Genomic DNA, 144,179 nt, shown 5'->3' on the forward strand with positions numbered 1-144,179 from the left:
ACCATGGAAAGGGTCATCCTGCACCACCTTCAGCCACTGGTGGGCTCAGTGTTGGACCCCCTGCAGTTCGCCTACCGTTCTGGAATTGGGGTGGATGACGCTGTCATCTACCTGGTATACCGATCCCTCTCTCACTTAGAGCAGGTGGGGAGCACTGTGAGGATCATGTTTTTTGACTTCTCCAGTGCTTTCAACACCATCCAACCCGCACTACTGAGAGGGAAGCTGGAGGGAGCCGGAGTAGGCAAACAGCTGACTGCATGGACCATCGACTACCTTACCAACAGACCACAGTATGTGAGGCTCCATGACTGTGTGTCTGAGGTGGTAATCTGCAGCACGGGGGCACCACAGGGCACGGTTCTCTCACCTTTCCTGTTCAGCCTTTACACTTCTTCAGACTTCTGTTATAATTCGGACGATTGCCATCTACAGAAGTTCTCAGATGATACAGCCATCATTGGATGCGTATCAGACGGGAATGATCAGGAATACAGGGGGGTCATCAGTGACTTTGTTGGCTGGTGTGAGACCAACGTACTCCAAATCAACGCCGGCAAGACAAAGGAGATGATCATAGACTTCAGGAGGAAGTCACCCCCTACAACACCGGTGAACATCCAAGGGAAAGACATTGAGATAGTGGACTCTTATAAGTACCTGGGTGTTCACCTCAACAAGAAACTGGACTGGACTACAAATACAGACGTCCTGTATAAGAAGGGCCAGAGTCGACTCCACCTGCTGAGGAGACTGAGGTCCTTCGCAGTCTGCAGGACTCTGTTAAGGACATTCTATGACACTGTGGTAGCATCTGCCCTTTTCTATGCAGTGGCCTGCTGGGGGAGTGGATGCACGGACAGGGACAGGAGCAGGATTGACAAACTGGTGCGGAGGTCTGGCTCCGTGCTGGGATGTCCCCTGGAGTCTGTGGAGGTGGTTGGTGGGAGGAGGATGTTAGTAAAGCTGACATCCATCATGAACAACCCACATCACCCACTGCATGAGTATGTGAGTGGGCTGAGCGGCTCCTTTAGTCAGAGACTGAAACACCCTCGCTGCAGGAAGGAGCGCTTTCGCAGATCATTCATCCCAACAGCAGTTAGACTCTATAACTCCTCAATCACGATGTCATAAGTCACTGGACACTGTGAACATCCACGGTCACCACTTCATGCATAATGGACCTTCCTTGACCTTCCAAGCTATATAGTTTATGTCTTCCATATTTCCAACTATATCCATAATCACATACTGTGTATGCTACCATTGTATATAGTGTATTATCTTACTTTTTTTCATTGATTGTACTTAATTGTATTTTTGTATTTCCTTCATATACAGTGGGGCAAAAAAGTATTTAGTCAGCCACCGATTGTGCAAGTTCCCCCACCTAAAATGATGACAGAGGTCAGTAATTTGCACCAGAGGTACACTTCAACTGTGAGAGACAGAATGTGAAAAAAAAATCCATGAATCCACATGGTAGGATTTGTAAAGAATTTATTCGTAAATCAGGGTGGAAAATAAGTATTTGGTCACCTCAAACAAGGAAAATCTCTGGCTCTCACAGACCTGTAACGTCTTCTGTAAGAAGCTTTTCTGTCCCCCACTCGTTACCTGTATGAATGGCACCTGTTTGAACTCATCATCTGTATAAAAGACACCTGTCCACAGCCTCAAACAGTCAGACTCCAAACTCCGCCATGGCCAAGACCAAAGAGCTTTCGAAGGACACCAGGAAAAGTATTGTAGACCTGCACCAGACTGGGAAGAGTGAATCTACAATAGGCAAGCAGCTTGGTGTGAAAAAAATCAACTGTGGGAGCAATCATCAGAAAATGGAAGACATACAAGACCACTGATAATCTCCCTCGATCTGGGGCTCCACGCAAGATCTCATCCCGTAGGGTCAAAATGATCATGAGAACGGTGAGCAAAGATCCCAGAACCACACGGGGGGACCTGGTGAATGACCTGCAGAGAGCTGGGACCAAAGTAACAAAGGTCACCATCAGTAACACACTACAACGGCAGGGAATCAAATCCCGCAGTGCCAGACGTGTTCCGCTGCTGAAGCCAGTGCATGTCCAGGCCCGTCTGAAGTTTGCCAGAGAGCACATGGATGATACAGCAGAGGATTGGGAGAATGTCATGTGGTCAGATGAAACCAAAGTAGAACTTTTTGGTATAAACTCAACTCGTCGTGTGTGGAGGAAGAAGAATACTGAGTTGCATCCCAAGAACACCATACCTACTGTGAAGCATGGGGGTGGAAACATCATGCTATGGGGCTGTTTTTCTGCCAAGGGGACAGGACGACTGATCCGTGTTAAGGACAGAATGAATGGGGCCATGTATCGTGAGATTTTGAGCCAAAACCTCCTTCCATCAGTGAGAACTTTGAAGATGAAACGAGGCTGGGTCTTCCAACATGACAATGATCCAAAACACACCGCCCGGGCAACAAAGGAGTGGCTCCGTAAGAAGCATTTGAAAGTCCTGGAGTGGCCTAGCCAGTCTCCAGACCTCAACCCCATAGAAAATCTGTGGCGGGAGTTGAAAGTCCGTGTTGCTCGGCGACAGCCCCAAAACATCACTGCTCTCGAGAAGATCTGCATGGAGGAATGGGCCAAAATACCAGCTACTGTGTGTGCAAACCTGGTAAAGACCTATAGTAAACGTTTGACCTCTGTTATTGCCAACAAAGGTTATGTTACAAAGTATTGAGTTGTATTTTTGTTATTGACCAAATACTTATTTTCCACCCTGATTTACCAATAAATTCTTTACAAATCCTACCATGTGGATTCATGGATTTTTCTTTTCACATTCTGTCTCTCACAGTTGAAGTGTACCTCTGGTGCAAATTACTGACCTCTGTCATCATTTTAAGTTGGGGAACTTGCACAATCGGTGGCTGACTAAATACTTTTTTGCCCCACTGTATCTGTACCTGAGCTGAGGTGACGCAAAAAATTTCCCCGTTGTGGGATCAATAAAGTCTTATCTTATCTTATCTTATCTTATCTTATCTTATCTTAGACTTTCCCAGGGAGGCTGAGGAGTGTGATCCCCCTGTAGTTGGAACACACCCTCCGGTCTCCCTTCTTAAAGATGGGGACCACCACCCCGGTCTGCCAGTCCAAGGGTACTGCCCCTGATCTCCACGCAACATTGTAGAGGCGTGTCAACCAGGACAGCCCCACAACGTCCAGAGCCTTCAGGAACTCGGGGCGGACCTCATCAACACCAGGAGCTCTGCCACCAAGGAGTTGTTTAACTGCCTCAGTGACCTCGCCCCCGGAAATTGGCGGGTCATTCCCCTCATCCCCAGACTCTGCTTCCTCCTCGGAAGACGTGTCAGTGGGCTTAAGGAGGTCCTCGAAGTATTCCTTCCACCACCTGACAATTTTCTCAGTCGACGTCAGCAGCGCTCCGCCAGCACTATACACAGTGCAGGTAGAGCACCGCTTTCCCCTCCTGAGACGCCTGACGGTTTGGCAGAATCTCTTCGAGGCAGTCCGAAAGTCTTTTTCCATGGCATCACTTTCTGAGAATCCTCAGAAAAATGGACCTGACGAAGGAGCTGCTGATCATCTTCTACCTCTGCTCCATTGAAAGTGTGCTGATGTAACACATGGGGACACTAAAGCAATCGTGCCAGAATGTCATGCTAAAAAGAAAGATTCTTTAAAATACAAGGGGGAGCAAGCGAGTCAGCTACCACGGGCACAGAGATAAAGCAGGTCTGATCAGAAACAGTTTATTACTAGGCCAGGGAGCACAAATACAACAATTTTAAAAATACCCTTAAAATGTACGTAATAAAATGTTGTCAATCTACTAAAACGAAATAAAGCAATTCTAAAACCCGTAAAACTACCATTTTCTACATTCACTAAAAACCCCCTGCTATAATTACGCCACATGTTCATTATGGGTCTATCAGCAGGCCAGGAATTCCGGCTTTAGAGCAGAGTCCACGCCAGCCCCATCTTCGGCAGACAAGGAAGAGCCTCCCATCTTCTTGTCCTTCCACAGGCCCATCATATCCCAGCCCAGCTTGCGCTCTGCACCCGAATCCATCATGCGACCACCGCCACAGCTCCCCTTGCATCGGTGTCCTGTAACAAACAAATAGGGGCCAGAACAATGGTCCCAGAAGCGGCCCTGGCTCATGGCCATGGCGACCCTTTCCCAACCCAGCTGCACCCAGTAAACAACAGTAGAGACTAGTGATGGGACGTTCTGTATCGAGGCTTCGAAGCTTGTGTCGAGTAATGGAGGGGGCGTTTCCGCGATGCGCGTATCGAGGCTTGCTTCATTTATGGGAGGAGCTGAAAATGATGACGTCTGAAGCCTCGCTGCCCGACTGTACCACGTGACTGGTTCATGAAGTGGTTCGAACTTTGCTGCGAGCTATGACAGATATAAACCCCTCAGACTTCATTCAAAATGTGGGTGTTTGATGGAGAGTTGCGGTTAGTGAGAGTTAGAGAGAGTTTGGAGGTTTATGAGAGTGAGGAGAGAAAGTCAGGAGAGAATGGAGCCAGCTAAGAAGAGGAGGATGTCCTCCCCTGTGTGGGAACATTTTGATTTCATTCCTCCCAACAAGGTATGTAAATTTCTACAGAAGATGTATTTTCATAATACTGATGGTGCAATACAATTAATGTTAAGCTGTCTTTACTTTTGTACAAGGTGAAGTGTTTGCTATGTGCCAGGGAGCTGGGATATAACAACAACACCTCATCCATGCTTAGGCACTACAGAGCTTTGCATGAGAATAAGGGGAACAGCGATTGTGGAGCAAGACCAGGTGAGCCATCAAATGCCATGATAAATATAAACTAAATGATATACCAATATTATACAATATTATACAACTGTAATAAGTTACGTGTGTGATATTTATATCTGTGCTTTGTCTTTATTGTCTTTCCTCAGGAGAACAATCTCAAATAGATGAAGACCTGGTCAGCATGGTGATTGAGGACTCCCAGCCATTTAGCATTGTGGAGGACAAAGGATTCAAAAGATTTGTTAAATCATTAAATCCTAGCTATGTTCTCCCCACTAAAAAGGTCATAAAAGCAGTGAAAATGTAGTTTTTACAGAATAAAATGTGAACAGGCAGGACTGAGGTAGTGATGGGACGTTCTGTATCGAGGCTTCGGAGCGTGTGTCGAGTAATGGAGGGGGCGTTTCCGCGAAGCGCGTATCGAGGCTTGCTTCATTTATGGGAGGAGCTGAAAATGATGACGTCCGAAGCCTCGCTGCCTGGCTGTACCACGTGACTGGTTCAGGAAGCGGTTCGAACTTTGCCGCGAGATATGACAGCGATATAAACCCCTCAGACTTCATTCAAAAATGTGGGTGTTTGATGGAGAGTTGCGGTTAGTGAGAGTTTGGAGACCGTTTGGAGGTTTATGAGAGTGAGGAGAGAAAGTCAGGAGAGAATGGAGCCAGCTAAGAAGAGGAGGCTGTCCTCCCCTGTGTGGGAACATTTTGATCTTATTCCTCCCAACAAGGTATGTAAATTTCTACAGAAGATGTATTTTCATGATACTGATGGTGCAATACAATTTATGTTGAGCTGTCTTGACTTTTGTACAAGGTGAAGTGTTTGCTATGTGCCAGGGAGCTGGGATATAACAACAACATCCATGCTTAGGCACTACAGAGCTTTGCATGAGAATAAGGGGGACACCGATTGTGGAGCAAGACCAGGTGAGCCATCAAATGCAATGATAATATAGGATGCAGTAATGTTACTAAATGATATAACAATATTATACAACTGTTATAAGTTACGTGTGTGATATTTATATTTGTGCTTTATCTTTATTGTCTTTCCTCAGGAGAACAATCTCAAATAGATGAAGACCTGGTCAGCATGGTGATTGAGGACTCCCAGCCATTTAGCATTGTGGAGGACAAAGGATTCAAAAGATTTGTTAAATCATTAAATCCCAGCTATGTTCTCCCCACTAAAAAGGTCATAAAAGCAGTGAAAATTTAGTTTTTACAGAATAAAATGTGAACAGGCAGTGTGTAGCTGTCCATACCTCAACGTTACAAAAGCACAACTACTGTCCACACCCCAACCACACCTCACCTCACAGTAAATGATCATTTCCATTTCAAGCATTTCCAAATAATCATTTCCCATACTGCCACTATAAATATACACAGTATACTGCCATCACTACAATATACATGTTTTACACACTCCTTTTGTTGTTGACATTTACAGGCTGTGTGCAAAATGCCACACTCTTCAAATTCATGCCAGCTATTATTTTTACGTCCAGTAGGTGTCCTACTAGAGCAAATGAAGCTTCATGAAGCTTCGCGTTGGGGTGAACCAATTGGATGAAAAGCTTCAGTGCTTCATGGGGCTTCATCTGCCCATCACTAGACTGAGGCTCAAAGCCTCAGTGTGTAGCTGTCCATACCTCAACGTTACAAAAGCACAACCACTGTCCACACCCCAACCACACCTCACCTCACAGTAAATGATCATTTCCATTTTAAGCATTTCCAAATAATCATTTTCCATACTGCCAGTATAAATATACACAGTATACTGCATCACTACAATATACATGTTTTACACACTCCTTTTGATGTTGACATTTACAGGCTGTGTGCAAAAGGCCACACTCTTCAAATTCATGCCAACTAATATTTTTACGTCCAGTAGGTGTCCTGCTAGAGCAAATGAAGCTTCAAGAAGCTTTGCGCTGGGGTGAACCAATTGGATGAAAAGCTTCAGTGCTTCATGAAGCTTCATCTGCCCATCACTAGTAGAGACCCTACAAATGAAGGCAGAGGTAAACCTCTGTACTTAAGACCAGCGCTCACCACTACTCTCTGCCAAGTCTTCAGCTTACCTACAGTTAGTTCTGGTTGTCACTGAGTATTCATCAAAACAGATTTTTTTCATGGTGAGATTAATCCTGTGCTCTCAACCTGCAGTCAACCTGCTGTCTGTCATTTCCTCTGCTGGCCATATTCACCATCATCCCGACGCTGGTCAGTACGAGACAGCTCAGTGCAAAAAGCTCTCTTTTTCACTCACCTGCCCTCCTGTCACAGCACCCACGTAACACCTAGAAACAGCACTGCCTCACCCGGACCTCTTCCCCCTCTCGTGCCTAAAAACCTCCACCTGCCAAGTAAGACAAGATCTGTTTATACTTGGTTCTCATCTGGACTCCATCAGCCTCGTTCTTAACTCTGTTTTCCTCTCGTTCTAGTTCTCCGTGACACCTTGCTGCATTACCTGTTCCAAGGCCCCGTGCACATTCCCCCTTGCCACTGAATAGGTCAGGGGTCGGCAACCTGCGGCTCTTTAGTCCTTATACTGCGGCTCCGCGTGGTTTGGGAAAATAAATTAGAAGTATTTAGCTGAAGTGTATTTTATTTATATTAGTTCTTTTTTAACTTGTAGAAATTGGAAGATTATTGTGATATTGAAATATAAAAATAAAATTATATTCTATTATTTTTTCATCGCTCAAAATAAGCGTCACACTCGCGGAAGCCGGTGTACCCGCCGAAACGCCGTACATTTATTGCCGTACATTTATCAAGACTTTCAACCCCAGGTAGGCCAGTTATGGATCTTCGAATCCACATTATGTCAGTGGCTATTCTCCACTGTGAACTATGTTACAAACAAACACCGCTCACGCCTCACAGAGGACAGCTTACAGTCCTGCATAAAGATGAAAGTGACCTAGCACAGCCCCGATTCGCAGACGCTGTGTATTCTGCCCTCACTGCTACAGTGGATACAGTTATGCAGATAGATAAACTCCTCAACAACTGACAGGTGTATCGTCCCTTTTATTGACGCTGCCTTCAATTATCAACAGAGTGAAAAAGCAATGCTTTCTGTAAAACAACAAAGAGGATGGATGCAGATGTTTATCCGAACATGCTGAGTCAGTCTTTTCTCAAAGTGTGCTGCATTACTAACTCTACAGCTAATAACAAACAAATCTTGGCATGAAAGAACTGTAGTGACTCTTGCTGATGCGAAGAAGAACTACACCAGCACACTCCCCGTCTGACATCTATTGGATGTCATCACCATCTTTAAGGATCAATGTCTCTATAGGTATTTCGCAGCAGGAGTACAGTCTCTGTCACTGGTCTTAAGAAGGTTTTAGATGTTGCTCCAGAAGTGACCTTTACCTCAATCTTTCTGACATGTCCATCTTGGCTAGGAAAGGTCTCAACAACCACCCTCATGGGCCAGTGGTTTCTTTTAGCTCGACTGTCCTTTAGAAGAACTAGATCTCCCTTTTGAAGATTTTGACTCACAGATTGCCATTTTCTTCGCTCTTGGAGTGTCGGCAGGTACTGTTTTCCAACGGTGCCAGAAGACATTTGAAAGATGTTGCACTTGTCTCCATTGGCGTCCGTACAAATCTTTATTGTCAAAGTGGTGTCCATCCATCCATTCGCTTCCGCTTATCCTTTTCAGGGTCGCGGGGGGGCGCTGGAGCCTATCCCAGCTGTCATAGGACGAGAGGCAGGGTACACCCTGGACAGGTCGCCAGTCTGTCGCAGGGCCAACACACAGGGACAGACAACCATTCACACTCACATTCACTCGCACATTCACACCTAGTGGCAATTTGGATTATCCAATTAACCTATCCCCACAAGCTGCATGTCTTTGGACGGTGGGAGGAAGCCGGAGTACCCGGAGAGAACCCAAAGTGGTGTGTAGGTGGTAATCCAGTTTTCTGCGTAAGGAGGGTAGCAGGCGTAAGAAGAAAGGGGCAATCTGGATCTGACGAGACTGGTAGTAGTGGTCGAGAGTTTACAATAGCGGTTACCTCTGCTAGAAGGGTAACGAGAACCTCATGGGTCAACAGGCGAACTGGGTTGACAGTTAGCATAGAGTCCAGTATGCGCTTCACGATGCCGATCATGCGCTCCCAACTTCCTCCCATATGAGAACTATGAGGAGGGTTGAAGATCCATGTGCATTCATTCTTGGATAAAAAGTCTTGAATTTCCTGGTTGTCGCAGTGTTTTGAAGTTATTCCGAGCTCCTTGCACGCTGCCAGAAAGTTGGTCCCACAGTCGGACCTTTACTGGTCCTCGGATAGAGATGAATCGTCTCAGAGTATTGATAAAACTAGACGACTCCATCGTCTCGATGACCTCAACATGAATGGCCCTGATGCCCAAGCAGGTGAAGATGACGGCCCAGCGTTTGCTGCTAGCAAGGTCTCCTCTTGTTCTCCGAGAGCTTATTGTCCACGGTCCAAAGACGTCAACTCCGACGGAAGTAAACGGGGGGCAGACTGTCACACAATCGATGGGTAAGTCTGATATTTTTTGCATTTCTGTGTTCCACCTGAGCTCGCGGCAAATTACACAGTGGTGGATGACTGAGCTGATGCTCCGTTTCCCACCTACAATCCAGAAGCCAGCCGATCTCATGGCTCCCTCTGTGAAATGGCGCCCCTGGTGCTGCACCTGTTGGTGGTAGTGTCGGATTAGTAGAATAGTTAAATAGTGGTTGCCTGGAATGATAATGGGGTGTGCTTCGTCACTTTCCATGCTGGCTTGTGAAAGGCGACCACCAACCCTGAGACAGTCTGCATTGTCTTTAAAAGGAGAGAGTTTTCTGAGAAGGCTCTGTTTTGGAATGTCTTTTTGGGCTTGAAGACATGTGAAGATGTCAGGGTAAACCTCGTGTTGAAGACCACTGAGAACAACGCTCTTTGCCTTACTGTAATCTTCTGGACTAAGACTTTTGCAGATATGCCAGCCATGACACTTTTTTTGGGGGAGTGCTGTTCCTGTAACACCTTGCAATATGAATGAGCCTTTCTATTGCTCTCAACAGTGACCCTCAAGTAGAGAAAGACGCAAATCGTCCCGTTTCGAGGAAAGAAGCCGCGACATTAGTTGAAAGTGATGTCGCTGTTGGACGGATCTCAGGATCTGATTCAGGATTGACTAGTTCAAAGGTATGTTTAGTCACTTCAGGAGTTGATCTCAGTAGGTAATCTGGTCCTTTGAGCCATGTGCTTGATGAGAGTGCACTAGCTGGGATTGATCTTGAAGCTATGTCGGCCGGGTTAAGCTCTGTTGGAACGTAGTTCCACTGCTCTGGGTTGGACGATTTTCGAATCCTCTGGACGCGATTGCATACGTAGACGTAGAATCGTCTGGATTCATTCTGTATGTATCCAAGTACCACTCTGCTGTCTGTGAAAAATCTTGTAGAATGGAAGGGAACATCAATTTCCTCTGTGATAATGTCAGCAATCTCGACAGCAAGAACAGCTGCACATAGCTCGAGCCTGGGGATTGTTATTTCTTGCTGCGGTGCGAGTTTTACTTTGCCAAACATGAATCCCAATGAGTGCTACGGCTCCCCCGAAGCTATAGAGAACGCACCGCTCGACAGATTGGACTGTTTCCCCAAAATCTCATACAAAGATCCACAACTGTTGAGAGAACTACAGGACCTGCTCCTAGAGATAGATGCTGCAAAGAGTGAAAGTTACATTCCAGGTCTACTCTACCTCGATACAGCGAGAGGCATTAATCCAGTGGTGGAAAAACTCCCCTATGCTATGCAAGAAAAATGGATGAACTGTGGTTCTAAATACAAAGAGGACCATCGTGTGTCATTTCCACCATTCTCTGCATTTGTGGCCTTCATCGGTAGAGAAGCAAAAATGCGCAATGACCCCAGCTTTAGGCAGTCTGTGCCGCCGCCTCCTGCCCTTTCAAAGACGAATAAACTTTACGAAAAACACGCTAAAAGAGAACCTATCTCAGTCAACAGAACCAAAGTTGTCAGTACGGAGCCAAAATCAACTCCTACAAACATTGAGGACCCAAACCGGCTCTTCAGGTTGTTTTGTTGCTTTAATTAATTTATTATTAACAATAATATAAAATTATGCACAAAAGGAATTACTAATGTAAAAAAAAGTGATTTTATTTAAATATGTTTATATATAAATATATGCGGTGGCTCCTAGAGACAAAGCACATACAAACTCCAAAACACATTTCTAGCGTGAACTAAACTTCCAAAACAGAGCTACCTAGATCACTTAAATTACACAATTGAAAGCATGAAAGCATATGTGTATTGTTTGTGTATTTATACACAAGCACTCATATATGTTCAAATAATTAAAAAATACATTCATTTATCTATTACTCCCACACACCAAATCCGGTGTTCCAGATCTACTGGCGTTTAGATCAACTGGCGTTGGTCGAACAGATGTGTGGCAGTCTTGCGTTTCAGGAGCTGCTACCGACAAACCAGCAAAAAAACGCCAAATGTGTCATCTGTGACACTTGTGAGGTTGTCTCAAACACACTCCGTCTGTCGTGATGCTGTTGAACAACAAAATGTTTAAAATGTGGCGAGTTTACCTGGTGATATCCTCATGCGCGACGCGATCGCGAAAACAGCAAACAAGTAACACCACGCCGATGTTGTTCACAGGACAGCAAGAGTAAACGATCGGGAGACTCTAGTCGTCGTTATCGTTCCCCTCGCACGGTTTATTTCTCCGGTTTCAGCGTTTTTGCTTCACAACTAAAGCGAGCAGTTTACTTTGTGCACTAACATGGAGTCGAGTCAACCACTCTGGCCAAGTGCCACAGCCTACAGCCAGATCAACTTGTGACACACATCTGCACCACGTTGGAATTCGTTTCATGGACATTTGTACCTTTCAACTGTGTCTGTTTGTGCTCTCTTTCTCTCTCTCTCCCTCCCGCTCTGTTCCTGTGCTACTGCCAGTGTAACTACCGCCCCTCCCCCCTCTTCCCACCACAAAACACAAGGCTCGCGTGTGAAGTGAAAAAAGTGTGTGAGAGAGAGAGGGTGAGAGAAAGAAAGAAAAATAAAAAAAACGGCTCGCGTCGTTCACGTCAAAGATCCGGCTCTAGCCGTTTGTTCCTGACTGACACATCACCACTGTACCAGCTTTTCAGCTCACAGCCCGACACAACAGCAGAGAGAGCACAGACTTTAAGGCGGCGACGCGTGATTGCGGGTGCCGCTCAGGTGCGTCCGCCTCCCCTGCAGCGGTGCTGCAGACCACGCCCTGCCACACACAGGTAAAATACATATTTAAGCAGAATTTTGTAAATATTTATTTTTCTTTCTTTTTTTTTAGCAGCATAGAGCTTTTTTTTCCAGTTATTTTTTAAAAGTCAGGTCAAGGCTCCAAAAGCTCAAAGGCGATATAAGGGTGGCGGCTCACAACAGTTTTAGTTCAGCTGGGTGTCTTTCCTTTTGTTATATTTCTTTAAGAGTTCAAAATGTGTTAATTACTTAAATAAAATGTAACTTTCTCTGTAGCACTTCATGGATTTCATAAGCAGCACACCTTAAAGTTGTTAGTTTAGAAGTTATAAAACAGGTTCATTACTTGAAATCTTGCTTGTGTTGCACTTTATTCTGTGTTTTTATGGAATAAAATCATTGAGATGATGAACCATCTGTCTTTTTTTTTGGGGGGGGGGGGGGGGGGGGGACATTTTACCTTATATGAATGTTTATCAATTAATAATAATTTAATTTTATTAGTTATTATCAGGTATTACCAACTAGCAAACAAGAGATAATTTTACCTAATTCCAATGAGTAAGTAGCTGTTGAATAGATACGTAAATATGGGGTAAATTTGACCCAATTTAATTATTTCATAGCTTTTTATTGAAGGTATTTTATACACAATATATTGAATTAAATCTACTCCAAAAAGTCAATGCAAATTGTTATCTCGGATTTATTGGGTAAATTCTATAGATGACTTCTTACAGTGCATATATATTTCAAGGACCTGCTGACAAACGGAGAAATCCTGAAGAGTATAGAGTGGAATTAATGCAACTGCCTTCCTTCTTAAAACTCCATTCATGAACAACACAGCACTGAATCAGTTCATCAACTGTTCAAGCAAAGGTTGACGGCCTGTGGTTGTTCCCAGCGGACAGGTGGACAGGCTGTGCACAGCAGATCGTGCACATTATGGATTGATTGCACAGCAGCACTGCGCTGCACCAGGCTACATCTTCACGATGACCTCTGTTTTCTTCCTTTCAGAAAGACTGATGTTCAGAGGAGGTCACCCAGTCATGTGATGGCTTGATCCCTGTTTTTACACCCACATCCAAATGTCCTTGATCTAGCCACTAAAGCTCATTACGCATTGGATGCATCTGTCTGTGAACGAGTGTGTGGGCAGATAAAGGCTTCGAGTGTATAGAATAACATGCACTGAAGCCTTGATTGTGACTTGTAGTGTAATACAATAAAACAAAACCTGTCCTTTGAGGCATTGTGGTAAAACGGTTAAGTTTTAGATCATTTAATACAAAAGGACGGATGATTCCGTGACACCGCTGGGCTATCAGCGCAGCATCTATCAGAACACTGTTGCTACCACTGCAGATGAACTACAGCAGAGTCAGCTCTTTGGCAGCAGCCTCCTCCCCCTCCACACTTATCATGGACCCATCTCACATTGTTCCGTCGCTACACTGAGCATCATCGGTAGGATTTATACGCGACCTGACGAAATTCCGCGATTTCCATTTTTGGCGTGGACAGCGCTGCGTGCTTCGCTCCAGAGGAGAGGATAAAACTCCTGCTTTTCAGAGAAGCGCAAGACAAAGACATGTATCACTGGCTGCTCTACGTGTTTCTGGGTGTCTGGTAAGTGTGTGTTGATGCAAATGAGCAGCAATGTCTCGATCGAGTTAACACCGACAAACGAATTGAGATAATGGCTGCAGATGTCGCCGCCTCTGCGCTCTGTCCTCGACATAATCCGCTGCGTTTTTCTTGTGGTGGTTTTATAGCAGGATGCTATTTGAGCTGTGGTGTTGGAGGAGACCACAGCGCAAATAATCCTTATTTGTCAGCAAAACAGTTTGGCTTTCATTTCAGCGTTTTTCTCAGTCGCGTCTAATAGATTTTTATTTGACCTCCATACAGGTTTATTACTGAGAAGGTAATAAGGCTTTATCTGTCTTGTTACATCAGTAGAATATCCTGGAGCTCTTCGTGAACACATAGCTGATTATTTAGTTCTTGGACTGACGCAAAAGACTTCTAATACTCAGGACTTCTGTCACCAAGGTGTAAATTATGTCATGACTCTCTGAATCAACTTCAGCTTTATTAACACAACCCTGGCACCAGTTCTCTGAAACAGTCACTTTAAGGACTTTGTAAGGTAAAAACAAATATTTGAGAGAGACTCATCAGTTGATGTGCAGCAGACCCAGGTTCACTAGTTGGGGTTTGGTAGGAAGGAGAAAAGAAGAAACGAGAGCATAGAGAGACAGAAGATTAAAATTAATGCAGACGCCAAAAGAGGGGAGTGGAGAACTGAATAACTGCTCAATGCATCATTGGAAGTCCTCCAGCATCCTAAAGCCTTTAGCTACAAAAATGAGGCTTGGTCCATAAGTATAGTTAAAAGTATTATTAAAAGGAAGGTTTTAAGCCTTCTCTTAAAAGTAGAGAGGGCGTGTCCGGTAAATCCTAGCTTGGAGCTTATTCCACAGGAGCCTGATAGCTGAAGGCTCTGCCTCACATTCTACTTTTGGAAACTCACCAAACCAAAAATAAGCCTGAAGTCTAAGAACAAAATGCTTTACTGTTAGCACGCAATACTAACAGGTCTTTAAGACGTGATATGGCCTGATTATTCAGGACTTTGTATATGAGAAGAATCATTTTACAAACAATTCTGGATTTAACACAGAGTAATAAAAAAGGATATCTATCCCACTCTCACTCGTTTTGGATCAGCTGAAGTCTTCTCAGGGAACTTTTTTTTAACCTGTCCTGTCCAGCAGTTGTAGCAAGCAGATTAATGGTCTAAATGCTTTGTTGTGCCAAACATATTTCCCAACAGGGCCAACGTAGACTCTCTGTAGGCTCCTCTTGGTAATGTTTTGGTTGTGTTATTATCCATATTATTGTCTGTGTGGATATTATGCTGGAGCAGGCAGTGGGTCTAGAACAGATTGGCAAAAGATAAGAGAAAAAAGTGGAGAGAGGAAAGAGAGAAAAGAATGGTGATGGGGGAAAATCCAGGAGGAAGCAAACAGACAATCTGGATCTGTAACAAAGCACTCACAAGCAATACACGACACCTGAAAGACAAAACAGGAAGGTACACAAGCAAATATATATTTTCACTGTGTGTGTGTTGGTGTGTGGGTGCATGTGTGTTTGTGAGTGATAAAGAGAGTGGATGTGAGCGTGTGTTATAAAGCCTATTTGAAAGAAAAAGGTCAGAAATTGCAACAATGGGAACTTTCAGGGAACTTTTAGAAAAGCCTGCTAATAAAAGTCTTTTAAAAGGAGCAGTCTGTAAGAAACCATAGTCGGGATTCTGTGAATTCCAGCCTAGAATTAACAAATGCATGGTCATGTTTCCCAGCAGCCTGAATGAGATAGGTCCAACTTTAGCAATATTTTAGCAGAGATCACAGACGTCCTGGATATTTGTTTATTCTGGATATTTGTGGCTGTTGCTCAGGTATTAGAACAGGTCACCTACTAATCGGAAGGTTGGTGGATCAATCCCTGTTTGCTCCAGTCTGCATGCCAAATATCCTTGGACAAGATACAAACCCCAAGTTGCTCTTTGATGCATCCATTGGAGTGTGAATCATTGAAGACTCTAGTGGACCCAGGCTCACCCAAACTGGGAGCACTGAAGATTGAAAAGCAACAGAGAAAATAACGAAACAAACAAAAAATATGTGTAACAGTTCTGTGGAAGCTCAGGAATTGTGCTTTACTCTAAAATTGTAATAGTGTTTCTATAACGTTACTCTAACCTGTGAGAGATTTTGCTCAATAAACAACTGCGTTGCACCCCTGTCCTTTTATCTGCTTAATATTGCTAAAAGAGAAGCGTTCTGTCTCTGAGTGATACTGAAAAGCTAGTTCATGCAGTTATTATTTCTAGGCTACTTTAAAAGCCTTCAGTAAATCCAAATCACTGCAGAAAGAGTACTTCAGAGAGACCACTGAATGATCTGGGTGCAGCTTTCATGTGGTGTGGCCACTGGAGTGAAGTGTGGGTAACCAGGAGGTAACAGTGGAGGACCCCGACCACTGAATACCCAGTTTTTTTTCTCTACTGTGTTATATTGAGCCTCCCACTCCAACAGCTTACAGTTATGATTATGATGTTCTTATTGTCTTCAATCAGTGATGAATAGTAAGATGTTCTGGCTTTGCGGAGGGCTTTCTTATAAAGCAGCAAAACTATTTCTCCAGGCTAACTGATGATCCTCTAAATTTGTGACACGCCATTTCCTCTCCAGCTCACGAGTCATCAGCTTCAGGCTACGTACTAAGTTCCTACACTTGGCCTTCCACTAAGTCTGCACAAACAACTCTCAACAACTTTTGTACTTATTTTATTCTGAGTGCTCAGTATGCAATTAACTATTAAAGTGATCTAAAATTAATTACAGTCCCCATACCGTTTGCTGGGGATTTATTCATGGATTTATTACTTCCAGGCTGGACGACTGTAATTCATTATTATCAGGAAGTCCTAAAAACTCCCTGAAAAGCCTTCAGCTAATCCAAAATGCTGCAGCAAGAGTCCTGACAGGGACTAGAAAGAGAGCAGATTTCTCCCATACCCCTATAATATACTACATTAAATCCAGAATAAAATTTAAAATCCTGCTCCTCACATACAAGGTACTGAATAATCAGGCCCCATCTTATCTTGAAGACCTGATAGTACAGCCCAATTGAGCATTTTGCTGCCAGACTGCAGACTTACTTGTGCTTCTTAGGGTTAAAAGTAGAATGGGAGGCAGAGCCTTCCACAAACAAACCCTGACAGGCACACCTGTGAGGTGAAACCATCTCAGGTGACGACATCATGAAGCTCACTGAGAGGCTGAGGGTTGGCAGTGCTGTCAACAAAGCAAAGGGCGGCTGCTTGCAGGAATCTGAAATATAAGACATTTTTATCCATTTTTCTTTGCTGCATCATTCCTTATATCTTGTGTCATATATTTAATGTCCTCAGTGTGTACCTACAATGTAGAAAGTGGTAAAAATAAGGAACCAACCAATAAAGGAGAAGGTGTGTCCAAATGTTTTGCTGGTAGTATATGTGTGTGTGTGTGTGTGTTTGATTTTCACAATGTTTTCTCCTCCACAGTTCAGCTATTGGACCCAGTAAACAGGACGAAGAGGACTATGAAGATGTACCCATAAATAAGACCTGGGTGTTATCACCAAAGGTCTATGAGAGCGATGTAACGCTGATCCTTAATAAACTGCTGCAAGGTTATGACAACAAACTACGGCCTGACATTGGAGGTACATCACTTCAATTTAGCTGACCTAAATTCACAATTATAGTTATCTTAAGGGACTTTTCATTGTATGATAAAGATATTACAACATTAAGTCATGTGACACTGTGTGGCAGGCAGAGCTTGGACCCAAATGCACTTAGAAACAAAGGGAGTAACTAAAGAAGGCAACTTTATTTGCTCTAACACCATACTACAAACAAAAATACAAAAAGACTAACAGAAACAACCAAAAAACTAGAGAACTAGTGACAGAGAACTAGGAGGCTCAGAGGTTATGAGGGGAAATACAGCGTTCACAGGAGACATGGGAACACACGACAAACAGGGCGACATGACAACGAGCAGAAGGAGACTGAGGACTTAAATACACACAGGATAATGAGAGGAGGCAACAGGTGGAAACAGAGCTGGGGTTGATACAGACCAACAGGACAGGGGGAAGAAAACAGGATACAGTGTACACAGGACAAGAGACTGTCAAAATAAAACAGGAAGTACGATAAACAAAGACTAAGACACAGGCAGGACAGTGAGAGCCGGGGGAAAAGACAGACATGACTGACTGAGAAGACAGAAAGGGAACATCAAACACGGAGACAGGAGATAAACAACATGAAGACAAGGCTGACTAAACACAGGACTGAGGAAGAACTCTAAGATTACTAAGAACCGAAGGCCATGAACCTCAGAATCACATAGAATATTCTTAATAAGCAGTAATGTCCAGAAACACTGGATCCAAGACCCAGAACCATGACAATTATAGAGTGATTAAGTCTGCACTGCATGCTTCCACAAGTATTTAGATAGACTCTTATGAATTCAGATTTAATGATAAATATTTTTTCTTTCTTTTTTAATTAAAAGTTCAGTAAGAGTAACGAGTCACCTCATTACTGTTACATAAGTAAAGTCTGTGAAGAATATAGTTCGCCAAATAGTGTCGCTCAGCATATGAACTTGTGTGCTGTCGTGAGTATCAGCTCCCCTTTGGCTTCTCTCTTCCACTGTCAGGTTGTGCAGAGTTGATCTTCAGGGCAATTTTGGAATAATAGTAGAATAATAGTATTATTGTATTATTCTATACAATATAAAGCGCCTCGAGGCCACTGTTGTTGTGATTTGGTGCTATATAAATAAAATTGAATTGAATCTTTGATCTTCCATCTTATGCAAACACGAGAGTTGCTGTTTAGAGTTAAATTAAGACACATCTTAGAAAAGGTCAAATAATTTTCCATCATTTCTGCAATTCTGACCACGCTTTCAGTAAACATAACTTCACCCCCACCTCCAAATCAGTGATGTGCAGTATATCTCTTTGTTGTGTTTCAGTGAGGCCCACAGTGATTGAAACAGCTGTGTATGTCAACAGCATTGGACCAGTGGACCCTATCAACATGGTAAGCCTGCCTCTCAACATATCTCTAGATTCTTTATCCAGGGTTACTGAATGTCTTTACAAACCTGAACAGTATCTGGACAACTTGTATTCATGCTACAGTTTGAATGCTCTTTCAAAGAAGTCCCCTAACAGTATTTTTCCATGGCTTTCAACTTCAACCCACTGAGGAAGAGTCCTCCTTGTTGAAAACTCTGTTTAAATAAAGTGAAACGTGGTTCACAGTGCCAACAATTTATTAAGGGGAAATCTCAATATTTAAGATTGTAATTGATTTAATTATTTAGCAGTTTTAACACTTATTTAATGAATGTTGATCATTTGATTTCACTCTCTATGGTCAACGTGTCATCAAAGTCATTCAAAGGCATTTGAACAAACTTGTGTCATTTTTATAACATCTCAGTGAAAAAAGAGAAGTGATAAGAGAACATCTGAGTCAAATATGCAACACATTATAGAGGTGGCAAAAGCAAATTCTTCTAGTAACTGTTTAAAAATTGTTCTGGTTTGTTTGCATGATTCCCAACATCTGTTGCAGGAATACACAATTGACATCTTCTTTGCCCAGACATGGTATGACAGCCGCCTGAAGTTCAATAGCTCAATGAAGCTGCTCATGCTCAACAGTAACATGGTAGGCAAAATATGGATTCCTGACACATTCTTCCGGAATTCCCGAAAATCAAATGCCCACTGGATCACTACTCCCAACCGCCTCCTTAGGTTGTGGAGCAATGGGAGAGTCATGTACACATTAAGGTAGGACAGTTTTGTAGCCAGTTTGCTAACGTCTTTGAAAGTATTTGTCATTTGTGCAGCTTTAGTGTGTACATCTGCTTTTTGTCATGTAGTTCTCTTTTAAGTGAATCCAATTTGTCAAAGTCTGATAGTTTTTTATGTATTTACGCTCTTAAATAAAGACAAGACATACGGTGACTTTAATACTATTAGGCAGGGAAAAACAATTCCGACATTTTTTTTTTTTTTTCTGACATAATTCTGTTTCTGTCAGGTTGACTATAAATGCGGAGTGTTACCTTAAGCTGCATAACTTTCCAATGGATGAGCACTCGTGTCCACTGGAGTTTTCAAGCTGTAGGTGGTCAAACATATTCCCCTCTCATTGCTGAGTCTGTCATCTCAACTGCAGTTTCTGTAATTTATCAGAAAATCATACCGACTAAGCCTTTATTCGCCCTCTCCTTGCCCACTGCCCCATCTGCTTGAGGCTGGCTACTTTAAGCTTGTGCCAATCTATCATCTACTTCACCAGGAGAGAGAGGAAGCCACACAGTCCCATGTCTTGGACAGACTTAATGAATTATGCACTTTTTTCTGTGCTGTCACGTTGTCCGTTTCATCCTTCATTTGTCACTTGCATTGTGCTTTGGCTGCTCATCTCTTATTGTCTCAATCTTCTTCGTAGTTTCGCTTCTTCCATGCTAGAAGAAGGACAAACGCATTACAGACATTTGGTGTAAAAAGAGCTTTTCATACTTTTTTGTTTATCTTGTTAATGAAGTCTGAGCATGTCAATGCAAATAAAAGTTGATATTTGCTTTTATCTTAATCGGAGCCATTGTATTTCCTAAACATAGGCCTTTCTTAAGCTTTGTTAACATGTAACCCATAACCTTAGAAGTATTAGAACGACATCCTTAAATGTGCATTTTGAATCATTTAAACCTTCGAACATGTAAACATTATAGAAGTCAGATGAATGTATAAAGACTTTTCCTTTTTTTTAATACACACCTCAGGTGGAGCTTCTTGTCAGAAACACAGTTATGTATGTTTAGGTATGTTTATGTTTGGGCTGTAGATGGTTATCCTAAAAACGAGATCATGTATCGGTGGCAGAGACGAGCAGTAGAGGTGGCGGACCAGCGGTACTGGAGACTCTACCAGTTTGCCTTTGTGGGGTTGAGGAACACGTCTGATGTCGCACACACGCAATCAGGTTAGAGACTGTAACCAAGTTCACTATCATAGTATCAAAGTTGACTTTAATCTTATGCTACAAGCTGTCGTTGTTTTGTGAAAGCAGAGAGTCAACATTGTCACGTGAATTTGCTTTTGCCCTTCATTTATTAAACTTTCAGGGGAATATGTCATCATGACAATCTTTTTTGACCTGAGTCGGAGAATGGGTTACTTCACCATCCAGACCTACATCCCCTGCAGCATGATTGTGGTTTTATCCTGGGTCTCCTTCTGGATTAACAAGGACGCCGTCCCAGCACGAACATCTCTAGGTTTGATCATTTAATTCAGGCACAGATAAAATCAGGCTGTAAATGTTTCTGTAAATTACTGTAATATCCTTTAATCTTTGAAATATTTCTATATAATGAGCTGCAATCAGCTTTTGACTATTCTTACTATAAATTATAAAGCACACATTATGGTCTGTGATATCTGAAAGTTGAGGGTTAAGTATTCTCCCTGTGATGGTGTTACTGGTTTAAGGTATGCAGGACTATAAAAGGAAGATTGCATACTCTCTGCCCAATAAATAAACGTAACCTTATTTTTCACAATCAGCCAGTCTTAAATTGAAAGTTGTTTACTGCGTTGCTTTTTCAGTGGAGTAAGTGTTTCATCACTGCTCATACCAGCGTCCCTGTCCAGCACATCCTCATCACTGATAGACCCGGCCATACGAGGTCGTGCTCTGTGTCGTGTCATAGCCAGAGGTCGTTCGGTTACAGCATACACTCTATCCTCTGGGTCTTTTTGATATGATGCCTTCTTCTGTGCTCACTGCGTCTATGGGGATGGTGTTCGCCCACCCAATGTATATTCCAGTGGACGATGAGAGTCAAAACTTAAAAACTGATCTATAGATCGCCTTGAGGCGACTGCTGTTGTGATTTGGAGCTATATAAATAAAATTGAATTGAATTGAATTAACAGGTGAAGATGGCAGAAGTACACATATGCTGTACTTAAGTAGAAGTACTAGTGTAAAAATATACTCCAGTAAAAGTACTATTTTGTATTTTTACTGGACTCTTTCACATCCTGCTGGTCTGAGCAGGGAGACAAGGAGGCCGTTTATGTGGAAAGACTGATCAATGGTTATGGCAATTTGTATATTAAGGATCATGAAACTGACCTCATGGCCCGTGTTAGTCACGTGTTAGTCACGTGTTAGTCACTGGTGCCAGTTTGGTAATTATGCAGATTTACTTTTTTAAGGCTGGGAAGACCTGCGGTCATTGAATGCATGATGGAACCACTGAAAATGCTGCTTCATGTTGAACAGAATCAGCTTTCTGTCTTGTATGCTTCCACTCTTGCTATGCTAATTCTTTAGAAACTTTGGAAGCATTGTGGTAAACTCAGTTCATATTATTTCACTTCCCCTGTCTCTTATCATGTGTGCCATGTGCTCGTGAGCAGGAGCATTCACAGTGATATAGTAAAAGGACACAATAGTGACTGAACACTCAGCTATTACATATAAATTAGGTGAATAACATATATGTGTTTTTATTTTTCCTTTTCTTTATCCTGTCATAATTTAGATGACTAACGAAAAGTAATTTAACCAAATAAATGAATATTTGTTATGTTTTACTTTGGACAAAGTTAGGAAACAATGTCCAAGTAAAGGCTGATGTTGCATACACATTAAAAATATTACTTGTCTGTTCTGCAACGTAGAAGTTTCCTTTATGTCTTTAAGTCTTACGAGGTGCTGCTGCTTATACTACTGCAATTCTTCCGTTCAAGTCAAGCTAAAAACAAGTCCAACATTGAAACCACCTTGTTTTTATGTGTTCATGAATATTTGTAGGACTGATATTCTACCACTAAATTCGTCTCAATCCTTTTAGGCATCACCACAGTGCTTACCATGACGACTCTCAGTACCATCTCCAGGAAGTCCCTGCCAAAGGTTTCCTACATCACCGCCATGGACCTTTTTGTCTCTGTCTGCTTCATCTTCACCTTTGCTGCTCTGATGGAGTATGGCACTCTGCACTATTTCACCAGCAACAGGCAGACAAAGAAGTCTAAAGCCAGCAACACACAGGTACCAGATTTTTATTTGATCCCTTCTTCATTAAAGAGCCACAGCATCAAGTACTAACACGGGGAAATGACTGTGTGTGTTCCCTCTACAGCAGAAAGCATCAAGCATGGTGAATATCCGGCCCGGCCCGTCGCTGTTGCAGATGAATAACATTGTACCCTATCACGGGGAGGATGATTACGCTTATGAGTGTTTAGATGGAAAAGACTGTGCCAGCTTCTTCTGCTGCTTTGACGACTGCCGTTCAGGTGCCTGGCGTGAAAACAGGGTGCACGTGCGAGTTTCCAAGATCGATTCTTATTCACGAATATTCTTTCCTACTGCTTTTGGCCTTTTCAATCTGGTTTATTGGATAGGTTATTTATATTTATAAAACTGGCACCTCAAAGGACAACCGGAGTGTATCATATACAAAATTTCCCAGAGACTGAGCTACTTGTATATAGTTAGAAATAGGAGGTAGTCATTTTAACGGCTTACTGTTACCAGCCGTCCGATTCCAGCAAGATGCAAAAGTCAAAATAGGAAAAGAACCCTGAATTTCATTGAAGCTATAGTTGTGGACATTTGGAATTACATCAAATGTTTGCACGGGTTAAACTCGAGAGAACACGGAGGAGTTTTTGGCGTCACTTTTTAATATAGTTTGTTTATTCCTTGCCACTGTGCTATTGACATTGTAAAGTAGGAAGAAGAAGGTGCATTGTAGCTGTAATATATAATGGCAAACTATTAGATTTTTTTAACTCTTTTAGAAAAGCCAGTAGCTCTTATCATATAACTAACCTGATTGTCAGCAGGTCAGCAGCCAATATTTGAAATATCAGCAGTGTGTTTGAGAAATGTCTGGTCCTGTTGGTCATTAGTCGTTAAATAGCTGAAAAACCGGAGCATCAACTGGACCAGCTTCTGCTGAGAATCTAGGAAGGATAAATTTGTAGTATTGGCCAAACGTTGAGTTGTCGAGAAGCGGTGGTTTTTACAGAGGCCTGATTTTATATCATAACATCATAAAGATGATGCACTGCTGAAGGCACAATTCTGAATTTAAAGGAAGAATCAAACTAGACTTGCATTTCCTTTTATACATTTTTGCTGCGTATAAAACACAGCGTGACTTTTGCCACATGACAAAGAGCAAAGTGTACTGAAACGTTTTCAGTAATATTGTCTTAGAATTACAACATTTTCAACAACATTTTAATGGCAGCTTTCAACAATTTAAGATTTTTACTTAAAGCTTGCTTTGTTTCCTATTTTTCCTCAGAGATGACAGAGGCTCATAAATCTTGTAGCTATGTATTTTGCAGTGAGGTAGAAAGCACCATTCACCATATATCACTGTTTAAGTCACGCCAGTGGAAATTTGGACTCCTGTTCTCAAAATGATGATCTTAATATTTTGGACTTCTGTTGTTCTGCAATACTCAAATCAAAATTAGGGCTATGGCTAAAATCATTCACTACTTGCTGGATATTGGACTGTACAGTAAATTTCTCATTTGCTGTCTGGAGTACGGAGAGAAGTTACCTTTGAAAGTGTTACGAAGTTGTGATATGATCCACAAGCGTGAACTAAGATTTACAAATCAGCGATTTCTGTGGGACTTGTGCAGACTCACAAATGCGGCTCCACATACAGACACAAAGCAATGTGACCACACAGGAGCTGAACGTAATAAGTTGTGGAAAAATAATCAGTATTTATTCAGATTTGGTTTAAACACATTTGTAAAATAGTTTCACGTGCTTCATATTTGTGTCTTGCGCATTAGTGAGTCCACAAAAGTTACACACAAATCACTGCACACATTTGTAAGTCTTAGTTTATGCTTGTGGATCATATTGTACGCATTCGTAACCATTTTAAGACAGATTTCTCTTCATGATGCCATCAAAGTATCCCACAATGCCTCGTGAAAATAGCGTATACCTGATGGCCAGTACCTGAGCATTTCCTACCATCGTGCTCAGCACCAACAGAAACATGTCAGATGGAGAAGAGGAAAGAGAAGGCGGTGCCTTTGCTTGAAGATTCACTGTTAAAGAACTACTTTTGGATTCAGTGTTGCTACTTCAAATAGCCACGTCAAAAAAAGCGCTGCAGTTTTAATTTGCGACAAATAATGTAAATCATGAAGCTCAAACTTTGTTTTTAAAAGGGCTCAGTACTACGCAATTGTGGTGATGTTAGCCAGTGTTAAGATATTGGATTTTATATAAACAATGACTGTGTGTACTAATACATTTAGGATTGGGTAATTTCCTACTGTTTAACAAATGTGCAAACACAAAGTGCTGAAATGAACTCACAGCATTATGAAAAAATACTGAGAATTACATGTAACTGTTGAAGGACGCAGCTTTCATTCCTAAAAATACTCATTCTTAATAAATGTACTAGTTATGGTTTAAGGAGCTCCAAAGACTACGACGACCTGGATGACTGAGAACCTTCACAGATATACTAGTTATGCTAGCGCATACTATGTGTCTGCATAGAACTGGTAAAGCAAAAAGAGATTAAAACAAAGGTCAGATTCAATTCAGTTTTATTCATGAAGCGCCAAATTACAACAACAGTCGCTTTATATTGCTAGGCAGACCATTCTTATTCTTTAAAACGTCAGACTTGGAGATAATATGAATAGATATGCTACAGCAAACTCTCCCATAAGAAAACTACAGATAATAGTTTAGTGCATTTTCAGATACACCAAAGAAACATTAAATGACATTTAGTAGAATACTGTGTATAAATGTTACACTTTAGTTTCTTTGCATAAATTCTGTGCATGTCTTGTTTTGCTGTGGGGTGTGTGTGTGGGGGGGGGCTGCAAATGTAATCAGGTCTCCATGCACAGTAGTCTTAACCTTGCCCATAGCGTTTCCTTATAGCCATAACACAGTTGTTCTGACAAAGGTGACATGAAGATGATTTACTCGCTCGAAGGTGTCAATAGACATGTCATTCTCAAAGAAGACAAAGAAGTGGTAAACTATGCAAACATTGACAGTGTAGTTATTGTTAAAGTGTGTTCATTTCTAGTTAACCGTCACTGATCGAACCAAATTATGTAAAATAAGGATTACTGCAATTATTAGTATTAACAAAACAGTAAATAATTAGATAACAGATCATTAGTAATGACGTTCGAGCTCTGAAACCAAAAATCAAGCAGAAGTCTCTGATCTTCTATAGAAGTCAAATATGTCATTTTTGCTGATTCAGGTCAAAATAATTAAAAGCTGAAAGAATGCAGTGCAGAAGTTGATGCAGCCTTATAATCCTGTTACTGTACCAAAAGGAAATGACATACATGGTTTACCAAACTGTGGCCTGACGCTCATCATGACAGTGCTTTTAAATACCACAGATTGCATTTCAATATAGTGCTGATGAGATAAAATGATATTTTGCTTTTGATTACTAATCGTTCATAAAAAAGTGTGCAAAAAGCTGTGTCTTTAGTGTTAGCACTGATAGCTTGTCTATGGCGAGACAGGGTCTACAAAATGTGATGGTCTTTCATTCGCCACAGCTTCAACACACCCCTCTTGTAACTTAAGATGATTCCAATGCTTTTTATTTATTAAAACAAATATAACAAATGTTTATTGCTTACAAATACCTGGAATGATTACCTAAATATTTGCTCTAATGATTGAATAATATTTTCCACAGCATTGTTTTGTAAAGTAGCTCATTTTAAAAAAAAAAAGCGCTGTTTTCATTCAGCCCAGAAACCTCAAAGCATGTTGTGTGATCATGAGCATTGTGAGAGGAAGACTGGTATAGAGCTGTATGTTCATTCTACTCAAGCCATATTAACACATCTAGCACACATCTGTGATACAGTGCCATTCTCTGTAATTGTTGCTCATACTGTATTGTGGCTACTATCTCAATACACTGTGACAAAATAAATCAGTGCCTAAAAACGGTTCCAATGGTTTTACATGACTGGATGTTGAAGTGGGAAAACCTCACTAATGTTTATCATGTGAGAAACTGTCAGTCAGTATTAACCATGTTTTTTCAATCAGTATTTCATAGCCTGCCACTGAATTCGTGTATTTATTCCAGTCACACAATTACTTTTAGCCATGCTTCTTGTGATAGTTAACAACTTGTTGTTTATGCAATTGAATATTTTGTTGATGATATTCCTTATATAAAATTGTTTATCTATTTTCTTTTAAACTTGTCCTGTCCGGCAGTTTCAGGAGCACACTTCTGGACTTTGTTGTGTCATACACATTTGCTTTGCCAAGAGGAGCGCTATAGACTCTGGGTTCCTCTTGTTAATCTTATTTTATCTTGTTATTCACATTATTATCTCAAAGTCTTATTATGCCAAAGGTGACGGGTGGTGAGGGCCAGAATAAAAATCAGGATCTATACAAAAATCTTTGCTCCGTTAACCTGACTTCAGCCCAGGAAGCCTTAAGCATTGGTTTTCGTCTTTACCTGTTCTGGCTCAACTGGGTCCTTCTCTGCACTTCACTGTGGAGGTCGATGCTTCAGGTTCTGGGGTAGATGCAGTGTTGTCCCAGAGAATGATTGATAAAATGCAGCCCTGTGCTTTCTTTTCTCATCGCCTGTTTCCCACAGAACACAGTTATAATGTGGGGGACCAAGACCTAGGCTTCTCCACTTCCTTGTCGGTTGCTCACCTGTAAGAGATCAGCTGATTAGCTCACCCGTTGCTCATCAGGTTATTATTCTGGCCTCTTAAGACTGAAGCAAACAGTCAGTCATCATCAGATCATTGTGTCAGGCCTCAGTCATGTAGGGTTTGCTTGATTTCTGCCAGTCTAGTACTGGAATTAACCTGTTTCTGTGTATACTTCTCAGCATTTTCTGATCCCTGTAAGCTTTAGTGACTGATTGCATGTCTTTGGACAACCTGTAAAATCTTTGTCATCTCTCTGATGATGTCACAGCATCACAGACAAGGATTTTCTTTGTCCACTTAGTCTATAAATAAACAGGTCCATCATTCTGTTGGTTTCTTGACAAGTTCAGGTGGTTGAGACATTAACTAGGGTGGTTCTTAGGTGAGGTGTTTTGGAAATATAAACCCTGGAAGAAGCTCAAGAAATGCTGGAGAGATTATGTGTCATGGTTCACATAATCTCTCCAGCATCTCTCAGTGTCTCACCAGAAGAAGTGGAGAGGATGACTTTGAGGAGGGAGGTCTGGGCATCTCTGCTTAGAATGCTCATCCCGCAACCCTGAGCCAGCTTTGTCTTATTGCATTGGAGTCACACTGGGTTAAATATGTACACTTGGGTTTTAAGGGGTATTTATTATTTTCTTCTTTTTTTTGGGTTGTATGGAAGCCCCAAACGCAATTTCATTGTTCTTGACAATGACAATAAATAAATAAATACTAAATACTAATACTTTGACAAGTCAGACAAAGCAACAGCATCAAACTGACCAGCAATGGCAGCAGTGTCTTGCTGGAAAAGCTTCTCAATTGCATCTCAAAAGGACTGCCACATTAACAGCTCCAGTGAGAGAAATTTAATTCAGTTCAAATAATGCCAAATCAGCTACTTATTGGAAGGTTGGTGGTTCAATCCTTGGCTTCCCCAGCCTGCACGCCAAATATCCTGGGGCAAGATACGAACCCCAAGTTGCCGTCCGATGCGTTCATCGGAGTGTGAATGTTGGTTAGTTTGCACTTGAGTTTAGAAGTGATGTGAGTGGGTGTGAAAGGGTGTATGAGGCATGTGGTGTTGAGAACTCCAGGAGAGTAGGAAAGCGCTATATAAGAATCAGACCCCAGTATGTGAGGCTGCAGGACTGTGTGCCTGAGGTGGTAGTCTGTAGCACGGGGGCCCCACAAGGAACAGTGCTCGCCCCTTTCCTCTTCACCCCGTACACTGCAGACTTCAGTTATAACACGGACACTTGCCATCTCCAGAAATTCTCGGATGACGCCGCCATTGTGGCCCGGGTGTCGGAGGGAAACGAACTGGAATACAGGGGGGTCATCAACGACTTCGTCAGTTGGTGCAAACAGAACCATCTTTGCATCAATGCCAGCATGATGAAGGAGCTGGTGACTGACTTCTGCAAGAAGCCACCTCCTATTACACCAGTGAACATCCAGGGTTTGGACATTGAAATGGTGGAGGAGAACAAATACCTGGGTGTTCACCTCAGTAACAAACTGGACTGGTCCACAAACACTTTACAAAAAGGGTCTAAGTCGTCTCCACCTGCTACGGCGGCTGAGATCCTTCGGGGTGAACAGGACACTCCTAAGGACGTTTTACGACACTGCGGTGGCGTCTGCTATTTTCTATGCTGTGGTCTGCTGGAGTGGTGGAATGGCAGAGAGGGACAGGGGGGAACTCAAACTGGTCAGGAGCACTGAGCAGCTCGTTCAGCAGTAGACTTTTGCACCCACAGTGTAGGAAGGAGCGCTATCGCAGGTCATTCTTACCAGCAGCTGTCAGACTAAATTACACAGTTTAACATGGTCATCCTACTCATCAGCTTGTTTCACTGTACATTTTATATATAGTTATGTACAGTTTTTCTATACATATTCTGTACATTGTTACCTGTATGTACGAACTTCAATCGCTTATGTAAATAGGACCACCTTGTGTCTTCCTTTTATATTTTATATTCCCCTTGCTATAAAAGCTGTGTAACACCCACATTTCTCATCTGTGGGAAAATAAAGGTTTATTCTATTCTACTACCAGTCAGAAGTTTGGACACACCTTCTCATTTAATGGGTTTTCTGTATTTTCATGAATAATTACATTGAAGGCATCAAACTATGAATGAACCCATGGGGAATTATGCAGTAAACAAAAGAGTGTGAAATAACTCAAAACATGCTTCATATTTTAGATTATTTTGCTTTGATTCTGCTTTGCACACTCTTGGCATTCTCTTGATGAGCTTCAGGATTTCGTCACCTGAAATGGTTTTCCAACAGTCTTGAAGGAGTTCCCAGAGATGCTGAGCACTTGTTGGCCTCTTACTTGTGGTTGCTAGCATATTTAAAAGTTGTAATGGGAACCAGTTGGATGAGACACCCTGTTTACTTTTAAGATTAGGTTTAAAACTTATAGTTTTAGCTTATAGTTAGGGCAACACAAACAAAACAGTGAAGAAGGCGCAGCAGCGCCTCTTCTTTCTCAGAAGACTGAAAAGATTCGGCATGAGCCCCCGCATCCTCAGGACCTTCTATCACTGTGCCATTGAGAGCATCCTCACTGGATGCATCACCACCTGGTATGGCAACAGCACCGCCTACAACCGCAAAGCTCTCCAGCGAGTAGTGCGGTGCTCTGAACGGATAATTGGAGGTGAGCTTCCCTCCCTCCAAGACATCTACAGGAAGCGCTGCCTGAGGAAAGCGGGGAGGATCATCAAGGACTCCAGTCACCCCAGCCATAAACTGTTCAGACTACTTCCATCAGGAAGGAGGTTCTGCAGCATCCGGTCCCGAACCAGCAGACTGAGAGACAGCTTCTTCCACCAGGCCATCAGACTGCTGAACACTTCATAGACACCTCAGCTTCACTACTGGAACTTCAACATTGTGCACTCCATACTGTACAGTAATGCCACTTGTTTTGCACATGTCTCAACTCTGTATATTTTTATATATTTTATTTATTGTTTACTCTATTTAATTTGTAAAATATGTGTACACACACACACACACACACACGTAGAAAAATATTTAGTATACACATCCAGAAATGCATACACTATTATATATTGTACATATATTTATTACTTTCAGATGTAGCCATTCTTGTATTTTGCTTGTTTACATTATTGTATTTTGCACAACTCTGTTGCTTGTGAAGCTCGCACACAAGAATTTCACTCACATGTGCTGTACCAATGTACCTGCACATGTGATGTGACAATAAAAGTGATTTGATTTGATTTGATTTGACACTGGCAACACCTAGGCCAAGTGTTTTTGACCCATTAACACCATTTTTTGGGTCATTTGCTGGTTTGCTCTTTAAACAAATTATGTAAATCAACAAAGGCAGCTACAGATATAAGTCTGGGATCCTCTTCTTTGCTCTCCCAAAGGCAATAAATTCCTCTCCCTTTGGTTGACACCACTGGCTATATGGGACAGAGCAGCAGTGTATCATATCATATCGTTTCATTTTATGTATGTGTTTCCCAAAGTCCAACAGACAGAACCAATATCAATGATAAAACCTTGGGTGTAATAAATACATTTTTTTTAAAAATAGTCTTCAAATTTACTTAAAAAACACAGATTCAGTTCAATCATCTTGTTACATTACACTATTCTGCTGGTAAACAACTGTAGAATCACTGTGAACATCGTGTGGTAGGGGTACACAAGACCACTTAGACCAAGATCATGACATATATGCCGACATTATATTGTGATTCTGTCTTCCCATATGGTGATATCAATGTTCAGGTATAAATGTGTAGTTTTGTATGTATCAATATATGGTCAAGTGATCAGGGCTGTGATAAAAATATGTTTTGTCACTTTTGTTAATTATCCCCACCAAATCAAAACTGATGTATGAGCCCAACCCAAGGCTTTGGACATTTGTAAAATCCTGCTATGAGGCGTAATCAGATTAGGCAATAGGCCACCTACGAAACAGGCCCTTGCCTTCTAAGGCCACATCCAAGTGAGACGGATCCATGAATGACTGAATGTAGTGTAAAGCGCTTTGGGGTCCTTAGGGACTAGAAAAGCGCTATACAAATGCAGGCCATTTTACCATGAAGCAAAAAGTCAAGCAGCCGTTATTGTGAAGCACATATACAAGAATGTGTTTCAAGTAAAGTTAGGACAAATTTAATTTATGCTGCAGTCACACTGCATTTCAGTACACTCAGGTGTAACAGCATTAATTAATTACATAGGAATACACACTCGTCCAGTAAGTGTATGAAACCAACACCTTACATGTCTGGGACACATGTTATGAACCCCTTGTAAAAGAAAACTGGGTGGAGTTTTTCACTTTGACACTAATTTTTGTTCTTTGGCAGTGTGAAAGAAAATCATCCCAACAGAAGGTTTTCTAACAGAGTCTTCAAACACTGGGAACATCACCTCAAAACCACTCACAGTATCCACATGTGAGACACTCAAATCCACCGACCGATAATTATTGTTGGACAGTAACAGGCTCTCTTTAATTAATTGACGAGGACCCTAAAATATATCTACATGTACAGTGTTTATTTGGTTGACAAGATTTGACCAACATACACATCACATTTGCTTCTTTTGTTGAACTGTTGTCCGCACATTGTTGCCTTCTACTTTGGGAATGAATATGGACAAAGAGTCTAGGTTCGCTTCAACCACCAAACAAATTTGGGCGTTTTGTTTATGGTCATTACTTTATAGAAAAAAGTAATCCTGAAAAAACGAGTTAAACATTAACTAGTTTTAATTAGTTAAAGATTAAACAAAACACCTCGGATAGGTAAACTTGTGTTATAACTACATCGCAACATAAATGAACAGTGACCTTTCACTAATAATCAGTAACAGTCTGAAAAGAATAACATTCAAAGTAAGTTTCTGAATAAGCAACATGCACAGTTAAGGACTCAAACACCAGCTCTTCAGACGTGGAACAGATGTTGAATCCAGAAATCATTGGTCACAACCTTCAGTTGTCTTCCTTATTCACTGGCTCCTTTACTGGTCTTTTATGCTGAGCACTGGGTCCACCAGTTTATTATGGACATGCATTAAACCTACAACAAAAATGAAAAGAGTAAAACAAACTGCTGGGATGTGGACTCAATGCCTGTCAAATATCTAAGCTAATGCTAAGCATATATAAGTAAATATGTAAGTTTGCAGCTCTCGGTCTATTTGTGTAGCTAAATTTAAACACAAGTGTGTTAAAAAAAATGTACTAGTTAAGGTTTTCCACACATTGTTGATTTTATTCTACAAGCTTTTGCATTTTTCAACATATTTAAATATGTTGCATGAGGAAAGTTGTATAAAGCAGTCAGGTAGAGAAACATAAGAACCAGCCCATTTATCATTTGTTAGCTAAAGCTAAATTGTTTGATCGCTTTAAGGATGACATTTTAGTCCTTTTGGTTCACATACCTGTACTTACGGTACACATTTAAGTCAGTTAGCATTTTTCTAATCAGTTACCTGCACTGTAGCTTTTTAGTTAAAAATAAGCAGGTATTAGAAACAGGCACACACAACAGGAGTGACTGGTACCTTTGAAGTATTTGACAGTTTTGACTCTGAGTTCCAAGGTGGCATCCTCATCACAGACAAAAATGGTGCGTGGGTGCTGCTGGAACGCTGATACTGTCCACATGTGGTTAACTCCCTCCTCTATGGCTTTGTAGAGAGCAAAAGCTTTGTGTGCTCCCGTGATAAGAATCATCACCTGAGCAGAGGAAAAGTGTGTTAAAGTTTTATTGTACTGAAATGACTATATTTAGCAGCAGCCACAACCATGGTTATTCAAGCAACTTTATATTGTAATTGTTATTCGTGTGTGATCGAGTACGTGACAGGAGTGCTGGACTTTTTTCATATATAAATGAAATACAATAGACACTGTTTTTAATGCACCTATCCCAAATTAGATCCTGATTCGTCTTTAATGGTGAGAGAGACTAGTGAAAACGTCAGTTTGTAGTGGTTTGTTGGAAGTTTGGAGATAGTAATGTTCAAACTTTTGCAGTTTAAAAGGGTTGGAAAGAAGGTCAGTGGAGCATTTTTCAAAAAGTACATCTTGACAAGTATTTGATATATGAAGCTAAAGTTTCACAGCACTTATTATTTATGTTCAAATTTTTTGCACGATAACATTTTTGTACAAACTGGAGACGGCCGAGTAGAAAATGTCTGCAACTTGAGACGGAGTAGCCCTTACAGAAGAGAAACAGTCTCAATAAACATCAGCTGGTAAAATATTCGCTGTCAAAATTCTGCGTGCTGGCTTTTCTTAAGGCCTTTACACACACAAGAGGTAAAATTTGTGCAAATATTTTGCATGTAAAGTGTGTAAACAGGACAAAAAAAGGACTGAAATAAGTGCCCTTTAATCTGACCTCCTTGGCATCCATGACAGTTCCTACACCAACAGTCAGAGCCATTGTGGGAACCTTGGAGAGGTCATTGCCAAAGAAACGAGCATTTGCCACAATGGTGTCCTTTGCGAGGGTTTTCACTCTCGTTCTGGAAACCAGGCTGGAGCCAGGCTCGTTGAATGCTATGTGACCATCAGGACCAATACCTACAGAACAAAATTCAACAGCATGTGGTAAAGAGCATAAAATGAAATGAATTGATCCCTATGACATAGTAGTAGGTGCTGCAACGGTGAAATTTTGCACATAGTTTTCTAACTACTTCACTCCTTTAACAACACAGACAAAGATGCGAGGGCTACATATTTTTCTAATTTCATCTACAGCGGCCGAGGGAATTCAAACCTTTTATTTGCCACAATCAGCCAACCTTACTGTTCAAAAAGCTCTTACGCCATCTGACCCTGAGTTCATAAGAGAATTACTCATTCTCTGACGCCTGGCTGTGTCCCTACGCATTTTAATCAGACTGTTATTGACCCTCTTTTTAAAAAGTACAGTGCATTTATGTGGACCTCAGATCTCGAGGGCTTTAAGAGGCGCATCGAGTGCTCGTGCTTGTGTTGCATCTATCCCCTCAATCACACTCTTAACACCTCATACACTAAGGCAAACCAACACATGCAACCAACAGGCCACTTTATAACAGACAAGCAGGGAGGAGAGCAGGTGGGTCTTCTTCCACCTCACTTTCCTAAACCCTGTCTGGGGGCGGGATGGCTGTGCAGGGGGCGCTGCTGCATCCGTCGTGAATATGTTGTGTCTCAAAGTCAAATGGAAATGATTACGCATGCTTTCATCTCGCCCTGATCACTGTCATTTGTTATTCCTCTGCCTGAGCAAATCATCTTTGGATTGCCTATAGATGGCTCACAATGCTGCTGCGAGGCTTCATGTGACACATGCGGACTTCAGTGATCCTTTCAGAGCCCTCCACGGTCACATGACTCCACATATCATGAACTGCTTCAGCCATACAGCACTTAATAAATAAACCTTACTTACTTACATAATGCAAATTTAACAACAGAGCAAACAACATGGAACACAGAATTTGTAAACCAAACAATTTGTAACGATAAAGCTATTTTTGGCTGCTCGCTTATTCACAGGAGTTTGCCACAGCCGGTGTGCCCAGTGACCATATATTAAATTATCTGGCCACTGAGCACACAAGTAATGCTATCTAGCACGTTAGCATAAACATTGCTACATTCAAGAAGAGTAAATATTGATGGATGATGAAGAAACGAAAAAAACAGTTCAAATGAGGAGCTGTCTGTGATCGACTCAAGCACAGAAAAGAACAACTGCCTTGAGTTCAGGCAACTTTGCACAATAACAGCGAACGAGATGTGGCAAAGGTACAGTTTACTCTAAGCTAGCAGGTTTTCCTTCTAATCAAAGGTTAAGTCATGCCAAAGCTTAGAACTCCAAATCGAAAAAAAAGGAAGCCAAGAATAGATTTTTTATTGTTTTAGCTGTTGGGTTTATCTTTTATTTCTTTGTATACCATTGGTGTATTACTTATATTAATAATATCCCAACAGAAAAACGCCACTCCACTTGTGCAGAGATAGAAACAACAATAATAATAATAATGTAGTGAAACAGCCACAATCTGCAGTCACAACACTTTCACAAATAGTTTGCATACCACGCAGCACTGCTGTGCAATCTATATCAAAAGCCACACGTCTGACCTCCAACAAACAACTCGATTCCTCCAGCTTCAGCGATCTTCTGCTCATAAGCCTGACACTCCTCCTCCAAGTTCTGTGCATTTCCATCAAGAATGTGAGCGTTGGCTGGATCAATGTCAATGTGCTTGAAGAAATTGTTCCACATGTAGGAGTGGTAACTCTCGGGATGAGCACGAGGTAGACCTGAACAGCAAAAACGTGTTTACTGAGAGTGAAATTAGTAAGAAAAGCCGAATGAAAAAGAAATAAATAGCTCAAAGTAACTAATCGTGTAGAGTATCACTCTTGATCACTCAGTTTGATGAAAATCTCTTCATACAACTTACTAATGTTAGTACATTCTGTTACTGCTAGCCCAAAGCTACTGAGTATTTTAGTCCTGTTAAGCCTGATGGTGGACTACAATGAGAAATAAATGGTTTAGTGAGCAGTTCTGAGCTCGAGGTCACATGTTTCTGTGTCATGAAACTGTCTCTTTTTACTTGGCTAAGTCACCACTGACACCTAAGCTGAACACATAACCTGATCATGAGGTTATTTAAGCAGCCTAAGATCAAAGTGCTCTGTTGGGGTGATGCGGTACTATGAGGTCCTTAACATAAAAAAATGGGACTTTGTATGCAAGGGGAAGGATTTTAAATTAAATTCTGGATTTAACAGGGATCCAATTAAGATAAGCTAATATGGAGATTTGTTAACATTTTAATTGATGCCCAACGCCACTAAATTATTGTGTCTCCTGCCATCTGGTGCGAGACGGCTGCATAAATCTGTTCATCTGTGCCTCATCTTTCTGTTAACACTATTAGAATGAAATCGCAGATACAAGCAGAGGAAACTAACTTTCTCTGAAAGGTGGATGGGCTCCCCTTAGCAACAGGGTAAATTCAGTCCTTCAGGAGGGGTTCAGAGTAGAGCCGCTACACGACATCGAAAGGAGACAGCTAAGGCTGGCGCCTCCTGGATAAGTTGTTCTGGCCGGGCACGTCCTACCGAGACGAGGCCCCGGCATAGGTGCTGCGCATGCAAGCGGCATTAAGCAGCATTGTAGGAATGGGGTCTAATAGACACAGTGGAGGATGTGATCAGAGAGAAAGAGTCTAAATAAATATCAATAGGCAAGTATCAATTATGAATATTTTCCCCAAATGGTTAAAATTTTATTTATGAGGAATTTCAAGAAGGTCATTTCAAGTTAAGGTTAAAGGAATGTTTGGCTCAGCAGAGCACCGACTCGTTATCAGCCTGCATACAGAGCTGAAGACAAACCCACGGTTTGTCTATTTTCTCCAATCAGTGATGAAAAATATGATATCCAAGCTTTATGGGGAGCTTTTTATAGAGCAACAAACTCTTTTGATGCCATTTCCTTTTATGCGTTATCTGCTTTTAGGTAAGTGTTTGAGGGTTACAACCGAGAATCAAGTGGTTCTGATTTGAGCCTGTGATGCTGTAACACTACTGATAAGATGATAAACGTCTGTGGGCCCGTTTTAAAACTGGCTGTAACATTTTTGTTTCTGTTGTCAACTGTGACATATCAACTTTAATGCAGCTCATTAGTCACAGTTAACACACTGTCACCAGACTTGAGCCAGCTGCAAAGCTGCTAGTTTACACTGCTGAAATTCTGGTTTTGTCTCCCAGGACACGGCCCCACCTCAAAAACACTTTCTCCAAAGAGCCCACTTAGAGTTGCACAACTAATACTGAGGAAAAAGCTGAGTCAGTTATCCTTTAACTCACCGACATATTCATCCATGTTAAACGTTTTCACATATTTGAATGAAATATCACCATGTCTGTAGTATTCAATTAACTTCTGGTAACAGCCATAAGGAGTGCTACCTGTGAGAAATGAGACAAACCCTACTTAGAGGGGAAACACAGACTTCACATTGCAGGACTCATTTTTCGCAACATGGGTATTGTTGTTACTCACCTGTTGGCAAGCCCAGAGTAAAGAACCTGTCAGCAGAAGGCTTAAACTGGACTATTCTGTTGCGGATGTATTTTGCTGCCCACTCACTGGCCAGATCATAGTCGTCGAGAATGACCAGCCTCATAGTAGTAAGCTCTCACTGAGTGTGTGTGAGAAAAATACAAGTTGGAAAAGTAAAAACTACTAAGTGTGCGCTTAGCTTATTTCAAATGCCTCCTCCGATAAATATTTGTATCTGAACAATCTGTCTGTATTCCTATGCAGAAAGGGCCAATGACAAACAGTCATTAGTGTCCAAAACTATACTTTAGTAAATGATCGGAAGTACTTGCTAATGCTAACAAGTGAAGCAAGTCGACCGGAGCGGAATATTTCACGTGTAGTGGTGTGTACACGTAATACTGCACAGTCTCGGAAATGTTCCGCACAGGATCGGGAATTACAAATCCGCAGCTAACACGCGTCTAACATTAGAGCGATAACACAGGTTACCTGCAAAATCTGTCGCTTGTCAGACCAGGAAGCAGGTGATCGTCACGTGATCATCTGCCCGTCAGCTGATACGTGTGGAACATATGGAAGTCCGCGTGGACCAAAACATGTTACATCGAAACACTAGCAGCAGTGTTACAAACGTGAATATTCTTCTTACACTGAAAAATGCTGGCAGTCTTTTCTCAACACCATCTTCTTCCTTTGACTTCTCAGGCGTTGCCTCAGTGGATCTCCTACCCTGCTGGTCAACAGCACTGGTGACAGTCCGTGTTTACCTGCGCCTCAAAAATCCAACATCACGTTGTCAGTGCGCCCCAGGGCAGCTGTGGCTACAGTGTAGCTGCCATCACCAGTGTGTGAATGTGTGGATGACTGGATGTAGTGTAAAGCGCTTTGGGGTCCTTAGGGACTGAGTAAAGCATTATACAAATACAAGCCATTTACCATTTATTGTTGATGATCTGAAGTTTTCATTTGCCAAAAATCTGACACTAATAACTGTTCTGATGCAATCCTCCACATTTACACGGGCCCCACGTGGTTGGAGTTTTTTCACTGTTGTGTGACCATTATGTTAGCTCGAGGTAATTCTTTAACATCACCTGGAAGTACTCATTAGGCTTTCCAGTAAGAAAGTTTGTTTTCAAGAATTCTTTTACTATATCTTTATTGATTACAATAAAGCTAAGAAATAATTCTCCATAGAAAGAATAAGAACAACTTTCACAATCTGCCATTTGGCAGATTTTAAGACCTGCTTGGACTTACACAACCCCCAACCCAGAGGGTTTGTTCCCTCTCCCAGCATCAAACATAGGAGACATTGAATGTGGAAACTACTACACTCAACAGAAACAATGAGAAGAAAAGACAACTTGTGGTTCCACTAATTCATAGGTGTCAAACTCTGGCCCGCGGGCCAAATTTGGCCCGCAGCCTAGTTACATTTGGCCCGCGAAGCCATACCAAATTATTATTAGAGCTGGCCTACTGGTATTATACAGCTAATATATATATTGTTTAGTATTAAGCTTTGCTTGTTCCATATTCAGTTTTTCAGCAAAACTTGTTTGAGTCCATAAGAAGAGATTCATTCTTATATCTGGAGGAAGATTTTTTTTTTCAATAAATATTAACTTTAGCCCGCGACCTTGTTCCAGTTTTGAATTTTGGCCCACTGTGTATTTGAGTTTGACACCTCTGCACTAATTGATTTCACATTTAAATGGTAGCATCCAGTGCTGACATCAAGCAGAGTGAATGGCTGAGCACATTGGCTTCCGCAAAACGTGAGACCAAATTTAGATTTACATAAATGGGATACAGTAAAGTTTGATTGATTGATTGATTGGTAATTTATTTCAACATGTGAACAATATACAAGTACATTTAGAAAAGAAATGAGAGAAAAAAAATATACTATACAAATTACATACAAAAAAAACATTCTGATTAATTTACATGTTGAAAGGGAGTGGGAAGAAGTATACACTTATTTAATCCCACCCCTGTCCCATAAATTATCAGTGAATATTTAGTCAGCTTCCTTACTGATATAATTTGTAATAAAAATAGTGAACAGATTTCTGATATACTATATACTATAATATCACATCATGAATTTTTTGTTTGTTTGTTTTTAAATAGAGACATTCACTTAATTTAAATATTTTCCTTTTCTTTATAGATCGAGAAGATCATATTTTTATAACTCTTTTTGAACAGTTTTATGTTTGGACATTGCTTTAATTCCATATTCAGTTTGTTCCATAGTTTCACTCCTTGAACAGAAACACAAAAGCCTTTTCTTGTAGTACGTACCTTCATTGTTTTGAAGTTACAAAAACCCCTTAAATTATAACTTCCTTCTTTCAAAAAAAACCATACTCTGAATATTACCTGGCAGTTCTTTATTTTTTGCTTTGAATAGAATTTGTGCTGTTTGGAATTTCACTATATCGTCAATTTTCAATATTTCAGACTGCAAAAATAGTGAGTTTGTATGTTCCCTATAACCTGCATTGTGGATGATTCGAATTGCTTTCTTTTGAAGAGTAAAAAGTGAATGTAATGTGGTTTTATAGTTAGTTTGTGTACATGGAGATTTTGTAGCCATCTGTCCACAACCACGTACAGTACAGTCAAAGGTCAAATCAAATCAAATCAAATCACTTTTATTGTCACATCACATGTGCAGGTACATTGGTACAGTACATGCGAGTGAAATTCTTGTGTGCGAGCTTCACAAGCAACAGAGTTGTGCAAAATACAATAATGTAAACAAGCAAAATACAAGAATGGCTACATCTGAAACTAATAAATATATGTACAATATATAATAGTATATGCGTTTCTGGATGTGTATACTAAATATTTTTCTACGTGTGTGTGTGTGTGTGTGTGTGTGTGTACACATATTTTACAAATTAAATAGAGTAAACAATAAATAAAATATATAAAAATATACAGAGTTGAGACATGTGCAATCCTAAGGTTTGGACACACACACACACACACACACACACACACACACACACACACACACACACACACACACACACACACAAATACTGGGATACTGTGTTGCATTTTGCTGTTATTTTTTATGCTTTTGGCTTAATAGCAAAGTCTGTTAGTACTCAGAACACAATCCACTTTGTGCTGAAGAGTTAAATGGTGCATCAAATGCCCTCTTTTATGTGAGTGCATACAGAGCACACACTAATTAATGAAGAATCTCTCATTTTGAAGGGAGTTTCATTTTAATGGAGAGAGAAATTATATCAACTAAAAATCACACACTCACAAAAAACACAAGTTATAAACTGATTCATATGTCATTGAGTGAATTAAGTGTTTTAATCACAAAACATAACTTAGTACTTGGCGCAGACAGGTTGTTAGCGAGAACAGTGGTAAGATGTTTGTGATCTTGTTGTTGATCACCAGGTTTGCACAGATCTCAGGAGGCATTTTGGCGAACTCCTCCCCCTCCACAGCTTTTTTTAAGGTTAAAGAGGACATGAAACGCTACACGTGTAAAGCGTCTCTTCTACACAGTCCTCATTTATAAAGTGCTTTACAAACCCCAACATTACAACTAACAGTTGGATTTTCCTGTTTGAGTCCAACTAGCCAAACAACTAACAGCCACTCAGGAGGTCAAGCTGGTCATCTACTGATCAGAAGGTTGGCGGTTCGATCCCTGGCTCCCCCAGTCTGTGTACCAAAGATCTTTGGGCAAGATGCTAACCCCAAGTTGCTCTCCGATGCATCCATCAGAGTGTGAATGTTAGATAGTAAGCACTTAAAGCTGAAGAAAGTGACTGTGGCATGTTGTGTAAAATACTTTTAGTGCTCTGGGAGAATACAAAAGTGCTACATGTACCATTTAAACAGACAGTGGGCAGTATATCCTGGTTTTCTTAACATGAAACTCACCGTTGCAGTCAGGTGCACCACGAATGTGATCCCCTTAAACTGATTTTAGTCTTGTTAGTTATCGATCCTATCACTAGTTTGCCAACATAAATCTATTACCACAACCAACCACATGATGTGACGTGCTGTACTGACAGAAGATGGTGCTGAACATGTTTTTAAAAATCTAAGCTTGACATAGTGTCATTTCTAGCAGGGCTCGGTGTATATTAGCCTTTATGTGTTTCAGAGACTGGCTTGACCGCTCCATTACCTTAAAGTGCTTCTCCTTTGTTGCCTTGGCACTATAATTTGATTCATCGTCATGCTGGAAGATCCAGCTTCAGTCTTCTGGCTGAGGAAAGGAGGTTTTCATCCAAGACTTCACAGTACATGGCCAACAGACCGAGCAGCAGGTATTTTCTTGCTTCAACGTCCACCTCGGTTGGAGCTTTCGTGTCGCATATTAATTACATCGTTGGACACACAGAGGCGTGTGGAATGGAAGAAATTGATTCTGTGGAGTGGTGTGCTTCATAATAATTAGTCGCGATCAGGAACATCTGTAACTGATTATGGTCTGTGTGCCCATCACTGCGAGCCAGAACTCTGACGGGGTTGTTGGGGAATTAAATAGTCATTTCATTTGATGATACACAAATCAGTGGATACTTTTTGAGTGTTTTTCTGGATTTTTGGTTGACATTTTCTTTCCACTAAATCACAACTATAAAAATGATCAACTGTTCATTTCTTTTTAAGTAAGCAAGCCTACAAATTCAGCAGGAGATCAAATAAAGCTTTTCCCCAACTATATATCCCATCTGACTGATAACCATGTTACAGAACAAACTTCTTGCAGACTTCTAAAGTGGCAAATGTGTTTTTTCCTGGTAAAACATGTTCGTGCTAAAATGAAACTTGGACTAACCACTGATCAGTTCTGCAACTCAAATAACCCGAGGAAACATCTGTTGACTTCTCTTTAGAAGCCACTAAAACTTAAAAGATTCCACTCTAATAAAACCTGTAATCATGAAGTATTATACAGCATGATAGAATTGATCAGTGTAAGGAGTTTTTATACAAGTATTTGGGATAAATTAAGGTTGGGTAAAAGTTCTTTCACAAACCTGTCATTGCTCATGTTTAAGGTGTAGTAAAACTGAAGCACTCTTTATACCTTTGTTTTTTAAGATTTCGTGACGGGATTTCTTTTTACCCCCAGAGTAGGTGGGAAACATCCCACTCACAAAAGAAGAAGAAAGTGTACTTTATTGGTCCCCGTGGGGAAAATCCCTCTCTGCATTTAACCCATTCACTCAGTGAGGCAGTGGGCAGCCACTGGGCGCCCGGGGAGCAGTGTGTAGGGACGGTACCTTGCTCAGGGGTACCTCAGGGTAGCTGTTCAGGGGAATCGAACCCCCGACCGTCCGATCATGGGGCCACCACTCTACCTACCACTGCCCCTGTAAAAATATACACTAGTCTTATATATATTTTCCTTTTTTTTAAGTTAATGTAAAACCTTCATCAAAAACAAACAAATACACAGAAACAGTAACTGTCATTTATAATTTAATTCTGTAACATACTTCTTGTGAGGAATGCCAACAGATATCCATGAACTCAACGCATCAGAGACAATCTTGGGGGAAGTTGGAGTGGAACTGTCAGAGAGGTAGAAGAGTTAAACGGTAAAACTTGTTCCATAAGCGTCTCTGCAGTTAGAATAAATGTGATGGTCCCAAGCTGTCACTGAACACGGACACTGAACATGCCAAGTAAACTCTTAAAATGGCCATGCTACTCTTTCTTCTTGTAGTCCTCCAGATGAGCCAGGATCCACCCCGATGGTCCCAGGATGGTCAGGGAGAATATACCCAGTCCAACAGCAGTTTCCTGGACATCAGAAGGTGAAAGAGAGGGCACATTGTCAGCTGTGAACCCGCACTATCACAAGAGATTTTTTTCTTCTTTTTTTTTTTAAGGGGGGGGGGGGGGGTACTGCAACAATTCATTGAGTAACTCAAATAATTCAACTATAGAAAAAACAAACAAACCTCAAATTCATTGATGCTTCACACACAGCCCTGTAGCATGCCAATGTCTCAATTTTGTATACATCTCATTTTATTTGACTTTGAATGTTTACATATTTTTGCATTTAGGAAAATATTTTCTTTATAAAAAAAAAAAAAAAAAGTAATTTCACTGCAGCACATACACTCAAAGAGTTGTTTTTCTGACAAATGTAGTATGCAGTTAAATGTTTCAACACTGCAATTTCTATAATGGAAACCAATGAGCAGTTCATTCTGGAAGACCTGTTTCTTTTCTAATTTGAATTTTCTTTTTCTTTGCTCACGTCACAAGTAAAAAAGTATTTCCTATCCCATTACTCAATTAATCCATGGAATAACCAATAGATTACTCAAACACTAAAGTAATCGATAGCTGCAGTCAGAGTTGAGAAGGACTAGGGCCTTATGGAGTTGTACAGCATCTCACAAAAGTGAGTACACTCCTCACATTTTTGTAGATATTTGATTAAATCTTATCATGGGACACCACTGAAGATATGCGCTTTGATAGAATGTAAAGTAATCAGTGTACAGCTTGTATAACACTGTAAATTTGATGTCCCTCAAAATTACTCATCACACAGCCATTAATGTCTTAATTGCTGGCAACAAAAGTGAGTATACCCCTAAGGGAGAATGTCCAAATTGCCCCTATTTAGCCATGTTCCCTCCCCTTTGTCATGTGACTCATTGGCGTTACAAGTTCTGAGGTGTGATTGGGGAGCAGGTTTGTTAAATTTGGTGTTATCATTCTCATACTGGTCGCTAGAAATTCAACATGGCATCTCATAGCACTCATAGCATAGCGTGTATCCTCCAGCTTCACTGTGTTAATGTATTTATATTATGCTAACATAGCTGTGTCGCTAGCGATCACATAGCACATCATTATATACCAGCTAGCAAACTTCAGTAACCCTGCAAACATCACTCCTGTCTTCATTTATGTTGGAAGTGATAGCAGAGCTGTACGTTTGAATTCTCTCAAATCTCTCAGTCAGAACATGCTATATCATGTTTAGGTGGAAACTAGTGAGCTAACTTCCTGCTAACTTCTAACTCTGATAAATTTAATAAATTCTGTTTTCATGGATGCCTCGATGTTAAACTTAATTGTTACACCCGGTAAAGCAGCAACGCTGATCATTTTATTACAGATGAAAGAATTTAGACAGTTTTTAACTCTTAGTGACGCCGCAGTGCTCGTTTGACTTTGGGACCTGAAGTGGAGTTTGGACCCAGAAACAGCTAATAACGTCAGACTTAAAGATCGGATTGAAACCAGACACTAGGGCTGCAACGATTCATTGCCACAATCAATGTCGTTGACTGTAAAAAATTTCATCGATGTGTTTTACTCTAAAACGGGGGTGAGCAACTACAGTCCTCGAGGGCTGGCATCCTGCAGGTAAATTCAGACATGCAGTTGTACCGAAAATAATGATACCAAACAAGGAAAAGTCAACAGTTTTTAAAAGTGAAAGATAAAAGGTAAAATCAAAAGTAGTCAAAACCCTTGACCCCAGAGGCTTTATGCTAATTCAGCTCAGAAGCTCTGACATACAGATGAACAGAGGAAGATGTTTCAGCAGTTTGAAAACTTCAGATTGTGAAACATTGCAAAAAACCACTGAAAGTCTTGGTTTCATCTCCTCCTATATCAGTGCTTATGTGGCGATATTGTCTGGGTAGCAACACCTGGATGATCTGATATCATCATAATAAATGTTGTTCCAGGTTCAACATTGCAAGTGACCAATCACATTGTTGTGACGTCCCCCTTTTGTGCCTTTGAAAAATCTACTTCACTTGCTTCTGTCCGCCGATCCAGGAACTTGAATTCTTTGAATTTCAGGATACTTTTCTTTAGTAAACGGTAAGCATTATACATATTGTCCTTACAGAGGCGGTTTCTCTTCTCGCAAGTGAAGTAGATTTTTTGAAGACGTTTGTTTTTTTGTTTTCACATTGCAAGTGATTGGTCACTTACAATGTTGAACCTGGAACAACATTATTTATGATGACAAGGGAACAACACTAACACATCAGATCGTCCAGCGACACCTATCGTTCAGGAGGATACTGCAGTGGTTTCCTGCGCCTTAATGGCAGGTATAGCAAGGTTGCTGCGATAAGTGAAACGACTACTACAACGGCCTTAATGGCCCCATTACTTCGGGTATACTGGGGCCAGCAGTTGATATAATTTTCGGCGGCGAACATAAAAACAGCCTCGTCGCAAGTTGGAGTGAGCAGAAAGATTTAAAAAAGATGAAAGTTTACTTCAAAGTTTCTTGAAAAGAAAACGAGTCTCAAGCTTGTATAGAGGGAGGTTGTAAGACCTCCCTCTATACGATATGATAGTCTCCGATCTTCTACACACTTGCTTAAACTGACAGAAACGACACCTTAAAACCGGCCGCGCCTCCCACGAGATCCGCGCAAGGTTACATAAATTGAGGCGCACGACCGGCCTACAGCACGTCAAAGCGCGACGCCAAAGCCCCCCATGTAACGCGGGAACGTTACACCCTGGAGTCTCTAACATTATAGAGACTCAGATTAGTTTATTATATTTTTAAAAAAACCCACTTACAGTCAGAACAAAAAATACATTAAGCTCCGACCGCTGCACAGACAGTGACCTCGTCAGCCAAGGACAAACCATAGCTGCTAACACATTTAAGCGCGACATATCAAATGTAGTTCGCCGATAGATCAGACTTACAAAGGAGCCGATCTTGTCCTTCGCTGGTCTAGTGTAGATGCTGGCTCTCTGAGCCACGACGTGTCCCCTCAGGACAGGAGCAGCACGGCGGGCAATCACTCCTAGAACTCCAGGCATGTTGACGAATGATGGCTACGAAATGCGTTGGTTTCTTCTCGGCAACAGAGCAGCTCTTCTTCGTCGTCTTCTTCTTCGTGCTGTTAACTGGCCGTTGGCACACAGTTGAACTGGTGCATTACCGCCACCAGCTGGAGCTCATTTAGAACACCTTATATTCTGTTTAATGTCCGGCATCCTGTTTGATTAAGCATGTGTTTGTAGTGGCTGTGATGACCATATATCTCTGAATTAAAAAAAAAAAAAACTATTCATAAAATATTAATAACAATTAATAACAGAAGAATAGATAAACAGGCATGAGCAGAGTGACAGTTTTTTAAATGTAATATTTACATTTAATATTTTGAATGTTGTGGTCCAAATTTAACATAATGTTCTGACAAACATTTGGTAAATCAGTATAAAGAAAATGAAAGTGGTTCAAGTAAGGATCCTTGGGGTACTCCAACCATATAATCAAGGTAAAGAGATTTCTTACCACTGTTAACAGGGGGCATTAAAATATGACTGAAAAATTATTGTGAACTGTTGGCAAAACATCTGGTTAAACATATGACATTCAGACATTCTCAAAAAATGTGATTTATAGAGCACCAAATCACAACTTAACAGGCCTTTATATTGTCAGGTAAAGACACTGCACAACGCATTGTGGGGAAGATGGGGAAGCTTAACTTTAACAGACTTGTGTTTGCTGCTGAATCATATACTACAGATCCATAATATAACACTGATCGTAGTTGATTAATGTATCTGCCCCTCAAATCCCAATCTATCTAAACTAAACAGCAGACTATATTCAAAAGCCAACTCTCAACATCAGTTGCCTCACGAACCTGTTAACTGCAAGGCATATATGTCATTCAAATAAAAACTAACAACAAAAAGTTGGCAACACAAAGAAAAGCTCCCTTTTAACAGGAAGAAACCTCTGGCAGATCCAGAGTCAGCTATCTGCTGGGGTCACAAATAAAACTGGGACATATGGGCTTCTTCTGTATTCCTCTGTATTTACACATGGACGTGGACATGGATCTGTTTGAAGCTGGCACTGTGAAATTTGTCTCAAAAGCCCATGTGGGCATGTGATGTGGTCTATATCAGCCATAGACCACACACGTATCTAAGGTTGTGTAGTGAACGAGAGGAATATTCCATGTAGTCTTAGACATTTGTATGTAAAAACAGTTTTTGAAAGACAATATGATTTGTGAAGCTGAACTTTATAATATTTTCCGTAAATAATCACAATCTTTATCAGGTTTGGATGTACACATTTGTAAAATAGTTTTACGTGTGGTCAGATTGCTTTGTATTTGTGTCTGCATTGGTGTATGCATTTGTTAGTCCTCAAACGTTACGCACAAATCATTGTATACATCTGTACATCGTAGTTTATGCTTGTGGATCATATTATATCCCTTCGTAACACTTTTGGGGCTTGCTGCACTTTCAGAAGGACATCTGTAGTAATGAAATATATTAATAATGTTATTAACCCTTAAGGACCCACAGTGACACTGGTGTCACCGCCCCTTTACACTTAGAGAAAAACTATTTATAATGGTTTAACATCTACTGCACAAACTAGTTCAGTCATCTGACAAGTGAGGCACTCTGGGTGTTCAAGACACCATTTTCAAAGTCTTGGTCCACCTGGTTAGCTAATGAGATCACTATGCTAATTTTAAAAACTTTCTATTCTTTTTGCAAAGGTAAGCTTTTACTCATTCAGCAATTCTAAACTTTAGATAAGATGTCATAGGTCACTTGTAACCTAGTTTGGTAATATTTCTGAAACAATTTGATCTAGAATCAGTTTGTTAAATATCGCTGTGACAAATATGTCACATCGGGCATTAAACTCCAAATTTTCTTTAAAAAACTGATGTGACATATTTGTCACAAAAAGACAAAAGCTGATCATTAGCTTAGTCAGTTTAGCTCATTCAGTTATTTTAAGTAAATGTATTCTTTGTTGTTAATTCTCAGTCATATTTAACTAAATTCAAGCATAACTAATTTATTAAAATACCTAAATTTGTGATGGAACTTTACTTTAGCTTTGTTGAGGCGTTTTTCAGTTACCCCCAATTTTTTGTCATTTTCAGTCTTTTGTAGAATGGATAAAAAGAAAAAATATAGTGTTCAAGATCCGCTGGAGTTTATCACTGCAGAGGACAGTGAGTATGAGGGATGTGAAAGTAGCTCAGATGAAGATTCTGAAGACCCTAATTACATCCCCCACAAAGACGTGGAGAGTGATGAATCAAGTGAATCCAGTGATTCACTCTGTTGATGAGCAAATGGTACCCTTCAAGGGGACACACAGCCCAATAAGGCCGTATGTGAAGGGAAAGCCCCAACCCTGGGGGTTGAAAATCTGGGCCTGGTGCTCATCCTCTGGTATGCTCCATGATTTTGTTGTTTATCAAGGTGGTACTGGGAAGAAGACTTTACTTGGGATTGGAGGAGATGTTGTGGTGAAGTTGTGTGAAACTCTGCCAGCTGAGCAAAACTACAAAGTTTTTGCTGATAACTTCTTCTCCTCAGCCCCACTTGTGCTCACACTTCTTCAACGACAGATCTACTTTGTAGGAACACTTCGTGGAAATCGCATAGCAGGTTATCAGCTTGAAGATGAAAAAAGTCTTGCCCAGAGAGGCAGAGGATCTGTTGATGCCAGGGTGAATAAGGAGGAGAGCATGGTTATTGTGAAGTGGTATGACAACAAATCTGTTACCCTCATCTCATCCTATCCGATTGTTCAGTCTGACGTCACTAGCCGTGTCTGGGTCTAAACTCCGCTGCAGGTCCATATATCAAACGATCACTATGGCATTACTGAGAGTTAAAACACTGTCTTAAGTCTTTCATCTTTAATAAAATGATCAGCGTTCTGCTCTACCAGGTGTAACTATGACGTTTAACATCCAGGCATCCATGAAAACGGAATTTATGACATTTAACGGAGTTAGAAGTTAGCAGGAAGTTAGCTCGCTAGCTTCTATCTAAATACAATATAGCATGTCCTGACTGCGGGGTTTTGGAAACAAATTAAAACGTACAGCTCTGTTATCACTTCCAACATAAATGAAGACAGAAAACTAAACAGCAGTGACGTTTGTAGGGTTACTGAAGTTGGGCTAGCTGCTATATAATGATGTGCTACGTGACCGCTAGCGACACAGCTATGTTAGCATAATATAAACAAGCTAACTTTTTTTCCACTCGATAAAAGTTACCGTGAGTGTTCTCGGTGGTCAGGAACAAATGTAATCGCATGGCAGGATGCTGTAAAAGGACCAAACTTCAGCCAGGAGAACAACTGAGATAATCTATCCACAATACGAGGTTAGTCATTCATATACTGCTGCATGGGCTGGGCTGTAGTTACATCCTAAGGTTTTAAAAACTGAGCTTAAATAAATGATTAGCGGTAATAAAAGCCGAGGGAGGTCAACAGTGATCACTGACTGTTTTAGGAGCTTTTTGAGATTAAATAGAAGAAAATGCAAAACATTAAACATGTTAACAACACAAAAGCCATATTAAACGCAGACTACTTTAGGCCCGGAAGTAGGATTCGTCACGTCATCACTTAATAATCGGATTGTGCAACTGAGCCTCAAGATACAGTCCGTCGCTGGAGCAAATCGGGCAAGGCATTTGTTGAGGTTAAAAGGCCACACATTGTGAAGGAGTACAACACATTCATGGGGGGTATTGACCTGCTTGACGCCTGCATTGCAAGGTACAAGTACCACATGAAGTCACGGAGGTGGTATCTCTACCTGTTCTGGCAAGCCATCATGCTTGGTGTTGTCAACGCATGGTTGATTTACCGTTGTGACTGCAAGCTACTTGGTGTCCAAAAGCCACTGAAACAAAGAAGCTTCCAGGCAGAAGTTGCCACAAGCCTGATCCTTTGGAAATCACACAGGGGGCGCCCATCACAGAACATCTCATCACCATCTCCACCACCCAAGAGAGTTCGTGTTGGAGTTCCAGAGGATGTCCGGACTGATGAGGTTGCACATTGGCCTGTAAAATGTGAAAAGCGAGGTCGGTGCAAAAATTGCAAGGTGAATGCAACTACCACCCTCTGTGAAAAATGTGATGCACGTCTTTGTTTCACAGAGGAAAGAAATTGCTTCAAAAGTTACCATTACCAAAGGTAAACTTCTAACAACTGCAATGAAAAAAAGCCATTTGAGCAAGTTATTGACTTTATGTAACATTCTTTTCTATTTTGGCACAATGTTTTTATATGCTCATGTTTTTAGTTCATTACACCTCTCTAATGTTAATGTTTTTTCAGTGACATTTTCAATTGTACCTCCAACATTGGGCTGATTTATTTAATTTTTTTTTCCAAGAAGCTTGTTGAAGTAAACCAAGAAGTGTTACCATCATTATCCATGTTAAGAATTTGAAAATAAAAAGGAAATTCTGTTTTTAAAAGCAAGAAAGTGTTTACAGAATTACTTTCTAAATATAGAACAAATGTACCTTGTATGCCCAATGTGACGCATATGTGACATTTCAGATCTGGGGCAGTGGGTGGAGCTATTACAAAAAAAACTTCATAAATGTGTTATATATCATTCATTTGATATAACTTACAACCCCCGTAATCTTCATGAAAGTAGAAATAGGTATAATCATCATCATCATCATCTAATAATAATATAATATTAGTTCGTATGACTGTTACTATAAATGTTTGATTCATTTACTAACATAATCATCCTGCTGTAACCAGGTTTATTAGTATGCTGCTCGGCAGATACCCATCACTAACCCCAGCAGTTAAAAGACATATACATTGTCTTGTTAAACTGTTGCCTGATAACTTGTTTCCCCAATCAGTTTGGACCTTAGTGTATCGATCTGTGGACTCAGAATCCCACTACAGAGTCTTGCTCTGGTTAAGAAGTCCAGGCTCCGATCCAGTAGGCAGTGCAGAGCTTAGATGGGAGCCAATGGATGAGAGGACCTGCCCAGTTCTAACCGCCGCTATCCTCCAGATATGGTAAATGGGCTGCGTCTTATATAGCGCTATATAGCGCTTTTCTACATGTAAACCCTTTAAATGCCAGTTTAAAAATTGGAATTATCAATTAATTATTTTAATAAAATTCACAAAAAGGAATTATTTTCTCTAAAATAAACAGTAGAGGGTGGGGCATTGGGGGTGATTATATAGATAATAATTCATGTTTTGTGGTTTTTTTGTAAAGAAATTGTGCAGTCCTTCAAATGTTTAAACTGGGATTTAATGGGTTAAAATCCTGAAAACGTTTGGTCATTTTGACAATGGCTCAAGTTAATCAAGTGATTTCTGAACAACAAAGCAGAAAAAATGTATAGCTTTATGAGGATTTCATGACAGATTATGTGCACAGATTTTTTGTCCACGAAGATGTCCAAAGATTGCAAAATTTAAGCAGTTGAAAAAGAATTAAACACAATTAACTGTCAGCGAAATCACATGTAAATTATGACTCTGTGTTTAACAATTACAGCACACATAATACCATTTTTTTTAAATCAAATCAAGCTCAAGCTTTCTACTTAAAATCAAAAACTGATAGTTGCACTACCCACCTCTGCTTTTTTGTACCCAACTTGGCTGTTTTGAGGTGGCAAAGAGGATTATTATCCGTTAACACAAGGAACTTTGATCCCCAAATAATCTCTGAACGGTTCTTCACATTTTAAAGCAAGCAATTCAAACTTTGTGCTACTGTAGTTGTGGTCATTTTTCTCAGCCTGGTGTAGCCTGCGGCTAGCATAAGCTATGACCCGCTTGGTGTGACCCTGCTGCTTACACAATACAGGCTGTAACCATGTTGACAAGCATCTGTCTTTACTATGAAGGGTTGAGTGAAACTGGCAAAACCCAAAATGGGAGCAGAATTAAGTTTGTCGTTCAGCTGCTCAAAAGCTAAATCACACTCAGGAGGCCACACAGCAGCTAAGTGTGGACCAGGTCTTCCTGTTTGCTTGGCACCTGTACTTCTGTTAAAAAGTCATAAAGTGGAACAGCAATCTGTGAGATCCCCTGAATGAATCTCCTCTAATTGCTGCAGAACCCTAAAAATGAGTCTCTAACAGAGCCTGGGACCCTACACTTTTTAACAGCAGACCTTGTATAGTTGTGTCCACACACTTTACCTTGAAACCAGATTCTGCCAGTCGCTTAAACACAGTCTCAAGCCTCTCTCAGTGTTGCTCAAAGGTCCCTGAAAAAAACTAAATGTTATCCAGGTTCACAAGAACGATCTGAAAAATGAGATCACCGATAATCACCTGCAACAGTATTTGATATGTGGCAGGTCCATCACAGATACCAAACAGCATTCTGGTATATTCACTGCACCAGACCAAATGGAGGTTACATTGTGCTTCTCACACACACACACGCATGCGCACACACACGCACGCACACGCGCACACACACGCACGCACACGCACGCACACGCGCATGCACACACACGCAGCTCTCCAGCATCTGTTAACATTTTTATTGCAGACTGTAAACTGTTCAAATCTGAGGACCTTTGAATGAGAACGAGGATTGACCAAATGATGTTTTGTATTTTGATATCACCATGAGCTACACCTCTGGTTACACCGCCTGTGCTGCTGGCTTTGAGAATCATTCTGTGTACTAACTCTGCGACAAGACCCTCGATGCATTTAAAAGTCAGTTTCGAAAAAGAGAAATCCACACACTCATCAGCAAACGCACATAGATTACTTAATTTAATAGACTACTCATACAGTAAAAACACTGAAACCACAATATTGTCTCTAGATGCAGAAAAAGCGTTTGACAGAGTTAACTGGAAATTTTTAATTGCAACTTTACACAAATTTGGTTTTGGAAACTCTTTCATAAACTGGCTAAGAATATTATACAATTCCCCAACAGCTCGTATCAGAACAAATAACCAAACATCCTCCAGCTTCTGTCTCCTGATGGGCACCAGACAGGAATGCCCACTCTCCCCTTCACTTTTTGCAATTTTTATCAAACCACTAGCAGCAGAATTTACAGGCTACAACAATTAAGGGCATAAAATGTAAGAACATAGAACATAAAATCAGTCTCTATGCAGATGATGTGTTGCTTTTTCTCCCAAACTCACAAACCAACCTTTCTGAGGTAATTACTCTAATAAACTGGTTTTCAAGAGTTTCAGATTATTCAATTAACTGGTCAAAATCTACAGTTCTTCCAATTAACTGCTCCTTCCATAATTCTTCTTCTGCCCCACTACAATCTGGAAATATTAAATATTTAGGTATTAATGTTTCTCCTAAGCTTTCAGACTTAACTAAATTAAACACCTACGACTGCACAGCCACTAACAACTCCAACATCATTGTGAAGTTTGCAGACGACACTACAGTGGTGGGTCTTATCACCAATGGTGATGAGAGGGCTTACAGGGAGGAGGTCAGCGCCCTGACCCACTGGTGTCAAGACAACCATCTCACCCTCAACGTCGCAAAGACAAAGGAGTTGATAGCGGACTTCCGGAGGTGCAGAGAAGTACACACCCCCATCACCATCAACGGCGCTGCTGTGGAGAGAGTGAGCAGCTTCCGCTTCCTTGGTGTACATCTGGCTGAGGATCTTACGTGGTCAGTACACACAAACAAAACAGTGAAGAAGGCGCAGCAGCGCCTCTTCTTTCTCAGGAGACTGAAAAGATTCGGCATGAGCCCCCGCATCCTCAGGACCTTCTATCACTGTGCCATTGAGAGCATCCTCACTGGATGCATCACCACCTGGTATGGCAACAGCACCGCCTACAACTGCAAAGCTCTCCAGCGAGTAGTGCGGTGCTCTGAACGGATAATTGGAGGTGAGCTTCCCTCCCTCCAAGACATCTACAGGAAGCGGTGCCTGAGGAAAGCGGGGAGGATCATCAAGGACTCCAGTCACCCCAGCCATAAACTGTTCAGACTGCTTCCATCAGGAAGGAGGTTCTGCAGCATCCGGTCCCGTACCAGCAGACTGAGAGACAGCTTCTTCCACCAGGCCATCAGACTGCTGAACACGTCATAGACACCTCAGCTTCACTACTGGAACTTTAACATTATGCACTCCATACTGTACAGTAATGCCACTGTTTTGCACATGTCTCAACTCTGTATATTTTATATATTTTATTTATTGTTTACTCTATTTAATTTGTAAAATATGTGTACACACACACACACACACACACACACACACGTAGAAAAATATTTAGTATACACATCCAGAAATGCATATACTATTATATATTGTACATATATTTATTAGTTTCAGATGTAGCCATTCTTGTATTTTGCTTGTTTACATTATTGTATTTTGCACAACTCTGTTGCTTGTGAAGCTCGCACACAAGAATTTCACTCACATGTGCTGTACCAATGTACCTGCACATGTGATGTGACAATAAAAGAGATTTGATTTGATTTGAAACCACATCCCACTTCTAAAGAAAGTAGAAGGCGATCTGACTAGATGGAAATCTTTACCCATATCACTCATGGGAAGGGTCGCCACTATAAAAATGATGATCTTGCCAAAAATAAATTATTTATTTTTAATGATCCCGAACAAACCATCACAAGATTGGTTCAGATCTCTGGATTCGTATATTTCTAAATTCCTTTGGAAAGATAAACCCCCGTGTATCAGCTTAAAAACGCTTCAAAGAACCAAGGATAAAGGAGGATTAGATCTGCCTAATTTTCAACAATATTTCTTGGCCAACAGGCTTCAGTAAATCTCAGGATGGTTAAAATGTACCCTCTTAGATGAACCTTGGCTAGATGTAGAACAGGCTCTATGCAATAATGATCCATTTGGCAAAGTAAATCCATTGGGTATCCTTGTTGGTCTTCGGACAACAATTCTGACGGCTAAAGAACCAAATGGGACAGGCGGGAAAAAAAAAGAGAAATCCAAAAAATGATCACAGATTAAGACATTGTGGTGGCTGTAGCTCAGGTGGCTGAGCAGGTCAGCCACTAATCAGAAGGTCGGTGGTTCGATCCCAGGCTGCCTCCTGGCTGCATGTCAAATATCCTTGGGCAAGATACTAACCCCATGTTTGCCTACTGGTGGTGGTCAGAGGGCCCGCTGGCGCCAGTGTCCGGCAGCCTCGCCTCTGTCAGTGCGCCCCAGGGCAGCTGTGGCTACAATGTAGCTGCCATCACCAGTGTGAATGACTGAATGTAGTGTAAAGCGCTTTGGGGTCCTTAGTGACTGAGTAAAGCGCTATACAAATGCAAGCCATTTACATTGTGTTCCTCCAGTATTTTGCAGTGTTGTCACTTCATTGGTTTTTCTTTGCTTGTTTATACAGTAGCATCATAGGTTTTAAACCAGATTGAGTTGCTGGGCTCCAAGCACTTAGAGATGAGACAGACTCATGGCATGCAGGTGCAACTGAGCAGCTTTTCCACATAAACATGATCTTATAAAGCAAAAACAGAAAGCCAGTAATAAGTCTTTGCAGCCACAGGAGGCTGTGACACCGTAGAGAGGAGCGAGCACAGAGTGAGGAAGAGACAGAGGGAGGTGAAACTGACATGGTAAGAAAACAGATGGAGGGTCGTTATCAGGAAGGGAGAGATTCAAGCAGAATAAATGGCTTTATTGACCATGAGCCACTTAATTGTCACATGCTGCAGTGCAGTGACACTAAGAACTACAGCAACTGTACCAAGCTGATAAAAACAAGCAAACAAAAGTTACCATATCAATAATTAAAACAAAGTGAAGTATATTTATTTATTTTTAATTAGTTAAAAAAAAAATTTCAGCGATCATGATGGGTTACCTGGACCAAAATTGCCAGGTCCAATTTTGTGTTCAGCCCTGTGTGTGTGGGATTATTCTGTGTTGTTGTGTTACATAGTTATCATCACTGAGGTGGATCTCATGTTGTATTTCATCAATGTAACCCAAATCCTCATCCTCAACTGCCATACCCTTCAGTGTGTATATGAAGGCTGCATTTTTTGATCACGTTGATATGACGCTAGGACGAGTGTGCTGAATCTTTGACAAGGCCAGTCTTTCTCTTCTCCACACTGATCATTATGCAGGCACTATCCCTCCCCTCTTCAGCTGGATACACATCATTGCCATTTCCTTCATCGATGCCACTCAGTTGTAAAAATTGTAAACTTCATAAAGACCAGGTTGGCCTTTCCTATTCCATGAGCTCTGTAATAAGATGGCCAGCAAACATGTCCAGCTTCTGCTCCATACTGAAGTATGATGGCTTTAAAGAGGGGAGAAACTTTCTAGGCTTTTTGAATTTCACAGAGAGGTCCAGGTGTTTTTGAAGACACTGTGTGGCTCAATCAGCTGGAATACTCGTTGAACATTTCTTGTTTAAATGAGCTGAATTTGGGACTACAGGGACTCTCCATCAGTGTTTTTGATGTGCAGGACCAAATCAATACAATGTCGAAGAAACTGGAGTTTTTCAAACTCGAGGTCAGGACAGGCGATGCTTCAACTTTCTCCAGTTGGAGAGTTTCCTGTCTGACAACAACCCGACCCTCACCAAGTCAGACAACAGTTCATCTGTGTTGTCAGAGTCACTCCTTTCAGCCACGCTAGGAGAGTTATTAGCTGACTTTGTGCATGCATAAGCTGATCGATCACTATTTTCTGAGCTTCTGAGATAATGCCCCTGATCTTATTCCCTTCTTTGTGTTTTTTCCACCTAGAAACACCAGGTGCTGTAAGCTCAGGGTGGCTGTAGCTCAGGAGGTAGTGCAGGTCATTACAAACTGTAAGCTTGGAGATCCCTGGCTGCTCCAGTCTCCTGCCAAATATCCTTGGACAAAATACTAACCCGAGGTTGTTCTCTGATAAATGAATCAGGGTTTGAATAGCACATAGAAAGCGTGTTGCATGAAGCACATTGAGTGCTCAGGTGGTGTAGGAAAAATGCTATTTAAGAACCAATCTGTTGACCCAGAATTGTAGATGGATATTAGAGGATCAAATACTTATTTCAGTGAATCACAAGCATATCGTAGCTTTTGTATAATGTGTTTATTCTGGATTTTTGGTTGATATTGTGTGTTTAGCATAAAAATTATTGGCTGTTCAGTTCAAACTTGTGTTACTCTCTGAGGTTTGTGATTGCTGCATATGTGCATCAGATTTAGAAATGCTCCCATTCAGTGGTCCATGGTATGGCATACAGAAGGAGGTAAATGACCTGCACTGGTACTTCTTCAGGGACCCCAACAAAATGGAAATCTTTGGGACTGAAAGAATAAAACACCAATTAAAAGCGGTGTCTGGAACAATAGCTTCAACCAATGGAACAGACAAACAGGGCTTTTGTCTACATAGAGTCCCTGCTTCAAAGCAACAAGTCTTCTGATCTCTCACTCCAAATGAAAACAGTGTTTAACACCACTACTGTTTGAATATTTTTTGGATAATTTGATTGAAAACTCCTTCTACAAAACAGGGCCTCATGGTTTGATGGGAGTTTCCTGAAGGCTCTTTCTGTTACAGTTGATTAACTAAACGTTGCCACACAATGTGCCTTTGTGGACCCATAGGCACATGTAATCCAGACTGAACGAGACTTTATTGTTCCTACTGTACGCATTCTCTGTGAAACGACCAGTCATCCGTTTGAGGTATTTCAGTCTTCGATTCTGTGTTGTAATGACAAAGCTCATTGACGACATAACTTGCCAGCCACTCCATGTGAGCGGTAATCCTCTCTTACAGAGCTTTGTTACCAATGTTACGTGCAGATTGCCGCCTGCTAACAGGGACAGAGGAGCAGTGGAATGCAATAATCCCATAAACCCTAGTCCTCACGGTTTACCCACCACTTCTCCACAATAGCATCATACAGATTTTAGTTAGGACAGCATTTTACAAAACTCCCTGCCTGCATTCTTCTTCTAATTTTCTTCAGTTTAAATTTTAAGGATCACCATCATTTTTAAGTTTTTTAGTTTTTACCTTAATCGGGTATTTTTTGTTTGTTTGTTTTTATCTAGAAGGTCACTAAATGGGGATGGACTCTGGGGTTAATATTTCAAATGAAGATGCACCTTATGGGGGGAAGAGTGCATTTACCCAACTGGAGCATAACATTGTGGCTGGATATCTCATCACTGCAGGTAACAACAAACAACCCTTATGCTGTGTTTTGCCATGTTTGCTCTGCGTTATGTTCTTCAGTTTTGCAGTTGTGTAAATGCAGTCATTGTGTGGTTAAGAGGGATAATAGTCTGTTATAATCATTTGAATTTTAATGGTTAAATCCTAAATGTGTCTTTGATATTCTTTCTTTACCAGTGAGATGTCATAGGATTCATCCAACCAAGCCCAGCGAAGCAATGTGGTTTCTTGACAAAACTTGGATATCAGCATTTATTGAGTTTTAACCAGCTAGTTCTTATTTTCATATAATTTTTACATTTTAATTTGATTGATGTATGTTATTTTATGGAAGGTCATCTCCTTACAAGCTTAAAGAGAAATTCTTGTGAGTGTTGGTCGTGTTTATTCTTCAGCGTATGACTGGAGATAATCACTATTGTAACCACTTAGCAGCAGCCACCTAGGTGATTAGAATCATGCCAACCTCCTGGGTGTCATGTATGTCTGTTTTGTATTTGCTATTTGCAGGACAGATCAAACTATAGGTTTTAAGTGAAATCAACAAAGACTTGTAGTCAAAAGTTAATTCTATCTTTGTCTTTCTCCCTGATGCTAATGCACATACCATCTCCAGTCCATATTGGGTTCATTTTCGAAATAAGAGTCTATACTAGGTTATAGGATGTTGGCACAATGCTCCGTTTTATGCTGGGTTGCAGATGAATGGTCAAAAAAATACCTTGCATGTCACCTGCTAATTGAAAGGTTGGTGGTTTGACCCCCTGTCTGCTCCAGTCTGTTGTATCCTTGGGCAAGATACTAACCTCAAGTTGCTCTTTAAAAATCCATTACAGTTTGAATGTAATGAACAGCGTGAATGTTAGAAAGAGCACAGAAAAAAGTGCTTGTGTGAACGAGGCAAGTTGTTGTAAAGTGCTCAGACAGTCTAGAAAAGCGCTGCTATATGAGTCCTGTCCACACTGATAGATGATTTTTCTTGACCTCCATAAAAAAAGGACTGCACTTATAGTAGGCCATCTATTAATATGACATTATCCCATAAGTTTAAAACTACACTGTTGTGAACATGGACTACAAAAAGCCTTTTGAAATAGTATGCTATGTATAATAATGACTAATCATCTCCTAAACTAAAGTCTGGGCTCTATCACGCGTGCATAAACACGATTATTTATTTACAACACTGTTCCAGTTACTTATTGTCAGCAGATTAGACATGTGACCCCTCTGGGCTCCAGACAGCTGACAATAAACTGGCAGCTCAATATTAACCAACATTAGTCCAACTAATGTTAGGCTTGAGTTGACCGAGAAACAGTTTGATTACATTCTTACAATAGAATAGAATAGAATAGAATTCAACTTTATTGTCATTGCACATGCACAGGTACAGGGCAACGAAATGCAGTTTGCATCCATCCAGAAGTGCTTTAGTGATATAGATATATTACAATATATATTAGCAATAATATAGATATGTGAGTATATTACAGAAATGGGTCTATTATGGTATGTTATAATGTACACGGTATGAAGTATGTTGTGAATGTTCTATAACTATAAGTATGTAAAGGCTGTAGTGAGTACAAGCTATGTACAGGCTATGAACAGGATATAAATATGAAAAACTATACAGAATATGAAATAAATAACTTTACAGAATCTGAGATATACAGCTATACAGAAATGGGAACTGTGCAAGTTGTAAACAGTTGTAGGATTAAAGATTATCGAATGTACAGAATGATTATTTACACAGAGCTATACAGTAGTGCAGTTAAGATAAGTGAGATATGTGGATAATTTCTATCATTCTTGAATGATATGAGACTTTATTTCCTAAAAGACGAAGACTTTAAGCTTCTTCAGGGCCACTTCCCTCATTCACAAACCAGCCTAAGCAAAACTGACTATTTGACGACCAACCTGGAGCCCCAAACAGGAGAGGCCTGGTGTATGTTGGATTTTTAAAAATATTAAATATAGTAATATTTGCTATTATGCTATTTATTTCGTCATTTATATTCATAAATATTAGAATTCTGCTACAATTTCTTTCAGCTGGAAAACATGCTACATGAGTTTGCTATGTTTTATCGAATCTAAGGCCCCAGAGAATACAGTCTGACACTGCCTATGTTGACATATTTAAATACGTTACAGTATCCTTTTTAGCTTTAGACAAAGCAACTGGAACCTAAAGCACTTTTATTTACTTTCTCCTCAGTCGACTTTTATTTGGATGAAGATATTAAATCTCGTATTAAATCTTGGGGGGTTGCACTCTCTGAGTGCTCTTGTTTGTATTTCTGTCTTTTTTAAAAGCTCCTTTTATCCCTTGCCATTGTTTAATAGAGAGCCAACAAATAAATTTTCGTTGTATCCTACTACAGTGACAAATAGGGTATCTTAATCTTAAACTTCATGTTTGACTTTCACACTGTAACACTGTCTTTCTTTTCATTTCTCAGGTGTCATCAGTTTAGCGAGCAACATTGTGGTGCTATTGATGTTTGTAAAATTTAAGGAACTTCGCACACCTACCAACTTCATAATAATCAACTTGGCTTTTACTGACATTGGAGTGGCTGGTATTGGCTATCCCATGTCCGCTGCTTCAGACATCCACGGCAGCTGGAAATTTGGCTATGCTGGTTGTCAGGTGTGTAGAATACGACTGCCTCTAATTCCACTACATGCACATCTAGTTTTGTCATTTTATGCTGTTTGTTGTTTAGGTTATGTTCAACCAACTGCAGCTATAGAAAAATCTAGCACTTGTTAACATTGTTAGTGAACCCAGTCGCAAATAAACTAGGCAGTTTTTACCCATGTCTGTGTCAATATGTGGAGAGTATTTATGAGCAGTGTTGGGGAGTAACGGAGTACATGTACCGCTGTTACGTATTTAAAATACAAAATATGAGTAACTGTATTCCGTTACAGTTACCGTTTAAAAGGTGGTATTCAGAATACAGTTACTTTGTTGAAGTAAATGGATTACATGGCAGTCTTTTCCTGTTTCATATATTGGCCTATGCCCTCTCGATTTTTGCTAATTCGGTGCCGGTGGAAAACAAAACACACAATAAGAGGCTCTAATGCCTGTCTCAATCTCGCAACCCATGTCACCTCTATTTGAGGTCCGCATAATTACGTGAAGAAATATTTTTAAAAATTAATATTCAAAAAATGATTTAATATGATGCAATAGGCAGAGTGTTACAGGCATCGCCCTAAAGAATGTAGCCTGTAGTCCGTGCTGCAGGGAGAATGGACTGCTGTACCCGTTATGTGTCTGTGAGCGAGGAGGGAGAAAAAGGAAAAGTAGGAGCTATCACCGAGCAGAAACAGGAGCTGGAAGCATGTAAATATAATAATAACCACTGCAGCCAAGAATGAATGAATGAATGAATGCTTTATTGGCCATATGCAGGTTGCCCCACAGAGGAATAGGACCCCCCCGACTTACACACACAACAACAAGACAACACAAGGGAATACAGTCGGAGATCGGCAGCGTTAGGAGAATAACACCGAAAAAATTACACAACAATGGGAAAAGTACAAGAGGAAAAAAAGAGACCTCTTCACACGCTGGGCAACCTATGGGAGGACAGCATGAGAACAGGAAACAAAAAAAACTCCTCTGCACAGAGAGCACATTAATGTCCACATCACAACATCAGAGCACATGACAAGCCACAGGGGATGGATAGGGGGATGGGGGGTGATTCGAAGGAACACATCAGTCGTCCTGCACCATGCTATCATTTCAGCGCGGCACACAGACCCGCTGCCTTCCCCCGCAGGAACAAGCATCGAAGGCGTTTGGAAGGGAGGGGGACGAGTGCGTGCTTATCAGTGTAAGTGTGTGTGTGTGCGTGGCCATAGTTCAGCTGAGACAGTGTCCTTCGGCCTATCAGGCTAAGTAAACAGTCCTCCAGCCGATCCAGGTGTCCTTCATGGGATGGGAAGAATAGTCATCACACAGTCGTTATCAGGGAGTTGTTTTGGTGGGCTCCAGCCTTGGGCCTAGCAGCTGGCGCCGTGGTGTCCAAATGTAGAATATTGTTGATTTCTCCTTTATGCGAGCAGCGAATTTAGCACTCTGACACTGGGGCCTCGATTTCCCGTTGGAGCGCTGCGAGCCTCCCCATGATGGTATCAAGCTTCTGTTCCGTGGTGTTGTCATTCTTTTGGTTCTGAGACCCCACAGCTGCAGTGATCCGTTCTGCGATGTTTTCCAACTTTCGCCCAAGGGTGTTATTGTGAGCAGGCCTCTCTCTGATGTATCCCATCATACGCTCAATGGTGTTATTTTGAGTCTTCACGGCAGCTGTAAGCGTCTCCAAGGTGTTAACCATGCTGCGTTCGGTGTGGGAGGCCGCGCCTCGTCCCATCGCTTCAATTCCAGCGGTCAGCTTAGGGGGGGTGTGAACAGCTGGTTCCGCTCTCTTATTTCTCCGATAAGTCAGGGCCAAGCCAGCTCCGATCAGCAAGAACCCTGTTATCATGGTTCCGAATAGGTAAATATCCTCAGCGTCCTCGATAGACAGTCCCGCCAGGCACAAGATCCTCCAGGTCTGCCACCCATCCATCGTGTATCCGGCAGGGAAAGTCCCTCCAGGGCACTCGGGCTCTCCCGAGCCCAGACTTCTCGTTGAGAAGAGGGTGTCAATAGCATTCAGAGACCAGTTGATCAAATCCATAATTCTCTGTTAGGTTTTAGAGAACGACAGTGAGAGACTGTTCAAGGGAAAAGTAGTGCACGCGAGACAAGACAAGGACACAAGAGGCTAAGCAGGGAAGATAAGGGGAAGGAGGAGAGGAGAAAAGTGCGACCGCCTTCACCGAGAGCCAAGTAAGAAAGAGAGCCTGACGAGCCCAGCTGTAAGTAAGCTATTAAGACTCGACTGTACACTGTGTTCGTGTTTTCCTCCGAAACAATAAGCAGCCTTTCAACGCCTCTCTCTGTCTCTCGCTAGCAGAGTTGACCCAGACAACAAAGTAAAGCTAGTTTTCAGCTATGAGCCGACACGAACCCGACGTATCAGCCAGAGGTCCCTTTACTACGGTTCGGAGCCGCGGACCTGTTTTATATACGCGAGGAATAGTTTTCTATACGAGATCGCTGCAAAAAGTGCAGCCTTACCTAATGTCCACCTACTGTTACTCATTTATATTAAGATTTAAACATCTAGTTGGTGTTGGTGTTGGTATGGCGAGTAACCTTCAGTAATAGTAATAAATCACACAGCAATAATACATTTTATGTAGTTGTAAAAAGCATGATAATAGATTAAGTAATCCAAAGTATTCAGAATATGTTACTAGAGCTGCCACAAACGATTATTCTGATAGTCGACTAGTCACCGATTATTTTTGCGATTAGTCGACTAATCAGATCATCATCCACTGGACGTAAAACGTACAGCTTATTGCACCAGCAGCATCTGCTCTTATATAACTATCATTAGCTTACAGCTGTAAGTGTTTCAGGTCTGTGCTAACTAAAAATAAAGACAAGATGATAGTTTATCAAATTTTAATGAAATTTGCAGATTGTTTCGGTGAAGTTTAATAAACTCCTTGCTATCTAAAATATAACAGGACACCGGAGTATATTCTCCAGCATCTCACACTTCTGATAATCAGCTGTCTGCTTGACGTTTATTCAGCTGTGTAAAAACTATAACTTTAATCTCAGCCAAACAGATTTACTCCAGAACAAATCAAATACTAAAAAAAAAGCCAAACAATAACATTTTTAAGTTATCTAAGTGACTCATATATGTTTAACCCGAGTAGCGAAAGACGGCGGTGGGTTTGAAAACGATCTGCGGGGAGTCCGGTGTTCTCACGGCTCTAGTGAGCCTTGAACCCCAGCTCGCTATCGAGCTAGTGGGTAACGGACGTCTCTGAAAACGTCGGAGCGCTTTTGAAAATATGTGGTGTCCTGATAAACTGAGCAGATATTTGAGGTTTACACAGCTACATTCTCGCCTGAAAATATGTTAAACGTTTATTTTGTGACCCAGAAAGAATAATAAGAGTAACATTAAAACTAACTACCTGCCGCCATTGTTGGAAACTGAGCAGGGCCGCGCTATGAATTCTGGGACACAGCTTCTTCTTCGGGGTTTAACAGCAGCTGACATCCTTGTACATGCAGTGCTGCCATCTTCTGTTTCAGTCCGTTATTACATTCTTAAATCCTGCTACTTATTCCTGCGTCTTTTGTGAGCTTACAAAGCTTCAAACGACGTGTTGACTATTAAATTAGTCGTCGACGTAATCGTGACTAGTCGACTAATCTTGGCAGCCCTACATGTTACTCTCATTAGGTAATGTAACAGAATACATTACAAAATACATTTTGGGGCATGTAATCTGTAATCTGTAGTGGAATACATTTTAAAAGTAACCTTCCCAACACTGTTTATAAGATAAAATCTGAAATAGCCTCTTTGTTACATAATGTCTTTTAAAGTTATAAAATGTGTTCCACAATCTCACTGTCATGAAACGCAGTGTGTGGCAGGCAGGTTAGGACCCAAATGCAGGCCTCTCAGGTTGGACTGAACTTAACTTTATTGCTGGAAAGTACAAATAATTAAATCCAAAATGGACAGATACTTATGCATCCAAACACTGGACGCCCTGAACAAATGTGACACACACCAAGAAGGAGATCATGACTAGGGATGGGTACCGGTGTCCGGTGCCATTATGGCACCGGTTCTGACATAAACGGTAGTAACCAGACCGAAAAGCAGCGCACATTTCGGTGCTTTATTTCCTGAGATGTCATACACTTTGGATTCTAGCCAATCATTTTACCTTACCAAGGATAGTAGGCGGGCCCAGGTACGTACGTTCTTTTAGAGCAGAGCTACAGAATAAAAAGTCTGGCTGTACTTCACAGCAAAAGATGCAGACTCAGCAGCCTGCAACAAGTGCTTTAAGGTGATACTGTGCAAAGGAGGTAACACCTCGAATCTGATGAAACACCTGGCAACGCATAGCGTTTTTTTAAAAGCTGAGAAATGCACAATATTTGATAGCTTGCTGCGAGACCTCACACCGTGCACATCTACAGCGGGTGTGGTGCCTGTTATCGGACCCGGAGTTAGCAACATCTTCCAAAAACCCAAAGAGGAGAGTCCTGGCCCCTAGCCCTGCCAGTGTAGCAGAAATGATGAGGATGATGATGCAGCAGCAGCCGTTCTTCTCTGCGTGAGCAGCTTAATGTTGTTCGTGTGTAATTTACGTTGAGTAGGCTAACCACGTTATTACATTAATGCATGTAAGGTGAACTAGCAAACATCATCATAGCTACATGCGGCTGTCTTCTTGTTTGATGGCAGATACTCCCTTCACCCTGGCCAAAAAGGCTAAAATGACCAAAGAAAAAGTGGAAAACGGCTAAACATGAGAGGTTTTTAGACAAAATTGGTGTTTTCTCCAATGATTAAGCACTGCTTCCAGCCAAGAGTGATACCATATATGCTCTATAGCTGCAGAAAAGGCTAACATTGTTATCTTTTTACCAAAAAAACAGCTAAACATGAGAGGTTTTTGGACAAAGTGTGTGTTCTCCATTCTTTAAGCACCGGTTCGAGCACTGTTTAAGCACCAGCACCGTTTCAAAAGTACCGGTTTGGTACTGGTATCGGATCAAACCTAAACGATAACCATCCCTAATTATGACAACGGACAGAGGGAGATACAGACAATATATACATAAGAGGGAATTGGGGCAGAGAGGAAACAACTGGGGGACACAGCTGAACATAATCTCACTGACGAGACCTGGGAAGCAAAACCAAACACGAGAGGCTGTCAAAATAAAACAGGAAGTACGAGAAATGCACACCAAGACTCAGACTGACTAATTAAAGATAGAGTGAGAGCGAGCGACACATAGAGAAAGACAGGGGAAACAGATAGTCTTGACTCCATGTTTATTTGCCTGGCTTAATACAGAAAACAGATTCTGGCTGCCCTCACCCTAGGATCAGCGATGGGTGCAGGAACCTGCCAGAAGCCAGCTCCTCTCACCTGAGGAACTATTACAGGTGCAGAGGTGGTCTATTCAATTCAATTCAAGGTGCTTTATATTATAAGGTAGACCCTACAATAATACATCTGGTCTTTGCTGGCATCACCCTGGGAGCCAGGACTGGTGCAGGTGATGGGTGGACACCAGCTGTCACCAGCTGGAAACCAGAACATGGATCGGCTGGGCCTCAGTCACCAACACCCAGGTGCATGAATGGGTGCAGATGAAGGCTGAAGGCAGAACCGCCTTGGGAGCAGGGACAGGGACTGGTCGAGCTCTACCTATCTTAATACCGGGAACTGAGATGGGTGCAGGGAAAAGCTGGGTCCAAGCCACACTGGGAGCAGGCAGAGCATATGGCTTACGCGAGGTCACAGGTGGAAGAACAGTCTTAGAAACAAGCAAAGATGAGGTACCACAGTCTTTAGAGGGAGCCCCAGAGGGTGCAACAGAACCAGTTCTGCACAGGTTCACAGCAAACAGTCTTCAAAGAGGTCCCCTTCAGGGTCCTCAGAAGTGACACTAACTCTAGAGTTGCTACCCCGCCACTTTGCAAACAGTTTCAAAACAAGGCAAATCATGAGCAGACCCAGATACACATTGTACTGGTTCAGGGTTTGGTTTAAAAACATGTATAGTTTGATTAACAGTAGATGAGATTTCATTATCCACCAGCGCAGTAACATCACATGAAGTTATGGTTGACCCTTGCAAGAACCCAAAAATTCTGTTTTGTTTTACTTTGTTTACTGGGTCAACTACAAGATACATGCTGGCTGACTCTGAAGCAAAACAAACAGTCTTCGATTTTGCTGGGTTAGTGGTACACCTGGGAAACACAACTGGACTTAAACTAAGAAAGGCCAAGAGCAAGAGACACAGAGAGAGTGCGAGAGACACAGGGAGCGACATGACTGGAGAAACAGGCAAATGAACATGGAGACAAGGCTGACTTGATACAGAAAACGAGGGAGAGAATGAGAGAGGAGGAGTGAGCACCAAGGGAAACTAACAACAAGGCAAGAACTCAGCAGCATAACCAACTAAATCCAAGACTGCTAATAGGAAATTTCAAAGAAATAAACAAGTTGATAATCCAACTCAAAACACTGATGAAAAGACCCGGGACCTTGACACTTAAATTACTTATTACAAAATCTGTGGCCAGGCTGATTCACGGTCTTTTAGCAGATTTTTTTCACAGCATTGTCATGGCATAATATTGTTGAGCCATGTAATCCTTCTTATGAACGTATTAACAGAAGTGAGGAAACTAACAGCCATCATCTGCATTTGTGTGGCCTTTTTCTTTGAACCAAGACAATAACTTTCCCCGACATGGCTGTAATACACCACTGCAGACAACATACCTCACTGCTATGTTTAACAAACACAGATAACTAGACCAGGACTGAGAAAGGACATTTGGTCAGAGCAGTGTAAAAATCTGAATTTTATAACTTTTCCAAGTTTCTACAAGTTTCTGTTAAATCATAGTAACAGAATTCCAAAAGCCATTGTACCACAACATGTTAGCACCGTGGTTCTTGCTTTAATCTTTTGGATGCTAACAATTCTTGCCTCAAGCACAGGGCCATGATCATAGCCTTCTCGTTAAGAAGGAATCTAAGTACCTGTCTTTTTCTTTGTTTCTGTGTCTCCAGATCTATGCAGCTCTCAACATATTCTTTGGCATGGCTAGTATTGGCCTGCTGACCGTGGTGGCCATTGATCGTTACCTTTCCATCTGCAGACCAGATATAGGTATCCCACTTAGAGAGCCTAATATTTGCATATATAATTTACCCGACCACATTGTTATACTCCTTTTTATCTGTTACAAAATTGACAAAGATATTCATGATCAAGGGTTACCATGTCATCTAATTCCATCATTCATCACACAACCAGTTATACTGGTCACAAAGTGATGTGCGATTAATCTCATGTTCCTTCTGTTGTCTTTTAACCACTGCTTAAATTGTTCTATTTTATTCATAAATCGTTTGTAAGTTCACCAAAATACAGACTCATTGAAGATGTTTTGAGGAAGTACAACCCAAATTTCAAAAAAGGTGGGACCTCTTATAAAATGTAGCAGGGAAAACAAAAACAAAGCGTTTCAAACACACACACACACACACACACACACACACACACACACACACACACACACATATATGTATATTCAAGGGAGAATCTCAGACCAGTTGACTGAGTTACCAGAAAACTTATCAAAGATGTGATCAGAATGTGTAATGGCAAAAGTGAGTTTTTAGGATTAGAAGAATGTCATCAGCATACAAACTGATTTTGTGATTATGTAATTTTTTTTTTGCTGTACCGCTAATCAGTTATTGTTCACTGGTGGCAACAATAGGGCAGATGGCAATAGTGGCATCCTGGTCTAATGTCTCTGTTTAAATTGAATGAGTTAGCTATTTGCTCTTTAGTGATTATGGATGCTGTTGGAGTGTTATATAGGATTTGGAACCAGAAGCCAAAATGTTTCTCTTTTCTAAATTCAAAATTGTTTGTGGTATACACAATGAAAAAAAATCAAACTTTTTCTACTCAGATTTGATGGTTTCTTTTGTTTTGTGTGCTTGTAGGTCAATTGTGTTAATTTATTATGTCTGAATTTTAAAATAACTGTAGGTCACAAAAGAAGAATGGAAAGAATGATGCCATACCAGACAAGATAAATATTTTTACTGATTAAATATAAGGGTAAAATGAAAAGTAATTTTACAGGCCCAGGATTACAGGCCCGTGGCATTGACCTCCCACATCATGAAGACCCTGGAAAGGCTCATCCTGGACCAGCTGCGACCCATAGTAAGACCACATCTGGATCCCCTTCAGTTCGCTTATCAGCCTCGTCTCGGAACTGAGGACGCCATCATCTACCTGCTCAATCGTGTCTACACCCATCTGGACCAGCCGGCGAGCACTGTGAGGGTCATGTTTTTTGACTTTTCCAGTGCTTTCAACACCATCAGGCCGACCCTCCTGGGTGATAAGTTAGCAGTGATGCAGGTGGATGCTTCTCTGGTGTCCTGGATTGTTGATTACCTGACAGGAAGACCACAATATGTACGTCTCCCACAGTGTGTGTCTGACGAGGTGATCAGCAACACAGGGGCACCACAGGGGACTGTCCTCTCCCCCTTCCTCTTCACCCTCTACACCACAGACTTCAGCCACTGCACAGAGACCTCCATCTTCAGAAGTTTTCTGATGACTCTGCGGTGGTTGGATGCATCAGCAGGGATGATGAGACAGAGTACCGGGCTGTGGTCGACTCCTTTGTCACGTGGTGTGAGCAGAATCATCTGCAGCTCAACGTGGCAAAGACCAAGGAACTGATCGTGGACTTCAGGAAGACCAGGAAACACTTGACCCCTGTTTCAATCCAGGGGGTCAGTGTTGACATTGTGGAGGACTATAAATACCTTGGAGTACACATTGACAATAAACTGGACTGGGCTAAAAACACCACAGCACTTTACAGGAAGGGCCAGAGTCGTCTCTATTTTTTGAGGCGACTGAGGTCCTTCAACATCTGCCAGAAAATGCTGAGGATTTTCTATGAGTCTGTGGTGGCCAGTGCGATCCTCTATGCTGTTGCATGCTGGGGGAGCAGGCTGAGGGTCGCAGATGCCAACAGACTTAATAAACTGATCCGTAAGGCCAGCAATGTTGTGGGGATGGAGCTGGACTCCCTCAAGGTGGTGTCGGAGAGGCGGATGCTGTCCAAGATAAAGACAATGTTGGATAACACCTCCCACCCACTCCATGACATGTTGGTCAGTCACAGGAGCTCGTTCAGTGAGAGACTGAGATTACCGAAAAGCACCACTGAACGACACAGGAAATCATTCCTGCCTGTGGCCATCTCCCTGTACAACGCATCCACTTAACACACTGTTTGCTGCTACAACTACACATGTTTCTTTTCCAAATATTTATTTATAAGTGACTTATGTATGTATGTATGTATATATATGTATATATTGTACTATTCTTAGTTAGCGTATTGTCTGTCTTGTCTTAATGTTGGTTTAAAATGGAGCACTGTAACAAAAAATAATTTCCCCCAGGGATCAATAAAGTATTCTGATTCTGATTCTGATTCTGAATTTAAAAAATGGCCAATTATACCCTAAACCAAAGAGGGTTTAATTCAATTCAGTATTTGGGTCAAGGTCAAGTTTATTTATGTGATATTCTGGATTAGGCTCTTAAAAGGATCAGGACAGAAGGACGTGGATAGGTGCCTTTATTGAACAGCAGGACATCACACACTAACTTGTTGTTTCTTAGCGGTGCAGAAAACTACCCTTTTTTGTTGTTATATATTGGTCAACCAAGAACTAGCCCTGTAACAGGCACTTCTGTATTTTACCACTGGGGGGCAACAATTCACTCTATTACATTCCTCCCCTTTTAGATTTGTAATTGAAGTAAGCAACCCTTTAAAGAATGTATTTCACTGCCCCCACCAAAAAGAAATATTCTGTGGCCCTTACGAACAATGAACAAATGTAGCCATTACTTCCATTATTAACTCTTCACTTCTAAAATAACTGGCAGTAAATAACTAAAACATAACTCTACATTTTCAAAGATTCAGTCTCTTTGGGGGAACTCTGCATCTCTCTGGGTATCTGCGTTCCACAGATGGGCTTTGGGTGGTTTCTGGGTTGGATACTGGTGGTTCATCGGTTGTCTGTTTAGGTGGTTCAGGAGGTAAGGAGTGTGATGTTAAAATCCCAGGTGGACTTGGTGGTATCTCTGGAACAACACTGTCCATAATCACTTCTGGCCGTCCCTCTGAAACCGGTGAAAATATAACTGGGGGTTTCTCCACAGTCTGTCTCCATGGTAACAGGTGATCCACATGTATTGTGCATGTTCTCTCTTGTATCAGGTAAGTAACACTTCCCGTTTTCTTCAGAACTGTTCCCTGAGTCCATTTTGTTTCCCCCCCCCCCCCCTGAAGTTTCGGATACGCACAGCGTCTCCCTCCGAAAAAACACGAACAGGTTGGGTTTTGTAATCATGGTGTCGCTTCTGCTCAGACTGTTTCTGTTCAATGTGAATCCGTTGCCAAACTCTCTCAGGCCACTTCCACGGATGGAGTGGTGCAACGGGTGGTGACTTCTGTACAGCCTGACAGACTGAGCAGCTTTGAACCAGTTCTTGTATATCACCATCACAGCCTGGCCACCACAGGTAACTGCGAGCGAGTGCTTTCATACGACAGATACCTGGATGTTCATGATGCAGGTCTTCCAGCACTTTCTGTTGGTAAACCGGTGGAATGATGACCCGTTGTCCCCAAAGAACACATCCTTGTTCTGCTGACAGCTCGTGTCTGCGTGTAAAGTAAGGCTTAAGTGATTCGTCTTGCATATAACTTGGCCACCCATTCATGGTGTAGCTCCAGACCTTGCTGAGGATTGGATCCTTCATGGTTGCTCTCTCAATGTCTTTAGCTACTATTGGTAGCTCTTCCACATGTGAGAAATAGAAGATACTTCCCTCAGCGGCAATGTTGTCTGGCGTATTCCGAGGTAGACGTGACAATGCATCTGCATTAGCATGTTCAGCTGATCTTCTATATTCAATGTCATAATTGTATGCCATTAGAATAAGAGCCCAGCGTTGCATTCTTAGTGCAGCGAGTGTTGGGACAGCTGACTTTGGCCCTAGTATAGCCAGCAGTGGCTTATGATCTGTTATGAGGGTGAATTTCCTTCCATACAGATATTTATGGAATTTCTTTACTCCAAAAATTATGGCAAGGGCCTCTTTTTCTATCTGGGCATACTTTCGCTCAGCTTCAGTTAATGCTCTTGATGCGAAAGCCACAGGCCTTTCCTCTCCATTTTCCATGACATGAGAGATGACTGCGCCCAATCCATAAGGTGATGCATCGCAGGCTAACTTCAATGGCAGATTTGTGCTGTAGTGCACCAACACTTTGTTCTGCAGCAGTAGACTTTTTGCATCCCTGAATGCTTTTGCACATTCCATGGTCCAAATCCATTTAGCATCTTTTCTCAACAGGTTATGCAAAGGCTGAAGAATGGTGGATGGATTTTCCAAAAATCGACTGTAGTAATTTAGAAGACCAAGAAAGGACTTCAGTTCAGTGACGTTTGTTGGTTCTGGTGCATTTGCTATGGCTGCTACCTTTTCCTCTAAAGGATGCAGACCATCCCTGTCAATACGATGTCCCAGGTACTCCACACTGCTCTGAAGAAAGTGGCACTTGGAAAGCTTCACTCTGACACCATGCTTCTCCAGACGTGTGAGTACTTCCTCCAACCTCTTCAAATGATCCCTTTCAGATGAAGCAGTGATGAGGATGTCATCCAAAAAGCAGGTGACATGCTCCATCCCCTGAAGGATTTGATCCATCACAGACTGGAAAAGAGCCGGAGCACTGGAAACACCATAGCTGAGGCGATTGTACTTATAGAGACCTTTGTGTGTGTTGATGACCAGATACTTCTCTGATTCTTCATCCAACTGTAGCTGCTGATAGGCATGAGAAAGGTCAAGTTTACTGAAGGATATTCCTCCAGCTAAAGTGGCAAACAAATCTTCAGTATTTGGAAGTGGATATCTTTCCTCTTCAACACACTGGTTGACACTGACTTTGTAGTCACCACATATCCTAATTGTTTTGTCTGCCTTTGGCACAGTAACAATAGGGGATGCCCACTCACTTTTCTCAACCTTTGAAATAACCTTCACCTTTTCCAATCTGTCCAGCTCCTTTTCCACAGCTTCTTTTAGTGCATAAGGAACTGGGCGAGCTTTACAGAAAATTGGTGTGGTGTTTGGTTTAGTGTGGATTCTAGCTTTAAATCCCTTTATGCAGCCTTGGTCATCTGAAAACATTGCCTGATGGCGCTGAATCACTTCTAGTACTCCTGGCTTTGCTTCTTTCTGCACCAGTACCTTGTGTACTGTGAAAATCTGTTTCCAGTTCAGCTGTAGTTTCTTTAACCAGTTTCGTCCAATCAGAGCTGGTCTGTCTCCCTGAACAACGATCAGTGGTAGGGTGATGTTTTGAGTCCCATACTGTACTGGTAACATAATATATCCACGCACAGCAATGTGTTGGCCTGAGTAGGACTTGAGCTTTAGCCCACTGGCTGGTTTTATAGGGAAATGAGTGAGATGCATCTGATAATACTTGTCTGATACCACCGACACTGCTGATCCTGTATCCAGCAGCATGGTGGTGTTCTTGCTCCCAAGCGCAACATCCACTGTGTATCCCTTCTCACTGGAGGTGATGGAGTACATTGAATAAACTCCAAAAAGTTCAGCTTCATCATTCCTACTTGAGCATTCATCCTCAGTTTCCAAATACTGAGTTTGCTGACTGAATTTTTTATTCCTGCAAGCACGTGCAATGTGTCCTATTTTTGCACAAACATGACACTTTTCGCTCTTAAATTTGCACTCACGTGCTGAATGCTTTCCACCACAACGATAACATGGTTGCTTCATTCCTGTGTCTTTTTTAGGTCCCTTCCAGTTCTTTGGCTTGTTATTGCCCTCTTGCCTGTTCTGTCCTTTCCATCCTTTGTTGAAAAAATTTGGAGCATTTGTCAAGGCATTTACGTGGTGAGGGTCCTGGCGTCCTGAGAACTCCATCGTATTTTTCGAAGCGAGTTCCATGGATACGGCAATCTCACATGCACGTGGAAATGTAAGATCCTTTTCCGATAGTAGCTTGCGCTGCACAGCATCAGAACGCAGCCCACTAACAAAACGATCCCTCAGGGCCTCATCCAAATATTGTCCAAAATCACATGTGGCTGACAACTGCCTCAGGGCGACAACATAGTCAGAAACTGCCTCCCCTTCTTTCTGGTTACGTTTCTGAAAACGAAAACGCTCAGCTATCACCACTGGAGTCGGCTTATAATGCGCACTTAACGCTCCAGTCAGCGCTGCATATCCCATGGTACTCGGTACCCTCGGAGACACAAGATTCTTTAGCAGCCTGTATGTATCTGCTCCGATCACAGAGAGAAACGTGCACACTTTCTTCTCATCGGAAACATCATTTGCCAACATCCATTGCTCCAACCGCTCCAAATATGACTCAAAATCTTCCTTCGATTCATTATACTCTTCAACACGACCCACATGCATCGCCATGTTAGCTCACCAAAAGCTGTTCCGCTGCAGCCGTGAAGAAAACGTCTTGATTTGTCTTTTTCTTTACATGTGAACACAACCCTCCTACAGCCTCTGTCACGCTGTGGAAATCTTTAGAATCCTCGTCGCCAGTTGTGATATTCTGGATTAGGCTCTTAAAAGGATCAGGACAGAAGGACGTGGATAGGTGCCTTTATTGAACAGCAGGACATCACACACTAACTTGTTGTTTCTTAGCGGTGCAGAAAACTACCCTTTTTTGTTGTTATATATTGGTCAACCAAGAACTAGCCCTGTAACAGGCACTTCTGTATTTTACCACTGGGGGGCAACAATTCACTCTATTACAATTTATATAGCACTTTTCCAAACAGTCTTAACAATGTAAACAGGGAGCCAATGAAGAGAAGGCAGTATGGGAAAGATATGCTCCATCTTTGTAGTCCCTGTCAGTACTGTTGCTGCAGCATTTTAGGTTAACTGGAGGCTTTTAAAGGAGTTTTTAAGACAGTCTGATAAAAATGAATTACAATCGTCCAGCCTGTAAGAAATAAATGCATGAACTAGTTTTTCAGCAGAGCCCTGGCTTTTTGTCAGCCTGGCTACAGGCTGCTGACAAGAAACCTAGAGTTGTTTTTATTTTTTCAATAAGTGAGGAAAAGTGAGATGCTCTTGCTTTGCGAAAAGCTCTGTCTTTTTTCTTTCTTTCTTTTTTACTTTTTTTCCTATAAAACAAACTATTCTTACAGGCTAAAAAATGATCTTCTAAATTAGTGAATTGTTTCATCTTATAACTTCAGCTTATGAACTGGTGCACGTTTAAGAGTTATACCACAGAGTCAAGTAATTCTGATTTGAGGTTTTCGTTTTCAGTTTGGGTATCCAGAGTTGTATGCAGTGAAGATGTAATTAGGGATGGGTATTGATAAGATTTTAACGATTCCGATTCCATTTTCGATTCTGTTTAACGATTCGATTCCTTATCGATTCTCTTATTGATTCTTTTTTTTTTTTTAAAGGAGAACACTAAAGTCGATTAGCTTAGAACTGTGTTTTATATCTTCTCTTTGAACAAGATAGAAATTTAGGAGTAACATGGCCTTACAAACCCAACAGTGAGATCTAAAGAGAGCCACAGCCTACGGCTCTTCAATGGGGTTTCACAGGGTCCCCAGGAAAAAAAATTTATATGTAAAATAATAAAATAAATATTCTCCTGTAGCAATAACAAAGTTTAACATAAATTATTCTGTAGCAATTACACAAGAATATCCAGTAATGTCCTGCCTACAATTAAACACATTCACTTACCAAAGTGAAATCGGGGGCATCTGCTGTGGCAAATGGGTGGAAGCCTTTGACCACAAACTTAGACACTGCTCGGTGACATTCGTCTATCCTGGCCTGAAAGGAGACGCTACCGGTAGACTGCAGCGAGAACTGCCAGCATCTGAGCCAGACTCTGTCTGTCTCATCATGGTCACTAAATGCAACGCACAGTAATAGCAGGTTTTGTAATAAGGTAAATCGCGCTAACATAATATGCAATGCTAATTGATTAGTTACCTGCAGTATTAACGGGAGAGGACGTGGAAACGCTACCGCTGCTGCTGGGTTGAGCTTCGCTAGTCCGGAGCGGATCAAAAACACGACATTCGTTGAAAGCAATCGCGTGTTTTTTGAGCAAATGCTTTTGCATGTTCATAGTGTTTCCTCCCTTTGATGAAATCTCTACTTTGCAAGTATTGCACGTTGCCCTGTTGTCATCCTTTCTCATAAAGTGTAACCAAACTTTTGAGCGTTTGTGCCGCTCAGGCGCCGTGTTTCCTACTGGGTAAAAGACGCTACTCAACGTGATGACGTCATTCGGGGCGACTGGAATCGATAAGGGAATCGTTTTTAAAAGTGGCAAACGATTCCAAGGAATTGAAACAGTGGGAACCGGTTCTCAACAAGAACCGGTTTTCGATACCCATCCCTAGATGTAATACTATTAACAAGATAATCGACCTCAATGTGACTAGAATGGCTTAGTTACAGCACTTTCAGAAAGACATGTACTCTAATAATCGTGTTAACCACTGCTTTGTAATCTGTTGTGGTATATTTAAATGTTAATAAGAAATGATCTGAAAAAGAGGGTTTTTTGTTTTAGGAAATACTGTTAGTTCAGTTTCTATGCCAATATGTCAGAACGAGATCTAAAGTGCAATTAAAGTGGTGGGTGGGTTTGACGGCGTTGTAACGATAGAAATGGTAATTAGTTAGATTAGTCGTTACTGAAAAGTAACGCCGTTAGTAACGCCGTTACTTGTAATGCTAACTGAAGTCTGCAGTGTACAGGGTGATGAGGAAAGGGGCGAGCACTGTTCCTTGTGGGGCCCCCTTGCTACAGACTACCACCTCAGACACACAGGCCCACAGCCTCAGGTAGTCAATAATCCACTAGGATAGCTGATGGTCTACTCTCCCTGCAGCTTCCCCATTAGCACTGAGGGCTGGATTGTGTTGAAGGCACTGGAGAAATCAAAAAACATGACTCTCACAGTGCACCTAGTGCCCTCCAGATGAGAGAAGGCCCGATGCAGCAGCATCATCCACCCTGATGTTCAGCTGGTAGGCAAACTGCAGTGGGTCTAGGTCTCTCCTGACTAGTGGGTGAAGGTGGTGAAGTATGATCCTCTCCATGGTCTTCATCAGGCGTGAAGTCAGTGCAACAGGTCTGAATTGTTTTGGCTCTTATTTCTTAAACCCAGCTTCAGAGACAGTGTTGCATCTATGTCAGTTCTTGAGAGCAGGGCTCATGATGTAAATTAGCTTTTATATGTTTAGTGTTTCATGTCCTCTTTAAAGGATATACAGGGAGTTGGGCGGGTGTCCCCCACCTCTTGGGAAAGAAACTGTGTTTGGCACAACCAAGCATTCAGACCATAATTCAGTTTGCTACAACTTCTGGACGGGTTTTTGTTTTTGTTTTTGTTGTTGTTTAAAACAATATCAGCAGTATGCAGTTTAGCAGACTGCTGATATATTCTATAAAGAGTATATGCATGTAGGCGCAGATAGTGACGTTTCAGTTCCAGTGTTTCCCTTAGTGTGTGTAGGTGTATATCTAACGTTTGTATTAGTTGTTTTATTTTGGTGCTTTGGTGTCTGTGGTGCTTTGCATTTCATTATAGCTCCTCCTAGTCTCATTACCTAGTTTCTGTTCACCTGTTCACCCCAGTTGTGTTCATGTTCTCTAATTGCCCTCAAGTGTCTGTTTTTGCTCCCTGTGTCTTCCCTGCCCACATTATTAGATTCCTGTATGGACCGTGTTATTAGGATTTTGGACTCTTCTGCCAGTTGAATAAAGGTACATGTCAGATTATTCAGTTGCCTTAAGAATCTGCATTTGGCTACTCCTTATGCAGAGCTATGATTGGTGCCTTGTGAAATGACAAATGTAACAAAGAGCCAGGATACTTGAGCAGCTAGAATTCTACATTGGACCACCACATTGGACTATTAGAAATGACATTATGACCACTCACAGGTAAAGTTAATAATACAAATTATCTGTTCATCATGGCTCCTGTTAGTGGGTGGGACATATTAGGGAAAATGTTTTTCTTCAAACGTCATGTGTGAGAACTAGGGAAAATGGACAACTGCAAGGTTTTGTTTATTTATTTATATTTATCACCATCACCTCCGTCATCAAGAAAGCCCAGCAGAGGATGTACTTTCTGAGGCAGCTGAAGAAATTCAACCTGCCAACACGGACGATGATGCAATTCTACACTGCAATCATCGAGTCCATCCTCACCTCCTCCATCACCGTGTGGTACGCTGGAGCCACTATCAGGGACAAACAGAGACTGCAGCGTGTTGTGCGCTCTGCTGAGAAGGTGATTGGCTGCAGACTCCCATCTCTGCAGGACCTGTACACCTCCAGGACACTGGGGCGTGCAGCCCGGATCTCAGCTGACCCTTCTCACCCTGGACACAGTCTGTTTGACCTGCTCCCCTCAGGCAGGAGGCTCCGGTCCATTCGCACCAGAACCTCTCGCCATAAGAACAGTTTCTTCCCCTCTGCTGTTGGACACATGAACAATAACCGTATGACTGTTCCCACCACTAACACATGACCCTACGCTGTGTCACTGCATCATTCCATGTTTGGCACTGATCACCACCTGCACTCATGTATATATCATGTATATATCTATCTACTTAGCACTTTTAATTCTTATTCTCATTTTTATTTTCATGTCTATTTAAGCTTAATTTATAACAGTATGTTTGCACTGAAGCATCGCAGCGATTTCCTAATGTTGTAAACCTGCTCAACATTTGGCAATAAAACCCTTTCTGATTCTGATTCTGATATTTATGCACTATCCCAGCTTTTGTGGAATTGTGGTTGTACTTAAAAATCAACAGTTTGCTAATCTCTATTAAACATTTATTCAACTATCTGCAGCCTAAAAAAGTGCTTACTTTCTTAGTTATGGAGCGATTGTAGCGCTAACTACAATCGCTCATTAAATTCAAAATGACTTTATTGTCGCACTTTCCTGACCTTCATTTTTTCTATACATCATTTCTCTCTCCAGGTGAGAAAATGACGGTACGATCATACAGTCTTCTTATTCTGGCAGCATGGCTGAATGCTGTGTTCTGGTGCTCCATGCCAATTGTTGGCTGGGCTGGCTATGCCCCTGACCCCACTGGAGCTACATGTACCATCAACTGGAGACAGAATGATGCGTGAGTCTTTAAGGGATAATGTACTTGATATTTTGGATAAAAAGCTACTAAAAAAGAGTTTGAACAGATATTTGCCTCTCCATTAGCTCAGGTTTTTTTTCAATAGCCCAAACAGTCCACCCAATTAAAGCCATTGGTGTTTCTACTATCACAAGATGCAAAGGTAATGTTTTGGTGATTTGACACTATATAGCGGTTTTGCACATAACATCATGCACACGTTGCTCAACAACTGTCTGCCATATTGGATAAGTGGTAGCGGTCACGTAAATTCACTGATACATAGTATACATAGAAATTATCACTATTTCCCCCCTCATAATGCCTATATTCTGCTGCATGATTGGGTGCAGCAATGATCAAGGACAGAAATCCCAGGTCAGGCTTGCAGGCAGGTGCATCATCTTTAGCCTCAAATTCTGGAGGCTTAAACTGCACTCTGTTGGGTCAAGCATTGTCATCTTGTAGACTACAGTTTTGTCCTAGACTGTGGAGATATGGGAATGTCACTGGTTGCAGAATCTTATTTTAAGATCTCACTCCACTGAAATGGCCTCCAGTAACGACAAAAGCTTTCAGCCTTTTGGTTAAGCAATTACCATAGCATTTTCTGTGTCCACAATTTGACCCTACAGTCCAGACGCAGTAGGCCAAAACTGTACCACTGAACATGATGTTTCTCCACATGTTCAGCTTACAGTACACATGTTGTCAGCACCAGCATAAACAGGTCTGATTGTGAAGGGCCTCCTGGGCGTCACATGAGACTGGAGATTGACTGTATGCTGTCTTTTAAGTGGTGACAGGTTAAGGAAACTGTCTTTTTTGGTCTCATCTTCTTGGGATGCCCACTTTGTGGCCTGTCTGACATTTCCCTTTAAATGGAACTTGACCTTTAATTTGGAGATGGTGCTAGGGCTCACTCCTAAATAATGCTCCAGCTTGGTTTTCCGGCATTCCAACTTGGCCTGGCACATGGCCTATCCAGATCAGTCAAATATGGTTATGTTTGGAACAGACACTAACTATATGCTGACAGCGAAACAACTAGTAACTCAGTGTTCCAACATTCGGAAGAAGGGACTACTCTCACGAGGTACAACACACATGCTATGGCAAGGGGGAGCCAGGACGACAGGTCAGGGAGGAGATGTCATCATCATCACCCACACCAGAGATTGGGTACCAAGAGGAAGGATCTTTGAGTGCGAGAAGAACTGACCTGAAAGATAGGATCATGGTAAAGCTTGAAACCTGGATCCTCCGTAGCCGGTTACCAAGATTAAGTGAAGTACCCTCAGAAGAGCTACTAGATGATGCAAATGGAGCACTACGGAAGATACTTACCGACACCATTACCAAGAGTAACCAGATGATCTATACTACGGCAGCAGTGCTCAGTGAGAAGCTTGGCTACAAGTTAAAAGTACCCTTCATGGGGAAGGAGACTAGAGGCCAAGATCAAAGCTGCAGAAAGGTGCAACAAAGAAGGTGCCGAAGAAGTACAGCAAGCTGTACATACCTGAGGCCTTGGAAAATGCCGGCGAAAAAACTCACAGCCTTGGCCAGCTACTTGAAGAGATACTCCAGGGAGATCGAAGGCAGGAGAATAAACCTGCTGTTCTCCACAGAACCAGCCAAGGTGTACTCACAGTGGCAGAGGAACAATATGAGAACATCACCACCAAGACTGGAGATGGAGCAATACTGCAAGAGCATATGGGAGAAGGACACAACCCATAACGGCAATGCTCAGTAGCTAGTGGATCTGAGGGCAGACTACAGCTACCTCCGGTGAATAGGGTCCAGTAACCATCACAGTAGCAGACATCCAAGACAGGGTCTCCAGTATGAAGAGTTGGACAGCACCAGGCCCCGACATGGTTCACGCCTACTGGCTGAAGAAACTGACTGCACTCCACAAGCGCCTGGCAGCACAAATGAACCAGCTGCTAGTTGACGAAAGACACCCAGAATGGCTAACAGAAGGCCTGACAGTCCTGATCCTCAAGGACCCCCGGAAGGGACCGGTTCCGTCCAACCACCGGCCAATAACCGCAAGACAGCTCGTGTCAGGTGTCATAGTGGCTAAGATGAATAAGTACATGGCTCAATACACGAGTGGGGCACAGAAAGGCGTTGGAAACAATACCAGAGGAGCGAAACCCCAGCCACTGGTAGACAGAGCAGTCGCCTGAGAGTGCAAGACTAGGCTGACCAACCTGGATTGATTACAAGAAGGCCTTTGACTGGATGCCCCACACCTGGATCCTTAAGTGCCCAGAATTGTACAAGATCACCAGGACCCTAAGAGCCTTGATCAGCAACTCAATGGGGATGTGACACACAACACTAGAGGCCAACTACAAGTCCATAGCACAGGTCGCCATCAAGTGCGGGATGTACCAAGGAGATGCTCTGTCCTGTTAAATATCGACACTTCACCAAGTTTTTGTGATTCCTCAAAGCCATCTGATGGAAGACAACACACTGCTCAATAGACCATTTTACACTTCCGGAAGGGAGATGCGTCCTGCATGACATGCTGCTGCGAATCTCGAAATGCCTAACAATTTTATTACAGGCTGTCCCACTCTAGTCTAAACAACAGTGTTACACAAGCATTAAGTAGTCACGTTGCATAGCGTACTCAGAGGTTTTTGTCCATTAGCTGCAAAACATCTTTTCTCAGCTCCGGCGAGGCTGTGACCTTGCCTTACTCCCTTCTAGTAAATTTCCACTGGCAGATGGTTCCATGTTATCAGCTTCTGCAGACAAACGTGGGTGAGAGTCTCCAACATTCTACCACTAAAGGACATGTAGTCTAATGCCTTTATTACCAGGGCCATGCCCATTCAATACTACACTATATAATTATATGACACTTATTAATATAAGCATTGAGACACTTCAGATATTTTCTTCTTAACAGTCCCCACTGCTGTTCTACCTAGGCCTGAATCTTCTCAGTGAAATCAGTGACAGGACTGACTATGGATACCAACTACAGAATGGAGCAATTGTCAGCCACCTCCTCTACATGCATGACATCAAGCTGTATGCCAAGAGTGAACTAGACATTGATTCACTGATCCACACCACCAGGATATACAGCAATGATATCATTCGGACTGGAGAAGTATAGTCGGATGATAACAAAGAGAGGAAAGGTACCTGATCAAGTACCTTGCTGGGATAATAAGCCAGCCAAAGAAGGAGATAGTAGCCCCTGACATCAAGACCAGGAAGCCCTGACCATGAATGGTTCCAGTCCAGCACCCTGAGGCTGTACACTAAGCGGAGAGAAGGAAGCCAGAGACTGTGAGTGTCAGCACCACAGTCCAGGATGAGATAACAAACATCCATGAATCCAGTAAGATGGCCCCAACCAACCGCATGTTCAGTGAATACCTCAGGCAGCAGAAACCCAAGAAAGAGGAGGAAGAGGAGGAATGATCATGGAAGAATAGGCCCCTGCACGGTATGTACCGCCGGCAGATAGAGGAGACATTGAGAAGTTGACAAAGCTGGATTGAAAGACAGTGCAGTGGCACTAATCATGGAAGCACAGGAACAAGTTCTGAGCACAAGATCTATAGAGGCTGGGGTCTACCACACCAGGCAAGACTCCAGGTGCAGGCTGTGTAAAGATGCCCCTGAGACATAACAGCAGGGTACAAGATGCCAGCAGGCAGGGCATACATGGAACGCCATAACCAAGTGGCCAACATAGTGTACAGAAACATCTGTGTTGAGTATGGCCTGGAAGTCCCGAGGTCTAAATGGCAGATGCCCCCTAGAGTGGTTGAGAATGACCGAGCTAAAATCCTGTGGGACTTCTTGATACAGATGGGCAAAATGGTGATGGCTAACCAACCAGACATAGTAGTGGTGGACAAGCAGAGGAAGACGGCGTAGTGATAGAAGTAGCAATACCGAATGACACCAACATCAGGAAGAAGAAACACGAGAAGCTGGAGAAGCACCAAGGGCTCAGAGAAGAGCTCGTGAAGATGCGGAAGGTGAAGGGGACAGTGGTCCCAGTGGTAATCAGAGTGCTCGGTGCAGTGACCCCCAAGCTAGGCAAGTGGCTCCAGCAGATCCTAGAAACAACTACCAACATCTCCCTCCAGAAGAGCGCAGTTCTAGGAACAGCAACACTGCGCAAGACCCTCAAGCTCCAGGCCTCTGGTAGAGGACGTGAGCTTGAATGATAGACAGCCCAACACAGACAGAATTTAAATGCATTTCACAGCTCTGTTGAAGAAGCTGTCTCTCAGTCTGGTGGTGCATGTTTGTATGTTTCTGTACTGCTTTCCAGAGAAGAAAGCAGTATACATAGTCCTTTGCCAAGGTGGCAAGAAGGCCAGATGTATCGCTGCAGACACCACCGTCTGCAGCGATACATCTGGCCTTCTTCTGGATTCATCCAGCATATACCAAGTCCAGATGTGGGAGTGGACTTTCCACAATCCCCTGTGCTGTTTTCACCTCCCAGGCCAGTTTTTCTGTCTTGTGCTGTGCTACTGCCATACCATACAGTTATACTAAGATAGAAGGTGCTTTCTATTGTGGCTCTGTAGAAATTCACAAGCAGCCAAGAAGAGCGTGTGATCCATTTTAGCTCCCCGAGGAAGAAGTACCTTTGTTGGGCTTTCTTCACCAGGTGTGATGTGTTCAGCGACCAGCTCAGGTTAGATGTTATGTGGAGACCCAGGACCTTGATGCTGTTGTTATCTAAGAACCACTGTGTCAGGTGTTGGATCTCCTCTCTATAGTGAGTCTCATCATTGTCTGATATGAGACCCACCACAGTGGTATCATCCAAAAAGTTAATGACTATGTTAGTGAAATTAATGGCAGAACAATCGTGAGTGAACAGAATGAATAAGGCTGGACTGAGCACACAACCCTGTGGTGTGCCTCTGTTCAAGACCAGTGTGGAAGATGTCCAGCTCTCTATTCTCATCATCTGAGGCCTGTTCGAGAGGAAGTCCCTGATCCAGTGGCACAGCGATGTTGGCACACCCAGGTTATAAGGCTTCAGAACCAACATCGTAGTATAAGAGCTGGAATGTTCGAAGTGGGTCAGGGCTCAGTACAGTGCTAATGCGACGGCATCCTCTGATGCATCCTTTTCAGGAAAATCCTGTCAGTTGGTCAGTGCATGCTTTCAAAGTCCTGCCTTCCTCCTTATCTGGTCCTGTAGCTCTGTTGGTGTTAATCCTCCTCAGGGTGGAACTCACTTGGTTTAGATGAGGGATGATGCTCGTTAGCTCCCTTATATAGCAAAAAGTTCTTTACACCGTGCATCATGATCATCATGCAGCCTGCTGTACCATTTGCTCTCGTCACCTGTAGGCTGCCCTACCTTTTTCACCTTTTGCATCAACAGGTGACCTTACTAAACTGAACCATGACACAAAAAATAATCAGGAAGGGGGCAAATAGTTTTTCTCTGAACTGTTTATTTTTTTCACTTACATTGTAAGCATGTTTGCATTCAATATAACGGAATTTGAATATTATGATTTAAAACCCTGTTTAAAATGTTAATATGTCATTGCTTAGCTGAGATAAAACAAATCTAGCATGTCTTGGTATGAGAATGCTTTATAACTATCTGTGTTTTTCTTTCCCAGGTCTTTTATTTCTTATACTATGGCAGTGATTGCTGTGAACTTTGTGGTTCCTCTGTGTGTCATGTTTTACTGCTACTACAGTGTGACAGTCACTGTCAGGAGATACAAAGCAAGCAACTGCCTGGACTGCATTAACATGGATTGGTCTGATCAAATGGATGTCACCAAGGTGAAACTGGGCCACAGTTTTAGGCTTTGTTTGTTAATGCCACATGCATCTGTATTTATCAAATGCATGTTTAAACAGAGAAGAATACTTCTGGTCGAAATTAGTTTTTTTTTTTAAACAAATATCCAATCTATGTTGTTCAATATGACAACATTACCGTTGACACTTTTTCCGAGTTTGGTAGGCTAACCATTTTGTTTTACCATGGTTATTTATAGCTTTAGTTCAGACCACAGTGTTCTACAAAATTGGAAAGTAATTTAGTTCTATATAATAAACATGAAATTCAGGAAAAATATAGACTCCCGTGTGGTTTGTGGTCCACATGGGATACATAATTTATACTACATGGAGTAAATTTGCATGTTTTATATAATGTTGTTGTTGTTTGTTGCTGACAGATGTCAATTGTAATGATTGTCATGTTCCTGGTTGCCTGGTCTCCATACTCCATGGTGTGTCTGTGGGCATCGTTTAGTGACCCAAAGACTATCCCTGCCCCAATGGCTATTATTGCTCCACTCTTTGCCAAGTCCTCCACCTTTTATAATCCCTGTATTTACGTCATTGCCAACAAAAAGTGAGTGTTCTCTCTTAAGTATGCTATGACAATAGTTAATATTTCTGTGCCAATAAACTTTTGCATAAGAAACCAATATGTGGGATAAAGTGGGATATTTCTGTGTCACATTAACATTTTTATATACTGTGTACTTCTGTCTGTAGTGTGTAGTGATGGTGGTGTGTAGAAGGACTTAAATCGCCTTTTCTTGCAGGTTCAGAAGAGCCATTACAGGCATGATTCGGTGTCAAACAAGACAGCGAGTCACCATCAATACCCAAGTTCCCATGACAATTTCCCAACAACCTCTGACCCAGTGAGATGATATTGCATTCAGCATGATGTCACATTAATATTAAAATAACTTGGCATTAAAACGCTGTGTAGAAAAATGCAATAATGACACCAATGAGTGACGGTGCTTCCACTGTCACCTCAGCAAATATTTTGTCTCCCTTAGTTTCACAAAATGTAACCTACAAAGTCTTTAGAAGGGTGAGAGCCATAGATGAGCTGCTTAGGCTGGGCCCTTAAAAGCACATGGGTCTAATGGGCTAAGCCATTTTTTTAAAGATTGCAGCTTCCACTATCAAACACCCATGCTGATGTTTTTCTGATAGCTTGATTGAAAAGCAGCTGTAGTGTTTCCTTCTTCTCCTTTATTGGGACTGTTATAGGGCCATCGGTCTCTACTGTCCCTTCTATCAAAAGTCTTAAGAAACCTGTGAATAAACACTTAAAAAATAAAGAAAAAACAACGTTTGTATTGTATTCATGCCTTATTTTTTTGTCTGGTCTCTCATATGTTTGCAGGTACACTTAGCTTGACTACATGGCCCATATTATTTTTTATGCTATATATAAATTACATGAATATGAAAAAAAAATCATGTTTTTCTTAACAATGTAGGTCTTTATTCTTATGATGAAGTACTTCTTGGGTGCATCTCTGGAGTACACCAAGTCTTTTCTACTCTTTCATATACATGACGATGCCCCCCTCCCCATTTCTCCCACATTCTTACTCTGTCCTGGTGTGAATATGTGTGATGGGGTACAACCTACCCTCCTGTGGATGGTGTGACTTAATGTAAACATAATGTGCACTTTATTAATCCCCATAGGAAAATTAAAATGGCCTTTACTAGTCCCTAAGGACCCCAAAGCGCTTTACACTACATCCAGTCATCCACCCATTCACACACACACTGGTGATGGCAGCTACATTGTAGCCACAGCCACCCTGGGGCGCACTGACAGAGGCGAGGCCACCGGGCCCTCTGACCACCACCAGTAGGCAACGGGTGAAGTGTCTTGCCCAAGGATACAACAACCGAGACTGTCCAAGCCGGGGATCGAACCGGCAACCTTCCGATTACAAGGCAAACTCCCAACTCTTGAGCCACGATCACTTTGATTACTCCTCTGCATTTAACCCATTCACTCAGAGGGCAGGCAGGCAGCCACCAATCCAGTGCCCGGGGTGCAGGACCTTACTCAGGGTGGGCGTTCAGTGGATTCGAACCACAGACTTTCCAATCATGGTTTGGCCACTATACCTACTGAGCTTGGGGCAGGGATACCTTGTAATTAAACCCAGTGGTATTCCAGCAGATCCCTCAGGTCAGATTCAGGTCACCTGAAAAAGAGGATTGTTGTTCCTTCAGCGGTCGATTACCAAGACCATGTGAAGTACCCTCTGAAAGTGAATACAGCATTATTGTCCCTGCAACACCACAGCAACAGTTATCCTTGAGACGCTTGGCAACAAGTTAAAATGCCACAGGGAGATGTACCCTCCATGGGGAACGACGTTATAGGCCAAGATCAAGGCACCATGGAGTTTGCTCCTTATTGGAACTGCAGAAAGGTATGAAAATGGAGAAAGGGGTTCAAGTAACAAGTAACAAAAAGATTCCTTAGAAACTGCCACGCAAAGACTCACAGCCTTCGCTAACCGCTTGAGGAGTATACCAGAGAGATAAAGCCCAGAGAACAAACCAGTTGTTTTTTCACTGAGCCATTCAAGATATACTCTCAGTAGTAGGTGAGCAATATGAGAAGAGGCCTAGAGATCGCTTCTACAGTAGTCAAAGGAGCTTGCAAAGAAAAGCGTCTGGACTTCTTTAAGTTGCTTGAAGACGTTTCACCTCTCATCCGAGAAGCTTCTTCAGTTCTAAGGTCAAATGGTGGAGAGTCCCAGATATAAACCTAGTGGGAGTGACCCCCCACAGAGGGACTCTCCACCATTTGACCTTAGAACTGAAGAAGCTTCTCGGATGAGAGGTGAAACGTCTTCAAGCAACTTAAAGAAGTCCAGACGCTTTTCTTTGCAAGCTCCTTTGACTACGATGACCTGGATGACTGAGAACCTTCACAGACGTATTGTTCTACAGTAGTGTAAAGTCTACAGTGACTGTAGACAGTTACGTCTTTTCACGATGGCCTATGGGCCAATAGGAGCGCTGAATCCCACTGTAGACCAAGAGCACCTGGCTGCAGACACTGTGGAGCTCCACAGAAACCGGAAACACTCCACCTCCACACTAGGTGGAAACACATGACTTCAAATTTGAACAGAGTTACATTGCACCAGCTGTGCCTCAATACACAGTGTACACAGTGCATATAAAAAGTTTGAAATATAACTCTTTTTGGGTCACAAAATACACTTTTAAGATATTTTCAGGCGAGAATGTTGCTGCAGCCACTGTGGAGCTCCACAGTGGGCAGAAACACTTGACCTGCACAGTAACCAGAAACGTGTGACTTCAAACTGGAACACGGTTATGTTGCACGACCCATTTCTCAATATGCGTGCTTTTTGTTTTCAAACCCCCGCGGTCTTACACTACTCAGGTTAAACATGATATATAAGACATTTAGATAACTTAAAAATGTTTGTTTTATTTGTTCCTTAGCAAATCGGTTTGGCTGAGATCAGTGGCGGAGCGGGGGGGGGGGGGGGGGGGTTGGCTTACTGGGCATAGTGAGAGCTGCAGAGAGGATCATTGGTGTCTCTCTCCCCTCCCTCCAGGACATTTACAGCACCCGTCTCACTAAAAAAGCCCTTTGCATAGCGGCTGATCCCACACACCCAATGCAAAGCTTCTTCAAGCTGCTGCCGTCGGGGAGGAGACTGCGGAGTCTCCAGGCCAGGACCAGCAGGCTGAAGGACAGCTTCATCCATCAGGCTGTCAGGAAGCTTAACTCCCTCCCGATTCTGCCCCCTCTCCCCTCTCTCCTCCACGGTCTCACTGAACTCTGTCACACACACACACACACACACACTCTCTGACTCACTCACTGGCCTGCACCAGTTACCAGTCACTTTGTGGAGCATTGGACTGCCATTACCTCATAAGACTTTGTTGTTACACTTTCTCTTACCGTACACTACTAAATCTCCATTTGCACTATTTGCCTATTTGCACTACTCTGCCTGGTTTACACTCAATGTCACTTACCCATTATATTGTATATTATATAGCTTTCTTGTTATATGTAAAATTGTATTTATTTAAATTTTTACTTTTTAATTATTTTACTTGCATTTTTTAATCACTTTTATATTTAAATATATTTAAATGTTCATTTGCTATTTATCTAGGGATTGAAGAGTAACGCAATTTCTATTCTCCGTATGTCCTGTACATGTGGAAGAATCGACAAATAAAGCTGACTTTGACTTTGACTTTGACTTTTGTTTTGTCAGAGGCCCGGGGTCTTTTGGAGTGTAATTTTTTCATAGTTAGATGCCTGGCTGACAACTGTATAAAACAAAAAAACTACACACAATATTCGAAGCACATAGTGCACACTGTGGGAATTTACGACTGTGCGTAAATCCCCCCTGATATTGGTATGATCCGAGCTCAGACACTAAGTGACTGAGCGAGGGGGCGGGGCAGCTGCTGCCTGTGAGTGAGCTGTTGGAGAAACGCAGCCAGGCAGACAGAGGAGAACTGAAGTTCGACCAGGTACCAAAGCAAATCATTCGTACTGTACAAATAATGTAAATATGACGGTGAATCATGAAAGATATCAAAGTGATCACTTGACCCATGTTACGTTACTTGCTCTTCAAGTGAATCAACAAATGAAAAGCCGAACAACAACAATGCTGTTTCTTTAGAGAGTCTTAGCTTACACGTGTGTTTATTTCATATTTTCAGTTGTTTCCCTCCACGGCTAAATAAATCGGTTTCAGTAATGCACTGATATACAAGAATGGACATAAGGAGCTTCTTTCAAAGAAAAAACTCTGGTAGATGTTATTTTATATATTATGCTTTGTATGTTGTTCAGTATATTTCTATGCAAAACAAGAGGAACTTCAATACACAGCAGTATATTCACAGCTGAAACCAGATATTTACACTTTATGGAAAACACAAGAACATTTTTTTACTGCACAACATCAATTTAGAGTAAACTTGTTTTGTTTTGGATAAATAAATATTGAAATATCTTTTGAATTAGTTAAATGTCAGAATACAGAGAGACAGAGCTTCTATTTTATCACTTTCATCAAATGTAGGAGTACATGTACACTAAGTTTATTGTTAATTAATAAGAAAACTCCAGACGATTCCATTCTGAGCTGAAGAAGCTTCTGATAGGTTAGTAGAGTCCATGTGAGTAAACTGGTGGCACAGCTGTGGATGCATATAAGGCAAAACACAGAGGCTGTTTCTGTGACATGGGAAAATCAAGAGATGTCAACCAAAACACCAGGAACAGAACTGTGGAGCTCCATAAGTGTGGCTCAAGTTTGAATACAATTTGGTGCCATTTGCAATTAAGAAATACAGACAGTTTATCTCTTTACTCTTAAAGTTAACAAATATGTTTTTTATATTTATCTAAAAAATAAACATTTAGTCTGATTTGATGTTACAATTAAAAAAGTGTTTTTATCTGAAGAGTCTGTAAATATCTGGTTTCAACTGTATATTTGATGATGTTGGTGTTTGGCTTGATTGTCAGCACAAAGAGGGAGAGAGAGGAGAACGAGGACAGAACAGAGATGAACAAGAGCAGGTGAGACACACATGTTAGTCACATGGTTGTTTACCAAAAGTATCAGCGTATCACAGGTCCTCATGTATCTCGTGTTTCTTTTTAGGTTTGTTAGTTTTCAACTTCTACATTTATTAAGTTATGCAGCTTGTTTGCACAACAAGGATAAATAATTATATAAACTTTTCTCAATCTAAATATTGGACTTTGGTAGAATTAAAAAATAAGTGTAGTGCAGGTCTATGATGATTTTTAGTGCTACTATCATCTAGTTCTGATTCTGGTTCTGTCTTGGTTAAGTCCTCAGTAGTCCTGATTTTGAACTGTTGTAGTCCTGTTTTAATTCCGGATCAGTTCTGGGTCTGGTTGAACTGGGGTTTAGTCCTCGTGTCTTGATACAGCCCCGACTTTGTTCTGCCTTGCTGCTTAATTAAAAAACTAGTTTAAGGTGTCCTGCAGATGTGATATATATTTTTCTCTATATGAAGTCATTCTTTTTTGAACAAAGCTCAAAACAGAGCCAATTAATCTTCAGTCATTTCTACCCTAACCCCCCACCCCCCCAAACATGATCCAATTATATTTTAAATATTTGTTCAATTCTCTTCCAAACCCAAGCAGCTGTCTATTGTAAGTTTTCAGTGTCTACTAAAATAAAAATAAAAGCATTCTAACATCTCACTTGTTTGTTATTATTCAGGCATACATATGTGCATGTTTTCATACATGTAGTGATTGTGTTTAACTGTATGAAGCTTATTAGACGTGGAACAGATCATACATAGAAGAGAATTTTGCCAGAGTGTTTAAGATACTTTTTTAAATTATCTTTTTTTCTTTTTAAAGGAAACAAAAGAAAATCTACAACATGATGTGTAATTTCTATTGTAAATATTAATCACAGTTAAATTAAGAGGGGATAGCAGTAAAAACTCCGGATTGGTGATGTCATCAAGTGCGCTGCTGTTCCAATTGTAGAACGAAGTCCGGCCTCACATGTGTGCTTAAGAAGTCCGGACTCGCGTACTTGAGAATTGAGAAACAGCTTCTGTTTTTGTGTTGTATCCCATATTGCAATACATTGGACGTGGTTCTACCTACTGTGGAGGTCATGTGTTCCCTTTTAATGTGGCGCTCCACAGTGGCTGCAGCCAGACCCTTCTCCTGTAGACTATCGTCTGTCGACGGAAGTTGCATCACCAAAACAACAACACTTTTTTTTCTATTAACAATTTAACAATACAATCAAGAATAATATAACACAATACAATACAATACAAAGTAACTCTCGCAGAAGCTAAAAAATACAACAAAAATAACAGCAAGGATATAAGGGGGTGCTAGAGTACTAAAGGAACAGAATAACAAAGGAAGAGCAGAGGTTGACACACAATGGAGGTAATAATCAAAACAGTAGCAGACGGGAAATGTCATCATAGATCTTAACAAATCTGCTGGACTTCAGTTTTTTAAGTGACATGCATGAAGTAGTGTTTAAAATCACTGATGAACTATGGAAAGGATGGTTTACTGTCACGGCTGGCGGAGGGAGCCGTGTGGTGTGGAGGAAAAGGAGGACCCAAGATGCAGCGAACTGATGACAGAGTGATGTTTATTTACAAGGTGGTGGTGGTGGCAAAAACAGGCAACTCAACATGAGCAATTACAAACCTAAACTGGGAGAAACTAAAGACAAACCTGAGACCATACAAAAGGGGTGCGGGGCAGAGAGACGCAGAGACAGGAACGAAACACCATAGAATGCAGAGCTACACGGAGGACCGCAGTGATACATGGATGAACGCAGACGAGCCGACGAGGAGCACAGGCAGACACCAACTATAAATACACACACCAGGTAATGAGGAAATGGCACACAGGAGGGGACACAGCTGGAACTTAATGGGCATAACGAGACACAGACCTACAAAGTAAAACAGGAAATCTAGAACCCGAACCGGACACAAGGGGGGAGGACACAGAATAACTAGAACAGAGGGAAATAGTCACAAAACACAAAACGCTGGGTCAACGACCCAGGACCATGACAGTTTACTATTACTCCATTTACAACAATGATTATGGTGTTTCCCTAACAGGATGATAATGTTAATCACAGTAGAGACAGGTAGATGTAGTTCAGCTATATAGAAAATAATATCAGAAATATTAAACTGCGGGATATCGTTGATCTTGAGGGATAACCAGCTGTGTAGTTCTAACCAAAAAGCATCTGATGCAGGACATGAGAAAAACAAATGGTGTAATGTTTCACAGTCTGAATCACAGGAAGAACACAGGTTAACCTCAAACTTAAACCTCCTCTTTAGAAATTCAGACACAGGGTATATATTATTAATTAAATTAAATAAGTTTCTTTAACTTTAGGGAAAACAGGCCACTTAATAAATTCAGAAAACACTTTTTCCATGAGTGACTGATCCCTGTGAAAAGCTTGCAGATGTCTACCCGAGTCAAACCCATGGAAAATAATTGATTTGAAGTTCATACTGATAAATGTGTTATTACATTTACTATCATTTAGATGGAAGTTTCCAATTTTTAAGCTTGGCAGCGTTGGATTGACGTCAGAATATAACATTGTGTTGCGTATTAGTTGCCTTAGAGCCAATGGGATAACACGACAAACCTTTCTGTATTCTTTTATTGGACGATCTGGGTTGTGTATCTTGGAGAAAGATACATAATCCAATAAAGCACCACTCGAATCAGCAGGTCAGTTACAAACAAGATACCACTCTCAAACCAGTTCCTGATAAACAATGACTTTTTGTTTGGTCCATAGGGTCGACATATGTAGGAGCCATAATTGAATGTATTGAATTCTGATGATCACTGGGTTTTTATTTGTTTGGTTGTTATGGGAGTCACGTGGGTGCTAGCGGTGACATAAATGGGCGTTGTCAGTCTGTCATTTACTGGTTTTGATTTTGACAGAGAGGAGGGCTGGGTAGCCGTAGTTTTTGTTGACCGCTGCACTACATGTTTGCTTCGTTATATTAGAGCCTGTGATGTTGTAAGAGTTTGAATCAGGAGCCGATGATACTACTCTGTAAAAATCGCAAAGCACTTTAATAAACAAGCAAACAATTCCACCTCTCGCATTATTGCGTAAAGTTGACAGCGCGTCAGGCAAATAGGCAGGCTTCATCCCCGGCCTCTAGCGACTGTGGAAGTCGCTACAACATAGGTTCCATAGGTGTGAGGAGAGAAGTTGTGTGTAAACATCATTTTCCAAAAAGAAAGTATCTGTTTGTGAAAACTAGATATTTTACTAATCTCAAAGTCACATCTTAATAAAAAAATAAATTCCTTCTAATTCCTTAAATAAGGATCTGGGTATATGAAACCACATGGAATCAGACTGAGATAGACAAGCTCTGAGCCAGTTAATCTTAAAAGTTCCCACCATTGACTCGAAGTCTAAGGCTCTAACACCACCCTTCTCATAATCTTTAACCAGAAATATGACAGAGAATGACATGGGTAAATTAATTTAGAAAGACCTTCAGCCAAATATAGTGATATCCCTGGTCAACCAACGACTAACGGATTTCTTCATGTCGACGATACGACTGCAGATGTTGGTGTCTTCTCTTCTGGTCATATTTTTAAAAATCACTATACCTAAATATTTAATTTCTGATTCTGCCCTTATAGAAGCTATATTAGAATCAGAACACGTGTGACTAGGTAATAATTCAAATTTGTTAATATTCAGACAGTCCTGAAGCCTGAGAGAGTAATGAGATAGTGTTGTGAGCTTTAGCTATCATGGACTTATCTATTAAAAACATCTGCAAACTGGCTTATTTTGAATCCTTTGTCAAAAATGTTTACACCATGTAAATCGGGGTTCTTTTGGATGATGAATGCCAGCAACTGAGTGGTTAGTATGAACAATTTGGGGGAAATAGAGGATCCCTGATGGATACCTCGTTGCATTTCAAACCTAGGCGTCATTCCAGGGTTTAGTGAAACAGAGCTACAGATGTTACTGTAAAACATTTTGATTACTGTTATAGCAGACGCCCTGGACCACTATCTCTGAAACGTGATTTGGTACTGTTCCCTGGTAATAACGTCCGGTCAGAGACGGGGAATGATGTCAGAGTGGAAGAACTTTATTTACCACGAGCCCACATCTAACACACGCTCTCGTAAGGATGTGGTTCTGTAATTAATACAAATAAGAAATAACATAATACTTCATTATTACAGAGAACACCATACCAGATTATAAATGGACAGATCCAGATACCAGAAAAAGAGCTTAGAGTAATAACAAACACAGAATCATAATGAATTTAGGCCAATTCCCTCATTTGTGAGTCAACACCACCCTCTAGTGGACACAATTGCTCACTCAAAAGCCGCAATGCAGGCTTTATAGACAAGAACAGATTTGTATGCTAGCTTAATAACTCCATCAGGTAAAATCTTTGTGAACATTAACTCTCCACAATAACTGAAACAACTTAGAAATGAGGAATATCCTGTGGAGCCAGGCTACTACTTACTTTATTCCTACAGCATAGCTGCTAACACACAAGGCAATAGCAACAGATGTCTACATTGGTACATTAACAGCAACAGAAATAAAATACGTTCCCAATGTGACTTACTGGGTCTACGAACGCACACTTGCCCGCCTTAGTCCGATTCAATCCAAGTCTATAACTTGCCTGCAGCAGCGTTACTCTCCACCTTCACTGTTAATTGCCACAGCAATGAGAGGACGGCACTCTGAGTGGCTATTGGCCCCTGGGGGAATCATGCTCTGCCCTGGCAGGAGGACTTTTTAACAGCTGCCCCCAGATTTCCTGTGGAAATCTGTTGAGCTCCGGTGGCCATCAGGCAGTAATCATCCATTAGTCTGGTAACGCTCTCGAATTGCCACTTCTGTCTGGTCTGCAGGCTTGGAAGATAATATTTAATGAAATGCTTCCAGAAGTGATCGGCTAAGACCTGGCTGTGGCACCATCTCCATTTATTCAATATCTACGATTCAGGGTAGACAACCTGGTGGAGAGATGCAACTGGCCGCCCCATCAACAGGGTATTTGGAGTAACAGGATCTACATCAGCCACATCTGAGGAAACATAGCCCAGGGGCTTTGAATTCAGAATACCCTCAACTTCTGCAGGGAGGGTCTGCAGAACCTCCTCAGTTACAGTCTGTGCCCCTGAAGTTGTCTGTAGAGCCTGCTTCAAGGAGCAAATCTCTCTCTCCCAGCAACCACCAAAGTGGGGGGAATTTGGTGGGTTGAAGTAGAATCTCACCTGCTGAGCAGCTAGGTTTGTCTGCAGTTCAGGCTGTAGAGCATCAAAACCCTGCTTCAGCTCTCTCTCCCCACCTCTAAAGTTCATTCCTTGGTCAGAAAGCAGTTCAAACGTCTTACCCTTGCGTGCTACGAATCGCCGGAATGCCATTAGGAATGAATCTGTGCCAGTGGTGGGCAGGAGGTCAAGGTGGACAGCTCTAGTGGTGAAGCATTTAAAGGTGGTGCCCCATTGTTTCTCATGTCTTCAGCCCACTTGAATAGAATATGGGCCAAAACAGTCCACACCTGTTGAATAGAAGGGGGGCTGATGAAGCTAAAGCCTTGAAGGGGGCAAGTCCGCCATCTTAGGTGCCTCTGGCTTGCCTCTCCATTTCCTGCAATCAAGACAGCCTTGCTGGTGCCGCTTTACTGCTTCTGTCCCTCGTAGTGTCCAGTAGCGCCTCCTAGTTTCCGCAAAAACTCTCTCTGCTCCAGGATGGCATAAGGCTTCATCCGTATCTTCGATAATTAACTGGGTGATCCTATGTTTAGGATCAAGCACGATAGGGTGGGTGATGAATTGGTCCTGGTAGGGACTGTGGCGAAGACGTCCCCCTATGCAAATGAGTCCTTTATTTGTATCCAACTCGGGAGCCAGAGCGACGGCTGGATCTTGGGAGTTGCTTGCCCTCTTGTAAGTGGACCGACTCAGAGAGGAAACACTCTTGCTGCACTTGTTGCAGCAGCCTGGTTTCTGCTCTTTGGTAGTCCTACGCTGTCAGAGGGGCATCTGCTGGCTCACGCAAAACTTGTGCTGTAGCCTTAAGGAGGTCCTTGAATGTCTGAAATTGATCGGCTTCGGGTAAAGGTGGGCTGCATGGCGTGATGACGTGTAGACAGGTGAATGGCTTCCGTAGTTCCTCATCATTCAGGGGTAGGAGGTGTGGTGTCTCGGTCCACTGATCTGGAGGCTCATGGGGGAATGGAGGACCTCGGCACCAGTGGCTCCACTCGCCTAAGTGAGAAAGATGCCTTCCCCGTGTAATGTCATCTGCCAGGTTGTTGGCTGAGTCAACATATCTCCAGGCTGCCCAGTCTGTCAGCTCCTGTATCTCCGCCACCCGAGTCCCGACGAAGACTTTAAATCGACGGGTGTCTGACTGTAGCCAGGTTAGTACCGTGGTAGAGTCGGTCCATAAAGCGACATAGCGAAGCGAGGCTGTTAGTTCAGTAGTAAGCACTTGTGCTATCTGTTAATGCTGCACTTAATTCCAAGCGGGGTATGGTCTGTTGCTTCCGGGGTGCTACTCTGGAACGTGCTGTCCGGAAGGCAACTTCCACGGTGCCACTTGCATCCTCACTCCTCAGGTAAGCCACTGATCCATAGGCCCGTTCAGAGGCATCGCAGAATATGTGGATGTCACATTGGCAGGTGCTTGAATCAATGCTGGAGCTGGTGTAGCAATGAGCTAATGAAATGGTTTGCAGCTGGGACAGTTCCTGCTCCCATTCATTCCAGGACTGGAGAAGGTCATGAGGAAGGTTGGTATCATCTCAGTCAGTCCGTGAAGCCCACATCTGCTGAACAATGATCTTAGCTCTTGTGGTGTATGGCACAATGTAGCCAAGTGGGTCGTACTGACTCGCTAAAACGTTGTAGACTGTGCGCAGGGTCACTTGAGCATGATCAACAGGGCGGAGCTAGTAGTACAGCCTGTCTAAAGAGCAGTGCCAATGGAGTCCCAGTACAGCTTCTTTCTGATCAGGTTTGCCATGTGTGATCCAGAGCTCAGCGCTGTCTGATTGAAGCTCTGGGGGGAGCTGGCTGATGATTGAGGGCTGGTTACTGGCCCATTGTCTTAACTCAAAACCTCCCTCATCCAGAAGCTTCTGCAGTTTGTCCACAAGTACTTTAGCTTCGACCACTGTCCGGAGGCAGTTGTCGACATAGAATGACTGCATCACAGTCTCACAGACGTCCTCCCCTGGGTTGCTGTGATCTAGCACATGTTTTTGTAGGGCAAAGATAGCACAGCATGGGCTACATGTGGTGCCGAAAGGGAGTACTCTCCACTCTTAGACAGAAGGGGGGTTGTCACGTTTACAGTCTCGCCAGAGGAATCGGAGGAGTGGCCAGTCTGACCTGATGGAACATGGAACTGGAATGAGCAATTGAACACAACTCGATTCTTGCCGTTATGCTGCACCATGTGGTGTGGGATATACAAGCTAGCAGGAGTGTTGTCAGCTCCAGGCTCAAGCTTGACAAAAAAACCTTCCTGTTGTAGTCTCTGAATCTCAGTTGTGTAGGAAAGGACCTTCTCTGGTGACTTCAACAACCTCCGCTCTGTACTGTAGAGCAGAGGGAGCACCTCCTCCTTAGGCGCAGACAGGGTAGGCATGTTAGGAACTCATAGGAGTGGTGTTGCATGCCGTTGAACTCCCCTGATCTCTACTCTCTCCGTTTTAGTCTCAAGAAGCTTAATAGCTTCTTGGTCTTTTCGTGACCTGGTGCCGACTTTGGTACTGCGCCAGGGTAGCACATCCATTTGCCAAAGTCTTACAACATCTCGCAGCAGGTCTACACCTGGGGACTGACAGGTGGTGAAGTAGCACTGTTGCTCTCTCAACTGCTGCATTACATCTTGAGTCGGCCCTTGTAGGGTCCAGCCAAGGCGTGTCTTGACAGCTGCAGTCCCACCTGGGTGGGAGGCCGAGTCGGATTGGCTCCACTGGGGTGACCAAATGCGGGTGGTCTGATCCTATTAGCAACACTGGTTTAGCGTTGTCAATTTCTTGAAGCACCAGACCCCTGAGATGATGATATTTCTACTTAACGGCATTCACTGGGTGAGTGTGCTCTGCTAGCCCAAGCGTCTCGGCTGTGAAAACTTGGTTGATTTTGAAAATCTGTCTCGGCTGGGAAGTAGGAGAAATGCTGAAGGAGACAGCCTCCCCTTGGAGAACATGGAGGTCTTGTCTCACGGTTCTCAGTGGTAATTCTTTGGGTTGCCCCTTTAACCCTAACTGCTGCGCAGCGGTGCTAAGAAGGATGGTCTGCTCAGACCCATCATCCAAGACAGCGTAAGACTCTAGGACTAGATCGCCATTCCTCAGTAAAACTTTGCTGATTTTCAATAGGACTTTACATCCTCCTAGTGGTGTGTCAATGTACAACACTTTCTCGCCCACTCGCGCAGTACCTGAGTCTGTTGTTGCAGAAGAGGCCTCGGAGGCTTGCACATTTTTAGCGGACCTGTCAGTGAGTTTGTGGAGGACAAGGAGATGTCGTTGGTTGCATGTCTTACAGCGCATCTTTAGACCGCATTCTGCAGCCTGGTGGGGCCTCCCACAGCACCAGCACCGGTTGTTACTCTTGATCCAGTGCTGTCTTTGTGCTTTGTGTAGCTGTCTGAAATTTGAGCAGCTGTTTAAAGAGTGGTCAACGCTGTTGCAATTAGGACAATACTTCTTCCCATTGTGTTTGGCTGCTGCCACTGTTGGAGGGGCACCAGATTCTTGGGACTCAGTGTTCAACAGTATTGTGGTTGTCTTACCAGTGAACTTCCTCTTCTCCTCTCGGAAATACTGCTTTCTTTGAGCTGGACCGTGCCGTGTCGACTTGCACCTGCAGCTTATTATATATAAGCCGGTGTGAGAAGTCAGTCAGTGTAGGAATGGGAATGGTTTGAGGATGAATATATCGACGGAAGCTGGACCTCAAATCATCATCATAGCGCAAACATTCTGAAGGTCTTGGTATCTCCTGACATAACAGGTAGCGCTTGAGTGCCAGTTGATGCGGCTGTCCATACTGGTGGTTGAGGGCATGCCAGCGTGTTGCTGTATGTTCTAAAGGGTGCACCTTAGTCCGATTCAATCCAAGTCCATAACTTGCCTGCAGCAGCGTTACTCTCCGACTACACTGTTAATTGCCACAGCAATGAGAGGACGGGTGCGCACTCTGAGTGGCTATTGATTCCCCCAGGGAACCTGCATCGCCCCGTGCGCAGGGAACCTGCATCCTCCCATGCAGGTAGCGCATGGGAGGACTTTTTAACAATCACATTAAATGGCAATGGATTGGTTCTTATATAGCGCTTTTCTACTCTTCTGAGCGCTCAAAGCGCTTTACACAACTTGTGCATTCACCCATTCAGACCAACATTTTCTTAGTACACACACATTCATACTCCGATGGATGCATCGGAGAGCAATTTGGGGTTAGTATCTTGCCCAAGGATGTATGCAGACTAGGGGAAGCCAGGAATCGAACCACCAATGTTCCGATCATTAGATGACCTGCTCTACTGCCTGAGCTACAGCCTGCCCTAAAATAGAAAAAGGTCTTCAGACACTACAGTGCAGCTCCATGTTATAAAAGCAGTATTAAATGTTACCGAGCTGGTCGATCAGGCCAGCTTTATAAAATAGACGTTTTTGCCCATACTGACGTCCAAACCTGGGGGTGCTCTGGTCACACCCAGTCTTTGGGGTTTCATAATGCGTCCAGCATCTCAACCTTCCGGGTGCCTTTGGCAGGCTCGTGCATGTACTCCCACTTTGCAGGGAGTGGGAGGTACATGAGGATGCTCTCAATTCTTGAGCCGGGCGTGGCCAGGCCAAACTTCACTCCCCTGTCGTACACCAGGTTAAACTCCACATACCGGCCTTGTCGAACCTGCTGCCAGTCCCTCTCCTCATCAGTAAAAGAGTCATTGAGATGTTTGTACACAAAGGGCAGATAGCAGGGCACCACAGTGAGGGTGCAGCGCTTGACGAAGCTGAACACCTCCTCCTGATTTGGGGAGTCCAGGTCGTCAGAGAAGATTCCTCCTATACCACGGCTCTCTCCTCTGTGGCGGATGTAGAAGTACCTATCAAACCATTTATTAAAGTCGGGCTAGTACTGTGGGTGGTGCTTGTCACAGGCCTTCAGGGTTTTGTGGAATTGAAAGACATTACAAAAGTTTACCCCCAAACCCAGGTGACATAAGGCTTTAAGCAAAAAAAGGATGTTTAACCATGTCAGACGCCTTTAAAAAGTCCAAAAACAACACTAAGCTTTCTGTCTTTATTAGTTGATGATAATCAAGCATATCAAGGTTGTGTACATTTCTTCCTTTTATAAAAGCCGACTGACAATCGTCCACTAAAAAGCATTTATTCATCTCATACGTTAATCAATGTGACAGTTTACACAGTTTTGCTTCCTCTATGATGCTAACTTGTTTACTGTTTCATAAAGAGTCAAAAGGGGAATGTCTTCAATTTAGACTTTTGAATGCAGGGCTTTTTTTTTTTAGCAATTTTGCAAGGGTAAGGCAACGCTTTATCAAATGGTAATAATCAGTTATGAATTTCATCCTAATCTAACTAACCTATTCTAAACTAGAGCTGATTTCTGATACCAATCTTGAGCTGAATGAGAGAAAAGAGAACAGATACACCCAGGACACAGATGCACTGATTTCCATCCCATGCCTGATAAAGTCCAAAAGGGGAAGCACTGTCTCGGTACAAAGTCCTCCAACTTCTTTGATCCTATAATCTAACACAGCAAAAATGAGCAAAGAAATAGCCAAAAATTATCATTCCAATTTGTACGTCCACAAAAATTGGGCAGTGGTTAATCCTCTGGTGCTTTTCACTGAAATTTCTACCTGTGAACTCCAAAGTGATGATGCTGCTCTTTAGTCATTTGTGTGAAACTAGAGAAAGAACCCCAAATCTTCTTAACAGCTGCTGTTATACTCATTTATGTTCGATGAGAATTATACACGATTAACTATTTACAGATATACACATAAAGAAATACTCTGATATAGCACTCTGTATTACTTTCACCATATAAACTCTTTATGTTAAGTCCTTTATTCTCCTCTTGGATGGAGATAAGCCAGTGGATTTTAATCTTCTTGGCAATGGTAATACATGTGTGTGAAACATTGCATATGTTTATTAAAAGGCCACCATCAAAGTTAAAGGTGGTTCAACGAAATTTTAGAATGTGTGTGGGTTTATTAGGAAAGAATAATGCATATTCACAGTGATAGAAGCCAGTTTCATATGGGAGCATGTTCATTTACATATTGAAATATCATATTTGTCAATTGCTGAAAGCAAATTGATTCCAATTTCTTTTCCAAGTTAATTTAGTGTGTATACAATACGCTGGTATATCCTGGTAGCAAGTGCCAGAACCTCAGAATTTGGGTGTTTTTTTAGACCGTCATGTTGTTTTTACTGATGAAAATCAGAAGAACCCTCAGATTAGTAGGTCCCTGCTAAAAACAAAGACAAATCACCGAATTGTGTCATTACAAAGTGCCAGTTTCAACAAAGTGTTGTGGGTGCTCTAGTTCTTTACAGCAACAGTATGAATGTACGCCTGTGATGTTTTCCATCAGGCAATGTTACTGTCCAGCCACTCCTTGATCTCATTTTCATTCCTCCTAATCCATTCGATATTGTTCCTCACTGTCTCAAGTGCCTGCTTCCTGGGCATCTCACCAGCACCAGCATTTGGAGTTAGGTTGAAGAAATGCTCCATCTAGAAAACCATAAAAAGGCATAAAAATGTACAATAACTCTAAACACAAGGTGTCAACCTGAAATTGTCAGTAAATAAAATCTATTAGCTACAATTAAAAAATCACAGCCTTGTTTGTATAAGGGCAAAGAGAAAGTTACATAAAAGCTCAGGCTAACCTTCCATAACTGGAGCTCTGTGTTGAATCTGGTGGTAATTCTATTGAGTAGGCGACCAAGGTTCCTGTCATCGATGGTGTACCTGGTAAAACAGTGTAATATATAATTTCCAGGAGTGAGTTTAAAGAAATTCTCTTGTCTTTCCAGTTGTGCCTGTGTGACTGGTGCTTTCATTTTTGGGAAGTGGACAAGTCCTGATAAAATGAATTAAGTCTGCATTAGATGACCTGCTAGAGCACAACAAAATTCAGATTATTTCTACCAAGCATTCTCCCTCAGATACCTTAGGACTTTACAGAGGAACTCTGCACTGACAGTTTAAACCTTTGGGATGAATCCCTGTGATTAAAAAGAAAGACATGCAGTTTCCCTCATCTGGTGGAACATATACTCAAAGTGGTGACATGGTGGTGTAGTGATTAACACTGTTGCTTCACAGCAAGAAGGTTCCTGTTTTAACCCCTATTAATTAGTATTTAATTCAAAACACACTTAACTCTCTTAATGTTATAACAGAACAATAGAACTAGACCAGTCTGACCATTTACCAGCCCTACTGTTTCAACGTGGTCAAACATAAATAAACAAATGAATCTACCATCCAAAGTTATGATCATGGTATGCGTGCCTACTTTGTGTGCTGGCTTATTGTACTGACCTGTTTACCAGATAGTCCCAGTTGAGTGTACTCCACTCCCAGGCCATGCTTTGGCCAAGTGGGTTATAGGATACGTATTGGACCAAAGTAAACAAATCCTGACTCCTCACTACGCTCTCATCTTTTGTAGCCTCCAGGAGCCTGTTAGACAAGAAAATGTATTCTTCCTCAAAAAGGGGAACGTTTATCTTAGTTGCTTAAGCCTAAGTTTAAAGGCAAAAAAGCCTGTGCCAAAACCAGAAAATTACTTGCACTGTTATTAATTCTTATAGTTCACTTAGGACAGCAGTCTACAGAAACATATTTTCAGTGAGTCTGAATTACAGGCACAGACCTAATGAAATATGGGTTAGCTAAATATCACGTAATGAAACTGTAGAAGACATGATAAGTGAACCGGTCAAAATAAATTAGACAGTGTTATTACCTATAAAGAAGCTCCACATTTTCCACAGATGCCAGTCCATACAGCAGCTTGTCCTTCTCTTGGGCCAAAGACGTCTCTTTATACCTCTGGAACATTATGTTCCACTTTTCTTCACTGCCTGAATTCTTCATACCGTATTGATATACCAGCAATCTCAGGTTGACTGCTACGCTGCTGTAGATCAAAAGATAATTACATGGTGCAGTGAAATAAGTTAAATTATTGTTGTTTGGGTTTCTTTTTCAATTTAACCTTTATTTATACAAGTAGTCGCATTGAGAGCCAAGAGAGACCTGTTCCAGACAAACATATTAAAATTACAACAATAAAAAAAAAAAAAAAAATAGCTACAGTTGTCTTATGTACACAGTCATATTAAAAACAAGAACAAGTTCCCAGAGATGATTTCACAAAAACATTTGTACGTCTTTTGAGGTCTGCAAGTGAAATCAAGTGAGAGAGCTTCAAATTTTTCTGCAATGTATTGCATGAAGACGGGGCAGAAAAGCAGAGTGCCTTCTTCCCACGCTCTCTACAAACTGATGGAACGGTGAATGTCCTGAGACTGCAGTCTGTAACTAAACTGTTTGCATAAACAGTAAACCAGAAATAGAATTGAAGTTAAATTGACACCAACCATCCTGTTCATTGGTGTCAACCAATAATTGCTGTGTTAAAATAATAATGAGAATAGAAAATATATAACTTTTGAATAATATATTTTCTGTCTGTTAGTTAGAACACTGGAGAACTTGCCTAAGACTTCCACTGATCCACTGGTCAAAAATCCGAGAAGCTTCGTTCAGAGCATCCTGATCTCCCATCTGACAAGCGATGCCAAGCACTGTCTCCCTTAGTAACCTGCAAAATATAACATCATTGAATAGCCTCAGAACCCTGACCCTGTTCCAACATGAGATAAGACTCATCTGTGCCTGAACACTTCTGTAAATGTCTGAACACAACTCGCCAAGGACTTAGTTACTTATTTGCACTGTCAATTTTCAAAACCAATACAGCACCACTTGTGCAATACCTCACTTTTCATTACTTTTATGGACAGCATTATGCATATGTTATTAGCATAGGTGGGAAGTAACAAAGTAACAATACTTTGTTACTGTACTTAAGTAGAATTTTCAGATAGCTGTACTTGAGTATTTCTTTTTCTGACACGTTTTTACTTTTTACTCCTAATATTTTCAAAACAGACTCTTTAGGGTCAACCGTATCGTTTATAGGGTTTATACTCAAGGCTTAAAGAGGGCGTGTCCGTAAGTTGTGTTCGCAGTACTTCAGAATCTATCTACCACTACAGAAGAGGAGTGAGCATGAAGGGAGTTATGTTTTTTAAGTGGCAGGTAATTTCAATATCGATGTCTTTTTGACTGTCAGAGAAGTGTTTATGTTGAGGTTTTTAAAGCAGTTATGACGCTAAACACTGGAGCTGATGAAGTCACATTAGAGATTTTTAATTTTCCACAAAATACATGTTCTAGGTCCAGCCAAGGCCCCTCTAATAAGCTTGGTTTAATTCATTCTGAAACATATAGCAACCTATTGGAGAAGAAGCAGAAGAAACCTGGCAGTTCTTAGACCACCATTGTGTTTTGATTTTTACAATGTCCTGGTCCTGGGCCGGGTTGGCCCAGTATTCTTAGTTCTCTTGTATTTTTGTATTCAGTTCCCTGTTTAGGTTCTGTTTCCTGAGTTGCCCTGTTATGTTGTTCCCTGTGTGCTTTCCCTTTGTGACTCTCACCCCCTGTGTGCCCCTCTATATATTCATGAGCCCTTGTCCCCTTTCGTGTTTTATTCCATGTTTTCCCCAGCCTGTTATGTCTGTGTTCTCCCCGTGCTCTCTCCTCCTGTCTGAACCTCTGTGTACTTCCTGTTTGACTCTGCCCGTCTCCCGTCAGTGTTATGTTCACCCCGCCCTGTCTCGTTATGGTTATCTGTGTCAGCTGTGTTCCCCGTGTGTTCCCACTTTCCTCGTTAACCCTCTGTGTATTTCTGTCTGCGTCTCCCTCTGTTCGGCGTCGCGTTCTCCCTCATGTTGTGTGTTATTCTCCCCGTGGTTCCTGGTACATCTCATGTTTAGATTTCCAGTTTAGTTCAGTACTGTTTTGTGTTTCACCTTTAAGCCAGCATTAAAACTGTGATCTTTAAGTTTATCCCCGTGTCTGTGAGTCTGCATCTTGGGTCCTTCTCCTGCCTGCCACACAACGAATCATGACAGAAGAACGCGACCCCGAACTGGACCCAGCAGCTCACAACCCCTCCGCGGACCTCCAGGAAGACTTGGTCTACACGGTGGAATACCACTGTGAGGAATGGGCGACGCTACCTAGAGGCGAATACCGGGAGACCGTAGCCGTCCGTCTTCAGCGGATGGTGTCCGGGCTCCCGTGGCTATTCGGCGCGCTGCGCCCCCACATCCGGGCCTTTCTTGTGTCCGCCGGGGGCATCCGCCCGGGGCAGCTGTCCCAGAAAGAACCGGAAACGGTCAGGATCGGGACCATGGGGCTCACCACCGTTACGCCGCCTGTTCGCTTCTCTTCAGCTTCTACATCTTCGCCACCGCCTGTCTACACTACGTGGCGCACGGAGATGCCAGAGGCCAGCGACTTCGGTGAAGAGGAGCGGCAGCAGGTGTTACGGGCGTATCGGGAGGACGAGCTCCGTTGGAAGCCCTGGCTTATCACCGAGGAGGAGCTCTCGTCAGCTGTCCCACCACAGATCGACCACCCACCCTCGCCGCCGCGATCGGGCTACTCGTCTCCTGCTTCCTGCCTGGCACGGATGTGGTCTGAGGGCGAGGAGCCGGTCGCCACGGAAGGCCGGGCTGAGCCCACGGCCGCCCCTAAGAGGATACGGCGTTCCCGCCGCTGTCGCGCACCGCCACGGCCCGTTCTGCCCTCCACTGAGCAACACGAGGTGGCTGTGGGGGGCGCGGATTCCGACCTCGAGGAGCGGCAGCGCGCCGTATGCGCGCAACTGGAGGAAGAGCTACGAGAGGAGCCATGGCTCGCTCCCCCCTACGATGAGGTTTTCCGCGGGACATGGCTAGCCCTTGGGGGCCCCCGGAGTTGCCTGGGACTCCCGCCTGCCACTCCGCTTACTACCGCCTCCTCAGCCGCTGCGACGCCTCAGGAGCCTCCATCTCCCACGTCTACGGGGCCCACGGCCAAAAGAAATCGGCGTTCGCGTCGCCACCGCATCGCCCGACGCTCGGAGGTGAGTGAAACTGTCCAGTCGCTCCAAGTTACCTCTGAGCGGAAGGCATGTGAGGAGGCTACGGACTTAGCCGGTGAGGTGGCTAGCAATGAGCCATTCACCGAGCCGCAGGCCAGAGACAGTTCCGCTCCCGCTTCACTCAACCCGGCAGGGACCACAGACTCGATTCACAGACTGACAAGGTTTCCCACTGCCTTTGGTTTTAATAGCGGTAGGGAGGTGTTTCCTTTGTTGTCTCTTTCCATGTCTGCAGTTCCAACTAAATCTGAGTTGCCTGTGGTTTCTCTCTTCCCTCCTGAGCCGGCCCTGCTCCTCCATCGGTCACTGAATGAAGGCAACGAAAGCATAGCTAGTGCTCCGGTGTGCCCAGCTACACTTCCTTTTCACGAACCAGAGACTGTGAACACTGGTCATGAACCCCTAGCATGTTACCAAGATGCACACATAACAGCAGATCATGGTGACCAGGACACTGCAATGTCACAACACGTCTCCTGTCTCCCCATAGGTAATAAACCAGGTGGTTCTGAACTGTTTTGCTCCAGCACCATAACCACCACTCAGGAGATGGAAGCTGGGGTCAGGATTTATGTGACACCATTTTCTCCTGCCTCTATGAACTCGTCACTAGATAGGGTTTTGGCCCCGAACAATGTCGTAACCACCCTCTCTCAGCCTGAAGCGTCACCTGCTTCAGTTAATGGTTCACGTACCGTTTCACCTATATCTGTCTCTCCACTCAATAGGGTTAGCACTCTGAAACCACAGATCACTGCGGGTACGGGTTCCAAAAAACACATCCATCCAACACACCACAGTCATGCTACCACGGTGCCATTGGTTAGGTCCATATCTGTGTATTTACTGTTTTTCCAGGAGTCAGCTCCTGATGATCTAAGCTTTGTTTTTGTGGATCGAGTGGTGGTTCTTGTTTTCCGTATGGTCGAACCAGCTCCTCTGAGCTGCACACTACCACCGGTTGAGTCCAACCAGCTTATGTTGACCTCTCCTAGGACTACACAGACTGGGCTAGTAACCTCTGAGCCACTTTGGACTGATGCAGACTTTGGGAACCTAATGATTGCTGGCTCAGAACTGGTGGTCCCTACCACTGTCCACTTCATGGTTTCTTGTGTTAAGATGTTAAGCCCTATGGACTGTTTTTTACCTGCTCTCTCTCTCTCTGGGTTTGTGCCTCAGCAGCCTGTGTTTCCTCAGCTCCTAGTCCAGCCAGGGGCCTTCATAACAGTTTGTCCTGCATCTGCTGTTGGACTCCCAGGTGTGCCTATCCCGCACCCTGCGGCGACGCCACCGCTTCGCGTCACGTCAGCTGGAGGGCCCGAGGGGCCCGTTCAGCCACCCGTCTCCGCTGGAGGGCCCGAGGGGCCCGTTCAGCCTCCTGTCTCCGCTGGAGGGTCCGAGGGGCCCGTTCAGCCTCCTGTCTCCGCTGGAGGGTCCGAGGGGCCCGTTCAGCCTCCATCAGCCTCTGCAGCTCCGCCTGGTCCAGCCTCAGCCTCAGAGTCTTCGTCCTCGTCTGGCCCAGCCTCAGAGACTTCGTCCTCGTCTGGCCCAGCCTCAGAGTCTCCCGCCTCGACCGGTCCCGCCTCGACTGGTCCTGTGCCCACCGGGCCTCGGCCAGTACGCCTGACACTGGAGAGCCGCCGCTGCCTTCCGCGCGGCCGGCCTCCTGAACTGCTCCGTCTCCTTCGGCGCCGCCGCTGCCTTCCGCGCGGCCGGCCTCCTGAACTGCTCCGTCGTCTCCTTCGCCGCCGCCGCTGCCTTCCGCGCGGCCGGCCCCCTGAACTGCTCCGTCGTCTCCTTCGTTGCCGCCGTTGCCCTCCGCGCGGCCGGCCTCCGGACCAGCTCTGTCACCTGTGCCACCCGCCCGGTCGGCCCCCCAACCGTGTGACCCGTGAACTTTTGTGCCGGTGGGCTCTGGGTCGGCCCCCTGAACTTTATTTGAACTATGGTCTTGTGCTCCTGTGTTTTCTGTTGTTCGTTTTTGTTTTTTGTTCCGAGCCCTCCGTCCTAGGCCCCCGCCACCCGCCCTGGGTCGTTTTCTGTTTGGTTTTTGTTTTCCTGTGTTTGGGCTGTCTGGAGCCAGCCCTTGTGGGGGGGGTGATGTCATGGTCCTGGGCCGTGTTGGCCCAGTATTCTTAGTTCTCTTGTATTTTTGTATTCAGTTCCCTGTTTAGGTTCTGTTTCCGGAGTTGCCCTGTTATGTTGTTCCCTGTGTGCTTTCCCTTTGTGACTCTCACCCCCTGTGTGCCCCTCTATATATTCATGAGCCCTTGTCCCCTTTCGTGTTTTATTCCATGTTTTCCCCAGCCTGTTATGTCTGTGTTCTCCCCGTGCTCTCTCCTCCTGTCTGAACCTCTGTGTACTTCCTGTTTGACTCTGCCCGTCTCCCGTCAGTGTTATGTTCACCCCGCCCTGTCTCGTTATGGTTATCTGTGTCAGCTGTGTTCCCACTTTCCTCGTTAACCCTCTGTGTATTTCTGTCTGCGTCTCCCTCTGTTCGGCGTCGCGTTCTCCCTCATGTTGTGTGTTATTCTCCCCGTGGTTCCTGGTACATCTCATGTTTAGTTTTTCCAGTTTAGTTCAGTACTGTTTTGTGTTTCACCTTTAAGCCAGCATTAAAACTGTGATCTTTAAGTTTATCCCCGTGTCTGTGAGTCTGCATCTTGGGTCCTTCTCCTGCCTGCCACACAACGAATCATGACAGAAGAACGCGACCCCGAACTGGACCCAGCAGCTCACAACCCCTCCGTGGACCTCCAGGAAGACTTGGTCTACACGGTGGAATACCACTGTGAGGAATGGGCGACGCTGCCTAGAGGCGAATACCGGGAGACCGTAGCCGTCCGTCTTCAGCGGATGGTGTCCGGGCTCCCGTGGCTATTCGGCGCGCTGCGCCCCCACATCCGGGCCTTTCTTGTGTCCGCCGGGGGCATCCGCCCGGGGCAGCTGTCCCAGAAAGAACCGGAAACGGTCAGGATCGGGACCATGGGGCTCACAACCGCAGACCTCGTGTAACCACACCAGCCCAGGACCTCCACATCCAGCAGGTTCACCTCCAAGATCGTCTGAGACCAGCCACCCAGACAGCTGCTGGAACAATTGGTTTGCACAACCAAACAATTTCTGCACAAACTGTCAGAAACCGTCTCAGGGACGCTCAACTGCATGCCCGTCGTCCTCATCGGGGTCTTGACCTGACTCCAGCTCGTCGCCGTAACAGACTTGTGTGGGCAAATGCTCACATTCGATGGCGTCTGGCACGTTGGAGAGGTGTGCGCTTCACGGATGAATCATGGTTCACATTGTTCAGGGCAGATGGCAGCTGAGAATGTCCCAGTTCTTGCATGGCCAGCATACTCACCGGACATGTCACCCATTGAGCATGTTCGGGATGTGCTTGACCGGCGTATACGACAGCGTGTACCAGTTCCCACGAATATCCAACAACCTCGCACAGCCATTGAAGTGGAGTGGACCAACATTCCACAGGCCACAATTGACAATCTGATAGACTCCATGCGACGATGTGTTGCACTGCATGAGGCAAATGGTGGTCACACCAGATACTGACCGGTTCTGGGTCCCCAGACCCCCAATAGCGCAAAAAACTGCACATTCCAGGGTGGCCTTTTGTTGTGGGCAGTCTGAGGTACACCTGTGCACTACTCATGATGTCAGATCAGCATCCTGATGTGGCACACCTGTGAGGTGGGATGGATTATCTCAATATAGCAGATGTGCCCACTACCACACATTTGGACTGATTTGTGACCACTGTTTGGGAGGGATGGTTATATTGTGTATCTGGAATGAATTTTAGGTCTCTACGTCCATCCCATGGGGAATGGGAGCAGTAACAAAGGTGTTGCGTTTATATTTTTGTTCAGTGTAATTTGGTGATAGAGCAATAATCTATTAGTTTACATTTATTATTTGCTGAGTGTCTACCCTTGATTAAACCTGTCTGGTCAGAATTAATTATGAATGAGTGATTTTTTTTCTAATCTTCTGGCAAGGACATTGCAAAGTATTTTAAGGTCTACATTTATAGTAATAAATCACACAGCAATAGTTACGTTACAAAATACATTTTGGGGCATTTACTCTGTAATCTGTAGTGGAATACATTTTAAAAGTAACCTTCCCAAAACTGTGCAAGACACAGGTGACCTGCATTAGCTGACGATCCTCCCATGCCAGTCAAACAGCAGACCGCGAGTGTGGGAGGGTCGTAACACTGGTTATTAGGTTTTGGGGGCTTACTTTTTCACACAGGGCCTGGTGGGTTTGTATAGCCTTTTCACATTCATCATGTTGTATTTACCTGGTGTTCAGCGCATATTTACCTACATTGTTAAACATTAAAGTTTAATTAACGATCTAAAATATTTAAGTGTAAGAAAAATGCAAAAAAAGAAAAAGATTGAGGAAGGGGCTAATACTGTTTGACAGAACTATTAATGTTGTACCTCTCTGTCTGTGTTCCTTCATCCTCCCATCCAAGCTGTGTCGCGATTGCTTTAACATGGTCACGAAACAGTTGCTGGAGAAAAGAACCAAACATTTTTGTTAACTGTCACAGGAAAACCATATGTGTGTAGCAGTGCAGAAATGTCACATTGCAATATAGAAATGTAGTTTCTTCTGAATCAGTGATTACTGAATTTTTACATATTTGGACTCTAGTCTAGAGCCACCCCTCATTTCTTCATATTTTGCTGAGAAAACTGGAACATTTTAAACATTAATGAAAATACAGTATTTAAGACAAGAACAGAGTTTCTGCATTTGTTACAGACATGAAAGTCAATAATTCTTGTACACATCAACAACTCGTTTAGACAAGACTTGTTATGGGGGATTGGCTTGTATATTATGTATTGCCAATGCTTTCAGCTTCAGGTACATGAGCTAGTGCAGTGGTTCCCAAACTTTTTTTGCTAGGCCCCCTTTGTTTTACAACAAAAATGTTCGACAGAATGGCAGATAGACAAAATACTGTTAATCTGACTATCTGCAAGTTTTACACGCTTACATACACACAGGCAGTTACTGTCCCTCCATTTACAAAGGCAGAGGCGTCACGGTGCGATTATTTTACGTGTAGTTGTTTTTTCCTGTGTAATAATATTCAACATTGCTGTCAATACATTTTTCAAAAAATGCCTCTCTGTACAAAATGGGTTCAAAAACATAAACAGCTGTGGGATCCTGTTTGTCTGTGATTTAGACAGGGGGAACAAATCGTGGCAGGATCAGCCTGATGTTATTTGTATCCCGCTGTAACTTTACTGTATAAAGAGCAAACATCTCCAACATGTCAGGAGTAGTTAGTCATTACAACAAGTGTTTGTGAACTAAAAATCAAGAATGTGGGATCCTGTTTGTCCGTGATTTGAACAGCCCAGCGCTGCTCCCGACGCAGGGAAAAGCAATTCTGCAGGGAGACCTTCCTCAGCACTAGCTGGACTGGCCATCGGGCATACCGGGCATTTGCTCGGTGGGCTGATGGTGATTTTCCGTTTTTATGGGCCGATGATTTTTTTTTTTTGTAACAGCATGAACAATGAAAGGTGGTGGATTGGCCAGATGCTGGCTGGTGTGTAAAATAACTCAATTGTTTGGTGGTGGCTATGGCTGAGCTTCCACAGATTCAGTAACATTAGCAAGTGGTGGAGGCCAGCAGGTGGATGAGGGAAAGGGGAGGCAGGAAGAGGAGAGACCCGAGGCGGCTGCAGGTCCGAGTGTGAACTGAACTTCAGGTAAGAAGTTATGACCTGCAGTCTCTCTGGGTCAGATATAAACCAACTTTAGGTGGAGTTTATTTTCGTTGTGCTGACTTTTTACTGTCAGTTACAATAACTCGTACTGCTACTAGCTAGCATGACGGAGTTTCTATACAGCTGGGTGGTGCTATGATGTTACTGATAGTGAACTTTATTTTATTCATAAGGTTAGTTAGTAGAGTTGCCAACCGTCCTGTAAAAAGACGGAATCGTCCCTCATTCAGAGAAAATATTACGCGTTTCGTGTTGAGCTGAGAAGGGACGCAGTTTGTCTAGGATGGAAAAAGACACAAAGCTGGATTTATTCTGTCGTTACGCTGCACAGCTGCCTCTTCTTCTCTCATCCTCTCCCCTCCCTCTCCTGTTTCTACTTCAATCATGAAACTGATCAATGATCAGCTGATCGGCTTTTCTCTCTCGTTTGTTTATCGCCCACTTTGCGCCAGAAACAGGAAACCAGCGGATGTCGCGTTAAACAACAGCAGCACGTTTAAGCTTGATCAGCTGTTGTTAGAATTTATTTAATATTAATTTCTAGTATCAGCTGATGTTTGCTGGAGCCACAGCTGTAAAGCTGCTGGTCATGATGTTGGTTTGGATATGTGGTGAGAGGGAAACGTGAAGATGAAACCAGGAGATGTCCTTACTGAACCATCAGAGCTGAACAGGTGATGGAGAAACAGGTTTACCTTTTAGGTGACATGAATGAGTTGAAGGGCAGTTATAAGGGAAGGAAGAAATACATGGATACACCCATAGACTCGAGACAGAATTCACAATGCATTTTTGGGACTTTCAGGTGTTTGGACCAATGTTTTATTTTCTGATCAAACCAGAAAGCTTTAATGAGCAGCTAGACTTCTCTTGCATTAACTGGCTGAGTTAATGCAAGGCGAACTCCCAACTCTTGAGCCACGATCGCCCCATGAAAGTAACTTAACTAGTATTATAACAAATGTCTTTCTTCTGGGTGCCATTAAGTAACGTACTGCATTACTTTTAAGAAAAGTGTTCCATGTGATATGTGTAAGAACTTTTTTACTTTACTTTCAATTGAGTAATGACCCGAACACTGATCACATCATCTGACATTTACAAACATTTGAGCACTCAGCATGCAATGTCTTTGATATGCTACTTAGAGATGGTGCTGACAAACCCAATTAGAATTGATAAGGGAATCAACAGGGAACCCAATCGATAAGTGTCATTTCTAATGGAATCGGAATCACTAAATTCTTATCAATTCCTAACCTTAGTGATATGTCCCTGTAAAAGAGAAAATACAGTGTAATCAGATATTAGGGTTGCTATCCACTTTTATCATATCGATTCTCTAGAAAACGAAACGAAATACAAGTCATAATCACACAATCAAACGAATACATTTCTGTTTAACTTAAGTAGTGTGTTGATAAATGCAACATGAAAAGCTTAAAAAAGAGAGACATTTCTTCATGACCTCATACCACTGAGCCATACAGCAATACTGGTAAGATGACTTGATCTGAACAACTATAACTGGGTTCCACAGTTCATACCGTCTGATTTGTTGGTATAAACCTTTTCATCACTACCAAGTTAAATAATTTGGTAACCAATGAAATCAGCTCTGCAGGACTTGCACTCATATTATACTATTTATTTATGAGTGACTTATGTATGTATGTATGTATATATATGTATATATTGTACTATTCTTAGTTAGCGTATTGTCTGTCTTGTCTTAATGTTGGTTTAAAATGGAGCACTGTAACAAAAAATAATTTCCCCCAGGGATCAATAAAGTATTCTGATTCTGATTCTGATTATTATTCTTCAGATACTTGATCTGGGTTTTAACCTCTTCCTCAGAAAAAGTCTTGAAATTAAATATTTAAGTAAATTTGTATTAAAATCAAACAAATCTGTACCATACGGCTTTAGATGTTTATAACCATGAAACTCCTCTACCGTTATTCCATCACAGGCAATCAGTTGTGAAGATGTTCCTATTCATTATCATTTAGCATCCTTACTTTTATAGTTAAGCGCATATTAGTTTCTTTTCTATACTTGAGTTTAAACTTAAGTAAACTTTTACCCTGATGGGGGTAAGGCACAGGATATCCTGCCTTAATCTTTTCTTCTTACACTCATGATACTATTAACATTAACAGTTTTCACCATACCATATCTAATATTGCAGATTTATCACCTTCAACTTTGTTACTAATGTATCCAATTTTTAAATTTTTTTTTTTTTTTTGGGGGGGTGTCAGAATTTATATCCTTAGACACATGTAACCCACTAAATACATACCTAATTGGATGATCTACATTATTAACAAAACCTTTTCCTTCCTTCCAACTTCTTTTTATTCCTTCCAAGCCCAGTGAGAAGCTCGTCAGAGCTTGTTAACTAAATTCTTCTCCCACCTCCACCTTTTCAATGCAAAACAAATTTTCCTGCCCAAATTAGGAGGTATCTGCTTTAGGCCGTGACAGATGTGGCAATCCCAGCTAACACCAGTATCAGAAAGAAGCATTTGAACACTGACAAATGCCAAGAGCTTCCAAGTGCTGTAGCAACCACTGGAGAAGATGTGGAAGGTAAAGTCCAACACAGAACACCCAAGGAGACACACACTTTGTATATATGGCATATATAAGTTAATAAGTATTTCTACCTATCTCACTGTTATGAGCATTATTTCCTGGGGACATTTTTCTAAATGCTACAGGTTGATATTATAATGTAGAAGAGAGATTAAAACTATCTCACCTGGTGTATATAATGGTAATAATATCAACGAAGCATGTGAAACTTGCACATTTCATTGCAGATGGAAACTCAATGTCTTACCCAAAGCACAAGAATATCATCTAAATTGCAGCTATAAAAACTATGCAGATAGTGGGATTAAAAGTTGGAAATGAGTTGAGACGTATTAATATTATTTATTAATAACAGCAATAATAAACTGACAGGTTTATATACTGTGGCCTTGTTTTGTTTGTGATTTGTGTTTCTGCTTACAATGATTATTTGCTTTTAAATAACTGAGCGCTTAAATGTGAATCATACATAGAAAGACAGAAGCGTTAACATTGTGATTACCTGAAACTTTGGATAGAGTAGAGCATTGCTAGACAACATGTTCCGGACATAGGCAATGGAGGCATCCACACGGTCCCAGACTATATACTCCGTCTCACTTGTCAGGTACTTAGTGAGGTTGAAGGCGTGACCGTAATCTATAATGTCCGCTCTAAACAGTTAAAAGAAAAAAGATTAGTATTCTGTATTTCCAATTAGACATCAATGATTTGTTTATGCAGATTTCTTTGAGTGTTTTGATGATATCCAACCTTGCAAGAGCAAAAACATCATCAATATAGCTTGTGCGATCAGCTGCATCAAACTCCTGGGGGACAAGAGATTCAGAAAGAGTAACAGTGAGGCCTATGAATGCTGTGGTATGGTTTGGCTCTGCCTCTTCATTTTCTAACTCCTCCATAATAAGAGTTTAGCAACCCAGATAAAATCTACAATATGATTGGTTGAGTGTAGAATAGATATTATTATGTTCAAGTGGGGTCTGAAAGGTATACCAAATGGTTGGTTTGAAGCTGTTGACTAATCGCAGTCCACATGCGGTCATCATGGTTGACTCTGTAGAATCCAATATGATCATCGTTAACCTTTAGCAGCCCATCCGCTAATGGTGAGTAACCGGTGATGGTTTGCTCTGAAAGTAGTCATTATAAGAACAGTGAAGGAAATATTATGAGCAGTACTGTTTGAAAGTTTGATGTTTAAAGTTAATTGTTACTTGTCACTTCTCTGGTGGGGATAAATCCCCTGGTTGAGCGATACTAACTAGATATATTTGGGCTCGCCTCAAAGCACAGCTCAAGCTCTGGAACCTCAGTGGGAGGTGGCAGACTGGGATGAATTTACTTGTATCCTCTTGGTTCAATAACTGCATGTTCAGTGTTTTACCCAGTGGATAAAAGGGTTGCCTCCCTGTGCCATCAGATCAGGGAATGGGTCCCTACTGTCGTAACTGTGCACCAAATAACAGTTCAGAGTACTCAGCATTATTGGAATCACTGGGTAGAATGGTGAACAGTGTTCCACCTGTGGACTCCACTGTTGTGCTGGGCACTTCAACACTCACCTGGAGGCTTGTGACCGGGAGGAATGGCCTGCCTGATTTTTCAGTACTGATCCTGGATTGCCCAATTAATTCTCTTAATGCATGAGTCATGAACTCTGGGTATATATACTGAGCTCTCCATTAGGAATATAATGAGCAGCTCAGCTATTTAAGAGGGGTTGGGAGTACAGTTTCTTCTTCTCCATATTAAAAGGCGCCAGTTGAGGTTGTTCAGGTATCTGACAAGGATGCCTCGTAGACAGGTGGAGGCATCCTTGTAGGACAAGCCCAAAATACCTCATCTTGGAGGTCCAAGATGAGGTATTTTGGGCTTGTTCTACTGGCAGGAGGCCCCAGGGCAGACGCAGGACTCGTTGGAGAGATTATTTGTTGGCAAGCTTGGTAATGACTCGTGTCCTCTTGGATGAACTAGAGGAGGTGGTTTCCCTGCTTTGACTGCTCTCCCTACAACCCAAACCTGGATAAGTGGTAGAGGATGGATGGATGGATGGATGGACAGTTATTACCATCCAACTGGTTGCACTTAACATAGATGTTTCTCTATGTAAGAAGATACCAGATAAAAACTAAACTATGTACTATCAATTGCAGCATCTCAACTTTGCTTTTAGTGCAAAACATTTATATCACTGTCCTGCCTGCTGGTTGTGGATTTGCTTTTCATTATAATAAATGTTTTGTAGATGACCACAAAAAATTTAAGCTGAAATACCTGCTGTGTTTTTGTTAAACATAAGCGACATGTTTTTGTCACTTTGAAGAGAATGCCATTGGACTGGAATTGTCCACTTGTACCTGGAACAAAAACACATTTATAGTGATCAATTCACATACATTTTTTTTACTTTTTATCTATTCTGTGACTTAACTAACATGTCCTTATTTAGTCTTTTTCATCAAGAACAACAAATACTCTCCTTTACTGCTAAATGCTCCAATAAGTCACAAGAAAGTCTCTAATTTTGTCTCTCCAAGATCTCCAAGCTTCCTTTTATCTCAAACATTCTTGAAGCGGTTGTAAAACAATAAACAGATCGTCTGCAGCAGAATGGTTGATCTTAAAAGTTTCAGAGCTCAGCACAGCACAGAAACAGCTTTAGTGAAGGTTACAAATGATCTTCTTATGGCCTCTGACAGTGGACTCATCTCTGTGCTTGTCCTGCTAGACCTCAGTGCAGCGTTCGATACTGTCGACCATAATATCCTATTAGAGCGATTATGCTGTAGCATGCGGTCATTAATGTCGACAAATCAAAAGGGGTTTTCTTGAATTGTACAGGTCAACGGGTCTTTCACTTTTCACCCAGGTATAAACCACATCAACTCATTTCTTCAATATTTGGTAAAACTTTGGGGGGGGGGGAACTTTGGTAAAAGATGTCAGGGAATATTTGTCCACCTGTCAAGCTTGTGCCCAAAACAAGGCAGTCGCCTCCCTTTCTTCGGGACTTCTCTGACTTCTTCTAACAGACTCTGGACTTCATCGCCTGCCTTCGTCCCTCAGCAGACAACACAGTTATACTAATGCCTTCAAACAATTCCTGTGGATAATTGTTTTGGATCAAAGACTCCAATTCCATTCTGGTATCCATCCTTAGACCAAAAGCCAGGCAGAGTGGTATCACTGTTCTGGGTCTATAACCCTTTTTTTTTTAACTTTGTTATCCCTTTAATGTTTTAAACTTTATGTTTCCTAGTCTCTATTGGTATAGTTTAGTTACTGTGTGATTATGACTTGTATTTATTTTATGTATCTCTAGGGTAATTCAGACAACTTTAGATATTTTAGCTTTCTTTAATACGCTTCTCTTGAGCTTTAGCTTTCTCTTTGTTTTAGTATTTTTCTTACTTAGTCTTGTTGTTATGTCCAGTCTGTCAGAGTTTTGTCTCTATGTTCTGTGTACAGCGTCCCCATGTTTGGTTCCCTTCGCACTCTGTGTCTCTCATGCTGTCTGTCTCTGGGTCGTGGTATTCGCTTCCAGTGTCAGCTTTGTGTTTTGAGTCTGGGTATCTTTCTGTGTTTATTGTGTTTCCTGTCTTATTTTGATAGTCTTTGTCTCATGTGCTTTGTGTTTAGTTTTGCTTCTCCTGTCTCGTTGTATCTAATTCGTTCCAGCTGTGTTCCCCTGCTGTCTCCAGTCTGCTCATCACCTGTCTGTGTAGTTAATGGTCGTGTCCAAATTCATGGGCTGCATCCTCCTGAGGCCGCATTTGTAGACCGATTACGTCACAGCGACGCGCCGAAGGCTGTCCAAATTCGTAGACTCCTCCGAATACAGCCGACAAATGCGTCCTCCTTTTCCCTTTGAAGAATGGGTCGGGTGGGTCCTTCATGGCCTACCATATCCCAGAATTCATAGCGCGGACCAGCCAAACTCCAGTTTCCAACAATGGTGGTAGCTACTAAGTTTTAAAATTACTCTTACTAATCTTTCTGGGTCACAAAATAAACTTTTAACATATTTTCAGGTGAGAAAGTAGTTGTGTAAACATCAAATATCTGCTCGGTTTATCAAGATATCGCATATTTGCCAAAGTGCTTCGATGTTTTCGGAGACGTCTGCTACCCACCAGCTCGACAGCTAGCCGGGAGCTCGAGGGTCACTGAAGCCGCCGAGAACGGCACAACTCCCGGCACATCATTTTCAGATCACCGCGGACTTTCCCTACTCAGGTTAAACGTGATATATAAGTCACTTAGACAACCTAAACCTTTTTTCAGTGTTTTATTTGTTCGTGAGTAAATCGGTTTGGGTGAGATTAAAGTTATTAGATTAGATTAGATAAAACAAAACTTTATTAATCCCCCGGGTGGGTTCCTCCGGGATTTTCACACAGCTGAATAAACGTCAAGCAGAAAACTGATTAAACAGAAGTGTGAGACGGTCGAGGATTTACGCCAGTGTCCTGTTATATTTTAGATAGCAAGAAGCAGACGGCCGAGTTTATTAAACTCCACCGAGACAGCGGTGATGCTAATCTGAAGGCTAGACCGTCCAATTTCCCCAGTCATTTACTTCCAGCCTACCCGACCTTCTGAGGACCCGGCCCACGTAGACCGCGAAGGCCGGGTCCTCAGGAGGATGCAGCCTATGAATTTGGACATGACCATTGTGTGAGTTCCTTTTTGTCTCTCACCGGAACGTCAGCTGACCTCCCTTCGTGTCTTTCCCAGGTTCTATTGTTCTAGTTCCTATAGTGTTTTCCTACTCTTGTTTTTTGCAAATGTCAGTCTTACAGTAATTCCCTTTTGCTTTTTGTTTGTATTTTGAATAGTTATTAATCAGCATTAATAAACAATTCGCCTTTTGTTAAGATCCCATCTCTACATGTGCATTTGGGTCCTGTTTTGCTAAACACAATCTGCGCCCCACAGATCCTGACAACTGGACCTAACTAAGAGTGAGCTGGCCCTCCGGTGTGATGTCTATTCCAACCTGTCCACCTGGAGCACCAACTGGCCTTGATATAGTTCCCGCACATATCCCTGACATCCTCTGACACTGGCCTCTCATCTCTTGAGTCGTCACTGGGGTATCAGTTGCCTTTGTTACCTTCTGTTAAGGGTGAGTGCACTGTCCCATCTGTTCAGCACCACTTATGCTGGTGTCGCGAGCTCTGGAAATCTGCTCAGGCCACCTTGCTGGGCACCGTGGAGCAGAATAAGCAGCTAGCTGGTCAATGCTGAACCAAGGAACCTCACTACCAGCCAGGTCAGAAAGTTTGGAAGAGGGCTGTGATATTTAGTGCAGCAGTCCCCGACCTTTTTTGCACCACAGACGGTTTAATGTCAGACAATATTTTCATGGACCGGCCTTTCAGGTGTGGCGGATAAATACAGCAAAATAAAATGATACGATCAAATGCGCCAACAACATTGAGAGTAAGATCCTCCTCTCTGCCACTTTATGCTCTCTAGTCGCTATGGTAACGTGTAAATATTTCTTTCAAAATAAGACACACAACTACAACACGGGAAAAGACCCAGGGAAACCGAGTTAACGATAAAAATCCTGAAAACCCTAAATATCACACCCGAGCCTCAACTCTTGCGGCCTGGTACCAAACGACTCACGGACTGGTACCGGTCCGTGGGCCAGGGGTTGAGGACCACTGATTTGGTGGACTGCTTATCAAAATATCAGAAGATTGTTAAAGCTGCAAATTCTGCATTTATGTCCAGTGTAATTTCTGCCCCAGAAACACAAAATACAAATAATGACAGAGCTGGAGCCGGTAACAAAGTCAGTCGGATGACTGGAAAAGAACATGGCACAGTAGAGCACACAGCACTGAGGGCAAGAGGAAACCTGAGGTACAAATACACATAAGCTAATGACTACCTTAGTAGCCTTCACGAGAAACTAAAAATAAAAACTAAAACTCTCAAGAATAAAATCCACAAAGAGCCACAAAACACATAAGACTTATAAATGCAGAGAAAATTCAACTAAAACCACTAAACAAACTGCAACTAAATACTAACTAGAACGAGGACAAATACTGAGACACAAATGCTGGGTCAATGACCCGAGGACGCTGTCATGGTTATTTTTTTTCTTTCTCATACCCAAGATCTGAAGGAGGCTGGCTAGTATCAGCTTTGGGGTCCAAGAGGAAACGCTTTTGGCTCAGTCTGGCATCCGTATCAGAGACAGACAGGTCCAGCACAGGATAACCCATCTGTTTGGTCCATGTATCCATGACTTCTGCAATCGGCAACCCACTCACCTGGATGCAGAGAGGGTAAATTAGCTATGTGCTAAGGAAAATGTAAATACTTTTCAAATACACTTTAATGCTCTTAGATTAAGATATTTGTAATAAATCAATATTAATGTCTTTGTATTAAGTAAATATCCGAGGTTGGGATGCTGGTAGTTTGGCTCAGGTTAAAACTACTCTCAGCCGCCAGTGGTAATCCTCAGCCTTCTGGTAGATGCAGCTGGTAGAAGGTATGGCATAATTTTGAAATCCTACGTCACGTCATTCTCAAGTTATTGCATTCACGAGACATTCAGAAAACCTGACCTTTGATCTTGACCTTGAGGTTGAGGTCTATGAGAATTGAGCTCGTTTGTGATCTTTAGTAGATGCACCTAACATTATCAGTTTCAAAATCATGTGTCTCTTACTTCTTGAATTATCACGTTAACAAGAGATTCAGAAAACTTGACACAGCGTTGCTCCTCCCGAGGAAAGCGGCGCCCACGCCGCCGTCATATGGACAATTCTGAGCAACTTGTGGTGGTGAGTCGAAATGACAACATTTCCCACACTCCTGAGCCAATAAACAGAAAGGACTATAATCTCACCTCAGACACCTTCGGGATCTCTTTTCTCGATGATGATTTGGATTGGGAGGCCAGTTTTGGTTTAGCTCCTCACGGTAATGACAATATACATTCCTCTGAGATTTTTAGTCCTAATACTGTTCATCGTGGTGGAAATAAGCTAAAACCCACTTTTGCCAAGTCTGTTTTTTCTAAACCTGGCCACGTAAAGTCTGAGACTGTGAAAACTGTTAAATCAAAGACTGTTGAGACTGTTGAGACTGTTAGACGTGGTGGTGGTAGGACGCTAACAAACATTTTAGATGAGTCTGTGTGCCCCTCTGTTGGTCTTCCTTGGTCTCTTGTGTTCTGGGGGCCTCTGGATGTCTGGATCTCCTCCATACCTGCTTCATGCCCTGGAGGACGGGGCTGTGGCCCCCCCACACCCTCTAGCAGATCATTACATGAAGGAACCTTTTAAAAACAAGCGCGTCCATGCTCAGGTGATTGATATATGTATTTTTTTGTCTGCTTATTTTGTTGGTTTTTGTTTTTTTGCCCTTTATCCTCGTCCCTCTTCTCCACTGTTTTTCCCCCTCTTCCTTTCTCCCTTTTCTTTTCCTCATTCAAGTCTGTCCCGCATCTAGCAAGTGAAAATAAAAAATAAATAAAATAAACAATAAAAGGTGAATCAAACAGACCATTACGGCAAGGCTGGGATGGTCCATTTGGTAAAGTAAATCCGTTGGGCATCTTTCTTCGCCTCTATACAATAATTCTTATGGCAAAAGAACCAAACGGGACAGGCAGAAAAAAAAAAAAAAGACTGTGTTTGCTGAGCCTGCTCCTTCGCCCTGTTGTGTTCCTGCTCGGGCCCAGCATTTCCCTGCACCTGTTTCAGTGCTTCAGGTGAGGGAGGCTGAGGTCCAGCTGGTCTCTGCTCCGGTGTCCAGGCCGGCTGAGGCTCTGCCTGTCGCTGCACTCGTACTAGCTCCTCGGGTGGGGACAGCAGCGGCCCAGCCGTTGACGGTGCCTGTCCCGGGTCCCAAGGTGAGGATGACCGGGAACCAGTTAGCTCCACCACTCGTACCTGCACCTGTTTCTGATCTCGCACCACCCTCTGCGGCACCACCCTCTGCGGCGCCACCCTCTGCGGCACCACCCTCTGCGGCACCACCCTCTGCAGCTCCCACGCCGTCGCCGGCAGCACCACCCTTTATGGCTCCCACGCCATCACCGGCAGCGCCACCCTCGTCTGGTCCAGCCTCCGTGTCTTCAGCTTCTGCGTCGCCTGGTCCTGCCTCACTCCGTCTAGCTTCGTCTGTGCCTGAGGTCTCCATGCCGTCTGGTCCTGCGCGTCCTGTCCAGCCTGCTCGTCCTGCACATCCTGTCTGGCCTGCTCATCGTGCACGTCCTGTCCGGCCACTTTCCAGGCCGATGACTGGACGTCATTGCCGTCATGGATGGCCCCCTGAACTAAGTCGCCGCCAGTGCCCCCCGCCCGGCCAGCCTCCTGACCTGCTCCGTCGCCGCCGGTGCCTCCCGCCTGCCCGGCCCCTGAACTGTTTTCTGGGCACTTGGGCCATCAGCCTCCGGGTCGCCCCCCTGAACTGCCCGGGTTTGGACTATTGTGCCGTCAGCCTCCGGGCCGGCCCCCTGAACTGCCCGGGTTTGGACTATTGTGCCGTCAGCCTCCGGGCCGGCCCCCTGAACTTTGGGTGAACTGTTTTTCCTGGCCGCCTGCGCCTGTCGTGAGCCTGTTTTTGTTCTGTTGCTTTCCAGGCTCCAGTGTTTGTAACTTTTTTTGTTTCTGGCTCCTTGTGTTTGGTTTGTTTCGAGCCCTCCATCCTGTTTTATTTTGAAGGTCCTTGCCTGAGGTTGAGTTGCTTGAAGAAATTTCCTGAAGTGTTGATATGATTAAGAAAATAACCCTAAATATTTCCTTTTTCTTTTAGCAATTGTGTATTTTTCTTAGTCTTAACACTAGCACAGACTGAAGGGCAAGTCCAAACATACACTGGCAAGAGATGCCCAGAAGTCGCTCGTTTTGGCATTCTTGAAATAGAAGTCTTTCAAATATTTCTGTTGAATGAGAAAAAGACTTGATTACTCAGCTGCTGGGAGATTTGAAATTATAATTAATGTTAATCAAAAGAGCAACATCAATTTTTTAAATACTAAAAGAGCTGTGAGTCTATGACTTACTCGACAACCATCTCTGAACTCGTCTCTGCCCATCCAGTCCTCCAGCATCCTGAGAATAGATGCTCCCTGGAAAAAAGTTGAACAATTTTCATTACAAGGTAAATGGGCCGTGTTAAATCCTCCCAATTCTTTTGATCTTTGGGCTGAAGGAAGAACAATACTCGGTGTATAAATGCTCACTCAACAATCCTTTATTCCATACAATTCAACACTTTAAGAGCACAAACCATCCGGATGGGGAGACAGCAAATCTCAAAAGGGTGGAGCGTTACTCAAACCTTTATAGCCTCTGTTGACCCCCACCTAGTCGTAAAAGCCTAAAGATACATACCCTCTAACTCTCAGTGAGCCTGAGTTATGACCTTGGCTCCCTGTTTATCTGCTTCCAACGAGGGGGTGAAGCTCCTGTGGAATGTGCTCTCTGCACACAGTATTCTCTTCTTAACTCAGCAGTATGAAATGTCATGAAACAGTAACTCATTCACAGTAAAGCAATATAGGTTAATTAAAACCTATCTAATGAGTCTAATGATTTTCACATTCTTTTGTCATTCAGAAGCATAATGCAAACTAGAACTACGGCTACATGCTAATTATACTCTCTATAATAAGAAGTATGGTGTGGCTTACAGCAGTATAATAATTCACGCATTTCAATTATAGGCATAGGATAACATGATAAAATAATCTCACAATTGATATCCATAGAGCAATTTTAATGTATTGTTGACAACTCACAGGACTTTTATAGTGCAATCTACATCCACCCATTCAAATATAATATCCAGTATTTATTCTGTTCATCTTAAGTGCTTAATCTGTCACACACAGTCACGAGTGATATATGTTGGATCTTGTTTGCATGTAGTGTAACAGTATGGTTAACTTTTATTGTCTGAGTGCTTACAGAGAGATCTCATACCTTGCTGTATGAGATGGCATCAAACACAGAGGTGATTTCAGCTGGGGTTGATACATCTACAATGATCGGATGAGAGGACAGCAGAGCGTCATCCACCATGACAGGAAGCACATCACTGATGATCATGATGTCTCGCTGTAAGACCACAGCAACACAGGTACTGAGAACTTCCAGGTGACTGGCAGTAATAGCTCGGTGGATCTTTAATGTGCCTTTAAAGGAGAACTCACCATGCCCCAGGTTGGTTCTGCTAATTCCACTCCGATGTACTCAAAGAAGCTGGCAAAGCCCTCATTGAGCCACAGGTCATCCCACCAATCCATAGTTACAATATTTCCAAACCACTGAAAAAAATACAACTGACATGAGTTTCAAGAGTCCACACAAAATAAGAAATTACAAAAGCACACAAAACAAATACGGAAATAGGAAAAACGAATTTCCATTTTCTTTTTTCCTATTTCTGCTGTGTTTTGTGTGCTTTTGCAGCGTTTTTCTTATTGCTGGTGTTTTCTTAAGTCGCAGTTTGTTTGGCCTCTCGGGGCCACCGTAAACTCTCTCTACATTGTTATAAGTGTGCCACAAAACCAACCAATCACAGACTAGGATGCAAAAATTCTGATTGGCTGTTACGGCTACAGCTGTAGCTAAATCCAGTGGAGTGGTTTGGTTTAAACTGTGGTGGACCACTGGAGGGCTCCACTTCCCCAGTGGACAGGAAATGGTTGCTGTGTTTTGGAGCGCAAAGTATTCAGTTGTGTGGTGATAGTGAATAAACCAGGAGTGATAATTGAGAGATCTCGTGTCGTCTGTGTTTATCTCCACAAAACTCGATTAAAACCAACAATGGTCTTAAAAAATAATATATTTCAAAATAAAATAATTAAACATACTAACTGCAGTAGCAGTAGGAATGCAGTAGCTAGCGAGTTGATTGGAGACCGTAACAGCCAATCAGAATTTTTGCATCCAAGTCTGTGATTGGTTGTTTTTGTGGCACACTTATAACGGTGTACAGAGAGTTGAGCGCGCAGGGAGCAGAGATGCTGAGAGCAGGTCTGCAGATGTCTGTGAGCACACAGAGCAAATGCCAACAACTGAGCGAGAGGGGCTGTTACTGTGTGTGTATATGGATGATAGCAAACACTGAAATACATTTCTTGTTCGCAGAAATGAATTTTGTTCGCTCAAATTAAACTTTTCTTCACTCAAAATAATTTTCTCCTCAAAATGCAACATTTGCCCTTGCATTTTTTTAACGTGTGCTCAGAATAGAGGCACAAAAATAACACCATATAAACCTAATGCAGACCGGTGAATAAAAAGTAGTGCACAGTTGTCTTCAGTATTCCAACACAGCAGTGCACTACCCTGTAAAAGCTTTATTGCTCAAAACATGTAAGAAGAGGGTTTTGTAAACATCAACTTAACTGCAATTTTAAATGAAAAACTCATCCATTCCTGTCAAATATCTGATATGTTGCAATGAATCATGTACATCATGCAAAAGGTTGAAGAACATATAAAGAATTTTTCAATTATACCTCTGGATTCTCAAATGAGTCTTTGCGCTTGCAACTGCTGAATTGTGACATACTGTAGAGGCCTGAACTAACCAAAGACCAAGTCACAATCAATGTAAACAAGTACAAATGGTCAACAGACTGGCACTTTTGTACTTTACTTAAGTTCTTTATACTACATGCCTCATTCAGCCATTCATAAAAACACTTTTTTCTATCCTTTATATTTAACATTTCCGTTCTGATGAATGCATCGGAAAGCAACTTAGGGTTCCTTATCTTGCCCAAGGATCAGATTGAAGCAGCCAGTCTGAACAACCTTTCAATTAGCAGATGAGCTGCTCTACCTCTACCCCGACGCTTACAGAAACTGGTATTCCCAGTTTTCTCTCATCCAAGAAAACTTGGTTCAAACAAGAGTGGCTCCATGATGGAGCTACTGTTTTATGCTTGTTCCTCTTAGCTGCATAAAATTTAAATTAGGATGAATGACTAGTGATGTTTAATACTGATGTTATAGAACTCGACCAAAAACACCCAAACTCTATCAAAACAGTCTAAAAATTCAAACAATGTTTGCCATAGAAGAAGAAAAAGACACATGATCCGCTCTGTTATTAACCATAAGATGAAATCCCCGCTGAGCGGGCTGAGCTTGCCCTACAGAGCTTCACTGTGTTAGTTTATGACCCAAATTAATGTTGGACTCTGTCGTTTTCTCTGGTCCCCTTCATTCTTTTCTAAGAGTGAGATTCTAGTCACACATTCTCCTTAATTTCTTGCTCAGTAAAACTGACTTGAATTAAACTGAATTGTATCATACAGTTGGCATTTCAGTGGTACGTAATTCATTCTAAAATGTTTCTTTTAGTCACTACATTCAAGCACAAAATATAAAGTATGCAATTTAGCAAAGTGGAAGAAAACATTTTCAGGAAAAATGTTTAATCAAAATATATCAAAACATTACCTGGTGAACCAGTTCATGTGCGATGACACTGGCAACTCGCTGCTTGTTGTAAGAGGATGACTGGTTTTCATCATAAAGCAAGTTGGTTTCCCTGTAGGTGATAAGACCCCAGTTCTCCATGGCACCAGTACCAAAGTCAGGAATGGCTATCTTATCTGGATCCAAACAGCAGAGAGGTACAAATCACCACACACACACATACATGATTACCTCCGATGACCACTGGGACCACTGTTACCTTCACCTTCCATATCTTCTCCAGCTTCTCGTGTTCCTCTTTCCTGATGTTTCTGTCATCACTACATCTATCTAGGGGCAGGGATAGCTCAGTAGGTAGAGTGGTGGCCCTGTGATCGGAAGGTTGGGGGTTTGAATCCACTGAACGGCTACCCTGCGGTACCCAATGGCTGCCCACTGCTTCACTGAGTGCATGGGTTAAATGCAGAGAGGAATTTCCCCACAGGGATCAATAAAGTATAAAGTAAGTATATGACTACGGCCGTCTTCTTCTGTTTGTCTACCACCACTATGTCCGGTTGGTTAGCCACCACCATTTTGTCCGTCTGTATCTGGAAGTCCCACAGGATCTTAGCTCGGTCATTCTCCACCACCCTTGGGGACGTCTCCCATTTTGACCTCGGGACTTCCAGGTTATACTCGGCACAGATGTTCCTGTACACTATGCCGGCCACTTGGTTATGGCGTTCCATGTATGCCCTGCCTGCTAGCATCTTGCACCCTGCTGTTATGTGCTGGATTGTCTCTGGGGCATCGTTACACAGCCTGCACCTGGGGTCTTGCCTGGTGTGATAAACCCCAGCCTATCACAGCAGGATCTGTACTCAGAGCTTGTTCCTGTGCTGCCATGATTAGTGCCTCGGTGCTGTCTTTCAGTCCAGCTTTGTCCAGCCACTGGTAGGATTTCTGGATGTCAGCCACTTCCTCTATCTGCCTTCCATGATGGTTCCTCCTCTTCCTCCTCTTATTTGGGTTTCTGCTGCCTGAGTACAGCCTCGGGTGCTGGACTTGGGGTGAAACCCTCCATGCATGGTCAGGAGCTTCTGTCTCCTTCTTTGGCCAGCTTATTATCCCAGCAGGGAATCCGATCATGGGCGTGATAGCTTACTGAACGGTAGATCTGGGCTATCAATACCTACGCCCTGCCTGTGTTCAGGTACCCTGCGGGATAATAACGAGTACATAAGAAAGATGGCCACAAATGACCACATGCCCAGTGGATATCTCAGGCAGCAGAAACCCAAGAAAAAGGAGCAAGAAGAGGAACCATCATGGAAGGACAGGCCCCTGCACGGTATGTACCACTGGCGAATAGAGGAAGTGGCTGACATCGAGAAATCCTACCAGTGGCTGGACAAAGCTGGACTGAAAGACAGCACAGAAGCACTAATCATGGCAGCACAGGAACAAGCTCTGAGCACAAGATAGTAGTATACAGAAACATCTGTGCCGAGTATGGACTGGAAGTCCTGAGGTCAAAATGCTAGACGCCCCCAAGGGTGGTGGAGAATGACTGTGGTATGATCCTGTGGGACTTCCAGATACAGATGGACAAAATGGCGGTGGCTAACCAACCGGACATTGTGGTGTTAGACAAACAGAAGAAGACGGTCGTAGTGATCGACGTAGCAATACCAAATGACAGCAACATCAGAAAGAAGGAACACAAGAAGCTGGAGAAATACCAACGGCTCAGAGAAGAACTCGAGAAGATGTGGAGCGTGAAGGTAACAGCGGTCCCAGTGGTACACAGAGCGCTCGGTGCGGTGACCCCCAAGCTAGGCGAGTGGCCCCAGCAGATCCCAGGAGCAACATCCGAGATGTTATAAAAAACCCAGCAGGGGCGAGAGGGGGATTTGTATTAAAAAAAAAAAAAAAAACACAGAGAGACAGAGTTAAAACAAATTTAAAAAAATCTCCCTCTCTCCCACTGGAGGCTGGTATGTGTGTGTTTTTCCTCAAACTCTGACCTCTGTATGCCCCATATTTCATCCTGGATTGTGGCTTGCATGCTCACTAATTCTCACCCTTCCTCTTTCCACATGGAGCCTTAGGGTGTTAAGCTTCAAGTGGGACCCTCTGTGCACTGTAGGGCGTTTTCATGTCTTGCCATCAGTGGCATCTGTCTCCTCCTGTTGCCATATTATTATTCCAGCTGAGTTTCTGATAAAAGTCTCACAGCTCTGGCCAGTAGGCTAAAGAGATACAGCAAGGAAACATTGGCCAACAGAATAAATTGCCTGTTCTCCAAAGATCCATCCGAGGTATACTCTCAACTACAAGGGAAGAATGTTATGAGGGCTGACTCACACAGAGCTCAAACAGAACAATTCTGTAAGAATATCCCCGAAAACAGACGGCAACACACGACACCAACACCAAGTGGCTAGTGGACAGCAGACCACAACAACCTCCCAGAACAAGAACCAGTCAACATCACAAAGACAGACATCTAACAACGCCTTAAAGTCTGTGCTCTCTCTGCTGTTGTGTTGGTGTGTGTCGGGCTGTGAGCTGAAAAGCTACAGCCGGCGGTATGTGTACAACAACCGTGTGTGAAAAGTGGCCTATAAAGAAACATTGTCATGCAAACATCGTCGGGTCTGCCGTGATATGTTTACAATGGGACTTCTGCTCCTGAACCTCTGAGCGGTGTTTGTTTTTAACATAGTTCACAGTGAAGAACAGCCGCTGACATAATGTGGATCCGAAGATCCATAACTGGCCTACCCGGGGTTGAAAGTCTCGATAAATGCACGGCGTTTCGGCGGGTACACCGGCTTGTGTGACGCTTATTTTGAGCGATGAAGAAATAATAGAATATAATTGTATTTTTTATATTTCAATATCACAATAATCTAACAATTTAGAACTACAAGTTAAAAAAGAACTAATATAAATAAAATACACTTCAGCTAAATACTTCTAATTTATTTTCCCAAACCACGCAGAGCCGCAGTATAAGGACTAAAGAGCCGCAGGTTGCCGACCCCTGTGTTAGTTGGTTTCAGAGAAAGAAAAGAAAGCTGCTAGCATGACCCAGCTAATGACCTGACCCGAATCCAAGTAAAAATCTATGATATGAACTAAATCTCAGAGTACATAGACGGTGGAACCTTCAGGATTTGAAAACTGTTTGTGTGAATGAATAGGACAAAATTACATCTGAGCAATGCATGCAGCTAGTTTCTCCATATACGAGGTGTCTTGAAGCCATCATCATCAACAAAAGTTATTAAATTAAGTAATAAATACATCTCAATGCTTTTTCCTTGTGTCGTTTCTCTTTATCATACTTTATTTGTGAACATCTATGGCTTGATTTCTTTGTCTAGATTGGATGGGTTTTTACGGACTGGTGAGAATTTCATATTAATAGCACCTTTAGAAATATATTTTCTTATAACACTAGTGACATGTTCAATCCTCATTTTACCCACTGTATACAAGTACCTAGGTATTCCACAGGTCAACAGGAACCATGATAAAAAGGCACGAAGGTCAATAACAGCCAAATAACGCAAGAAGGGAGCTGAGAAGCCAGAACAGTATTGATAAGATCCAAACCATCAATACATACACCCTATCAGTCATTAGATACCCAGATGGAATAATAAGCATCTGCCAATCATGTCAAGACATCATGGGTTTACACTATCGAGGGACAGAGGAAGAGGATGGCATCATAAGGACAGCACTCAGCCTCTGGTCATGGCAGCATAAGAACAGGCCCCAAGCACCAAATCTATGTGGAAGGATATATCCAAAGTGGTCTCGGGATTATTAGGAGCTGTAACCCTTGCACTGGAAGAGTTATTGCAGCAGATTCTAAGCACATATCACAGGTCTCTGCCCAGAAGAGTGCAGTCCAAGAAATACCTAAGTGATATGCAGAACCCTCAAACTCCCCAGCCCGTCAGAGGTCCCGAGCTTTAGGCTAACACACATACCACCCACCTTGGGCTCAGAGGCAGATTTTTTTGTTGTTGTTTTTTGTTTCATATCACAGAAGTTGGTTAGTGTTCCATTTACCCAATTTTGAGATGGAGTATGTCATGTTGAAATATTCCTCAAAATAGTCAAAAATGAGCTTGGTTACATTTACTGCATACAAAGCTGTGCTGATCTGACTTGGCTGGGCCCAGATTTTCAACTGCAAAAGAATGAAAAATACAAAAAAGTGTGTGACAGTATAAATCCAACAGTGTGAATTAATGAATCTTATCAATACTCTGCAATAGTGGCATATAAATGTAAACTCACGGGAATTCCTCTGGCTGAAGTTCTCTCTACATAGGCAAACTGGTGCACAGCAAAACATACCAAATAGGTGCTCATTGGAACAGACTTCTGAAAGGTGGTTTTGATTTTATTGCCTAGTAGTTGCTGAGGGGAGCCCTGGAGATAGACAGCAAAAATTTATTTGGATTTTCTGCCCTATTATCACAAGAAGAGCACCATCTCAACTGTTGTGCTTTGAGATGAGATCGTCCTGTTGCAGGAACTGATAAACCTGACCTTGACTGTGTAACTGTCATCTGTGACAGGTGTACATACAAGGTTTACACTACACTCAGTTAGATGGTAAAAAATGTCACTCACCACCACACCAACTGAATTTTTTTATCACATGCTAAGATAGACGATGTTATGCTAATGGGTGCAAAGGATGATAATGCATGAAGACACAGCTAGCTTAAGTGAGAGGATTTTCTTGCTTCCTCCCTATTAAACAACTGGCATGTAAAGTGCCTAACACCAAAACAGTTGTTGACCTTGAAAATACTAAAATGCATAGAAATCTACTGGAAAATTGGTAAATATCGTTAAAAATGTATCAAATTACAGTAAATCATTGCGACTTTTTAAAAAAATCAGTTTTCCTCTGTTCATGCTCGACTACTAATGAACTCTACAGTTAGGGCCAGAGCTGTCTCTATTTCACAAGGCAGCTGAGGTCTTTCAACATCTGTTGGACAATGCTTAGGATTTTCTATGAGTCATTTGTGGCGAGTGTGGATGCTGTTGCATGCTGGGACAACATCCATCAGGCTGATATTGTCCAAGATAAATGTAACGCTGGACAACAACCCCCAACATTTCCATGATGTGCCAGCCAATCACAGGAGCGCGTTCAGTGAAACTGAGATTACCTAAATTCACCACTGACTGTTTTGCATTTTCAGGCATGTATACTTTTTCTACGACTTTTACTCACTGTACTTTTACACAAATACCAATTGTTTCCAATTTAAATACAGCACATAAAGTGTATTGTGATGGTAAACACACATGCTGACTTACCTCTACTGGCATGTTGGACAGCACGTTGTAATTAACATCATGAGTTATTGAGATGGTGTAGGTGGCTTTCTTGTTAGGTTCATCAAAACAGGGAAAAGACTTGCGGGCATCCGTTGGCTCGTGATCCGTAGCTGCAATCTTTCTGGTGTTCAAATCGAGGACAGATTATTGGAAAATGTAACTTTATTATTGGAGATTGTTTGAAACCAAATGTTCTACAATCTTTTTCAGCAAATTTTACTTTGAAAACTAATAATATGTGACAATTTAAACTAAAGAGTTAAGTTTAGAACAGTCATATTTGATTAATAACATCTTTCAGTTATTTTGTTCAGTTAGTTCTATACAAGCTAATGAAAACAAAAGTACCAGATGCCAATCCCAGCAGTACTAGGAGACTACAGGGGTTTTCCATTTAAAGTAGGACGCATAACCAAAACGTACATCTGTTTAAATCCCACATAATGTAGTGACTCTGAAGAAGTAAAGACCAAATAGCTGGTGAATTGTAAAAAGTCTTCTATTGATAGTTTTTACCTTTTTTTAAAATATTTAAGCCACGTTACAGTCTACAATCTACCTCAATAAAATATGTCATAGAACAAAATGACCTGGACCTCTTTAGTGTAGAAATTCCATCAAAGAAGGAGCTCAGCTACATAAGAAATACAAGTAAAGTCATCAGTAAATATGTATGTAAAGTGAAATATGATAGGATGACTAGACTAAGTCTAAAATGATGTTTTGGTATACAGTGGTAAAGATATTCTGTATCTGTTCTTGTGATAGCAAATCTGAAACAGATGTCAGAGAAAGTTTTCAGCTCCATGTCCAATGAGTGATGCAGAGGGCAGGATCCATTAATTATCCACATCCACTGACCACAGCCGCAGTCATGTGGACGATATCTGTGTTGCTTAAGGATCCAGGAAAGAAACAGTTAGTAGAAGACTTGCTGTTCCTCCTGAGCCACAACCAACGACTCTGGTTTTTATCCAAGATAAAACCAGATAACACCAATTTTTACAACCATCATAAACCTGCTCTTGGTTGCTTCTCAGAAGACAAGTTTTACACAAAATATTACTTGTTTTATTCCAACATTTCAACATTTGCAACTTATGAACTATTGCATAGAATGTCCACAGTTATTTAACACCTATTAATACCTCCAGAAAAGACTGTAAGGCGACTCTGAATTTTCTTGAAAGATGCAACTATTTCATATGTCTTATGCCTTCTTGCTCTGTTCTTTTCTAATTCTTGATTAATAAAGATGTTTGTGTATGTTTGTGACAGAACTGAATCACATGACTTACTTGGTGATTCCATTCTCCATGTAGGTAACTCTGTAGAATCCCACCAAAGAGCCATTGAGCCAACCCTGGAAGTCTAGACTGAGGGTGTATACCTCCCCTGTGTCCAGGACAGGCAGCTCCTCTGTGGCCTCCACCACCACATACTGCTGAGCTTTGTATTCAAAGCAGCTTTTCACTGCCACGTCCCTCTGTCCTCCTTGGCTACTCAGCACCTTCAACCTTGGCAAGGTACTGACAAATGTCTCCCTGATGTGGAGCCAGAGATGACGGGTGGGCTTGGTTACTTCAAGCTGGATATCAACAGTGCCTGTGTAGGTGTCATCCTCTAAGTTCGGCTCCAGGTGCAGATTGTAGTGGACGGGATTCACATAGTCAGGTAAGCGGAAATTCCTCCAGTCCCCACTGGAGTCAGTGGAAGGCAGGCAGGGCCCTCTGCCAGGTGAAGGGGGCTGGGTAGGCCCCGCTGTGGGGGCTGGTGTGGTGGTGGCAGCAGGAGTGGTGTTGTTTGATCGAGAGAGACCCACCCCGAGGCCCACTGCCAAACAGCACAACACCACTGTTATGCAGATGATGACTGCATGCTTGCGTCGAATAAAGTAACGCTTCTCTGGCTTCTCCATGTTCAAGCTGTCAACCATGGTAACTCCCAAAATGAAAAGTCCACCTGACAAAAAAACCCCCAAAAAACAAAACACAGCTTTCTAAAGGTAAAGTGTTTAGCTGACCAGAGGTCAGAGCTGCAGGCTTTGGCTGCTGAATTAGCTGTGTGAACTGAATCAAGGCTTGCCTCTGTGGTGCTGAGGGGTGGAGAGAAAAATGAGAAGTGAAGAGTATCAATCTTTCAGACGGCCAGAAATCGGAAGGATTTAATCTGTCCTTTGAGCTTTCAGCACACCTCCTGTTAAACATCTACAATCTTCCTGTAAATCAGCAGCTAAAGTTCTTTTTTTATCAACTATGCTAAGCTGCAAAACTGAACGTGTTGTTCTCACGTGAAACTAAACAATACACATGACGCCTACATCTAACATGTGAACCACTGTGCATGTCAAAGTGTTGTCTGGTTTGAATTTGAAGCATCAGAGTCAAATTTCAAAGCGGCTTCAGCGCAGCACAGTCTGTCTTCTTACAGTGCACACACTGCAGAAACACTCTATGAGCTGGACATGAGTCAGCATGTGGTCTTTGGTCAAAACAGTGATTGCAACAGAGACGTATGTGAAGCCAAAACAATGGTTTTATTGAACTGAGCCACGGTAGAATTTCCACAAATATTCTTCCCCTGCTCAGTTCTGTGAACTCTGGAAAAGACATTACTGAAATATCAATTTCTATCATTTCTGTCCACACAGATGATGTTTTGACTGGAAAACTAATCACGGTGTAGAATTTTCATTGAAATCAACTACAGCTAAGTCTAGGATATGTAAGGGTGTTCATGCACAAATTCCTAATATTAGGAACACACCCAGAGAAATACCCAGTACAAAGTGTGCACTGGAACTACAGTAAGTGTTACGTTTGTTTGTTATAGTTTGTAGTATATAGTACTATAGTTTATAGTGGTAGTAGATAGACATTTTGAAGTGGGCAGTTGTCCATTCACACACACACACACACACAAATCTGGTAGGCTGAATAGCCTCAACCAATGTGTCTTTTGGAAAGTAAAAACTTACAAATACTTGCTGTATTTGCTGTACTTAAGTAGAAATTTCAGGTATCTGTGCTTTACTTGAGTATTTATTTTTCTAGCAACTTTACTTTTACTCCCTCCATCTTTACACAAATATCCGTACTTTCTGCTTCTTACATGTTGAAAGCAGGCTAGTTATTTTAGGTTCAACAGTATCATCCATAGTGTTTATACTCAGGGGTTGAAGTGGGTCGGAAGGAGAGCAGGTGTCCGTCTTCTATAGCTACCTCTATAGAAGAGGAGGGAGTATGAACTGAGTTTTCTATTTAGTGTTTCTATCACTTTAAGAGAGTTAACTTCACTCAGAGATCAGGAGAAAGATAAGGACAGGACCGGAGAGGAAGAAGAGCGGTTAGATTTAAAGTGATGTTTGATAAACCGCTAATTTAAAGCTTACATGCGATGTCATTATTGGATTTCATATTGTGAAACATCCTGCTAAACTTTATCTTATTCAAATGTTGCATGAAAGTACCGTGTAGTTTTATAATGGGCAGTAAAAAAAAGTTGCTTCATTACTGCAACTTTTACTGGACGAGTTTTTAACCTGTGTTTCTACTTAAGTAAAGAAAGTCTCTACTTTCTCTGGTCTTTTGATTATGTATTTCATGACCTTCCAAAACCTCCCATAGGTGACTTCAGTGAGCACTTGTGATCTTTGTGAAAGCATGTACTTATTATATTTATGTAAGTGTTTTATAGAAGGTGTTGACACCAGGACGTTATGTAGTAAGTTTTGTTTCTACTGTAGTTAAAGTGTAAAAAAACGTTTAACAAACAGCTCATGTGACAGTGAGCATTTTGTGGATTTATTGGCCCTGTTATATCATACAGATAAGACAGTCGTAAATGTAATGGCTCCCTTATCCTTGAACTGTGCATAGGATCTGCATAAGAGACAACAATCACTGTCACTCAAAATTTTAATCACCGTCTAAAGACGTTTATGAGACGCCATGAACCTTTTGTGTGTCTTATTTTTCACAGACATAAATCTGTTGGGCTCAGGTACAGCATGTTTTACCATGACCCTCACCAGGATTATCACAATGAGCTTATAGTGCAGACAGTGAAGTAAAAGGTGTGATATGGAGCTGCATGAGTGAAGAAGGCTGAGAGAGATTAGATTAAAATGCTTCAGTGGGTGGCTGTTGATGCACTGTACAGGTACAGGCTGACGCCATGATTGCCAGTCATCAATACAATAATAAGCATACTGCCAAAATGACAACATGGTTTCTGATGATGAGAACAGCTAAACTGATGGCTACAAGTCTGTCGCCTGACTCGTGTTCAAAGGAAACCTGTGCTGCATTTTACAGCAAAACATAGAGATACTTTGGTAAAAAACACAAAAGCCTGTCTCAAGGTTTTTGACGCTAGAAGTCAACATAGAGTTCTCTCTGTCTTCTTCCACATGTTCAGGTTCTAATGCATTTGTTGCCGACACCAGCACAAACAGGCCTGACTGTGAAGAGCAGTCAGGGCCTCCTGGCAGCCCTATGAGACCGGAGATTGGCTGTATGCAGTCTTCTCCAAGTTCTCTGGGTAGAGACCCATTGGCCATATTGTCCTGCAAACTTTGACTGCGACTCTGTAGAAGACTGCCTATGGTTCCTAAGTGCTGACAGGGTAAAGAAAACATGGTGGGAGCCCACTTTCCAGCCCTTCTCTGGCATGCCCCATCATGCTGCATCTTGGTTTTGAAGCATGCCAGGTTGAATTCGCCCCATGACATGGGCCCTAGCGTTTTCAGTCAAAGATGTCTTGCTTGGAGAAGACAAAACTGACCACTGCAGCAGGGTCCATGCTCACATATGCTGCTAATCTGGTACAAATCAGGCACCTGGTTGTCAGCACCTGGGGTACCAAAAGCTCAAAACAAGAGTCAATAGCAGAATAAGGTGTTTGACACTGCAGGGAAGCTTTGTGAAGTTTTTGATGGGTGCATCCCACAAACTTAACTCTGCTGCTCAACTCACAAATGCATTTTCCTTATAAATGTGGCACCATTTAAAGGGAATAAACGGGCTTTTCACCTGTATAAGATTTATTGCCAAGAACACAAACAGGCACATTTTGAAATTTGAACTGAATAAAACTTTTTTTCACAAACATGCAGACTGCATCACAGAAACAACACGCACATTTTTGTCTTATGTTTTTATTTAGCGAGTAATTCACATTAACTGCTGCAACACTAGAGCTTTAACAAACAGTAACGTTTATTTCCTTTATTTTCCCACCGCCATGACCTCCGCTCTGTAACAAACACTGAGAAACTTCAGCAACAGTAAATCAAATTACAATGGTCAGGTAGCCACAGACTAGATCTATATCATGTTCCTGTCTCTTTGCATCTGCTGATTTCATTTAGTATTTTCTGACGTGCTCCAAAAAAGTCACGAGGCTTTGAGGTTTCTTGGCCTGGTTACTGGAAAATGGTGTGATACTTGATAGTATCTGATTATCCTTCACTGAGGGGACGTTGGTGATAGCTGAGATCTGGTATGGTTTCCTGTACTTTGATGGGGATTTGGAGGAAATCTTTCTGGACTTCTTTGGAAGATGGGGTAGTTTTGTGATTCCCATGACTTTCAGTTTAATCAGGGCTTCAGAAATTCCTGCCATGTTCCGGGCTTGGCAGCGATATTCACCAGCATCCTTGTATGATAACCCGTTCAGGCTGATAATCGACCAGCGGACCCCCACCCGCGGAGATTCCTGCATAACTGGAACAGAGAGAGTTGTACAATCTTAGCTCTCGGCACCCTACATTTAGCTTTTTGCTTTTAACTTAAAAGAGTACCTTACAAAGGAAGTCTTACAGGCCTGGGTACTCCTGAGTCCCTAACAAACCAGAGACCCAAAGAAACTTTGGAGTTACACATTAAAACAAGATGTAGTTAAAAACTTTAGGAATGAGCTTATAAAATCAAAAGTTTCACTTGATTAAAATTTGGCCCATCTCATGTTCAAAATTATTTTCTCATGCACCTCTGGGCTGTTTTCATTGTGCATTCCATCTGTAGCTCTCTCAATGGAAGTCCTGTTCTGGGTGCTTGCACTTGTGCTTCTGTGATGGATGAGTGGTGAGTAAGAAAATATTATGTCTGTGTGGCCAAAGTCTCCTGTACTTCTGATGCAGTCAATCCGGCTCACAATAGCCACATAGCTCAGCTCATTTCTAGTGAATATTCTCTTGCAAGTGCCTCCGAGGGTTACAACAGAGCCCGATCCTGTGAATCTGATCCAACTTTAGCTTTAGAAAATAGGAATTTTTCATATTATTAAAAATGCTTTGCTGTAGCAGAAACCCATCGCCACCAAATAATCATCCATCCATGTTCTTACACAACATGAAGATCATCTCGAACGGGAGATTATTTCAATCACTACTATTGGTAATGCATAACTGTACTCATTGTACATTTCATTGTGTTTCTATATAATATTAATTATCCTGAGTCAATTTGTCACATCTCTGTCACAGAGATTTGTTTAGAAACAAGTTTGTTCCATCCGCTATGTTTCTCATCAAAGGAGCCAAACTCACTAAGTTGTATTGTGATCACTACTGAACCACTGTTGTTACTATGGTACAGTTATTTTGTTTGTAGCTTGCTTGTTATGCTGTCGTATAGTATTTTATTGTTTATTTTATAGTTTATAACCTAGACGTATAAGTTAAGGAAAAGACATTTTGTAATATTTACTTTATGTCTGTTTTTAGTTTTATGGGGGAAAAGATGTCAACCATTGGACTAACAACGAAGTAAAAAGCCCTGAACTTACTTCTGCCTCCAACATTCGTTGAAGTCGTTAGCTGTCAAAGAGTTATGGTAGTCATGTGACTGAACTTATGATAAATCCTGCTGAGGTAAAATAGCATAAACTGCATGAAACATGAAAACTATATTCATATGTGATGGAGTTACTGATAAATCGTGTGAAAGTACAACATAGAAAAGGAGAAAATGAAATGATGTGATTTTAATGAAGTAACCTCCTCCTTAGTTAAAGTAGGTGAAAACTCAGAGAGAGAGAGAGGCTGGACATTGGTTGACTGCATATCAACAATGACTGGAGGGAGAAAGAGAGGGAGGAGGGAGAAGGGGAGAAACTATATAACAACCCCATGCAGACAGAGTAAGTTGTCCTTCCTCTAGTTCTTGTGATGTTCAAGAAACACGGCCTGAACATCTGGCCCTGGGAGTCCACAGATTAAATTAAACAGTACTTTTCACACTAAGGAGATACTAGTGTCAGGCTGATCCATGCTCCAGTCCAATTCTCCTACCCGCATTTCCTTGACCTCAGTGATGTTTTTATTGAAGTCAAGAAAAAGAGGTTAGAAATAGGAGTCGGGAGACAGAGGAGACTTTGAGGCACACCCTCGGGCCAGTCGGAAAGGTGATTGGGGCAGAGAGGAAACATCTGGAAACACAGCTGAAACTCATCAGGAAAGCAAGACGAGAGAAGCAAAACTAAACACAGCGCACCTGAGACCAAAGACTGATAATCTGTGTTTGGACTTTTTTAGCTTTTTCATTTGCTTTTTCAAAGGATGTAGACTGATGCACTAAGCTAACAAACAAAGAAAAAAACAACACTTACATGTCCAGACATAATCAGTGTTGGTCAAGTTACTTGAAAAAACTAATCAGTAACTAATTACTGATTACTTCCCCCAAAAAAGTAATCCTGTTACTTTACTGATTACTTATTTTCAAAAGTAATTAATTACTTAGTTACTTTTTAAAAACACGATTTACAACCTGAATAGGTGATAGAGCGATAGATCTTTCAGCCCAAGTCTACTTTTTCTACATAATCCATCATACAAAATGTAATCAAATGGAAAAGTCTCTTTTTAAAACTTGTTTTATTAGTTTTAATCTTTTAACTTTATGCATCAAGCAAACATTTAATTATCTGCAACATTCTCTGACTGGAAGAAATTAGTTTAACATGTAAACCTATTTTCTGCACATTCCAGCACATAAAATAAAATATTTTTTGTGTTTACACTCAGTCTTTCAAATAGATGCAAGTAAAACACAGCAGAAAATAAATAAAGTCACAGACTCAGCGGTCCTGTTGCTCTATTTTCACCTGTAAAGCAGGAGTGGGGCAGGCGGAGGGTTACCCTGGTGCAGGTGTGCCGCGGTCAGTGGAAGAATCCGCGAGTTTCTCTGTGAGTTTCCCATTACGTCGTAGCTACTCGGTGCTTGTTTGGAAGTTTAGGGGTTTTTTTCGCTGTAAAAAGAAGTTTTCTTCCCACGCACAGCGGACACTAATGTTTTTGTCACTTTTTATGGAATCAAACTCAAAGTAAGGTCAGTACTTCCACGCTTTAAACGCTGCACGCTCATACTCTCTCTGCACTCGATATATGATCCACTGTTGATCTGCACACAGCTGTTGTCACGAACGGCGCACTCGCTTACGTCACTGTCGTGAGACATTCTCGCAAAGAAATCACGGTTTTAGTAACGCAGTAACGCAGCGTTCCTACGGGAAAGTAACGGTAATCTAATTACCGATTTTGCAATAGTAATCCCTTACTTTACTTGTTACTTGAAAAAGTAATCGGATTACAGTAACGCGTTACTGTAACGCGTTACTGCCCATCTCTGGTCACCACACCCACGGTGTGTGTGTGCAAGTGTTGGGGTCCGACGTCACAGTGTTTAAAGTATTTCAAAAACTTTATCTGTTTGTCAGTGTCAGTGAGTTTTTGGATGTCTATGTTATGAGACAGGGAGTGCTTTCATGGCTTTCATCTGGGGTCAGGCTAACAGGCTAGTAACATCTTGTAACATGTTTTTTGACTAAATTCATCATGATATCTACTACTCATTACAACTATGAGGAGAGCCAAAAACTACGTAGGTTCAAATATTTGACAAATATGAATTTAAAAAGTCCAAACACAGAAACTCTGAGTCAGACTATGACAGCTCTGCTCTCAGCTTTATGATAATAATGTACATTGTGCACGTCTTCCTATTAAAACAGGGACTTTGGCTTTTATGAGTTAACTGATCTGCATATCAGGTGATGCTGCAGAGTAAACTCCATTGCTACTTCTACTATTACTTTTGATATTAATTATTAGTGGTAGTAATCATAATATTTCCAGTGCTGTAGTAAAGTAGTGTACAAGATTACTTTCTGCAGTGAATAAATAAAAAAGTAATAAAGGCCATAATATTGACATTTTAAATTTATCAGTAATGATCCACTTAAAATTCCCAATCTTTAAATTTAGTGCATCGCAGTGCTGAGTCTCACATGCATTAATGTCCTCTGACTCCGGTATTAACTGTCAGTTGTTCAAAACTATTGCAACCATGGAGTTAGGGAACCAAGGGATAAGGGTCTTTCCTCCCCACTGCTGTCAGACTCCATAATAAAGACTTTAACTGATCAAGCACACACATCCATACATATGCAATAACACTAAGTGCAATAATCCTTTCTGTCATCGTTGTATTTTTACTCAGTTGTATATAGTATTTGTATTTGTATTCAATTTTTATCTTATTGTATATTTATTTTATTTTATTCTACTGTATATAGTATTTTATTTTATTCTATTCTGTACAGTTGTGTACTGTATTTATTCTTATTGTATTCTAATTTTTGCCTCATAACTTTTGCACTGTCCACTTCCTGCTGTGACAAAACAAATTTCCCACGTGTGGGACTAATAAAGGTTATCTTATCTTATCTTATCTTATCTTAAAAACTGGTCAGAACAATGAAACAGCCTACCTACAGAAACTGAAGTGTTCACTGCACTTCAGTTCTAAATACTTTAAATACCTTCTCCGTTATGGACGCAAATACAGATACAGTACTTTAAGTAGTAAGACAATCTGAATCACTGTATGAAATAAAAATGTTTATTAGAAGCGACAAAGCACCTGCACTTACAACTCTCCAAAATCCTAGGCAGCTGTTCAGAGTTGTCAAGGTTGTCTTGTTGGCAACAATCTGTACAGAAAAACAAATCACAGCATGACTCAACTAATTCTCAAATGTTAGTGACATTACTTGACACCCGAGCCAGCTTACTTGTGTAGGTTGAAGTTTTAATCCAAGTCAGTGTTGGCGTTGGGTAGCCAGTGGCGTCACAACGTAGGATTACATTGCTGCCCATTGGGGAAATTACCCTGGTGGCCGCAGGCTGGACTGAAGGCCTCATACAGCGGGACAGCTCAGCTTGGGTCTGCAGCAACTCTGACTGACTCAGAGACTTACTGCACATCAGCAACTGGTCCATAAGAACTACAGTACTCCCCAGGGTCATGGACAAAGACATCAGCATGGAGATCTGGCAGTCACACAACCAGGGATTGTCATGGAGACCTGGGTATCCAAGACAGTTTAACTTATTCACATTTAATGTCATTTGTTATTGTTTATTTAACCTTCATTTAACCAGGTTAGTCCTACTGAGATCAAGGGAAACCTGGTCTTCAACCGTGCCCTAGGTTGTACTAAGGGCAATTGGCCCGTTGATCTCAATGCTCTACTAGGAGTGTACAAGCTGAGAAGTTCAACAAGATAGCTGGGAGCAATGTTATTTATAATTTTAAAGGT

The 144,179-nt window shown here is 42.2% G+C and overlaps 6 protein-coding genes and 1 pseudogene across 9 annotated transcripts in view; 2 read left to right on the forward strand and 5 right to left on the reverse strand.

The window, feature by feature from the left end:
* The first annotated feature begins 13,445 nt into the window (after positions 1-13,445).
* Positions 13,446-27,208, forward strand: gabrg1 (gamma-aminobutyric acid type A receptor subunit gamma1). Of its 2 annotated transcripts, none has more exons than XM_086274476.1 (9): positions 13,446-13,732; positions 17,229-17,389; positions 18,724-18,791; positions 19,332-19,552; positions 19,806-19,888; positions 20,616-20,753; positions 20,896-21,048; positions 22,636-22,835; positions 22,930-27,208. In XM_086274476.1, the coding sequence occupies exons 1-9, from the start codon at positions 13,695-13,697 to the stop codon at positions 23,206-23,208; spliced, it is 1,341 nt and encodes a 446-aa protein (XP_086130602.1). In that variant the 5' UTR covers positions 13,446-13,694; the 3' UTR covers positions 23,209-27,208. The 2 variants fall into 2 exon arrangements, with proteins under 2 accessions (XP_086130602.1, XP_086130601.1); XM_086274475.1 differs by having other exon boundaries at positions 13,449-13,732; positions 22,927-27,207.
* A 4,847-nt stretch (positions 27,209-32,055) lies between these two features.
* Positions 32,056-38,238, reverse strand: LOC147306287 (glucosamine-6-phosphate deaminase 2). 2 transcript variants are annotated; one of them, XM_086276013.1, is made up of 7 exons: positions 38,113-38,238; positions 37,621-37,759; positions 37,425-37,526; positions 35,679-35,861; positions 33,937-34,121; positions 33,092-33,266; positions 32,056-32,601 (listed from the first exon to the last, which is right to left on the reverse strand). In XM_086276013.1, the coding sequence occupies exons 2-7, from the start codon at positions 37,742-37,744 to the stop codon at positions 32,543-32,545; spliced, it is 828 nt and encodes a 275-aa protein (XP_086132139.1). In that variant the 5' UTR covers positions 37,745-37,759; positions 38,113-38,238; the 3' UTR covers positions 32,056-32,542. The 2 variants fall into 2 exon arrangements, with proteins under 2 accessions (XP_086132139.1, XP_086132140.1); XM_086276014.1 differs by lacking the exon at positions 37,425-37,526.
* A 4,862-nt stretch (positions 38,239-43,100) lies between these two features.
* Positions 43,101-76,232, reverse strand: cox8a (cytochrome c oxidase subunit 8A). Of its 2 annotated transcripts, XR_015126515.1 has the most exons (3): positions 76,218-76,232; positions 46,348-50,511; positions 43,101-43,437 (listed from the first exon to the last, which is right to left on the reverse strand). XR_015126515.1 is itself a non-coding variant. In XM_086276015.1 (2 exons), exons 1-2 carry the CDS (start codon positions 46,462-46,464, stop codon positions 43,342-43,344), a joined length of 213 nt encoding a protein of 70 aa, XP_086132141.1. In that variant the 5' UTR covers positions 46,465-46,569; the 3' UTR covers positions 43,101-43,341. The 2 variants fall into 2 exon arrangements, 1 of the variants encoding a protein (XP_086132141.1); XM_086276015.1 differs by lacking the exon at positions 76,218-76,232 and having other exon boundaries at positions 46,348-46,569.
* rrh (retinal pigment epithelium-derived rhodopsin homolog) lies at positions 58,269-86,750 on the forward strand. The gene is made up of 7 exons (XM_086276012.1): positions 58,269-58,647; positions 61,123-61,313; positions 68,381-68,480; positions 79,505-79,658; positions 85,301-85,469; positions 85,871-86,049; positions 86,246-86,750. The coding sequence occupies exons 1-7, from the start codon at positions 58,536-58,538 to the stop codon at positions 86,349-86,351; spliced, it is 1,011 nt and encodes a 336-aa protein (XP_086132138.1). The 5' UTR covers positions 58,269-58,535; the 3' UTR covers positions 86,352-86,750.
* A 14,065-nt stretch (positions 86,751-100,815) lies between these two features.
* LOC147306290 (oxygen-dependent coproporphyrinogen-III oxidase, mitochondrial pseudogene) lies at positions 100,816-101,509 on the reverse strand (annotated as a pseudogene).
* Positions 101,411-138,481, reverse strand: enpep (glutamyl aminopeptidase). The gene is made up of 20 exons (XM_086273885.1): positions 134,873-138,481; positions 133,554-133,695; positions 132,513-132,647; positions 132,282-132,402; positions 128,232-128,386; positions 125,969-126,082; positions 125,739-125,873; positions 124,817-124,882; positions 124,628-124,693; positions 121,909-122,069; positions 118,051-118,133; positions 116,770-116,906; positions 116,527-116,582; positions 116,276-116,426; positions 111,859-111,932; positions 104,891-104,995; positions 104,135-104,308; positions 103,708-103,848; positions 103,050-103,131; positions 101,411-102,891 (listed from the first exon to the last, which is right to left on the reverse strand). Exons 1-20 carry the CDS (start codon positions 135,508-135,510, stop codon positions 102,745-102,747), a joined length of 2,883 nt encoding a protein of 960 aa, XP_086130011.1. The 5' UTR covers positions 135,511-138,481; the 3' UTR covers positions 101,411-102,744.
* Positions 138,482-138,722: 241 nt separating this feature from the next.
* The window catches only part of lrit3b (leucine-rich repeat, immunoglobulin-like and transmembrane domains 3b), a 16,706-nt gene continuing 11,249 nt past the window's right edge, over positions 138,723-144,179 (reverse strand). Inside the window, exons 4-6 of the mRNA XM_086273886.1 lie at positions 143,652-143,945; positions 143,511-143,570; positions 138,723-139,300 (exon numbers count right to left, since the gene is read on the reverse strand). Of these exons, the coding sequence (XP_086130012.1) occupies positions 138,942-139,300; positions 143,511-143,570; positions 143,652-143,945 (713 nt within the window). The 3' untranslated portion in view covers positions 138,723-138,941. The remainder of the gene's footprint in view (positions 139,301-143,510; positions 143,571-143,651; positions 143,946-144,179) is intronic.

Source organism: Aulonocara sp. 'chitande type north' Nkhata Bay, linkage group LG19 (genome assembly GCF_057382095.1).
Source record: "Aulonocara sp. 'chitande type north' Nkhata Bay isolate Kocher_YH1m ecotype deep benthic linkage group LG19, A_spYH_male_GT1.1, whole genome shotgun sequence".
In the NCBI taxonomy this organism is placed as follows: domain Eukaryota; kingdom Metazoa; phylum Chordata; class Actinopteri; order Cichliformes; family Cichlidae; genus Aulonocara; species Aulonocara sp. 'chitande type north' Nkhata Bay.

What these genes read in the sequence shown, in the direction of transcription:
- cox8a (XM_086276015.1), bottom strand. Translation starts at nt 46,464, where the DNA reads ATGCCTGGAGTTCTAGGAGTGATTGCCCGCCGTGCTGCTCCTGTCCTG. An exon ending in AGGACAAGATCGGCTCCTTT is followed by an intron (nt 43,438 to 46,347) that starts GTAAGTCTGATC and finishes TCTGATGTCCAG; the next exon opens with GAAACTGCTGTTGGACTGGG.
- gabrg1 (XM_086274475.1), top strand. Translation starts at nt 13,695, where the DNA reads ATGTATCACTGGCTGCTCTACGTGTTTCTGGGTGTCTG. An exon ending in CCCAGCACGAACATCTCTAG is followed by an intron (nt 21,049 to 22,635) that starts GTTTGATCATTT and finishes CAATCCTTTTAG; the next exon opens with GCATCACCACAGTGCTTACC. An exon ending in CTAAAGCCAGCAACACACAG is followed by an intron (nt 22,836 to 22,926) that starts GTACCAGATTTT and finishes TTCCCTCTACAG; the next exon opens with CAGAAAGCATCAAGCATGGT.
- rrh (XM_086276012.1), top strand. Translation starts at nt 58,536, where the DNA reads ATGGGGATGGACTCTGGGGTTAATATTTCAAATGAAGATGCACCTTAT. An exon ending in TGGATATCTCATCACTGCAG is followed by an intron (nt 58,648 to 61,122) that starts GTAACAACAAAC and finishes TTCATTTCTCAG; the next exon opens with GTGTCATCAGTTTAGCGAGC. An exon ending in ATCAAATGGATGTCACCAAG is followed by an intron (nt 85,470 to 85,870) that starts GTGAAACTGGGC and finishes TGTTGCTGACAG; the next exon opens with ATGTCAATTGTAATGATTGT.
- LOC147306287 (XM_086276013.1), bottom strand. Translation starts at nt 37,744, where the DNA reads ATGAGGCTGGTCATTCTCGACGACTATGATCTGGCCAGTGAGTGGGCA. An exon ending in TACTCTGGGCTTGCCAACAG is followed by an intron (nt 37,527 to 37,620) that starts GTGAGTAACAAC and finishes CATTTCTCACAG; the next exon opens with GTAGCACTCCTTATGGCTGT. An exon ending in CTGTCATGGATGCCAAGGAG is followed by an intron (nt 33,267 to 33,936) that starts GTCAGATTAAAG and finishes TCCTCTGCTCAG; the next exon opens with GTGATGATTCTTATCACGGG.
- enpep (XM_086273885.1), bottom strand. Translation starts at nt 135,510, where the DNA reads ATGGTTGACAGCTTGAACATGGAGAAGCCAGAGAAGCGTTACTTTATT. An exon ending in AGTTCAGAGATGGTTGTCGA is followed by an intron (nt 124,694 to 124,816) that starts GTAAGTCATAGA and finishes CTCATTCAACAG; the next exon opens with AAATATTTGAAAGACTTCTA. An exon ending in TCTGGGCATCTCTTGCCAGT is followed by an intron (nt 122,070 to 124,627) that starts GTATGTTTGGAC and finishes CTCTGCATCCAG; the next exon opens with GTGAGTGGGTTGCCGATTGC.